Consider the following 112,053-nt stretch of genomic DNA (forward strand, 5'->3'; position numbering starts at 1 on the left):
GAAATATTGAAGAACTTAGTTACTGAGAAGATTGATCAACCCTGTAAAGATTTTTCTCGGTTTCTTTGACACATATTCTGATTAGTCTTTTGGAGTGAGGATGAAGGGCTTAATATTCAGATTTTCAAAAAAACAGCTCAGAGATGAAAAGTAATTTTAGCTGTGGGTAAATGCCCACATAATTCAGAATTTAATTCAAGGGACTTGCAGGAAAACAACAGATATATGTATATCAGTACACACTGTGGAAAGGACGATTTTGATATGGTTTTATCGGGTGCCTAAAATATAGAATTATACTACCTTCCCTTGAATATAAAAGATAGTAAATAGAAATCTATGAGTTTTAATAAGTTCAAACATATTTTATTGTGATTCAAAAAAACGCTGAACTCAGCTGTCAGCGGATATCACTTTAGTTAAGATATTTGTGTACCAAGGAAATAATTGCTTCTCTGTTTACATATTACGTAATTACCATTAACGAATTTGGGGGGGTTTGTTTGGGCTTCTGGAGGGATACAAGTGCAGTGGTATTGTTAATGTTTCCTGCCTGCATATGCTAACTGATCTTCATCTTCAGAAGCTGATACTGGGAAAATATTATTGAATATAGCCATAAAGACTCGGGTTTGATATTCAATTGTATCCTATTCATATGTGAAAGGAATAAATTTTCCATAATATTTGTAAATTTTCCAGAATTATTTCCAGGAAAACGGACAAGAACTCAAAGAGGAAGGGGAAAGCCTATACCTGTAAAGATGGTTTTCTTCTTTGGTAGTTGGATGGGAACTAGTTGTTAGGCAAACTGTTTTAAAGAGATTGTTGTTTGGGGTTTGGTTTTGTTTGCTTGCTTGCTTGTTTCTCCTAAGTGAATGAGATAGATTTGATTGTGGTGTGAGGGGATCTGATGTTGAGTATGTACAAGGCCTATATATGTTTCTATGGGTGTCCCAGTGGAATTCAGAGCTGTATCTCTCTCTTAAGCAAAAATACTTATCCTCTCTATAAGCAAAAATACTTAGTTTCTTTCAGGTGAATTTTTAACATTCTTTTCATGACAAATGCTTGTCAGAACTTTACATTTCATGCAATTATACCACGCCTTCCTTCTTATACAGGTTATGTGAATCCTCAACATTCCAGTCATAAGAATCATTCTGACACTTCAGCATTGTCAGTTACATAGAAATTCTTTTTATCATCAGAAATTGCAATTTTTTTATTATTATTCTTGTTTCTCAGACCCTAGCTTTAGGAGACAAGCAAGAGAAATATTTCTTTAAGTTTTTTGACACCGTATGTGTTCCATTCACTGAGTTTAAACAATATTTTTTCTACATTGTTCTTATGTTGTCACTTCTGTGTCCTCCTGGCTGCTTCTCCAATGGAAAAGAACAGCATTCATGACTACCAAGTACAGCAAAATTGTAGCATGCTGCCCTGTTATCATTGTGCTGTTGGCTTTATCTGTCTTTTTTTCATAGAGTTACCAGCAGCTATTGCTCACCTTCTTGCAAGAAGTCCTATCAGATATATCCTGAAATTTTCCATTACATTTTCCTGCAAGGTGTCTTGCTGGGAGTCTATCACCTATTGGATAAGTTGAGTGTTTTCCAGATTTCTTTTTTTTGCCATATCTCATAAGTTTTCAGTCAGCCACAAGGGTTTCAGCTTTTTCCCTCTGACCCCTGCCAGTGATACCCAATGTAGTCATGCAAGAAATATTAATCTGCTCCTGCTGTACCCAGGATTTCATTTCAATCACATGAACATAACTTACACTGCATTTCTGCTGGCATGAACCACATGCACCCAGAATCTCTTTCAGTTAGCAAAGAAGGAAAACACAGCACATCCAGCACTTGTCACAGGTGTTGTTCCCTCCTCATTCATGCACGTGGCATACAGCTACTCCTCTACAGAAGTAATCATAGTTTCCCTCTGACCTACCTTTCTAGGTGGACCTGCTCCAGATTTCAATCGACACAGAATATCTCCCAGCTTGGCTTTCTGCCATTACAGCACAGTCCAGACCTGATATGATCAATGACCCCCAAGACTCAAGCTTTGAACTCTTCTAAAAGAAACAATATGCATATCTCTCTTAAGTAGGCTATTCAGAATCATAGAAACAGACCATGAAAAGAAACAAACCAAACCAAAGCTCACCAAATCTCCCTTCATTTCCAAGAACAAGATTTGCAAGTGGGAGTCTCAAAAAAACCTGTTAGTTATTCACCCATGATAGTCACTGATGATGTTCTTTATTGTGGGGAGGTTCCAATGTAAGTCAAGTGACACTAACTTGACTTATATATAGTGTAAGTCAAGTTAGTGTCTGTTAACAGCTGATTATTTAATTTCCAGGTTAGTAATAAATATACAAACAGCTGTAGACTAATGTAGGATTTTTGCCACATCAAAAATGGATCACAGAGGTTTATTTCTTTTAGCCCTACACTGTCCCACTATAAGTTGGTTTACTTACTAGAGAGTATTTATGTATTTTTGAAATATTCTTTTTAATCCTTAGGCTTGTTGGAATCACTACTTACTTTGACATTTCTCATCTTTATAGTGATACAATACAGTTAAAGGATTACAAATGTGGCACATATTGATCACCAAGGGTACAATCAACTGCAGTAAACAGGTAATAAGGAATATGCATGCATCAAGACCAGAAGGTCTGCACTCCAATACAGCCACATCAAAGATAACAGCAGAAAGCCTGGGCTCTGATAATAGGAGAATGGGAACAAGGTTTCAAAATGTCACATGGCCCATCCCTTTTCTCTCAACAGGAAGACAGCAACAAAGATACCCAGAACGATAAAACAAAGATGATGGGCAGCAGCCTTGTTTAAGAGTTAGGAAGGATGAAATATGCAAAACTGAGGCCATAATCACACCATAATGACTGCTTGACTTCCAGGAGACATAAATAGCTTGTCAAAATTATAGTTTGTTATGCCTGGTCAAGACAGAGCTAAGAGACATACCAAGGAGAAAGAAAAACTGGCTAGCAGAGGCAGAGCAGAGCACAGATCACCTGGACTATGCAGGACAATGCCAAATATACATCTATTTTATAATATTTTAGTATCCTTAGTACTCAATCACTTTGACCCCCGTGGCAACATACATATTTAGAAGGGCAATTTATCATACTGTTGATAAATTACTTATCCTTGCTATCATTCCTAGATGATTAAAAGGAATATATTTGTCTAGGCTATATTCAAGATGAGCATTCTCATATCCTGGGAGTTAGTGGTCCATTCGTTCCTCTAGGAGCAGGGTGTTGAGTAATCTGTCCTTTGAAATGTGTAAAGAGGCTGTTAAGAGAGCACAAAATATGTTTAGCCAGCAGTACCAGCTGGATGTGAGCCCATACAGGATATACTCTGCTCGGCTGACAGCTGTTACCAGACCCACATGAGGGTTAGTTTCTAACTCTCTTATGTCTCATTCTGCCTGTCATCAACACCTTTGTTTTGCTCTGTAGGAGGGAAGATTAAAGATATAACATAGGGACAATGGATAGAGATTTACATAGTGGCAGGCATTTAGTATGATGTGCACACCACGCTAGACAGGCTATTGAGTGGAGGGAAGTTCTTGTTATGCCAGAAATTGCCTCCTTACACTAAAAAGCAAATGACTTTCTGGTCATTCCATCTGTCAATCCTCTTTCTCTCTGAAGAAAGCTATTAATTTTTCTTTTTTTTTTTTTTTTCCCCACTGTCTATTGTAGGGATCAGCCTTGTGACTGGTACATGGGTGCACTGTGTACTCTGACACCTCATGAGGAAGGGAGGGAAGGGGGCGACGTGAAAACTGATTCAAATGTGTTTGTTACTGTAACAGGAGAAAATACCGGTGTCTGTCACAAGAGGGCAAGTGGAGATGGAGGTTAGAAAGCAGAGCATGCAAACACAGGGCAACAAAGGCTGGACTATCCACTAGGAGAAGCATTACTTGGTACAGATGGGGATCTGTACTCTCAGCGAGTACAATGCCATTTAAATTCTCCTCATAGCAGCCGTGTGCTAGACCTTTCACTCAGCCGAGTGAAAGACCTTTCGTGTTGGAGAGCTAGAACATTTTTTAAACATTCAGATCTTTACATCTTCTTTCTGGAAGTCAACATTAGATTCTATAGGGCTAACAAAAAACATGTTTTACAAACACCCAAATTTGCTCTTCAACACAGAACTGGAATGTGAAAAGTCTGCTCTTTCGCTGTCAGCAGAAACGATGCCAGCCTTCAAAGGAACAAGTACTAGCCTTGTTGTTGTTAGGTGATGATCTAAGGCAAGCCAAGGTTTTAGAGAGATACAAGCTTTTGATGAACCAAATAACAGTCTATAGACATGCTTTGGGACTCAAAAATCTCCAGAGCAGAAGGTCAGACAGGCACGAACATGCTCCCGGGTAGCTAAAACCCTGTCGTTTCCCCCAGTTATATTCTTTGATCCAGCTAAGTCTATTACCTCTCCCTCATGGACCTGACCGAGGACTGCCGGAGTGGGAGCACTGTCCCAGGTCGCTTAGCCCTGAACTGGAGGGCGTTGGGCTCTTCCCTCACCACCCCCAGGGCGGTCCGGCCGGTCCCCACACGGCTGCTTGGGAGGAGAGCAGCGCAGGGCGCTTCCCCGCTTCCCCCTCTGTCGCCGCAGACGCCACTGTGCTGAATGAAAGGCTGGTGCATAGTCCCGCGGCGCTCGTCTCCTGCGCCCTCTCCTCCTGGGAAGGCAGCAGGGAGCCCAGCCCGGCTTTCTCACACCGCCGCATCGCTCAGTCGCCCTTTCCCGTGTGGGCGCTCGCGCGTCCCCCCGGCCCTCAGCGCCCGCGGGCGCCGCCGCCTCCCGGAGACCGACCGGACTGCGGCGGTGACAGGGGCTCCGACACCCTCCGCCCCGCCACCCCCTCCCCTTCCCCTCTCCCGCCCGCCCCCGGGCCCTCCTCCCATCACTGATTCGGCGCCGGAGCCCCGGGTGCCCGAGCCCCCCTCCCAGTCCCGGCCCCCGCCGCCGCCGCCGCGGTTCCCGAGCTGTCAGTGCGCAGGCAGCGCCGCGGCCCCGCGCCCAGCATCGCGCCCAGCATCGCGCCCAGCACCGCCCTCGGACCCCACCGCCGCGGAGCCGCCAGCGCGGGGCGGCAGCAGGTACCGTGCCGGGGGAGCCGCTGCTGCGGGGGCCGGGCTGCACCTGCAGGGCCGGGGACTAAGATGGGATCCCCCGGTCGGACAGGGGCGATGGAGCGGGACCGAGGGCCTGGGGGGAGGCCGCCGGTGAGGAGTGATGCCCGGTCGGCGGCGGAGGGGCCGTCGGTGCTCTGTCGGCGGCCGCCGCGGTCCTTGGGAAGGCGGGCGCTCGGGGCAGCTGCGGTGTCCTCAGCCCCTGGCCTCGGGGGCGGCGGGCAAGGCGCGGGCGGCCGGGCGGGCTGAGCATCCTCCTTCCCACTGAGCGACTGGACAGTAGGGGGAAATGCCCGAGTTACCCTCCCTCACCCATTTTATTTCTAGTATGAAAGGGCTAGAGTTTGTGCGGGAAAGGGTATGAAATTTTGGCCCTACTTTGCACGGAGCAGAGGTTGGAACACCTCCCAGGGATTGGCCATGGGGAAGAGAATCCCGAAAAATTCCCACAGAGGCAGTTTCTCAGGTGGGAAATAGCACTGCTCTTGCATGGATCTCTAGTTTCCTGGGGGAACTGAGTATCGAGGGTTTTCCCAAGAGTAACATATGCAACTGATTCTGTAATGTACAATTTTCTGTTAGACAATCTAGTTTAATCCTTCTCTGTGTACTTGGCAATCCAACCGTCATCTCTTCAACCCATTCCCAAAAAGCTCCCGGGGAAGTAGGTCAGTATTTCCAGATAATGTTTCTATTAGACACTGGGTGAGTTTCTGCGATGCTGGCTGACTAGAAGGCAGCATTGTGACCCTTCAGTTTATGCACATACTGAATGAGCCGTGCTTCAATTATTCATTCTGATGCTATTGCAACCTTCTGCAGCTTCTCTTCTCCAGGGACATGATGTGTAACAAGACTTTGAAACACTTTGCCAATGAGGCTGCAATCTTGTCTAGGCATATGGCAGCTGTTTACTTGTCTAGCCATTTTTAAGGGTTAATTTGTAGCAGTAAAAGGTATGTCAAGGAAGCATGAGGATTCCCAGTAGAGTAACATTACCATCTACAGTCCTTCTATTTCCCTCTAAAAAGCTGTAATTCAGAGTACTGAATGGTTCATAGACTAGACTGTGCAAATGAGTTTTGGATTTTCCATCCGGAAGAAGCAATGCCTTCAAAGTACATTTGGTTTCTATAATGGAAATTATTCTATATGGCTTCGATATAGAATTGATTTAAATCTGATAATTTGTTGGTGTTGTAGACATTTGCTATTTTTGTAGATGAAGAAACATATGCAGAAATAAAATACATTGGAACCAGAGATTTGACACCAAAACTTGGAACCCTGTTTGTTGTTATTTATGTTTTACTAGTGTGATCATCTGTCCATTGTGCTGTGTTCTCCATTGATAAACTGCAAACCATTCATATTTTCCAAATACATGAGGCTGGGTGGACCCACAGTGGCAGTAGCTGTACTTATGGAAAAACAGGATAACTATGTTGTGACCTGTGGTCGCGTAGGTGTATGATAGCTTTTATACTCTCCTTTTTAATAACAGACATATTGCAGCAAGGCTGACTGTTGATCACCCATTCTTGGAACACCAACTCTTGTATAAAATAGTAACCTGGATGAAAACAGGCACAGTGAGAAACACGGTATGTCAGAGGTGTAAAGAGACAAGAACCTTCTGTGCAGAGCACCTTGTAATATGAAGACCAAGGGAAAAAGGCCAGTGCTAGTGGAACTGGATGCTAGTGGAAAGTAGACATGCAGTGAGCCTCCAAGTGCCAAGAGCCTCCTTGTGCCACAATTTCCACATTCTCACAGTTAGTTGTATTCAGAGAGCACTGAAACAAATTAATCTGATAGTGACAGTGGACTTCCAAGGTGGAGAGTACCTCTGAGAATATAATATTCTCAGCTGAGAAATGTCTCCCTCCAAGAGATGCTCATCTCTTTATTGACCCTAAGAATGAGAATAAAGAAAAAAAAATAGGGTAAAAACTTGCTAGAGTCTTACAAATGCTGACGTCTAGGACTCTGTTGTCTGCATCTGAGGTCAGATGTTAGGGTTTGGTGGATTTTACTCCTGAACTCTTCCGTTCACCCACCCTTTTAAAACACCCAAGTATAAAGTATGCATTCTACTCCAAGATCCACAGTTAAGGAAAATAATGTTTCGCTGCATTACAATTTACTGACTAGTCTGTAGGGGTGAGGATCTTTGTACTGTCTTGGATGGCACATTAAGGCTTGGCAATTTGATAGTTCATCATACAATATTTGAAAGACTTGACTGTGATTTTCACTCAGTAAAAATTAAAAACTTCAGCTCTTACGCCTTGTTTGATACCCTGAAATTTAGTAGAGATCCCAGTGGCCAACCAATCCAAGCTGACGTTAAGTCAGGACTTCATTTTGCCTTTCAGCTTTCCTTTACCTTTTCCTTTGTCCCTTTCCTTGGTCAGGAAATTTGCCTGATGTTCAAATGAGATAAGCCAGTAATATACAATTACTATGCTTCTTGCTCTCTGTCAATCTGTTGTCTACCCGAGTGCTTTCTTGTCCCTGGAAAGCCTCTCTCTAGTTGCATGCTTCCTCCAGACATGTTGGAGAACAAAAGAGGAATTCCTGCTGCATCTAAACAAAAGTCTGAGGTTTCCAGCAGAGGTAACGCTGTCAGAATCAGATAATCACAGAGCAAGCAGTGAGTGTTACTCCAGGGGCTAATAAATGATTACTAGGGCTCCACTGGGAAATAGTATAAATTCATAAAGTCCTATTTCTTCCTCTTCACCCTCCAACTGGTTAATTCATACCATGCATGTTTTCTGCTGTGCTGGGACCTCAGCCATAGTGCCTGGAAAACTGACTCTGTTGGGTTAATGAATCTGGGGAGACTGTGGTAATGATTGCTGGAATAAGAGCCAGAGCTAGATGAGAGACTGCAGCCTCTGTTGTCAGGAGGAATACCAGATCATCTTTATTCAAATGTACACAAAGGCTTACTATCTGTTATGTGCCTGCTTATGACCATCACGGCTGGCATTTAAGCTCCAAGGAAAGGATCCTTTGGTCAAGAGCAGATGCAAAGAAAATGTTTAGTCCATTGAAATCAACCAGCTGCCTTGGTGCTGCCCTTGAAGTTTATTCTTGTAACTACACTGAATGTAATAAATTATGTCATTTCTAATATATCCCAAAGTCAATTAAGAGAAATGGTCATATGTTTCCCATTTATTTTTTCTGTACTCCAGCAGGTTTAATAGAATTAGCTCTTGTTCATTTTACATATTAAAAGATATTTGTGGCATGAGAGATTTAATTTGGGGCTGGTTTGGTTTTTTTTTAAGTAAAAGTTGAGATTCTTGACTGTGGTTACACATTAATTAATATCTGCTTTGGTGAGGCATGGGGCATAGCAGGTGAAGGAGGGTATAAACTGGGTAAACGTGATTATCTAAACAGGCAGATCTTTAAATAATATCGGAAGATTCAGAACTCATAATCTGTATGCTTTTAGTCTGTGCCAGTCCTTCAGAGAGGTCACAAGCTGCTTAACGCTGATAGGATAGCTATGTTGGGGTGTCCCAGATCTGCTTTTTTTCAGTGTTTTTAGGTGACCTGAATGGCAATTTAAGGAGTGAGTAAATCACATTTTCCAGGGACATAAAACTGTGACACTTGAAGTGTGCTGGAGGAAAAGATTAGAATTCAGAAATTTTCCAACAAATTAGAAGCACTGCTCAGAAAAGAGCTGGATGAAATTTAGTAGGGATAAAGGCAAGGTACTACAGTAAGGCAGAAATTATCAACCGCAAAAGCACAAGACACAAGCAAATTACTAGGTTGCAACTCTGCAGAAAGGAATTTGTTTTGATAGATCACAAGCTGAACATGAGTCAATGTCATGCTGTTGCAAATGAAGGCAAACATCTTGCTAGGATATGTAAAAGACATTGGAAGCCTGGAAGACATGAAGAAATCCTACTGGTCTGTTCAGCATTGCTAAAGCTTCAGCTTGGAGGCTGTGCAAAGCTTTGGCTATTGCACTTTGAGAGACGTGCAATTCAATCAGAGAGAGTCAAGAGAAGGGCAACAGGACTCATCACAGGTCAGAAAAATGTGACCTGCAGGATGATTTAAAATAACTGAAATTTTTTAGACCAGAAATTTGGCAGTGGAATATAATGGTCTTTAGATACAAAATGGAGGAGGGAATGATCTTTTCCTTGGGCTCATGGTAGACAGAACAGAAAGCAAGAAATAGCAGAAAGAATGATTATGTAGACTACAAGAATAATTTTCTAGGACCTAGGAAAATAAAAATTCTTGAATATTCAATCTAGAGAGGTTGTCAAGACATTTTAAGAACAGGTTAGACAATCATCTCTGAAGAATCAAATAAGGGTAGTGATCCTATTATAGGAAAGCAGCTTGGACTATTTAATGTCTTAAGTTCTCTTCTAGACCGTTCTATCATTTTATGAAGGCAACACGATCATTTTGAGGAAACAAAATAAAAGCAGTCTGCTGACCCTATTCTGATGTTTTTCTGATATCCAAGGATAGCACAGCACCAAAACCACAGACCAGCTCTTTCTGAAAAGTGAGAGCTTCTGGAAAACCATTAGAAGAGGTCTCTCCTTTTAGAGAAAACATGGAGAATGGGACTTCCTGATTTCTCTGGACTTGACTGAGTCTATGAATGCTAAAAACAATCATATGAAAAAGAAAAATGAATGAGTGTTAGCAGTTAGTAAAATTATCTGAAGTGAAAATACAAGTTCTTCTAGTATTTTACTCCTTGAATGAAAGACTGTAGCCCAAAAACGCTTTTTTAGAGGTAAAATGAAATAAAATAATGAAATTCAGAATAGAAATAAAATAAAGTATAGTTCTACAGTTTATATTTTAGACATTTCTCTAGGGAAAGAAAATCTAGGTCATCTAGTATTCACAGTTTAACATATATTGTTTAATATAAATGCAACAGACAGTCCCCTGTGCATGCTGAAAAATCCAGGATCTCTGTGAGGAGACAGGTAGAAAGAAATAAGAGAACAATGATCAGTTCCTCTGTATGATGCAGTGGTGGGCTGCACGTAAGATCCTGAATAGAACACACTCTGAGTCCAAACAAATAATTTTTTAATCCTCTAAAGGCAGAGGGGGTTTTCTCTCTCCTCAGGCTTTAGACCTTTCCACTCAGACAAAAAGAAAAGCTCTTGGAGAAGTTAAAGACATACTTGGAGGAGTTGAAGCATTTTTATACCACAGAGGTAACAGGGAATTTTTACTATGAAAACAGGTACTCCCTGGGACTGAAAGGCTGCAAAGCAACTGCTGGAAAGAATCTGACAGGGAGAAAATGAAAAATTAGGCTCTGCTTTTTAGAAGGCTGTTTTCACGGAGCTGTTGTTCAGTGAACTGTAGCATATTAGCATAATAATCTGTCGTAATTTAAATACTCTTACACTGATATTATCCATAAGTTATAGAATTCCTCATATTTTGATTTACTCTGGGACATATGAGCACAAGCTGTAACACTATATAAGCTCTGATTGATCTACCCCCTGCCCCCATCTTCTATTACGGCTGGAACACCTTGGGAAAAATAATTATATGCTTAGAAAGCCAGTGACTTGATGCCCCAGATATTTCAAAGTGAATTCACGTCCCTTCCACCCAAGGACTGAGCAGTGCCTCACGTTAGCTTGTACTGCTTTGCCTGATTTTATTTCATCATTCCTTTTCTCACCCTTCCCTTTGCTTTCTTTAATTCTCGTATGACTGTATGAAACACAGTCTTTATTTGGGAGACAGAAAGGGTATCCAAAAGAAGGATTACTGTGATCTAAAGATAAAGGAGGTTTGGAACAAGGTGGTTCTGGATGGAAATAAAGCAAATATAGCCAGTGTAAAAAAATCCCGTGTTTATTAATAGGAGAAGGCCACAAGATGAGAGGGTTGTTCTCTAGGAAATTTGTGAGGAATTCTGAAACAGACTGCAGAAAAATACTGAACATGCTGGAGGGTGTTCTGCAGATGGTAATCTCCTGGTGGAAAATGTTGATAATTGTCTTGAAAAGGAATGGTATTAGGCAGAAGTAGCTAGAAGGAAAGTAGGGGACTGAAAGAATTTAAATAGAAGGAGCACTGGCTTGAAGTATGAACTGTATATGAACATTTGGATTTAGGGTGCACAAGTGGAATTTCTCAGTGTGGTTGTGAGGAAATTGTGTAGGCTATTGCAAATGGCACTTCTCTCAGTTTGAGCTGCATATTTAATGCAAAGTAATGATATCCAAGCCTGCTTTAAATAAAGTACCTGCATAACAGGGGTTAGAGCAGCCTTATCCTTCATGTTCTTTATATTATGTCCATCGAGGGTCTAAAAGTCAGGCAAAACCTGCCAGCGCGTTGCTGCAGCTGTTATTTCAGTATTTTAGCAAAATTCTTTTCCTATAAGCAAAAATCAAAGGTATCAGCTTCAAGCTGTCAAAGGCAATTCTGCCTAGGAAGAAACTGGCTGGTCACGCAGATGAGCCTGGAATCTGTGATCATTTGACAGGCACTGAGAGGTTCCTAACTGTGAATGAGCGAACAGTGGTGTCCAGCAGCACTTTTTGATAGTAATGCCAAAGCCTTTTTCCAGCAGCTTCCCAGTGCAGATGGAGTTTTACAGAAATAGTCATACAAACATTTATACAGCCATTACGAGGAGACTGGCATTTTTTAAATACTGGAAACAATATAAAGCTAGAAAGCAGATATGGGAAAACTTTGCAAATCTTTGTGTGAATTGAGGAGATTGTTCAATAAATGCTTCTCTGTTCCTCCAACCAGGGCAGTAGGTTCTGCATTGTAGGCAGCAGCACCTCTCTGTCAGATTGTCACAGAAAAATCCACATTCAAAAGCACATGGTGAAATTTTGACTTGTATGGAGTTTTGGGGAGAAACTTCACAGTTCCCTGTTGAAGAAGATGACAAGCTGATTAAATCCATGGACCAAAATATACTCAGAGTTAAAAAGTGGAAGCAGAAACTGTGGTTTTTCTGAAGATATCAGCTATCAATTCACAGTCTTGGGATGTCTCATTTTCAACAGCTATAGCATTCTGAGAAATAATTGCTAGTAAAATGGCTAAAAGATTAAAGGGACTGAGGTTACAGCTATTACAGACATTCCTCAGAGAGGTCTTGTTGCAAGATTTGGCAGGAAAGACCACTGGAAATGGGGAACTACACATTGCTGGTTGTAAAGGGTCAGTATTAATAAGCTTGACAATGACTAACTCTGCTGATTTGCTTTCCTGTTCTTAATTGTGTAAGAAAGAATACTGTTGAGTCAAGAATTGGATAAACCCGATTCCTTAAAAGCAATTGATATTGAAAATCACTACATGTATTGCAGAGTTTCATTATTCACTGACTTCTGTACCACCCAGGGGAAGTTTGTATCTCAAGACACTGTCTGGTGACAAAAATGACAGTAGTCACATGCAATGACTATTCTTTCAATGTTTTTTTCCTGATCTGTCGACCAGTTCATTGGGTACAAAAGCAACAGGATTATCATGGATATTAGGAAGAAATTCTTTACTGCAAGGGTGGCACTGGAACAGGTTGCCCAGAGAGGCTGTGGATGCCTCACCCCTGGAAGTGCTCAAGGCCAGGTTTGATGGAGCTTGGTCTAGTGGAAGGTGTCCGGCCCGTGGCAGGGGGTTGGAAATAAATGATCTTTAAGGTCTCTTCCAACCCAAATTGTTCTATGATCCTATGATCCTTTTAGACAATTAAAGAACAGAACCAGAAGGAAGACTTATTAATGTATGTGTACTTTGACCGACACCTCCTTTTCCCCAAAAAGAGTTTTGATTCTGGAATAGCACTGGCCTCTGCAGAGTGAATGATGCTTGTTCTTCAGCTCCAGGTCTGTGTCCTGACTCAGCAGGAGGAGGGGCAGAAATGGAGATACCTGAGCAGAGATGAAAGATACACAGATCTTAATGCCTTTTATCACCTTCTTCACTAGAGTTCAGTAAATTTCCAAATTGAGACGTTGCAGCATGTTGACAGTGAAGAGCAGCACTGCAGTGCAGTTCACAGTGTTCTCTGAGCTTCTTTACAGTAATGAAACAGCAGGTCATGAAAAGATATGAATGTGGGGGGTTGACTGAGTTTGATGGCAGATGTTAAAAGACAGAATGTTTTCCTGCCTTACCTGTCAAGACATGCTAAAAAACTTGCAAGGAAAGCAGCATTCCTGTAGGCAAATGCCCCAGTACATATAGGGTTTTCAGATGAATTTGCAAAGCCTACTGTCAGAAAATACCATTCAGTAGCATGTGACATTTTCTCAAAGTATATTATAGTGAAGCCATTGATGGAGAAAATGACCAAAGCAATTACACTTCCACTGATGAAACATAGTTTTACAATTTGATTTATCAAGCAAAAGAAGCTGAACCTTAGCCTTTCTGAAAGTTTTTGTTAATGGCAGGTAATTGAGATGGGAACCAGATTTACCCAACTTGTGAAAATTTTTGGCTGCATTGTTTAAATCAGCTCTTAGGAGACCTTGAGCTCAGACATAACTAGAAAACAGAGATACTTTTTGTTGTCGTCGTGTGTAACTCCAGACGGCACTCAGCTATCCATTAATTCCCTTAGGGGACAACTGCTGGACTCCACTGGTTTGATGATCAACCAACAAGTACCAGCACATTCCCTCTAGCTTTTACCTAGGTGGGTGCTATGACAGGTCTTAGAGCAATGACTGGAGGGCAGCATTCCAGGGAGTATGGAAGGGATTGAAAGCAACTTCTGCAGGCACAGAGTTCCAAAAAGAAATTATTTTCCAACTCAAGCGAGAAAGAGAAGGTGTGGCTATGCAGCTAGAGAAGAAAACAGAAGAGAAAAATCTAAAACTTGGGGGTTTTGTTTGATTAGAACCTTACATGGCAGTTAAATTAAAATCATATATTGGCTGATACAAAGTGCAGCACTGACTAACTTTGTGAAAGAAAATTGACGACAATGAACAAACCTTGAGAGGACACCACAGGTTCTGATATCTCTTGTAATATCAGCACCCTTTCAAGTACAACGGTATTCAACAGGAAGGTATGACACAAAAGTTACAATTCCTGCGATCTATAGGCAGTCAAAATTACTTTCCTGTGTAGTGCACCTTTGTGGGACTCAGATTCCACAGGTTCCTAGTAGTTCCTGGACAAATTAACCTACTAATAACAGCTATTTTCATTCTTAGTGAGGAGATGAGAGGAGAACGTGAAAGAATCACTGCAAGATTTTGCCCAACTGATGGTGCTGTACCATTCTGCTGGATGACTGGGAATGGGAATGAAAGTGTCAGTATGGAACAGGAAGCAAAGCCAGTACACCCTGTGTTTAACTGGAATATTTACTCTCATCTTGATGACATTTACTTTAATGTCTATAAATATTTGTTACAATTAAGGATTGAATTGACAAATACAGCATCAACTCTCAGAACAGCCCGGGAACTTCCTCTTCCAGTGAGCGTGATCAGAGGATGAAAATATTCATTCAGCTGCACCGAAGAAAATTGCTGCTTAGATGCATAGAGGAAAGTGTGGTTCAGAAAAAAAAAAAAAATCAAATATCTACCTATATTGTAGCTATATTTGTCTATAGTGAATACTGTAAATACCTACCTATAGTCTCTGAACTGCTTCTAGACTTTTATTTGTTAACAGAGGGAGTGGGGATTTTCCTGAGAGCTAAACTTTCCTTCACTGGAAGTGATGTAGAAAAACTGCTAGGAAGAGCCATGGTGAGTAGCAATAAAACAGAAAGAATAAAGGGCTTAGAATCTGAGTTGATTCCAGAGTACTGATTCCAGTGTAATTCTGCCAGTCTAGTGTTTCCACATTGTCACTTACAGCTCAGTTTACCCAGCTGAGTTTAATGCAGAGATTTTATTTTTTTAAATGACCCTATAGATGTGAGCTCCACCACCACTTCAGGAAAACCTTCTAATAAGCTTGTGTTCAGTGGAGCTGTCTAAACAACTTTTTCATTCTTTATGAATGCTTTCAATTCCCCATGCTCCATTAGTTATTGGGAAAAAACATTTATCTTTTTCCCACACAAACTCTTACTAAAAGAGAAAAATGGCAACAGTAGTATGGGATTCTGAATCCATCTGCATTTTTCTTAGTTTCCCAGATTTTGTCTCCAACTCAGAAAAGTCTTCTGCAAACACTTATAAACTTTCTTTATCATTGCCTTTTAAGACAGCCTCTTGTATAGCTATAACCTTCCTCTTCACATTCTCTTGCAGCACTGCTGTGGTAGTAACTGGGTCTTGCTTGTTTATTTCAGTTTATTTCAGTCAGATGATGAAATAAAACCATTTTATTTCATAGAGTTATAGAATCATGAAATGATTTGGGTTGAAAGGGACCTTGAAGACAACCTGGTTTCAACACTCCTGCCAGGAGCCTTCTATTAGACCAGGTTGCTCAAAGCCCTATCAAACCTGGCCTTGAATACTTCCAGGGGTGAAGCATCCACAGCCTCTCTGGGTATTGTGTTCCAGTGCTTCACCACTCTCACAGTAAAGAATTTTTTGCAAATATCTAATCTACTTTCAGTTTAAGGCCATTCCCCCCTCACGTTGTCATTACGTGCTCTTGTGATAAGTCCCTCTTATGCTTTCTTGTAGCTCCTTTTAGGAACTGGAAGGCTGCAATAAGGTCACCTTGGAGCCCTCTCTTCTTCAGGTTGAACAAATCCAATTCTATCAGCCAGTCTTCATAGAAGAGGTGCTCCAGCCCTCTGATCATCTTTATGGCTTTCCACTGGGCTCACTCCAACACGTCCATGTCTTTAACATCCTTTCCAGGATATTAAGTTTAAATATTTCAAGCCAGGTGAGAAGTTTAAAATAAAATAGGTCCTTTCCTGGGACAATCTTTCTGGCAATGTCCTTATGCTTCATATGGTTTTACTTCCACAGCCAAAGCAAAAAAAAAAACAAAACAACAAAAACAAAAACAAAAAACACAAGACTTCTGTGAAAAAGTCTTGCTGCTACATGGCTACTAGCCCAGCCACCTGGAACAACAAAATTGCCTTCTACTCCATTCTCTGAGGTCTTCATGTTTTCCTCTCTCTTCAGAGCTACTTTTTGAACTGTGCATTCTGCCTTTGGAGCCCTCCTCTCTCACTGTCTTATCTGAGATCTTTACAGTATATGCTGCCAAAGTGTCACTTACTTTCTTTTACCTGTCAAAATACCTCCCGGTATTCCAGGCCAGACTCTCTGTTAATCATTTATGCCAGTGTGATCTGCCTTCTGGTGCAGCAATATAGTTCCTGCTGGAGAGATGGGATGCTCCGACAAAGCTTTGTTCCACAGGCTCAGCATCTGTTGTGGCCACCAGGAGGAAGAAATGCACACATAAACCAGGCTAGAAAAGGAAATTAGGTTTTGGGGGTGAGAAAAGAGATGGTTTAACTTTGCCTTACTGTAATGGGATCCATGTGAAAATTCCTACTGTTGGTCTCAGTGCTTTATGTCTAAAGGTAGCAGTGTTAAACAAACACTGCACAGCTACAGATTTCTGGATTTCTCAAGCTGTGCTTTTCAGTCTCCTCTGGTCTTTGCTTTCACAGAAGTTGTTGGTCACTGAACTCATTCCCAGAAATGGTTAGTTTTTTCACTAATTACTGCCCATGTAATTTCAATGATTGCTTATCAACAGTTGATTTAACTGCATCTGCAGAACAACTTTATAGTATTCAACACATTTTATGAACTACAGTTTAAACTAACAGGTTCTAACAGTGTTTTCTGTTCTTCTGTTTTTGATCAATGTTAGAGTGTGTTTTTTTGCTTTACAGTTTTAGTCCTGTTTGCTTGAGCAGTGTGTATGTGGGGGAGAGGTAGAGTTGTTCACGTGTTCATTTAGAAAAGGATGTAAAAAAAGATTTACTTTTAAAGCATTGGTTTATTAGAATAACCCTTTGCTCCCACCTAGGATTTATTCAGCTGTCTTCTCTACTAAACCCCCATTTTTTCAGTCTAAATTAAAATATTTTAAAATATACATAGTCTCCAAAACAGAAGACACAGTGTGTCACTCTGTCACTTCAAATATGTACAGCAAATTTTCTTGAGCGCTGCTAAATAAGAAAATTCTTAATGTTATAACAATCATATTTCATTTTGGTCAGTGAATATACATCATTTTATATAACATCATTTTAGCTTTAATAGGGTTGTTAGGGCTTTGGTTGAAACATAGCAGGTTTAATTCATATTCTGAAATGCAGGCTAACATTAGTGGCTTATGCCAAAATACAGTCTCTCCATTTCCTTTTCCTGAGTATGGCTGGGGTTGAGGCACTTCAAAATATTTTTTGTCTCTCCACAGATCTTTGAGTACACAAAGGCTAATTTATTATTTTAAAGGACTTCCTCAACTCAAGGAAACATTCAAAATTAAGTACTTTCTATATTAATGCCATGCAGTTCTGTCATTGAAAGTGTGGCTTAGAGTTTCGAAAAAGCATTCAATGTTTTACCTCTCAGGATTGTTCTGGAGTTAAAAAAACCCACATCCATCAAAAGCAGAGAAAGGCTAGTCATAAGTGAATCCCTGATTTTGTTACTCTTGTACTCTTTATACAGATTTCACTTTAGAGGATGTGCTACAATTAATTTCTCCTTGATGTTGGAAGAACTGATGCATTTGTATCATTATCTGATGTTCTTAATTTGTATCGGATGAGTGGAACAGGCAGTATGTGGTATCTGGGGAAAAAAATCTTGCTAACTATAGTCCAAAAGAGATGTTCATTACACAGGCTTTCACTGATTCAAGTAATTAAAACATTTGCAACTGTCCTTAAATATTAGGGTGAGAGCTAGGAAGAACAGGGCTTTGCTCTTGCAGCTTACAGGATTTTAAGAGCCTTTTACTAACAGTTAATGCAACTGCATTGCTTCAATTTTGTTTCACATCTCACTCTTCAGTGATATTCTGGGCAAAATTCCCACTGAAATTAAAGGACTCTTGCATAAGGTAGGACTAGGGAATCTAGATAATTAGTGTTTTGGAATAAAAACAAAACCCTTGTGAGTTTTACAAGCATGTCAGGCCCACAAGCCTAGAAATTGGGTGACCTTCCTATTGTTGAAAGTCCTTTTATAAATCCGTGGATTTAAGTAGAAGAGTAGAACTGATTGTCTTTTCACTGGTGGATTGACTCTGTTCCAGGACAGAAAAATCACCTCTAGCAAATACAAAGCTATTAAAATTTCCTGGGTCATGCAAATGGTGAATTCTGACTTTGTTTTCAAGGAACATTTGCAACTCTTTTTCTACTATGTGAGTCAGTACCATTTTAGCCCCTTCTTTTCAGGTCATTACTTTAATGTCAGTGCCTTTGAGAATTGTTTAGCTCCATCGTGGGTTTTGTGCCTCCTATTCCAAAATTAGGTTCTTGACTACTTCTCTGGGGGCTGCTGTCCCTACTGGTAGCATAAAGGCAGTAGCATACGTGGTTTATCCCTTGGGTCTGCTTAGCTTCATTATGTACTTCTGTGGTATTGAGACAATAAGGAATTATAGGGTAGGGGAAAAGGGCTCTGACTGATATATAACTGTAGTGAGAATAACACAGCTGCTATATATGACATATGCTAAAGACCCACTTTTCATCTCTAGTCTGGGTCTTCCACCTCATGCTTTAGTTTTAAAACTTATGCCATAGCAGCAAACTTCAAGCTGATATCACAGTGTCCATGACCAGCTTCACATTACTGTTTCTTCCCTACTGGAAGAAAATTATACCAATAAAAGACCTGGGCATCAGAAACACTTTCTAGGGGAGCAACAGAGATTTTGGAAGCTTTATCTTTCAGAAGTACTATGCCAGTGATCAAGTCCAAAAGTTGTTATGATCTACCTCTGTTTATGGCACCCCTATAGCTAGATGAGCCTTCTTAATGATTGGGAAATCATTCTTAGACTGGTTTAGTGCCATACTTTATTACATTATTTTTTTTATATTTTCTAAGTTATTTTTAGAAGAATCTAAATAGTCCTGAAAGTCCTGAGTGGGAGCTGTCAAGGAAACAGCTTGCTAATAGAAACAGAGCATAATTAACTACCTTTTTTAAATGATTTGCCAGAAGAGCTTATAAATAGGGGACAGCAGCAGCAGAGGGTCTTTGCAACTGTACCGAGTGATCCAACATTTAATAAGTGACCTTATTACAGAGAAATTAGCTTTCAAACAGAAACAATGTCATTTGAAGGATCATAAGATTCACTTCATAATTTATTAAGCTTTTTGCCTTTTTGTGCTTTTTGAACAGCAGTGGTGTGCTTGCAGTTTACTCCCTGACCCCTGGATACGCTCAGTGAGCTCTGGAGCACAGGCAGCATTTTAGAACCAGGCTCGCTGTTAAAACTTTGAATGCTAAATCGTCTCCCATCTTTTCTTGTCCCAAGAGCATGCAGCCATGTCACAGTCATCCTGGTTCTCCGTGAAGTCACACCATGGTGATCACAGGGATAACAATGGATGAGTATGTATCAGAAACATCTAACAACCCTTATAAGTTTGCCTTTAAGGCTCAGTTTTCTAAGCTGGAAGCTGGCATGAGCCTGCCATGCTAGATGTAGCACTCTGCAAAAATAATACTGCTGAATTAGAAGCTGAGTTCACATTGTGATAGTTTGGGATTCAGTTCTTGGTGGGATGCTAGGGTCTGTTAGCATTGTTTAAATGGCAGCAGTAACCAAATACTATACAGACTTGGGAAGAGAGAGTGTCTTTGCCCTGAGGGACTCATAAACTAAGTGGCAAAGTAAGGAAAAATAAAGACAGCATGGAAGCAGATGCATGACAACTAGGTATACATTAATAGTCTCACTGAAAATGCTTTCTTAAATTAATTTGCTGGATGGAAGATAGTCTGTCTTTTAGACCTGACATTAGCTGGTTATTTCCATGTAAGTCTCGTGGCTAGGGTTATCAGCAAGGGAATTTTGAACGGTGAGAAGGCAGTAGCCATGAAATTCAGTTATGAAATCAGGAATCATGACTTAGGTCCTCTCCAGTCCAAGCTCCTACTGAAAACAGGACCAACAATGAATGCAGATCAGATTGCTTACAACTTAATCCAATCTGATTTGTAAACTTCAAAGGATGGAGATTTTGCAGTCCCTCTGGGCAGACTGTTACGTTCTTACTTGCCTCATGGCAAATGGCTGGATGGCATGGAATTATTTTGCTTATATCTGGTCTGAATCTTCCACTTTAGGTTTTATGACCATTGTCTCTTATTCCTCCACCATGCTCATCAGTACCTAGCACTGTCGTCTCAGTAACCTCTAAAAGCACTGGAAGGTTGCTACTAGATCCCTCCAGGCTAAACAAGCCCAGTGCCCTCAGCCTCTCCTCATAGGGCAAACCTCAGCCTTCTTGGCTGCCCTCTTCTGGAGTCATTCAAGTACCAACTAAAGAGGAATAATTAAGCCTGTTGATACTGGCTGCATTCTGTTGATGCATCCCAGAGTCTGTTAGCCTTCATTACCTGCAGGGCACAGCACCAACTCAGGTACAAATTACTGTTCTCTAGGACTCCTAGATCCTCTTCAGTAGCATTGCTCCCCAGCTAGTTTGTCACCAACCTGTACCAAAACACAGGGTTAGACCATCCCAAGTACAGGAATTTGTATTTATCCTTACTGAATTTCTTTTCAGTCCACTCCACCAGCCTCTCCTAGGTTCCTCTGAATAGCAGCTATACCTTCAAGTGTCTGTTTTGGTGTCATGCACAGTCTTGATCCGTGAGCATTCTGTGTCTCTCTCCAGAATATTGATAAAAAATATGGAAGAGGACATCTGAAATCAAATATTAAGGACTCATTCTTGAGCCTGATAACCCAGTCAGTTTTTCACCTACGTATCTAACACCTAATTTGGATAGAGGAATGCTCTCAGAGGCTGTAACAAAAGCCTTGCTAAAGAATAGGTGATGTCCACTGCTCTCTTCCCACAAGAAGGCAATCAGTTTGATTAGACACAATCTATCCTCAGTTGAACAACATGTGCTAAATGGCATGTCATTTGACTAGACATATGTTCCAAGAACATTCCATGGTTTTCCCAGACACTAAAGTGAAGGGCTAACTGGTTGACCAGCCTGAAGTTTTTCAGATTGTCTCACTTGTCCTTTCTGAAGACGGGTGCAACACCTGCCTTTCTCCAGTAACCAGGGACCTCCTTTGATCTCCATCACCTTTCAAAGATGATAGATAGTGGCCTCAGTGGCCTCTCTCATCACTTTTCAGTGCAGCCCGTGGGGTTGAGGGGAAGCAGGCTAGGTCAGGAGAAACATTCTGAATTCAGGGGCATGGAGGAAAATGCGGAGGTGTTGTCATGTGCAGAGTGGGAGCTTCAGACTAAGTTTATTAGAGAAGCGCTGTCATTGAGTCACAAGCTACAGAAATGACCCTCTTGCTTTCTAAACTGCCTCTCACGGAGGAGCCTAAGTGTGGCTGGATCCAGTCTTAGCCCCAGACTTAGTCAATGGTTTATATTAAAGAATTATACTGGTGTAATTGTACTTTTCTACAACTTTACCCTGCAAAATTAAGGATGGCAACTCAAATATATTTATATATATACAATCAATTATTTATTTAAATTTATTACAAAAATTATAAAGATAAGGGGAAAAAAGCTTAATCAGAATTATTTACATCACAGTATGAATATCTGGTTTTGAAACAATATTGAAGTAATTATATTAAAGCAAGTATATTGAAGCAATTATATTAAAGCTAACAAAACAATTATTAAGTATTGATGTTACTTACCCATGCCAACAACCATGAGCAAATGTCTTTGACTCAGCTTTGAGGAATAACCATCCCCACCTCAGGGAGGTATGCTAGGAGTCCCTGTTGTGCAAAAGTGGGATTGGACTTTATAGTATAAAGGGATTCACTGTCAGTCATATGCATTTTTAAGATTATGTGTTATCAGGCTTACTCCACAAAATCTGCTTTGTGCTGAAAAGGATGTTAGCAGCCCTTTAGTTTCTTCTGCCTCTCACTTCCATATCAGGACCTGCACATCCTTGCTGCTCCCAGCCTTAGTCAGGGAGTCTGTCTTGCATGTCCTCGTGGTGGGTTTGATAGTTTGGTCAAGCTCTCACATCTTCAATATTAAGAACAGCAGACCCTCCTCACTCAATCTTATCACTGATCAGCAGACCCTCCTTGCTCAGGCCATCACTGATAAACTTGTATGACAAATTTCAAACCGATGTATCCCTGATTAGGCAGAGAGTCCTGCTACAGGTATCTGTGAGAGAAGTAATCTAATTAGGACATGGATGGATATTTGGTTTTGTCTTTGCTAGTGTGTCATTTTCATGCAGTTAAGTGAGAATCCAATTCATTCTTGGGTTCATATCTATTAAAGCTGCATCTAGATTTCAGTTTTATTCTCAAATGTGAAAGAGCAGGGACTGTAGATCAAGCTGAATTCCTGCTGGTGAGTGACGCTAGGTATCACATCTTGCCAAAACAGGATCCCATTGCCACCTCACAGTCTATGTGGATTCCATCTGCTGTGCTTCTATTATTAGGCCATCTCAGATGATTCAAATATTTACCTCTTTGTCCTTTTAAATTCAGGATTTGTCTTCAACCCTCCCCCCAGTGAGTTGCATGCTTTGCTCCTGTTCCTCTGGTCTGTGAATTCTTTGTTTGCAGGCTGGCAAGGCACCAGTTCTGGGGTGACAGATGGAGCAGACTGCAAACCAGGCAGTTGCCTCCTAGCCTGAATGATATTTTAATAAGCACAGAGAGGTGACAGAGAGAGGCGCTTCTCACTGGAATGACTGGCAGTTTTGTTTTCAGTCTGAAAGCACTAATAGATAATTTTTGGCCTCAGTCCATAAAAAAAAAAAAACACAGAAATTAGAAACAGAAAATCCTATTAGCTCCTAATTTATCCCTCTCTTTTTTTTAGGGTCAAAGAAGTTTTTTATGTCTGGTCTATTATCCAGATAGGGAGTTGTTTCCCCATTTTTGGTATGTTAGTTCTCTCTATGGAACTGTATACTTTAGGAGACTTTCATTTTATTTACTACTTTGTTTTCCTTCCTTTTTTATTATTTCACTAATTTTCTCCATTGTCTTCCTTCCCTAAACATTCTCTGTTCTTCATATTTCTTTACACTCTTCACAGATTCATGTTGAAGTCTGAATAATGGGTCCTAACAACTTGGCTTCTGGCTTCCACATCCTGTGAAACAGCCAGTGCAGTGCAAGGCAATGGCATCTGTATGGGAATCTCTAGAGCACGTGGCCTCTTCTCCCTGCCCTTCAGTTGTATCTCAGTCGTATAATACAGGGCTTGTGTAGGGCTTTGTTTCATCCTGACAGATAAAAGCACAACAAAAGGGAGCTCTGGCAAAGCCCCAACAGGCTCTGAGGTCCCTCTGCATTGTGAGCAACACAGTGTTCTGCAGACAAACTGTAGGATACTCAGGCTTTCAAAGGAGGAGACTCTTTTTCTTCCAATGAATACAGGTTAGAAAAGATCCAGCTCTCGCAAGGAAAATATAAGACCAGTGCTGGGATCTGAACTGAGTTATGGTCCCTTACACTGCTCAGAGAACACACTGGAAACATCTCAGTACTTGGACGTAGACCTTCATAGGTCTGTGTAGCAAGTCTACAGGTCTGGGTTTCAACTGGTGTATGAGCTATAAATTAGTGGTATTCCTGCTAAAATACGCTTCTCTTTTCTTTCAGATCCAATGATGACACTGAACGTTCAGATCTTCTTTGGCTTCCTTTGCTGCATTATTTTTGTTCCTACAGATGGCTTCCCAACAGACACCAGTACTGAATTTCGCTCTGCTTTCTCTGTGGCCAGAACCAGCAGCATGGAAGGAAGCTCCGAGATGGTTATTACCTTTGACAAAGTGTATGTGAATATTGGCAATGATTTTGATCCCAAGACTGGATTGTTCCGCTGTCGAATCCCTGGAGCCTACTACTTCTCCTTCACTGTTGGGAAATACCCAAAGAAAAACTTATCTGTCATGCTGATGAGAAACAAGAATGAGGTGCAAGTAATTGTGTATGATGAACATCACCGCAAGGAACGGAAGGTTGCCAGCCAGAGTGCCATGCTGCAGCTTGACTATGGCGACACGGTTTGGCTGCGTTTACATGGGGATCCCAAGTATGCTCTTTACAGCAATGTGGGCCCCTATACAACTTTCAATGGCTACCTAATCTATCCTGACACTTCTGCCTTCTTCCAGAATGCTCTTAGCTCCCAAGAGCTGGGGCCACACCCTCACAAAATTCAGCAGCTTCCCAGAGAGCAGAGTGAAGCTTCACAGCGACACATGTTATCTGATCAACCAAACAGAGTACAAGACCCTCGTTCTGCATTTTCTGTTGCCCGCTCACAGAGTCTCCTGGGGACAGATGAGGAGCAAACCCAGCATGAGCCAATCACGTTTGACACAGAGTTTGTGAACATTGGAAAGGATTTCAATTCTTCCACTGGTATCTTCTCGTGCCGTATACCTGGTGCATACTATTTCTCGTTCACCATTGGCAAAATGCCCTTTAAGACTATGTCAGTGAAACTTATGAAGAACCACAATGAGGTGCAGGCCATGATCTATGATGACAACCACTCCAAGAGGCGAGAGATGCAGAGTCAGAGTATCATGCTGCCTCTGCAATATGGGGACACGGTTTGGCTCTACAGCCACCAGCACGATGGCTATGGTGCCTATAGCAACCATGGCAAGTACATCACCTTCACGGGCTTCCTGATCTATCCAGAGGCTCAGCCGAAGCGGCTTTCAGGTGCCAGCCCACTTCAAGGGTCAAATAATTAAATGCAGATGTGAAAGGAGCATAAGAAGAGCCAAGATCACATGAACTTGGGTATAGCTCCTCTTTGAATATCATCCTCTACTTTGAGCATGCTATCATGTGTCCAGTGCTTTCCTTATGCTGCACGCTTTTGTGCCCTGTCTGCAGGGCCACAGCTGTAACTGCCATTCATCTTTAGAGAGGCCTTTCAGATTGTACCTGCGTGTCCTGTGTTGGTGTTTGATTTAAGCATAAAGCATGAGGTAGTTTTGGGGCAGGGGTGGGGCAGTGTAGTGAGATGCTGAGGATCAGAAAACCACTGCATTCATGTTACTGCAGATCCCCAGCATCCAGAGAGCAAAGGATATGGTGACTTTCCTTGTATATCTGGGGAGGGAATAAATGTAATGGAAATGAATGTAATAAAAATACAAAAAGTGTAAAATGTTCTCAGTTTGAAATTTGTTGCTACCTTGTAGCTTGTGTGCTTGTCCCTTGCTGAGGTACCAGCTCAGGTGAAAAAGCAGCATGGTGATTGTATGACCTGCATTATGTGTTACTGAGCCCGTCTGTCTGTGTACACTCTTTTTTATCATGTGTGTGTGTGAAGGGTTGGTACTTCTTATGATTTAATTGCAAATTTCACAATATTTGGCACTTTTCTTAGTCTGATGTAGATGAAGTCAAGAAGCTGTGTTGGAGAATCTCAGCTTCCATGTCATGGAAAGAATACATTTAGCAATAAACAAAAAAATAGGCTTCTAGCCTTTGTTGTGAAAGATGAGGACTTGAATCCGGGAACAGACCATCCTCTGAAAGCTTAGAAGCAAGGTAAGTAAGAAGAATAAAAATGTAGTTTTAAATCCCCGAAGATTTGGGTCAGGAGCAGGCTCATAATGTGTAAGTGTGAGTAGTATCATGCCATGCAGTGGCACTGCTGAGTGTAGGGGCATTACATTTCCTAGAAATGACCCCTTGAATACAAGAGTACTGCTAACTTGCCATGTGCTGCACCGATAGCCTAGTGCAAGCATGATCAAAAGAACCATGAAGTGATATTTTCAGCACCTGTACTCCAGTGTTTTTTTACACACCATGTTCTGCCGAGCTGCAGTGTGGCTGTAGAGAGGCCGTTGTGGCTGTAGAGGACCCTGCTGTGTTCCTGCAGTCCGACGGACTGACAGACAGGCAGCTGGCAGGATACACTGAGGAGGTAGGAGGAGCAGAGGAGTCTGGAGGCTTCATCGTGGCACGACTGGTGCTGTTTCAGCTGAGCTAAACTCTGCTTTGTGTCTCAAAAGCACATAAACTGCAAAAGTGCATAATTCAAGCATGCACAAAACTTTGCAACATCACTTGAGTTGAATTTATAATCTGCTCAACAGACAGCAATGCTCTTAAACTACTACTGACAAAATCCTGAGTTCAAAGCAGTGTATTCGCATCTGAGTCATAAGCCAACCCACTCAGCCTTTATCCATACATTCATATGGCTCAGACTGTATATTCTCCAGCAAGATAGTATTTTCATGCACTAGTGCCATGTTGGCTCAGCTTTTAGATATTTTCTGCTCAAATTGGACTTAACTGCAGCCACTCTCTGTCACTCCATACATATCCTAGACATTAAAGACTGGGGGCATGTTTGGCAAAAGGATGACAGGTAGATATTGTAGGTATGTAAAAAACCAGCATACGAGTAGTAGAATATTAGATGGGACAAGAATTTTTACTTCAAATAAAATTCTGATATTAATTCCTACATCTTTTGGAGTGAAAAGCAAACAAGTCCAATCCCAAAGCACAAATCAAAAATAAACAAATAAACGTACAAAACAAAAAATCAGCAATAATGAGCCTGCTTTATTAACTGTGTAAATCTGTCTCCTCCTATTATAGCCCTAACCTGACCTCTAAAACCATTATCTGTGACATCTTGCTTCCAGGCTTCTTGTTCCTGCCTTACTATTTCTCTTCTCCATCTGTTGGGCTGCAATTGCTTGGAAGAAGATTAACTAGGTCAAAAGCTAACAGTTCCCACTTTGAATGTCACACATGCCTCTTTTGTTGAGCATGGAAAAATTACAGAAAGGGAATTAGGGATTCCATCATCTAAGCACATGCAATAAAGGTTCAAAATTAATATATCTCTAGTGGCAGTGGGAAACTTAGTAGAACCAACAAAAAATAAAATCAAAACCCTCCTGAAGAGATAATTACATTTATTTAATTCCAAACTGCAATGTTTAAGACAAATTTTAATTATCTTTTTCTATAAAATAATTATATTTCTGATTTTGAGGATAGTGATTGAATATTTATAATGTTTTGCTTGTAAAGTGCTATAGCTATAAAAAAAAAAAAACTTTATAGAAGAGAGGCAAAATCTGCTGAAGAAATATCTAGGTCACAATCCTTCAGAATTTCAATGAGATTTCAGGAAGTATATTCCACACTGATAACTGAAACAAAGCTGTGTATGTGTGTAAATATGACATGCAAATGCTAGAAAGCTTCATGGAATACATACATTTTCAGGTTGCTTTTTAAAGAAAAATGAATACAAGAGATGGGAAATTACTATTGACATACAAAATGTGATGCCACATGAGCAGAAAAATGAAATTAAATATAAGAGCTATATCATGAAACACAGCAAAATCTGCTTAGCTGCTTACTGGAGAGGAGAAAAGATCCTGTATTTGACTGAAACCACAGGGAGAATATAAGGAGGCTGAACTGAATGATGCGAAATGCAGTCAGCTAGGACACCAGCATAACATCCTGGAAAAATAATTCCAAGCCCTCTCCCCTGTAAGCATCAGTGACCAAGATAGATAAGACATCTAAATAGCACTGCTGCCCTCAGGACACCCCACTCGTCAAAAAATCAGGAGAGGGTAAAATGCACTTTATAGTTTTGTGTTTTTTCATTTAAAAGTAAAAGGTTGCGAATAAAGTCTTACAGGGTTGCCAGCACAGTGCAGAAAGCAGAACAAAAAGATGTGATATATTTGTACAAAGTCCCGCACAACGTAGAAAGCATTGAAAATAACCTAGGATGCAGCTAAAGTCAGGTGTGTCCTCTCCTATGGTAGTTTCCCTCACTAAGTATCTCTCCTGATCCTGGCCAGGTTAGAACGATAGAAGTGTTTCAGGGATGCTAAATGGGAAGGCTTCTCCTTCCAAGGCCAGGAAGCCAGGAGGAGGGTGGTATTTGCAGGGCAGAGCCCCTTGCACAGGTCACGAAAGACTTCATCAACCAGCTGAGAGAAAAAACGAATCCAGAGATTTTTATCCAAACCCTGCGTGGAACGAACCTGATAGGCAGAGTATACACTAGTAAAAAGGAGACGGTCAAACTCTGTTAGAGGCAAGGGGGTGTCAGTCAGTGAATAATATCTCAGGTGCTGCTCAATCTCTGGCGGTGTTTTGGGAACCTCATCCTCTAAAATCCGCAGGAACCGGCGTGCAGGGCGCAGGGAGGCCAGCTCTTCATCCCGCAGCCGGATCGTCCCGTTGGCCTGAATATCCAGCCTTCCCCAGAGCATCTGGAAGAGAGGAGCAGCATGCGCACGGAAAGCCCAGCACAAACCCTCTATCAGCTACAAAGGAGCTGTAAAGCCATCTGCAGAGCTGCCAAATCTCGGGCGGGTCGGGAGGTGACCGCTCCCTGACTCGCTGCCCACGGCCCGCCCAGTCCCACTCCCCGTGCTTCTCTGCCAGCCCCACACCCCTTTTCTGACCGGCCCCACAGGTTCCCGTGGGACGTGTCCAGCTCCTGCCTCCCGCCCAGCCTCTCTCTCTCCCCAGGCAGTTCCGCCTGCAGCAGCTCCCCGGCGCGGCCGCCTTGGGCGGGATGCTTGGCCCTTTGGGGGGGAGCGGGGATGGTCCCTTGTCCCACCCCGGGGGTGTGAGGTGCCACGGAGCGGGGCAGAGCCCCCTTCACCTGCACCCCGCAATGGGAGGGAGCACAAACCCAAGTAGGCATCGCCGAGGCATTCTCCAGGGCCTCCTGAAATCCGTCAGGGATGAGAACAAACAAAACGGGTGAGTTTTTACATGCAGATAGGTGGGAGCACGGCCACTAACAGTGCCTCGGCCCACGGGCCCCCAGTGCTCAGGAGACCTCTAGCATGATGTTGGCGTCCTCTGGGCTGCGGTGAGGTGTGTTGGTGCCACTGTAAGGATGTTCATCTGGAAGACATCAGAAGAGTTTGGTAGTTTAAGACCTTCCTGTTTATGTCTTCAGTATTTCTGAGCTACCACTCATAGCTTGCCAAATATGACAGATGCTGTCCATGGGATTTTGATAAGCAAAACAAGCTTTATAAGAGAAGCAGCAGTGGTTAAGTGAGGCAAGGGAAAATTTTGGATATCATGGCCCTTAATTCGTCCAACAGGGCTAAGGCATTCAGCAACAAAGGCACTTGGTTTGATAGGCAGCAAAGAGGCCTCCCACTCGAGTACGGGTAGTTTTTGAACTGATGGGTTTTGGTTGCTTGGTGGGTTTTGCTAGAGAAAGTAATGCTGCCCAGTGGAAGGGAGGAGCTGGGAGGCTCCTCAACTTGCTGATGAAAACATAACCTGATGCTTATCCTGGTTTTGTATTTCTTCCCTAAGCTTCTGATGCTGGCAGGGGCAGAGAGTGAGGGTAAAAGAAACCTTGTCAATCCATTATGGCTCATTTCATGTCCAGCTAATTACTTGCTGGGCCACATGACACCACGTCAGCTGGAAAAAATGTGTATGAGGCCAGAGGAATGGTAGTTTTGAATAAGAAAGTCACATTAACCCTAATAATTGTTTAGTTATAATTTAATAATACTTATAGTGCTCTAACTTTCTGCATTTATTTTGCCTTTATTATTCCTTTCTTTGTGAAAAAAGAGGCACAAGCAGTCTTGGTCCAGGACTATGAAAGAGAGGCTGTATCCCTGCCCTTCTCTATGTTGATCAGTGTCATCATGTAGCCAAGACCCTCTTCTACTTCTTACAGACTCATCCTTCAGGTCAAGAAATACAGAAAGAGAAGAGCTTTTATAAAATAGTAAGCTCTCTGACACATTTGGATTTGGGTTTGGATTGGGGTTTTTTTTCATTTCTATATGGATGAAGACTTTTTTATATTAAAAAAAAGAGAGAGAATTTATATTGAATATTCCAAAGTTAAGGTCAACAGGTGCATACAAAAAGTAGACAAATTACTCAGTATTCTTTGTATGTGATGACTGCTACCAAACACCACTTCCAACTTCCCATTCCTAATTAAAGCTTTTCAGAGAGTTGCACGAGCTCCCTGAAGAAGTGGATTGCCACTCCACAGGCTGCAGAGGTTTGTTTCTCTGCACAGCTGAGGGCTCCATGATCCAAGCCAGCTGTGGCTTTGGAATGTGAGCAGGGACATAGCTTGTCTTTTCTACTCCTCCACAGATGTGCCAGCAAGACTTTTAGCAAAGGTAAAAATATTATATAATCTGAAAATTTTGTTGTTGGTCTTTTCTCTGCTAACTGATCCTCGAGGTTCACAGATCCCTCTACTGAGAATGTCTGACTGACTGCAAAATTAGTGCATTTGTTGAATAGGTGCCAAACTGCTGTTATTAGTGGCTGCCTCATAAATATACACAGTGGTAGATTTTTCAGTAGACAAAAATTAAACAAAGCATAACAAATAATGTATTGAAATAATAATAATGTAAATATCCTCTGGGGAATGGAAAATAGTTCCTTACTTATTTTATCACTCAGCAGGTTTGGGTTTTTTTCTCTGAAAAGCATGTGGAAAATCCACAAGCATAATTGCAGGAGCAGTCTTTTCTTCAGTGGAGACCCAAGAAAACCCTTCCCTTTCCAGCAAAAATATCAACAGATCTTCAGCCTGCAAGTAGGTTACCAGTGCCTCTCCCAGCAAACCCCCCAGCTGGACTCCAGCTCTCTCCCATGCCAGTACAGCTACTTGAAGTCTCTAACCATATTTGGGGAAGCAAGGCAAAGCATCACACAAATGGCATTGCACAAATGTTTGCCAAGCCAAGAAGCCGCGTCGCCAGCAGGTGCGTTTCCTACCTGTCAGCTTCTGGGATCCAGCAAACACACACAGGACCAGCCAGACACTGAACTGTGCCTGGGCCATAGCAGCTCTGCCCGGGAGCAGCTGCCACCCGCTCCACAGACAGTGCTATGGGGCCAGAGAGTTTGCTGTGACGTCTTCCCTTGCTGCTCCTGGCCTCAGCAGCCTCTCTTGGAATGGATCCATCTTTCTGTGTTTCTGGTTGCAGTCCTGGGAAGAGCTTGCAGTTCAGCTTGCTGACCCCGAAGGATATTTTCCATCATATTTTGGAAACTTGGAAAACTTTGTTGTTTTTGGCAGAACCGTTTAAACTTTTTTTCCAAGAGTGACTTCCCACTGCAATGCCTTATAGGAAGCTATTAGTTTCAAGAAATTATACTACATATGTTTGCCTCTGAAGAAGGGAAGACCTCCTAGTCCCTTCCATATCTTCACAGTGCGTCTGTCACATCTCTGTGTCACTTCTGCTCTGCTCCTTGGCTTCATTTTCAGTTTTCCTTTTTCCCATGTTTGAAAATCTGAAACAATCCTGAAATGTCACAAACAAGTAAGGTCATCAGACTGCAGACTCGTGGAAGGGCAGTAGCAGCCAAAATACACAAGCAGGCAGTAGAAATATCACTGGTTCAGTTCTGTATCAAACCTCCTGGAGGCAAAACTCAGTAAACTGATCCAGCAAACAACAAGTATTGAAGTCCCTGAGGCTTTAGCATCTCATTGTCCTCTTCTGTGACTGGATTTCTGGGTTACAATGAGCACAATCTGCCTTAGATATTGTTGATTACAAAACTTCATCTGATTTCCTTTGCAGCAGATACCTCTTTTCTACACATCTTTACACTTTCATAAGTGCCCAATCCCCAGTCAATCTGTATGACACAGTATACGATGCCAGGTTTATACAAGTATGTAATAACATCTATAAATAAGTAATAATACCATCTCCCTCAGGTTAAAGGGAGAAAAGAGATGAGGTAGAGCTGACATGCATCCCTTTCTCAGCAAGTTACAGAACATCAGTTTGTAGTGACTACCGTCACCAGAGAGTTTACTGAGGGTTGGGATGATGTCCCAGTTAGTAAGTTGTCAGTGTGCAAAGGACCACATCTTCTGAAACTTTCAGGATCTGTACCTGTGTCTGGCAATATATGGGCTCACATCAGCTAAGAGAAGCAGCACAATGGAAGTCACAGACTGGTCATGGGAGAAGTGGCCCACAATATCCAGAGCCACTCTTATCCTCAGTTTGGATTCAAAATAAGACCTGTGTTTCTGTCATAGCCTTAGCTATCTTCCAATCAAGTGGTGCTGCTTTTGTTTTTCATTATTTTCTGCTGCTTATGCTTTAGTTGCATCCTTTTTCTTCTGGGATGTGGTTTCTTTTATTAAAAAGTGAATCACAAGCTCATAAGGCAGGCGCTGGTGGCCCATCTGTGCAGTGAGATTGATGTGCCTTCTGCTTTGCGCCAGAGTCCCTTACAGTCCACAGTGTGCACATGACTTTGCCTAGAATTCACTATGCAAATACCCCTGAGTCTCAAAGGCCATGAAATAGCCTCCTTTAGCATGCAGCACATGACAAAAGGAGGAGCCCAGGATTTTGGCCAACATCTGCAAGGGCTGTACAGGATTTTGTTTTTGTCAACATTTGATTTTGTCAACAGGAGAATTTCCTAGGGACAGCTTGCAGCTGTTGGTGGGATGGAGAAGAGAGGAGACTCAGAGCCTGTGCTCAAGGTGACTGATACAGTGGCAGGCGAGGCACGAGCATCAGTGTGGATGCTCGTGAGCTAGGGGAATTTTGTAGAATTACCTCACTATCCACACAGAAAGGCAAATGCAGAGTGGTAAACTGTCTGTACAATGGCAATACTTGCAGAGAAAGAAGCCTGAGCTTCTGACAGCTGCCTAGAGTCCCCGCATGTATGACTGCAATGTTTGGCAGTGCACCTGCTCCTCCTGAAGGATTCTGTCCTTGCCAGATATTCACAGCTGAGTGTGCACAACCCTGCCCCTCTGCACTCCCCTGGTCACACCGTCTGTTGCCAGAGCAGTTTCAAAACATCATAATGAGCCCATTTTATGCAGAGGCACCTTGACTGGTTTCATCTTTTTCACCACGACCTCCTGAAGCGGGAAGATGGGAAATGAGAACAAGATAAGAGGGATTAAAAACTGCAGGAGCTGGTTGGATGCTGGTTGAGGCACAAAGTGTGATTAATACAGCATCAGAAGAGCCTCTTTGGGAGGGAAGTTTCTTTGAAATGGGACTGCAGGGAGATAGACAACATATTCACAAAAAGGAAATTCTGCTTACAGAATTGGAGAAATCACTTGCTTCAATCATCCCATCCAGAACTTGGGAAGATCATAGTCACCTGGGTCTGTCTGGCAGGTGCTCAGGGGGGAAAGATTGGGAGAAGAAGTTTGAGGAAAGAGGGGAAGGAAAAAGGACATACATGGCTCCCAGGGAAGGTGAAGTTTGAGTCATTGAAGGGGAAGAAGGAAGAAAACCTTGAGGAAATTAGGAGCGAAGTGTTGACCATAACCAGGCAGGACCTGTTACACCAGTATTTTCCAGGTATGGTGCTGCCAGTCCTTATGCAGATGCTTTCCTTGTCTTTTTCTTTCAGTTTATGAGAGGCATCCACTGCTTGAAGAAATAATGAGCTATGTAACAGTGACAGGGAAGGGCCCATACTACTGCAGCTACTGCACCAACAGACTCCCTCAGGCCTTGCACAACTTGGAGAAAATGTCAGAGGATGCAGCGTAATGTGTCCTTCAGTAGTCCCATAAGCTCTGTTGAAATCTTCATCTGGATTTTGACTGGAGATCAATTATAAGGCCTATACCAACTGTGTGTGGCCCTGATGCGGGTGGACACCCTGACACTGTCTGTAGCCACATCCTCAGGGAGGAGAGTCTGCTCGCCTGGCTCTAGGGAGAAATGCCAGAGTTCTGGAAAACACCAGTGAAACCTACTCAGCTGGGGAAGCTCAACATGGTGACTGTGAGTCATCACCTAAAGTCTATTTTGTCCCTCTAGTACCAGAAAATCTCTTTTCTAAATAGTGTGTCTGCAAGTCTGCTACATCTGACTTTAATCTCATCCAACATCCTCCTACACTTGAGGAATCCAACCAGGCAAACAAGCCCTCTGGAGGCTGGCAATGCAGGAACAGAGGATTTGGAAGACAGCTTTGTGCTTGATCAAGATGAGAACACCTTACCCACCATGAGGCAAATGTCTACCAGCCATAAGAAAGCCAGAGTGAGCAGGCTCCATAGGCAAAAATGGTCCCTGGAGCTCAGGAACAGTGGAAGAGAAGGTAGAGTGCCAACACTGGCAGTGCTTTGTGAGGCTGTGTAACCTCTTGTGCCCTGGGATAATGTGTCTGGGTGAGTAAATTATCATCATCTTCCAAGGCTAAGCTAAAGAGAAGAGATTTAGCTCCATTAGCAACTATTTCACCCATTAAAAACCTTCTGGAAGCAATGCCTGTCCCCACAGGGCCAGCTGCTTTCCCAGTACATACGTTCTTGAGCAAAGCTTGCATGTTGTCTAACTTCACAGGGCACTGTGTCTAACACTTCTTGATGTTCTGTCAATCAAATTCTCCCTCGGCACAAACATTATGTTTAAATGGCAGATTTCCTGCTACCGTCAGTCTTCTGGCTTATTGTGCTGGGAAATACATATTTCTTATAATACAAAGACCACGAGTCTTGGCGTGGCATCTCGAGCAACCTGGGGATGAAAAAGAACCAAGGGAGGAAATGTGCTTCATAAAGAATTTTCATGGTAATAGAAGTGGTGCCAGGAACTTTTCTGTCTTGTGCAATAGGCATTAGCATGCTATGAGAGCTGCTGCAACAGAAAATAGAACCAGCTGTGGAACATCTTGTTGAAAGAATTATAAGTGCATTTCCTATTTAATCAGCTCAATTGATGGCAGACCCAAAGTGGAGAGAAGAATAGTAAAAAATCCCACACTTCTGCTATTTTGTGTTCCATTCCCATCTAGAGCTATAGCTTTTAAGGTGAGTGGCAAATGTTATTAATTTTAACTAGAGAACACTGTTGAATCACATCTCAAACACTGCTGGCCACAGCAGCCTGAAATAAAATTAAAAAAAAAAAAAAAAAAAGGAAGGATGGGGAAATAAGCAACACATGTTTACAAGGCTGTGGTGGAAACAATCATGAAACTCAATTCTTAGCATACAGTTCAGCTCTTTACTCTTGAAAACAGATCACGTTCTAGTCACAGTGAGTAGTTGGTTTTTTCCTTAATTGAATTTACTATTGTCCTATCTTTTCCTCCATTCCCATACTCTAAGCTCCTTCAAACCCCTATTTTACTTAGTACTTTCACAGTTTAAAAGCTTAAGTAGTGATTCAGGGAATCTCTACAAACAGCCTGTGAATTATTTTATGAAATCTCTTATACAATAGTTTTCAGATTTTAATGAAGCCAGTCAGCTTTCTGATGCAGAACTGCATGATGCATTTTCCAGACCAAGGACAAGGGACACTGAATTGATGACTGCCATGTAATCCCATTCAAACAGGTGCTGGGTGGATTTGAACTACAGTGCACTTCCAGCTATTTTGTAGAAAACTGAGATTTTCCATAAGAGCAAAGAAAGTGTTAACGCAATTATATCATAAAGCTCAAAATAACTGGAGTAGTGACAAAAAGACAGACTCTTGTCTATGAGAGAAGGGAGGAAGATATTTTTGGTTGCAGAAAAAAAGCACAATCTGAAGAAGCTGGAGAAAGTAAAGACTGCTCGTGAAGAAAAAGCCACCCTGAGGGAGTGTCACATCAGAGGTTATGTGCAACTCCTGTCCAGAGAAAAGAGACTGACCTAATTTCCATGGAAACAATACAGAAATTTCCATAATTGTTTTGGTCTGGATCCAGGTGTATTTCTGTTGTCCTAATAAGAACTGTATTAGAACCATTTATAAAAGCTTTGCTTGTTTGCTGTATTATTACCATTTTCCCAACACCCATCCTGGAGAGCTAAGATACTGCTGCCCCACTGCTCAAGCTCCACAGCTGCTTCAGTACAGTTTCCTAGTGAGTGCTCAGGTTATGACTTATGCCTGCAAGGACTGCTTCCAGAAGTAGCGTATACAGAACACCTTAGCCACAGGGAATGCCTGCACTCCATTCAATTTGCAAACCAAAAAAGAAAAATTGAGTGTTTTACAACTCAAAGCACCAGATAAACATCTACTCGTTGGATTATCAGGATTGTAAGTGAGCATTCCCTTGTCTTGTGCTTTTCATGTAGCTTGAACACATTATTCATGAGATCACATCAGGTAAGTGTCTCACATCAATTTTTATTATTATAAATACTATGTTAGAACAGAAAGGATGGTGCCAGGCGTCCGCTCCATTCTGCTGCTATTTTGCATCTTCTTTCTTGGCTCCTGCTTCTATTTTCAGGGGTTCTGGAGCTGCACGATAAGCAGGAAATGCCTCCCACGGACTATTCAGATCAAACTTGCGAAATTCCTGAGACAGCTCCACAGGCTCTGCCACTACCCGTTTCACTTCATCATCATACCGCACCTGGAACAGCGCAAAGGACACAACCAGTCATTTTCACCCCGTCCCAACAGCATCTCTGTTATGAGCCATACACAGTCATGACCCAGACCACCCTCCAGTGCAGATAATTCTACTCCTTATGCCATGGATAGCTCACAGGCCTCTGCAACAGCTTCAGTTCTTATTACTAAACAACAGCCCTCCACATGATACCAAGATCTCTAGACCCTCTAGGAAAACACTCCTCTTTGCTGCCATGCACCTCAGGTGTCATGACTAACCACCCAGAATCATTAGGGAGGCCCAGCCTAACAGTCCACATGAAGTTCACAAGGAATAAAACTTAGAGTTTGTCATATGACAAAGGAATTTCTCTTGAGTCACTGAAATAAGGCGACTGGGCCTGGCATAGCTGGGACTACACTCATGAATCTTTATAACATGGCATTCATTTGATTTTAGTTGTGCAGACACCAAACACTCATTTTACCTGTGGTTTGACATACAGACGTAAATAATAGCAAGAGTCAGTTTAACTAGTTTTATAAGCTGGGCCTACAAAAACTCATCAAAGCTCAGCTCTAAATGAATTAAGAATAATTCAGTCCTTTACTCCTCTAGAAATGTTCAGTTTTACAGTGGAAACTTTAATCTTCTAGAAGACACGCTAAACGAATTTCAGGCACTTTCTCTGCCTGTGACAAGTACCTTTGGTATATTACATGGTGCATAACATTTGTTCAATGTCTTTGGCCTTAGGCTGCCTTATTATGGATAATACTTTGTGTGATACTTCAAATTTCCATGTAGGAGATCTCTACAACTCCTCTGGAATATACACAAGCGAAACATGCTTAGTGCCTTTCGGACAACTGACTGTAAAGCAGTCACATCTTTGAACTATAACTTGATAAGAGTATTAGAGAACTTGATAACTTTAGACATGACTGTATATCCTACCTCCACGTAACCAGAGAGTGGGAAGTCCTTCCGGAAGGGATGGCCCTCAAACCCATAGTCTGTGAGGATTCGCCTTAGGTCAGGGTGGTTGGCAAAGAAAACACCATACATGTCCCAAACCTAAATGAAATGGAGCCAAGTAAGTTGAATGATATTTGAAATTAAAAAAAGCCAAAAAGCTGAATGTATTATGTCCATAAAATTTCAGTTATGTGCCTGGCTTTGTACAGCCAAACTGATGCAGGAATTAATTCAAAAGCAAATCAAACATCCTTTTATCTCCTACTCCGAAAAGGCAGCTGAGGAAACACTTCTTTCTTCCTGAAGGCCCTGGGAAATCAGTTTAATTGGGAAAACACAGCCTCTTTCCACAAAGACTCTGTTTCCAAACATACCAGTGCTCACCTCTCTCTCATACCAGTTTGCTGCCTTGTGCACAGACACTGCTGAGTCGACAGGTGTCAGCTCATCTGTGTACGTCTTTACACGGATCCGACTGTTGAACCGCAGGGACAGGAGGTTGTACACAATCTGAATCAGAATAAAAAGCAGCATTGGTCTTGTACAGCATTTATGGATCTCTCTGCAGTACAGCACTGGCTAAGGAAAGCCACACAAAGACTACTTCAAATATTCTTTATGAGCAGAATCACATCCAGCACTTTAGAGCTGGTCAACAAAAGACACTATAACAACTGAAGTTCCAATAGTTTATCACTTTGGTCCTTAGGAGTGTAACAAAAATAATTTGAGATTTAGAAAACATGACTGATGAAGAAGAGCTGAAGTAAAGAGGGATACTAAATCTTAAAAGAGAGAATATTGAAGGGATGGAAACACTTGACAATAGTCCGTCTCAAAGAAAATGGCTATCAATTACTATTGCAATTACTATCAGTGGGAGAAGGCGAAGAAGAAATACACTGAATTTTACAGATCGAAGTGAAACTGCAATAACATCTTTGCAACAATACTGTGGACAAAGCTTTCTCATAGTAGGTGAGAAGACAATATGCTGAGTATGTCGTTTCACAAAAGCTGTATCTTTTCTTTTTCCATTTGCAGCTGAGGTTTTTCTGCAGCTGAAAAGCTACATGTTCAAAAGCGTCTTTGGGAACCAAATTTCCAGTATCCACTGAAAGCAAGTGAAAGTTTAGCACCCAAAATCTTCTGAGAGCATTCTGAAAATCTGCCTCATCTCCTATTTGGCCTTAACTTTAAAGAAATGTTTTAAAAACAACTAAACAGGGTCTTCTGCTTTGTGGTTTTTTTTCTTTTAAGAGGAAAATTGTTAAGAAGACTGATGGGATTTAAAGAAAAACATTTATGTCAACAGCAATTGATGGTCCTACAGGGAAGAAGGACGAACACCAATTCACAAATGGCCAGAAAGAAGTCTAAAGACATTTGGTAAAGCCAAAAGAAATCAAAGGAAAAAAATTAAAAGAAAAAAAAAGAGACTTTTAGCACAGTGAGGAAAGGAAAGCCAGACTGAGAACCCATGCAGTATCAGTTCTGCTATTGCTTCCATGATCAACAGATTAAACAAAATCCAGCATTTCAGAGTGGATTTTCTTCTCACTGTCAGAAACCAAAAAAAGTGATCAGAGCTGCAACCAGTACCCACAGCCATCAGCACTTGTGAAACCCTCTAAGTTCTGCACCTATGAGCAGCTCTTACCTCGAAGCGATACTGCCGAGATGGGACATCGACAGCAGTCAAGTCAGCCAAGGATTTGAACTGGGCGTTCGTGTGATCACGAAGGAAGGTCAGAACTGGAATGATTCCATCTGGATGGATCAAAAGTTCCAGCTCATTGAAACAGGTCACCTGACAAAAACAGAATGGTGGGTGGGAAGGGCATGAGTACAAACACCAACAGGAATGAACATTATGCTGATTCCAGCAGAATACTCAAAGTAGTACAGCAAACAAAAAATTACATCAGAACAAGGTGTTTAATAATAGCAGTAATAATTGCAATTCTGACAATTTTTCTTCCCCAGAACAACTTCTGAAAACATCTCACAAGCAAGTGGTGGGTTCACTGGGTTCTGTCCCACCACAAGAACAATTTCTGAACAGCACCTACCTGTACTTGCTGGATATACTTGGGCAGAATCTCAGCCACATACTCCCCAAAAGCACATAGCTGCTTCTGTTCTACTTCATTTTTTGGTCTGACAGTAGCTAAAGAGAAAAACAAAGTCTTCAAGATTATGACAAGGAATACAGAAAGCTACAGAAAGAAGAGTAGCAACTCCCATCCCTAACTTAAAAATTCCTTTAATTAATCTAGCTGTCTGTCAGAAACTGGACTGTAACAACATAGTGTACAACAAAGAACATGGAACTGGACACTTTGATAAGGAACGAAATTTGTGTCAGTACTAGATAGAATTTTTTTTTGTGGACTCTAAACATAGCAGGCAAGTCCAAAAAGATGACACAGAAGAAAGTAACAGGATGAAAAACAGGAAGGCAGAAATGACAGAACAATCTGAACTTAGATACTACTCATGCCATTCAATCTGGGTCTAAAAGAGATCTTGTTTTCTGGTGTTGTTGTATCTGCCAGCATCTAAGCACCTTCCTCATAATTAAAAAACAAACAACAGGTTGTTGTCTATGGGGGTTTTTTCACTGTCGGTATGATCACAAATCCTTAAGATTCAGGGCAATGAGGGGCTATGAAGCTGCTGTCCAGGCACAGAAAAAACAGGCGGACCCACGAGAAAGGATGCATATGGGAATCCAGGGCAAACACGGGAATCCCGAGCAAGCACCGTTACCCCATTTTCTGCGTAAAATACAGGTTTACAGGCGACAGGCCCCAACCCTTTCCCGACACTCTTCCCCTACACTAAAGCGGTTCTATCGCCCAGGAACGTCCTTGGGGCAGCTCAGTGCCCTCCCGCGGAGCCGGCGGCTGGCAGGGGCACAGCCGCACGCCCCGGGCTCCCCGCCGCCCCCCGCCCACAAACCGGCCCCGCACTCACGGCGAGTCTCCCCGGCAGAGCTCCCCGCCAGCCGGGCCTGCGCCGCCGCCGGTGCCGCGCCAGCTGCGGAGAGAAACGGACACGTCTCAGCGACCGCCGCCAACCGCCCGGCCAGGCCCGGCCCGGCCGCCGCCCCCCGGGACAGCCCCCGAGCCCCGGGCGGCCTCACCTCGCAGCGCGGCCCGCGCCAGGCCCCTGGCGGCCGCCGCCGCCAACATCCCGCCGGGACACGGAGCGGCAAGGGCACCGGGCGGAAGCGGAAAGCGCCGCCGCGCTGCCCCCGGGAGCGGAAGCGCACCAAGAGCTTCCCGGGGCCGGCGCCGGGTCGGTGGGCGGGAGCGGCGAGTGCCCGGCAGCGCCTGGCGCAGGGTGAGGGGCGGGAGCAGCCGCTGGGGCACCCCGGGGCGGCGGCATGAAGGGAGGCGCCGCAGGTGGGTGCTGAGCCGCGGGGCCGGGGCGGGAGCAGTGCGACAGCCGGCCCGGGGACGGGGCAGCGAGCGGCGCGGGGCGCGGCGGGAGCAGCTCCCGGGGCTGAGCCAGCGCTGCGGGGCGAGGGGACGCGCTGGCGCTTTGCACGGCGACAGCACGGGCCTGAGGGGGGTCTGCGCCTCTCCGAGGATTAGCGTTTCTTCCTTCCTCCTTCCTTTCTTCTCCCCGCCCCGGACCGTGGGGTCGTTGTCAGGTTTTTTTAAGTTCCCTGGTCCCGGGCGCTGCCACGGCATCCGTGATCCTGTCAGGAGCAAGGAAGAAAGGAAGCTGGAGCACAAGTCCTCTGAGGAGCGGCTGAGGGAGATGGGGTTGTTTATCCTGGAGATAAGGAGGCTCAGGGGTGACCTTATAAGCCTCTACAGCTACCTGAAAGGAGGCTGTAAGCCAGGTAGGAGTCGACCTCTCCTGCTGAGTAATTAGTGACAGGTCTAGAGGGCATAAGTTTAAACTGCACCAGGGGAGGTTCAGGTTGGACATTAGAAGAATTTCTTCACAGGGAGATGAGACATTGGAAGGGACTGTCGAGGAAGCTGGTGGAGTCACCATCCCTGGAGGTGTTTAAGGAAAGACTGGACGTGGCACTTGGTGCCATGCTCTAGGTGACGCAGTGGTGTTCGGTCATACGTTTGACTTGATGATCTCCAGCTTAATGGATTCTGTGATTCTGTGAAGGAGGCGTGCCAGGTGTTGGCTACACCACTGTCGCCAGGTCTGTGAAGGAGGCGTGCCAGGTGTTGGCTACACCACTGTCACCAGTAGCCTGGCCTACGGAATACATGGAGTGTAAGATTTGGCTTTATGGGACACTTAACTGTCCTCCACACCTTTTTCTTTTATATCAGAGATGCTGTGGATGCAAAGGGCAGCTTTGTGTTGCTAAGAAGGATATGAGGTTTGCAGCAGTCTTTAGTTGCTGTTGGCATTTCTTTTGTGACTTGGCACCAGTCCTCTGGGAATTTTGGAGGGCGGTGTGGGAAGCTGGTTCTGTCACGTCAAGAGGGCAGGGTAGTTCATCCCTCTGTGTCATGGTACTCTTTGTGATCTCTTCAGCATTCTGGGCTTATCTTCTGAGCACTTTGACTGTAAGGATAAAGAGCTTTAACTGAAGTAGGAGCTAATTTCCAGGATAGGCTCATACTTGATAAAGCTGGAAAAAATAGTACTGATGTGTACTGTCCTAATTGAAGTTCCTCAATCTCTTACAGACTAATGTATAGGTATTTTTCAGACAGACCAGAATTACTGTAAAATCGTGATAAGGGTATAATTAAGATAGGCCATCACTAGAGATGGGACAGACCTGTCCAGGCAATTAAGGATGTAGAAATTTCTTTCTGTGAACTGAATTTGAGCAAAGAACTTAGGAGCCCTCCTGCATCAAACAGAGCTATTGTAAAAAAATGCATGTTTGACAAAATAAATAATGGAACAGTAACTGTGAATCTCCTGGAGAAAAATCATATCTTTAGGAAACATTGAATTGAAAATCATGTTCAGTATTGACTGAAGAAATTTGTGATATCAGCCACCATGGCTAGTAGTTCAGTTGTAAAAATAAGTTTAAAGTGAATGCAAGTGGGCAACTATTTGTTCTTAATGCTTTCAAAAGCCATGTTAAAAAAGAGCTCCTTCCTATAGCAGTCCTCATTTCCAGAAGCTTTTTTGACCCACAACTACCTGGAACTCTGCAAACATCTGTAGTAGCTACTAAGAGGTGTTTTCTTTAATTTTTTCCCCCCTTTCTGCTTGGGAAACAGTGACTAACAACATCTAACATGTTGTTTTGCATGCTGAAGGTGCCTGGCACATTAACAAGCAGAGTATGACCATTAGTTGTCTCATTTGGTTAGCATGAAGGACTGGTGGTTATGTCTGACAGACTTCTCACGCGTCTTTTTGGTAAAAACAAACTCGCCTTACTTGATAAAACTGCGCAATTCATCATGTTGGGTTTGGATGGTAATTATCCTAATGATACGAGCTGCTGCCTCTGCTCTTTGTTAGTACAATACTGTAATCCTTTTTACATCTAGTCTAGCTACATTGTTGCCACTTTTTTTTGGCTTTACAAGTTTCCTAGAGCGGTTGCTGGACTTTCCACTTGAATAACTATTGATGCATTTCTTTGTGTCAGTGAAATGAGTGGTGAAAAGATATGCACATCTCCCAGCTCTGCAGGGATGTGATGCTCACTGTACTGGAAGTTTGGTATATATTATAATTTTAATTATGCCAGCTTCTCATTTGTTGTTTGAGACTGAAGCTCAAGCAGAAGTTTATTGGTGTGCTATTTATATTCAGTCTAAAATATGCTGGACTCTTACCAATATGTTTGATTTTTCCCTGTACCCTGAAGCACTGCATAATCTTCTTAGTGAAGAAAGAAAACCATATAATTATTGTGATTTTACAGATTGCTGGAGGTCTGATCTGTGCAGCACCATGGACTCATCAGAAGAGACTGGAGGCTCCTCTGCAGAAGAAAACTACTTTGTGAACTACACCTTCACTGATCGCTCCCACTCAGGCCGCGTGGCCCAGGGTATTATGAAATTGTGCTTGGAGGATGAGCTCTTTGCCGATGTTACAATATCAGTGGAAGGTAAAGAATTCCAGCTGCACCGTTTGGTCCTCTCAGCTCAGAGTTGCTTTTTTCGTTCTATGTTCACTTCCAACCTAAAGGAGGCCCACAACCGGGTGATTGAGCTGCAGGACGTCAGCGAGAGTGTCTTTCAGCTTCTTGTGGACTACATCTACCATGGAACTGTAAAGCTGAGGGCAGAGGAGTTGCAGGAGACCTATGAAGTGGCAGACATGTACCAGCTGACTGCCCTTTTTGAAGAGTGCTCCCGCTTTCTGGCCCGTACGGTGCAGGTTAGAAACTGTCTGCAGGTCATGTGGTTGGCAGACCAACACAGTGACGTGGAGCTCTACACAGCTGCAAAACACTGTGCAAAGTCACATTTGTCTCAGCTGCAAGACACAGAGGAGTTCCTACACCTGCCTGTCCGCCTACTGACAGACATCCTTACAGGTAAGGAGTTCTTGAAACGAGTCGGGATGTGGATGTAGAAAGACACTTTCAGAGAGTCTGTCAGGGATTGAATGAAATAAATGGCAAGATCCAAGCTTTCATAATCACAGTCTACTCAGAGACTTCACTAAGCAAAGCAAAGCAAAACATTCTGGATAACTTATTCAGAAAAAAACCAAAGCTATTGTTACTGGACATGAAACATCTAAACTGTAGAAAAGGGTCACAGAGGATGCTGGTAGTTCCCAGCAGTTCCTGAGTCAACAGGTTAGAAGTATTACAGGTTTTTTAAACATAAATTCCAAAAGTGTGTTGGGTTTTTGTTTGCATTAAAACCAAGAAGCCTTACCAAAAATAAACATCTTATGAAAGCCTTTTTTTCCATTTTAGTTCCTAATCATTTAACATAGTAATGCAATAACTCAACATTCGTAAGAAGGCTTGTGAACAACCTGTATTTTTAGACTATGTTGGTGTTATTTACAATTGTATATAATTGTTAGGATTATTTAGGCTAGGCACTCAGCTGACTGAAATAGAGGCATTGTAGCGTCTTAGTTAATACAGTAAGTACCCTTCTTGTAAAGGTAATGGACTTCCACAGTAATGGATGCAGTGACTCAATGTTGTGAAAGATGTGTCAACACAAAAATAACTTACTCCAGCTTGCACCAATCATTGAAGGTTATCTGCTGCCCTAGTAGGTGCAGACAGTACTTGGTTACGCCTTCAGGATACAGTCATAACTCGATTTTTGTGCATTTATGTATCATTGCTAGAGGAAGCAGGAATGTAGAAGCAGCTCATACATTCAAATATGCCCCTTCCTTGCTTTAATTATTCTTTTCAAATGAGTAAATAACTGTACTCATGGGTTTTATGTGTTGTTACAACAATAACCCTACCATGACTGGTGTCTTTGGAATACTGGTGAATCTGTCCATAAGGCTTAAAATAGCCTTAGGAGTTGATGCTATGCATCTGAGAGTCATTACAGATATTCCATTATATTGTCTCTATTACATCTAAAGAAATTTTCAGTAAAAAACCCATTGAGTATATGTACTAATAGCTCAAAAATATGATAAAATTGGAGTAATTTTGCTAACTATCTAGCTAAAATTTTTAAAGTAAGTTGGGAGTTTAATAAAAAATCCCTCTAAAATCATGAAATAAAACTCTGGAGGTCTATCACCTTTAAGTTCTTAGGGATTCCACATAGTAATCATAGTTTTAGGACTATGGACTTCAGTGTTTGTGGTCCTAAATTAAAATAATTGTTCAGTAAAATTTTTTTTCTATGCATTGTCTATTTCCATACATAGAGTCACATTACTCAATATTTATGCTGCAACGTAGCTCATAAAATCTGAAATATGCTCCCACTGCTGGTAGGGGAAATCCTTTGCATTTCCTGCATCTCTGTTTAGTTAATGAAAAATTAAATAGAGGAAGCTAGTAGTAGCAAGAATTAAAATTTATTTAATAAAATAGTAACTTATTAAGTTTAGCTTTTGTTGCACTCTTGGACCAATTTCAAAATCCCAAGTTTTTTTCCATTTAATCACTACATGTGATGGTTGGCTTATGGAAATCCCTTTTACTAATAAAGAGAGTTAAAATACCTGCTTTTGTGCCACACTCTTTCTCCTCCCTTCCAATATAGAGAAAAGAGTTGGAATTTGTCTAGTGCCTCCAGCATCATTAAATTTGGGGTTTGTCATGAGAGCAAACTACAAAATCAGAGAGCCTTCATAGGGAAAACTTCTCAGTGAATACAGGCATAATTGATGGCTTCAAACTGGAAGGAAATACTTAAAATCTTCTGGTAATGTACTGACGATGATGATGATGATGCAATAGTGCGTGGCTTAACCAAAACTTCCAGTTATGTCTGGAGACAGATTGAAATCAGGTGCAGTCTGTTGAGTGTTTCCTACTGTCACATGGCTAAGAAAAGCTATAGTAGCTCACTGGGGATTTCCAAATGTTAAGAGGATAGCAGCAACACCAGATGTTCAGTCATGGAGGTCAGCTGTCTGACAGGGCTCAGACATTCTGCAGGTGACTTTTGCTAGATAGATTTCTAGGACCATCCAGAAAGAAAGGCATGTGCTGAGATTCTGATACTTACCCAGACTAATTTCATGTAGTGGGAGTGGGGGAAGGCTGTCACAGGAAAAGGATGTTTCTGAATACACACACCTTTGTCTAGATATCATAAATGCCTTTCTATCCCCGAACTGCAGATGGCGTTCCATGTTCTCAGAATCCAACAGTTGCCATAGAAACCTGGATCAACTTCAACAAGGAGGAGCGAGCTGGCTTTTCAGAGACTCTGCGATCAAGTCTGAAGGCATGAAAAGACCTTCTGTTCTGGGGCTGGTGTAGCACTTGCAGGTTTCACAATTACCAGGGCAGGGTGTTCTGCTCACAGGTGTGACTTTAAAGTTGCAAAACATAAATGCATTGAAATTGATGGTGCTTGTGAGAGTACTTTCATTGTCATAAAAAGCAACCCCACTGACAGCTTTTTTTAATTTAACCTGATGCTGATATCATTGGTGATTAGAGCAACACCACAAATACCTTCTTTCCCTTGATGCTCAGTTACCAAAGAGATCATTCAGAAATCTACATTTGGCATTCCCCTTAAAATAACTGTACTCCATCAGAGATGTAACTGGCCCTTACCTAAATCATAACCACTTGGTTTCCAGTGACATCCTGTGGCTATTTTGCTGTCAGACATGACTGGTATCTTGGAAAGGCCTTGAGGCTCTGAGTCCTGAATGCTGTAGGGTGGCAGGACTTGGAAGGAAGGTTTTATACCTCAGACCCACAGATGCGTCCTAAGCTGAAAAATCCAGTGATGTTTGTGTAAACAGATCTAATTCTCCTTTCTCTCAGGTGATTGGAGAAAATGTTCACATCTACCTGATTGGAAAGGAGTCATCACGTACACATTCACTCGCTGTCTCTCTGCACTGCGCTGACGATGACTCCATCAGTGTGAGTGGCCAGAACAGCTTGTGTCACCAGATCACCGCAGCCTGCAAGCACGGTAGTGACCTGTATGTTGTTGGTGGCTCCATTCCACGACGCATGTGGAAATGCAACAATGCGACTATAGACTGGGAATGGTGTGCCCCTCTGCCCCGTGACCGGCTCCAACACACCCTTGTCTCTGTGCCAAGCAAGGATGCAATATATTCACTGGGGGGGAAAACTCTACAGGACACTCTCTCTAATGCTGTCATATATTACAGAGTACGAGACAACGTCTGGACAGAGACCAGCCAGTTGGAAGTGGCAGTCTCTGGCGCTGCAGGTGTAAACCTTAATGGTGTCATTTACCTGCTGGGCGGGGAGGAAAATGACTTGGACTTCTTCACCAAGCCCTCTCGGCTAATTCAGTGCTACGATACCAACACAGAGAAATGCCACGTGAAGCCATACGTGCTGCCTTTTGCGGGGCGCATGCACGCTGCTGTGCACAAGGACGTGGTGTTCATTGTCGCTGAGGGGGATTCACTGCTATGCTATAATCCCCTACTGGATAGCTTCACCCGGCTATGCCTCCCAGATGCCTGGAGTTCGGTACCATCCCTTTGGAAAATTGCCAGCTGCAACGGCAGCATATATGTCTTTCGTGACCGCTATAAAAAGGGTGATGCAAACACTTTTAAACTTAACCCAGCCACCTCTGTTGTAACAGTCACGAGTGGCATCAAAGTGCTGCTCACTAACCTGCAGTTTGTCCTGGCTTAAGCAGGAAAAACAGGACTAGTGATAGAAAGGGCAGCAACAGTATCCTACTGTGCAGCTCGGAGACATCTACCACCCTCAGCACCAGTCCCAATTACCACAAGCTCACAACATCCAGTAAAGACCCCATTCTCTTTACCTGTGCCGAGGAAGTACAGGCTTTCTGACTGTGGGCCTCTTCTTTTACATAGCACTATTGAACTTTATTGAACTCTTATATCTTAGAATTCAGATGGACTAAATGCCATTACTTTGATTCCTTGATGATAAGCTGCTGGTGTTTGAGGCACAAACTGCAGCAAATGGCTATTTTAGCCTGGAACTAATCTACCAACAACAAATCCTGTGGCATATGGACAACATCTTCCTTGGCCCAGGCTGCTAGTGTTAACTGCCTAGAAGACCATGTGTTGATTGCCACGTCAATCACAGAGTTAGATGTGCACTGTATCCCCCAGGGATATCCCCATTTAAACATTCCTATGTCCTATTGCAGAAGGAGGGCATGGCAGACAGATTCCAGAGGTGACCCTAGAACCTTAAGTAGGTTGCATTCAGCACTTCTAGAGGAGTGGTAACTAAATGGGTGCTTGCTTACTGCTCTGTCATCACCTAGTATAAAGAAGGAGATCATTTTTAGACATTGGCTTCCTTTACTGTACAGGGAATCCTCACCTGTAATTATAACATAGTGTTGGTGAGAGACAGAATCAAGACCACTTCCTCCTACCCTTCTCTGTTGGGACTGTAACCCTTTGGGTAAGAATCTGAATAAAGTCTCAGTTGAGACAAAGGTGTTTGTATTTTCCTTTGCTTCAAATACAAATATTTTTAACTTCCTGTGGATTTGCAGTTCAGCTGAGCACTGATATCTGGAAAAGAACTATGAGGCTCCAAGAGAACTAAGATATTAGCTACAAGAAAAGAAAGCAACAGCCCAATTTCCCCTTTACTGTAGTTTATGTAAAATCTTTTTTATTGTTGGTCAAGAAGAACAACACTTAAGCCTTGATTAGATCATAAAAACATTTTTTTTAAAGCAGCTGAGATGGAGATTTTTTGATAGTTCTTACTGACATTATGCAGCTGTCCCAGTGTTTATGTTCCTGTGAAATTTCTCCAGGACCTGGACTTGCTTGTGTCGAATGAGGATGTGGGGACGAATCTTGGCAATGGCCTGAATTGCTTCCTGAGGGCTCCAGTGATGCAGCTGAAAAGGCAGAAACCCAGCAAGTGAAAATCCATTCCAACCCTGCACCATTTCATGGAACCTTCCCACAGGCTACAGGCAACATTAGAGGTGTTAGAAAACTTACTGCTCTGCCCCTTCTGTTTACTTCATAGTCCTCTCAGCAAAGCCCAAATGTCATGCAATCATTCATGAAATGAGTCCCTCGGTTAAAGAGGGATAGTTGCTGCCTGGGCCCTCCCATTTTCTGTCTCACTTACTCTTCCTTCATGTTGTGAATAGTTTCCTGTCCTAAGTCCCACCAGACCAGAGCAAAAGCGCACCTTGCATTTTTAAATTTTAAAAAAACTTTACTGCTATTAATGTTGCACTTCAGCACCTAGTGAGAAAATCTTCCCTTCAGCATGGAAGGAAAATTTTCCAGGGAGCACTTAATAACACCAACAGAAGAATCCACAGGTAGAATTTTGTTCTTAGGGCTGGCTTACCCTGTTGGGTCAATAGAGGAACTCAGAAAACCAAAGTCAGTTCTCTGGATCATGAATTGTATTTATTGAAAAGCATAGGAAGGCTCACCATTTCAGTGAACCAAGGAGAAAATCTGAAGAAAAATGGGTGTTTCTCGGCTCAGTGAACCTACCCTCATGAATTACTTGTTATTCCCACCTCAATATGTTCCTCCACAGAAAGAACTGAGAACAGCAGAATCATTCAAAACTTTCATTTCCATGCAAAACAGCAAGGTAAGTTTGAGGCCTCTCTTAAAATGGGCGTACAAACTCTGTAAAATCATGGAATATTGATGAACCTGTACATGCTCAGGTTTCTTGAGCAAGAGCAAACTATAAAGGTTGTCTGCTTTTGCCTAGGCTGTATGAAAGTAACCCCCATTTAGTACAGACTCCTTACTTGAATTAAATATGCTGCCACCATGGTGGCACTGCGGGAGCGTCCTGCCTTGCAGTGCACATAGACAGTGTTACCGCAGGCTCGGTGTTTCATGATGAAGTCAACGCCCTTGTGGAGGTTTTCTAAGGTGGGGACTCCAGTTAGATCCACAGTGCTGAGACAGAGTTGCTCAACTCCCATTGCCTCCCATTCCTGAAATGGACATAGCAGATTTGGTCAGTTAACTTTCTGTTTGGTAGGGTTTTTTTCCTGAAAGAAACCCAAAACCTGTTCAGGCAGTTGAAAAACTCAGTGGGACTGTAAACAGACTGTGAATGTCAATCTTTTAAATCAGATGTATGAAAAGTTTTGTGCTGACCATCAGAAAGGAGTAGTTAAAGGGAACTAAAAAGATGTGGTTCAGCTAAAGGAAAACAGGGGAGTTGGGATCTCTTCCCAAAACTAAAGGCATTCCTGTATAGCGTTGTACGTGGATTCAATGCTCCCCGTCCCTCCCCACCACTGCAGCTGTAAAGTTCACTGGCATCCTCACATTTTACTGGTTTGTAAGTAAAGTAAGTTTTCAAGGTGCGAGAAGTCACGTCTTCGTTGTCACAGGACTTGGCGGTCGCTGCCGGGATCGCGGCAGGAGGCCGATAAAGCCTCGCTGCGCCGGGACCGACGGAGCGTCAAGAGACCTGTCCGGGGGTCATAGGCAATGCCCGGGCTCACCTGCGGGGAACAGCAGAAGAAGCGGGTCTCGTAGTTCTCGGTGAGAGTGACCACGGCGCGCACGTTCTCTTCCGCCACCATCTGCGGGCACAGGCGCGGTCAGGCACCGCCGCCCTCCTGGCCCAGCCCGGCCCGGCCCGCCCGCCCGCCTTACCCTGCGGCTGCGCCCCCGCAGCGGCAGCGCCCCGAGCAGCACGGCCTCGTCGATGCGGTGGAACCAGGGCCGGCGGGACCCGGGCAGCCGCGCCCGCGCCGCCGTGTACAGCAGCGAGGGGTAGAAGAGCAGCCGCGCCGCGCCGGCGCCCAGCGCCTCCACCATCCCCATGGGCGCCGCGCCGGGCCGGGCCGGGCCGGGCCGGGCCGAGGGGCGAGCGAGCACCGCAGCCGCGCGCACCGAGCGCGCGCACAGGGGGCGCCCGCGGCGGGGTCGGGCCGGGGGCGGGCGGGGCCCGGCGGGGCCGGGGAGGGGCGGAGCCGGGCGGGGCGCGGGGGCGGTGGCGGCGCGGGGGGGGGCGGGAGCGGGAGCACCGCCCCAGCCCCCCCACCCCGCGCTCGCTGTGGTCTATCCCGGAAGCGCCGCCATCTTGCGGAGCCGGCCCGAGGCGGCGCAGGGAGCGGAGCGGGCGCGGGCGGATCCCGGGCAGGTGAGGGCGGCGCCGCCGGGAGGAGCTCGGGTCGGGTCGGGCCGGGCACGGCGAGGCCAAGCCGAGCCGGCGGGAAGCGCGGTTCGCCTCGCGCAGGTAACGGCTCCTTTCCCCTTCGCCCCCAGTTCCCCGGGGCTCCCGCCGCGAGGCCGCTCGTGCCGGGCCGCGGCGGCCGCCCCGCTCCCCCCCGGGGGAGCCGCCGCCGCCGCCGCCCTGCCTGCGCCATCCTGGGGCGGTGCCGCCCCGCCGGGACCCCCGCCGGGCCCGGCGCCAGAGGCTGCCGGGTGCCAGGTGTGATCCGGGCGCTGACAGCGCCGCGGGCGGTGGCGGGGGCGCTGCGGGGGCGAGCGCGGCCCGCGGCGGCGGCGGCGCCATTGGGGCCGGGGGGGGCTGCGGCGGGGCCGGGCGGACCCCGGGGCGGGGGAGCGGCTCCTCTGAGTTCGGCCGCCGCCGGCCTGCCGGGCTGGGCTCTTATCGTTGGAACCAGGGTGCGGTTCCTTGCTGTCCTGGGCACGGTGGGGTCCGTCCTGCGGAGCGGAGGAACGTGTGCTCGTGCACCAGGGGGATGGAGGTTAGTCGGGTGTAGGAGAAGCGCGAGCAGGGAAATTGGAGTCTCAAGCGTGAGAAGGCGTGACAGACACTGCTGGAACGAAGTAGGAAGAGGAATATAAAAACCAGGAGAGACGGGGCATAAAATAGACGATAGATGGATGAAGAAGTAATAAAGGTTGATAACGGCATGCGATTTTTGTAGGACTGTTTATGAGTAGGAAGTTGAGAGGCAGCATTCTAATAAAGTGTGGAACCTTCACTCCTTTAAATTCCTGAGGAATTGTGGCCATTTTCACCTTTAAGACGCAGGCATTCTCTTTTGCCAGAAGTTGTCGGGGAACATTTTTCGAATGTTGCAGCTTTCTTGTATGTACTGCTTGAGTGTGGTCGTTGGGTGTGTTTCACTAGGAGTTCGCTTGATTTAAGAAAGTATTTGTCAGGGATTTATATCTTGAAGTGTGTTTTGCTTCTGGCTCACAAGAGCTTGAAGTTTCTGAGTGTCTTCAATTTCTGTTTTTATTTTTTGTGTATGTATGTCCTGCCAATTCTACTCTTTGTACCAGTGATCACAAAGAAGTTGCTAAATTATCTCCTGGTCTCTTTTGCTGTCTTTTCTATTGTTTTTCTGCAGATTAGTTCAACAGATAGGTTTTACTGCGCTGACTTGGCTTTGCATAGCCATAAAAACCTGTCACATTTTCTTCTTTTCTTTCCATTCCCTTCAGCTCTGTTCTTGGGATCTCTGCATAATGTGAGATACTGTATCTTCCTCGAGTTGTGTCTGGACCCAAGTATTTAAGAAGCAGCGTTGTTGGAAATATTGGTGTTGCACTAGGTGTTTAAAATTAATAAATACATCTTTAGACTGAGATAGGAAATGTTCCGGTGGGTAGAGATTGCATCCAGCAGCTTAGTATGTTCAGTTGCATTCCTGCCGATGAAGAGCCCCCCAGGGCAGCAGCACATTCTTATATTTGCCCAGGGACATGAGTGCAGATATATACCACCAGGAAAATTCCTAAATAGGGATCTTAAAATATGGTGATGTAAAGAACTATTTTTTCTTAAGGTTCTTACTGTTCTCTTTCAGCCTGTGCTCACATTCAGAGTTATCGGTGATACTTATTCTGGGAAAGTGTAGGCTGTTTTGTGGAGTGTGTTCACCCTTTCTGAATGATCATTTTTGGATGGCTGTGGTTTTCCTTTTCCTGTCCAAGTCTCTAATATTACATTAAGGGATAATCAGTCCCAGGTCCTACCTGCTTAGTTACATTTGGCCTATTGTATCTACTTTTTTTTTTTTTGAGGGGGGGTAGTATTTGAAGCAAAATAATTGATGCAGGCCTAGGAAGTTCTGTTTACATGCAGCAGAAAGTAGGAACACAACATCTGTAGAAAAGTAGAGGATTGAAAAGTGATTGTGCTAAAATAATGAACATTAAAATGTGAAGATTTATGTGTTAGGTGGTTTTGTTTTGGAAGTTAAATGGCTTACAATAGTGAGAGAAACTTAGCCATCTTTCACAATGAAAGAAGGTAAATAACTCCATAGTATTACTGCGTATTTAGTACTGTATTCACACTTTTGCTAGTCCTTCACAATTTGATGCACTTGTAAGGTGATCTTTATGTGGTAAGAGGAAGGTGTCTTTGACTTTTATTTCTTCTGCTATTAGTAGGAATTCTGAAAACATGCTGCCTGGCACTATTCCTCTAAATGGGAAAGCAAGAAAGGTGGCAGTATCATAGATATACAGTAGTTGTCTTTCTCATTAATAATAAATCCATAACTTGCAAGTAACCTTTACATCAATTGAAGAATCATTAGTTGAAACAAAGTATGGTGCTTTGTCGTAAGAGAAGTATTAATAATATAAGAGAAATATTTGTAATATTGTAGAAATTTTCTTCTGAAATTATTGCTGACAATATGCCGAATTAGTTGAATTTCATAAGAACTGTAAGTTTATGTGGTACATAAATATTTAGATTCACATGGAGTCAAGTAAAATTCTACCTGTAATCTAGAGCCTAATTGAACTTAGTAAGAAACTTTGTTATGAGCAGGTTGCTCCTTAACTATTTCTTGCTTATTTTTCTGAGATGTGGTTATGGACTACCAGTTACTGAGACATCTGCCACAAGTCTGTTCAGAGTGCCCACTCTAATTTTTAATTTAGTGCCTTTTTTTTTAGAGTAGGTGGGAAGTGATACAAATTCTCATCATTTTTGAGATTTCCTGGTTATTAGTCTCTATCTCTGGGATCTAAGAATCCACTGGTCAGGCTGTTGAACTGGAGACTGTTGTTCAGCAATATGTCCACAAGGCAGTCCAGTTTTCCAAATCATAATGTGAGTTTGGTTACGGAAACAGCAGCAATAGTCCAACAGACTCAGATCTATATTTCTGCACTCTATAGTTTTTTAGTCTTGCCATGAATATCTTCAGTGTTTTGTTTCAACATGGGCATGTTCAGTATTGCTTCTTGTCCTTCAGGAAGCAGTTATTCACTGCTTTGGTAACTGCCTTCTGGCAAGAAAGTATCATTTTTATCCATTGATCAGGCATTTGGCAGGAGAGAAAAACCAGTATAAATCAAAGCAGACTAAAATACTTCAGAGTTTCTTAGAATGGGAGTTGTAATTTGAGGAGAGTTATCTAGGGCCTCTAATGGGTTTTTCTTGTGAAGTATCACAGCACAGAAGCTTGAGTTGTGATCCTGTTACAAGACTTCTTGAGGCAAGAGAGATTATCTTGACTGAAAAAAGTAACTTGTAGTTTTATTGCCCTTCCTCCAGTCATTAGAGACGCTTGTGTTATATGAAAAAAATGCATTTTTTCTGCTATTTTAAAAAGTGCCAAGACACTTTGGGACATAACAGTGAAAAGAGGGAGCTTTAGCGTTCACATTTTCAAGAGGAGATTTCCCAAACATCAACTGAACCTCATTGTTTGCACCTGGTGCAAGATTCAAGCATGCAAAGCTAAAATATACATTAGGTCAAAGCAGGAAATTTAGATAAAGCAAGGGAGAAAATGTAAACTCCTTTAAAGTTGCAGTGCCAATTAGTCTGCAAATGCTTTGCTGTAGGGAGGAATAGCTCACAAGTCTGAACTATGATAGACATAGCAGGCTTATTTGTTCGACAGCAGTATAGTGCAGCAGTTGTCCTCCCAGGGAAAGGAAGTCTTTTCTCTGACATCTTGAGTAGCTTAAAACTTCCAGCTATCTCAGGTCTGTGCATTTTGAAAGAAAAGGCATTGTTGCTATCTGAATTCAGTATAAACAGTGAGCAGCGTGGGTAGAGCCCCTCTCAAATCTTCGTTCGGGAAGCCTAGCCATGATGATGATGATGCTGCTGATGATGATGATGCTGATGAGATGGATGAACAGAAGTCTTCAGTAGTTTTCAAATTTTATTGAGGAATTTCAGTTGAGATGATGCACTTTGTCACAGGAAAGCCTTCTGCCAGAAGTGAAATCCTTGTGCACAAGTTGTCTTGTCTGTCCCATGTATGCATATTACCCTTTCATATTCAGTATACCTAATATATTATGATCTGATTTTTGTTTTGATTTTAGTAAAGATATGCTAGCTGACTGGCTTCTCTGTTAGAAGGCAGAGTATGAGTGGCAAACTGACAAACTGAGTTTTGTTAATGAGTCTGTACTGATGCAGAGTGAATTTATAACTGATTTAATGGTTTGGCTTGCAGTGTTAAAGTTCCAGGTAAATTTAAGGTTATATAAACTGGGCTTAAAATTGTATCTCTCTGGAATTTTAACATTGGTTTGACTAAATTACTTGTTAATACAACTTGGAATAACTGGCTTGAGTATTGCTGAATTCCATGAAAATAAGCAGGTACTTTGAGTTCTTTGTCCTTTTTAGTGGCACACCTCAAGGAGATCTTGAATGAGCATGTGGATGAGATGATGAGTGTTTGTTGAGTATCTAGTGTCATGCTGGTATGGTATCTGGCAGGCTTTCCTTTGCAGGCAGTTTTAATACTTTCACACTGTGTATTTTCTCCAAGCTGAATGCTCTCCCAATTCATATAATAACTCAGGTGGATGTCTTATGTTGTTTTTACTTTAAATTAATGTGAGTTTTTCAGGACCTTGGCTTCTTTTTTTCACCACCATCAAAACTGTTCTTTCTGGTAGTTTTCACTTCTGTCTGCGGGCTGTTTCATATTGCACCTTTCACAAAAATAATGCGGTTGCTATCCACTAGATCTCAGCATCTCACATGTTGAAACTGTTGTTCTGTAAACATCTTATCATTTAGATTTCAGGCTTTGACTGAACCCATGAATATTCTATTTTTGCCTCAAACTCTGCAGTTCAAAAGATATTCCAACAAATGCATGCTGTCCACAAATCTTTTAGACTGTTGGAAAGGGAATATTCATGTCTGTTTTTTTCCAAAGCAGAGGAGTTGGTTATTTATGAAGCTTGTAATTCAGATGAAGTATTTAGCAGACAGTGTCCAAGTCTACACACAAAAATGATGGCATCTTTTTTACTACATGTTGAGATTTGCAGGATGGACACCACGCATCTTATTATCTGCAAAATCTTACAAGGTAAAGCTTTGATAAATGATTCTTCAGAAGGCAGTGAAATATTGGTCTTTCAGGAAGAGAGGATGTATTTTGAATGTCACATCTAGCTTTTGCATTTTATGTGGGCACAACAGAGTGTAAAAGTAATTCTTCACTTATTTATAGTTTCATATTCCTAAGGAGAGCATCATCTTAAAATCTTTTTGCCAACTTACCTGTGCTTCCTTGTTATCTGCCTTGAAAAAATTCCTGTTCTCTGTTTAAACTCCTAAATTAAAAAACATACATCAGGGTGACAGGTTAATGTAGTGAAGTATTGTATTTCTTTGGGTTTTTTCTTGTCTTGCCTGTCATTGTTTTATGATTGTACAATGTGTAGCATGATTTATGAGTGAAACAGTAAAGATTCCTTGCACAGTCCTAAGTGACATTAGAAGTGATACCATTAAAAATTATCAATATCCAAAATCTTTGGGAGGAAAAAAAGGGTTGTATATTCTGTAAAGCAGTTTTGACCGCTCAGAAATCCATGATTATATGCTTTGGTGACTTAAGAAAAGTTAAGTGAGGATATTCTGATATTTATGGAGTAAAGCCACCCATGTTACATTTTGAATTGTGCATTCGTGACCAGAATTTGATCACTAGCAAAGAAGGGCTGTAGGTGGTACTGTCTGTATTTAGCAGTGTGGAAGCTGCTTTGACACTAATTCTCTGATGTAGAAATTTGCTTTATAGTTTCTTTGGGTTTAAAAGTATTTTGTCATTTAATTCAAGACTGAGTTTAATAGGCATTTTGTGGGGAGCATTTTTGTGAGGAAAATAATTTAGGCTATGCTTAGGTGTAGAGCTAATTCAGACTATTCTGGTGTCTTCCTGAATTTGCGGGGAGCCTAAACCATTATCTCAGTGATGAGAAATCTGAAAAAATAATGAGATTGTTGGTTTAAATACCAGCACTTTTATATCTACTTGCAAATTACATTAACAAAAATGCTTGACTAGTGTACTTCACTGAGTTCTGAATTGGCTACTACATTCCTGATATAGCTGAAAGTTGCAGCTTCCAGTTATTTATATGAGAGAACTCTTCTGGTAACTTCTGTGAGGTAGTTTTGTATCCCCACAAAAATGTAGGATACATCAAGTAGAAGAAATAGGCAGCAGCACAGGGTAATAAATCTGTCATGAAAAACTTTAGATTTTTATATAAATGAAACTGCTTTTGAGTTTGCAGACTGTCATACTTCCGTATGAAGTCATAAAAATAAAAAGTCTCAGACTGTGCCACTTATTTTATTTTTTCTTTGAATTCCTAGGGATTTGGGTGTTCAGTTACAATTTTTTTGCTCCTTCCATGCCAGAACATGAAAAGGGGTGGGGCAGGTGGAGAGAGTAGGGGATGCTGCATAAAAGTGTATTTTTTTCTGTTTTTAAGAAGAATGCATGGAAAAAGTTTTAGTTTGTGTTTGAACACTGGCAAAAAGGACTACTGGGAAAGCAGACATGATATGGCAGGTCACCATGGTAATTAGTATCAACCAATAAAAAAGGTCATGGTTCCTGGTTTAGGACCATACTTAAGAAGGGAGATGAGTTTAAAAAGATGGCTATAATTCAATTTGGGCTGTGGGGAGAGAAGGTCAAACCAAGAACTTAATATGTGGATGCGTGTCCAAAAGCAACTAGGAAGGCCTTGCCAGTTCAGTAGTTCTTGAAATGCTGGTGTATGTGGCGGTTCCCTGGAACAGAGATTTTGGTCTTGTTTCCGAGTTGCTGCTGAGATTCTGTTCGTGAATAAAGCAAAACGTACTTGGAACTCATTTCTAAGCAGTAACTCCTTTAAGTTTGTACACTTTAATTCTTTTCCTTCTTGCACAGTGTGACAGTGAATGAGGCTGTGCGTGTGTAAAGGAACTTGTCTTAGCAATGATCTCTTTCAGAGACCATGTATGGGTAAAGCAGTTCGGCTGGTTCAGCTCCTGCTCCTCCCTCTCACAGAGCTGAGCAGAATCTCTTCTGCTGAAACGGTTGCACCACTTTCTGCTTTCTATATTTGTCCAGCAGCAGCACACTGGAAACTAGGCAGTGTGGCTGGCCTGGTGGGCATTTGCTGAGCAGAATTGAGAGCCAGGGCTTACAGTCTCTGTTACATCCGTCTGTCTGTCTGTCTGCGTCTCTGGGGAGAACTGGAGTTCCAAGTGAAAGGTGATCTGTTTGTGGATGTTGTTTTTTTTGTAAAATTCAGTTCATTCAAATTTGGGAGTCTAGGGACAGGGAGCAGAGGAGGGAAGGCAGTTGACTTGCAGGGACAGTATGTATATAGTGAGTGGCAGTGGCATCAGAAAGATACAGACAGATTTAACCTCCAAAAGAACTGCTGTCTTCTGGGATGAGGATTTTAATCTCCCTTCCTGCTTTGGGGTCTGATTAGCCAGGGCCTGTATCTTTCCATAAAAGGTCTGTTGTCATTGTCTGCCTTGAAGATTAATGAAAGCTAGATCCTGTCCTGGAAGATCTGAGTGGTGTCTTTGCTTGTTATGGGCAATGGGGATTAATGAGGAGCTAGAGCCTGGCCTGCCTAGTTGGGAATCAGGAGTTGGTATTGAGGTTTGGGGTTTGTGGGAAATACCTTGTTAGGAAGAAGTGGAAACTTGTAGCTAAGACTTCCCTGACTGTGTGCTTGTGTAAACTTTGTATTAACGCCCTGCGCATATTGGGAAGATGGCTGTTCACAGTTGCTTTTCCAAGGAGTAGATCGGGTGAACAAATAGTGCAGAAAGTCTGTTAGCTGCTGTCACTGTAGTAAACTATTGATACAATGTTCTTTGAGTAGTAGAAAGGTGCTCAAAATTGTGGCAGCAACTGGATACACCATTAACAATGGCAATAATTTTTTGAGAGGGAGGAAGAGAGAAATAGTTTTTTGGGAATACTGTCCACTTACAAATTCTCCTGCCTTTTGAATATCTATGCAAATAAGCATCAGGCCTTTTGGTTCTGGTATTTGAGCAAGGAAAACATTGTTTCAGTGAAATAGAAGGCAGCATCTTGCTAAAATCATTCTTAAGGACCATGTTTCCTAAACTCAGTCTAAATTATTTTTCTTTCCTACCAATGCAGCGTCTTCAGTGTATTTCCTCCTGAGAAAGCTGTGTGTCTTGAATTTGGAAGAAGCAAATTTTAGTGGCAAATTGGTGGCTCTCAGCTGCCTGGCAATATCTGAATTGCACTGATGTCTGCAGGCAGGGACCTGTGACAAAGGGTCATCTTCGTGAACTGCTTGAACTCAAGCAACTTTGTTGTATGGCTGTTTTCTGATCATTCTTTCTTTAATGGAGACACACTGCAATAATTGTTGTATGTTCTTCTGGAAAACCTATGAATATGCAGCTTCTGGGATGTTAAGCTTGTTGCCTTAAGTGTCGTGATATTTTTCCTAATTCTGGCATCCTCTGCCAGAATTCGGCCTGCTGCCTGCTTTTCTTCCCCCTTTTCCACTTCCTGACTCCTTAGTTGATGTCTTTTCATTTATATGAGTTACCAGTGAAAGGTAATTCTTGGTACTATTTGATGCCAGTGGTTGGAGTTTTGTGATTCCTCTACTTTCAAATGGTTTTTAAAAGCATACTTTTTTTTTCTTTTTTTTCTGTGTTCTTGTAGCGGGAATATGATTAAGCAGTTACAGAGACCTCTTGGAAGTACACTATTGCATGCTTAAAAAATACTGTGTCCATTCTGTGAAAGATGTCATGATAACTGGGTAGAACACTGAATAAACATATGTACACCTAGGACATTGAGTAAAGAAAGATGGGCTGTAGAACGGCACTGGGGGATTTAAATCTTACCATTTTGTAAGAATCTTCCTAAAGGCAATATTTAAGAAAGTGACATTTTTCAGAGTTAAGATAAACTGTCAAGACGTGAAATCTTATTTGACAAATATACTTTGAGTTTAGGTAATCCATTCTAGATTGGCTGTGTTACCCTGTTTGCAGAAAAGATTTAATCAGGATTGGAGACAAATGAAAAGTTAACTTCTGGTGTCCTCTGAAGGTACTGAAATTCCACAGGTAGGGGTAATTTTTTATTTTCTTCTTACTCTATTTTATTTTCTACAAAAATAATTCTGTTTTTTTAATGTCATAATCATGCAGTTGAATGATAAAGTTAGGTTAAGGTTGGAAATGTGGGAAGATTATGGGAATTTGGAATTAAGTCCAGTGTTCATTTCAAATTAATGAAGTTAACTGCTGTTGGAAAGCAATTACAGGTATTAAACTCTAGGAAGAATAAATGAAAGTTAAAAATATTTGCTTGTGAATTTAAAAAGCAGAATCATAATTTAGTCAAGGATAGCCAGTGCCGTGTCTTTAAACATCAGATGCAGTCCACTGACAAAGAATTAGTCAGTAAAGGTGATTATACGGAACAGCATGTATGTGCTTCTTAGAAGTATAGTGGTTTTTTAACAGAAGCAGTGGAAGCCTTCTTTGTCACTTGAGGCCTTTAGAAAGAAATAATCAGTAGAGAATTAATGATGTGAAATTCAGCACCTAAATCTGATTATCTAGTTCCATGAGTCATTTAAATGAGCATCTGCCAGTATTGCTCTGAAAGTCTCGTGCCATCTTTGTGTTGTTCGTTTCCTTTGGGCCACCAAGAGTTTCTGTGTGGTTGTGCAGTGAGTTGAATCTGGGAACATACTTGGATTAAAACTATTATATTATTGTTGTTAGTAGCCTTAATCACACCTTGCCCATTTTCTTTCTCAGGCTTGTTATACAGAGGTGGGGATGGAGCGCTGGTGAGGAAAGAGTTGTGCACTATTCTTTTGGCAAGAGCATCAGCTTAAACTGCATCTACAGTCAGAGTATCTTGATCTATTTGTATTTCCTCCTCATTTCTATAAAATGTTTCTGGAGAGCTGTACCCAGTCCTCTCAGTAGTATAACCCCAAAAAATTAAGTAAGAATTGTTTACATATGTTACCTGCTGTGGCACATGTAATTTTGTTCTCTACAGGGAAGTACTAAATGTTATCTTAACATACTTCTTTATGAGGGCAGTATTTGATACACGCTGTGTTTGATGCTGCTGTACAGAGAAGCTTGCTGTTCATTTGGGAAGAAATCAGTGAGCTTTTCTGATGTGAGGACAGAGAGAAAATAATGTGCCACATAAACTCTCCCTGAATCAAAACCTTACATGAGACAATCTAAGGTACCTCCAGAATCCAAGTACAAGGTATAGAAACCATGAGAATCCAGCAAGATATGTGAGGATTTTACGTCTGTCTTGACTTTTCATGCAGCCAAAACTGTATTTATAGCATATAGCCGTAAAGTTTCTGGAGTCTCCTTCTGCTAGCAGTGGAAACCAGCTGATGTTATACTGTGCCTTCCAGGAAAAGTGAATGGAAAGAATTGATGGATAAGTGTGTAAGTGAAGAACATCTTAAAATACATGCGTAAGACTTAAAGCAATTACTGACTCTCTGGTTCTTGGCAAAGTGCATTGACACTCTTGATCCTTCTCCCCCCAGTCTAAGATCAGATTGCGGATCCAGCAGGGAGGGTTTCTGAGGCCTTGGGAAGAGAAAGGAGCAAGCGAAGCTTTGCTGGCGGGAGAGTCAGTGAGCATCAATCACTAGAGAGAAGCAGTCTGGAGAGGATGTTTCAGGGTCACAGAATGGGCCATGAGAGTAGTTTGTGGATTAAAAGGCTGCTGATACCAGTAGGAAAAACTTTCTATTAGCTGTTCATAACTAAGAATGAAAGCTTCTTCAGACAGGGAAAAGTTAACCTAAAGTGTGACATCACATTTATGAATGGTAGTCAGACAAAAATAATGTTTCAAGGTACTGCGTGTGTTTATGCATTCATGTGTTTTCAGGAGATTGTAAATTAATGCGGATTTTTTGTGGGTTTTTTTTTTCCGGTATTATTTACAGTTATTTGTGTGCTCTAGATACTATATAAAGATATTGAAGAGGGTAGTAAATGTTGCAAAAAAAGAAATTGAAGTATGTACAAATGATGCTACAAATGATGACAAATTGGAAACCTTCAGAGCTGGAGTAGAAGCTTAGTAAGAACTACTGAACAGTGAATGGTTAGATTTTATTAAATTTTTGAATAAAAGTCAGAACATTCCTAAGTTGATGTTTCCACAGCAACGCCAGCATTTGCCTCTGAAGAAAAAGAAATAGCATGAAACACTTTTTAAAGCTTCAGCTCTACACACCAGTATTAAATCTCTTTAAATGTTAATGAAAATTATCTGCTGTTGAAAGTGATTTGAATCAGTATTCATTTGTTATAATAGAGCAGTGACTTCAATTCTTTGCAGATGTAAATGAGTGTAATTAGAGACTTGTATCCATTTACTTCTGCAAAGGGTTTGACCATGTACCTGTTACAAAATGAAGATAAAAATAATTGAGCATATTTTTACTCTTTGGTTTGCAGGCGTGGCAATGGCAGATTCTGCACGGTAGAGTTCATGGCAAGTATTTGTCTAATATAAGCCAAGCAAGACGCACATACAAGCTTAAGGTAAATCAGTCTTTCTTAGTTGTGCTTCTTTGAAATAAAATATAAATGATTATACTTAAACATTTTGGAAATACAGAATTTCAGGCCTACTCACAAGTTTGCATCCAGATTAATTCTGATCTTTCAGAATTGGGACACCTCAAAGTTGTTTTCTTCTGAAGCTGGCAGTAGATGCTGGAAATGGCCATGAGCACTGTGTCCTCATTTAGTATTTCAGGTGTGATAATACAGAGTAGTGATTGCATTTGAGGATCTTTTTTCTCTGCATTTGTGCAATCAGAAGAAAGGTATGTAAGTACCTTGAATTTTTAACACAGAGCTATGCACACTGTGTCTGTCTAAACATTGCACAGGGATGATTTTCCCATTAAAACTTTTTTGCTTTACCTTTAATGATAAGTAAGTGAAAGTGTTAGTATTTGAGTCTTATGGCTGAGATGGATGAGGTTGCTGAAATTCAGCTAAAGTTCAATTGCTTCTAGGAGTAGGTTTAGTGGTTAAACTGAAAATATTGTTTCTGTTCAGTAAACCTCAGTCTTTTTCTCAAAAGAAGATATAAAACTCTTACACTTCATAGGTCTTCCTATCAAATGTGTGGTGTGTACAGTATCGATAAAGCACAACATGAATGCATGTTTTCTAAATGTTTTGAATCTTCATTCAAAAAGTAAATGAAATATTGCTTTTGTTTTGTATTTGTAACTCATGATATATTTTGAGAGTCCCTTAATGCCATAATCTAGATGGCGATAGCAAGCTTAAGTCTTCTGATGGTGAGATTCTTTGGGTTTTATTAACACACAGTTGTTTTGTGGACATTATTTTGTGAAGTTGTTTACTAGGTTTTCAACTGAGATGCAGCTGTAACAATGTGATGATATTCTCTTATTCAATACATTCCGTCACTAGTACTCAAAATAAGTTTTCACAAAAAAAAAAAACAAACATACAAATGGAAACTCTTAGTCACTAAAAAGTGACTTGTCCAATGCTGTTTAACCCATAGTTAATAACAGAACTGATATCTTCTAAGTCCTAGTCTCATGTTTTCAACAGTAGATCATAGGATTGTTTTGCATTCTTAAAGTGTGTCTCTTGACGCTTTCATTATGGGTTGTAAGGCTTAATGATTGGTCTTAGGAATGTTTGGGCTGTAATTGCTGATTGGGCATGGAACAGACATTGCAGATATGGTAAACGTGCCAAATCTTAAGTACTTTATCATGTCCTGATTAGAGGAACTTGAAGCATTTTAAATGTTTTCCTCACTTTTCTTTTTGTCTTAATCTGCAGCGGTCCCAAAATGTGCACCTCTTCTGTTCTTCATTCTGTTCTTACTATACCTTAAATTAAGAAAACTTACATTCTTGTAGTGGAACACACCGTTGTGAGTAATTCAGCTGGTCTACTTGCTAACTGTACAGATTGCTTGCTAACCTGTATGCCCAGTAGTATTTGTGCTGGCAGCTCTGGGGAAAACAGTACTCAACAGCTCTGTCTGCAAAAATGAAGTGAGCAGCGCAGTTCCTGGGAGCTGTGGCCTCACAGTGGACAAGTAGCTCCTGGTGCTGTGAGGTTTGGGTGGTGTAAAGATTGCAGTAGAAGGGCATTTCTCAGATAAGAAAGTAGGGCTGCTTCCATGGTGAAGTTTTTATACTACAGGAGTTTCTCCTCACTATCTCTGTTGTTGTGCTTCCTTGTAAGTAAGGGTTACTAGAAAGTGACACATTTTCTGTGGGTTGTGGCCTAAGCTGTATAGTAATTGAAACTTACCTGATTTGTGTAGGCCTCTCTGTTCATACTCTGGGTAGTGCCCTTGCTCCGTCACTCTGTGATGCATTGTTATGTCCCTCCTTTACTTCCTCCAAAGAATAGTTGTTTTTATATTTTCAAATTTTTGTTATCGGTCAAATACGTAAATCTGCAGTGAGTCCAGACTGAATGCTGGTTTATGTGAGACCGTTGTGCCAGGATGTGTCTGAGGTCGAGCTGCGTGGTCTGTTTTATGTTACCCTCTTTAATTGCCAATGGAAACCTCAACATCCCATAAACGTTAGTTCCTGGAAGGTATAATGAGAAATCAGAACTAACTAGTCTAGACAAGTGGTGACTGTGACAGTAATGTCATTGATCAGAATCCATTAAATGATCTGGTATTCTTAGATGGTCCTGGATGCTGGTGAGACTGAAGTTTTACCACGTAGTATCAAAGCAGCATCACTAGATTTATTTGGCTCGTATCCACTGTCTAGTACTTAGTCGCTAGAGCCACTTGTTTTCATTACCAACTGTAATTCTGTTTATATTATATATCAGAAGTTGCAACTGTTTCATCAGTGAGTATATTTTGTCACTCTTGGATCTGGTAGGGCTAAGTGTTAAATCAAAGTGTTATACTTTTGTTTTTCTACTTGGAGTTGTCAGGTGGTGTTGTGGTTCCTTCCAGCTTTGTGCAGTAGTTGGAAGTGACATCTGTACTGGATGCAGCACTTCAGTCAGGGGGCAGCCTCAGGAAAAATCTTTTTGAAAGCTGTGATGTCTCAATTTACGCCTGTTAAGTGTTTTGCTGACCTCACTAAGAGCCTACACTCATGCAACTATGAAAACAGTTTTACTGTCAGCATCTAATGCTGGGCTGGGGAGGATCTAATTTGCACAAGAGCTTTCTGCCATGTCAGTTAATTACAGCAATGGCTGTGCTGCACTGATTGCACACATTGTATACCTTGATCTGGCATATCCAAGTCCCAGCTTCTTCTGAGAAGAAATGCAATTGTCAGATTCTTTGGCCTTTGATTCAAGTTTGTCTGATGTATAAACTTGGATAAATGATTCAGTGTATTTATGTTCTGCATGCAATTAAATGAACCATTATAGAACAATTTATGATTTAAGAGCATTCTCCCAGGCTTTCTGCAGGTGGTTGTCAGATTTGCTGCTTGGTTTTTGAAGTTTTTATTGTCTTGGATTTTGCCTTTGATTCAATGAGGTGTATATTTTTTCCCAAAGGTGTCCAAGAGTTATGGGTTCCTCTGGCTACGTTAGCTGCACTTTTGGTTTCTTTGAAGTTTTAAATTTATTCATTAGAGTGAATTAATGGCTACCTGTGTGAAGGGAATATTTTCTTTTTAACATAAAGTTGTTTATATAGATATTCTTAAGCATTTACAAGATCAAGAAATTGTGTATTTCATTTTTTTCTGAAAGCTGATTGTCAAAGGAGCAAAACTTAGCATATATGACAACTTTCACAGTGTTTAAATATCTGGCAAAAATTTGGTTTAAAAGAAACAAAAGGAAAAAACTGTTTTGCAGGCAGGTCTGTTAGCAGGAATCTGAGACCATTTTTTTGGCCGTAAACAAATATCTTGTAATTAAACTTCAAAAAAGCAAAGGAATGTGGGTGAGGTGGAAGGAGGTGTCCTCAGGTAGCATATTTGCCTGACTCACTAGTTGGAGCTTCATAATTCAGAATGCTGTTGTGAAACACAAAAAAAAAAAATATATATAAAGTGTTCCCTGAACAATAGTCTGTTTTCAGTGATATTCTAGAAAACATAAATTCATAATCTTGAAAATGTGCATTTCAGCGAACTGAGTTTTTTTTGTCAGGATTCATGATTGAATTTTATTGTTCTCAACAAGTAATATAAGAAAATTAATTTCGTTCTTGTGTTTAGGATCCTCTTTTTTGCTTTAGAGGCTATCGTACTTTAATAAATCAATTGAACAAGTAGAAAGGAATTAGAAAAATTGAAAATTATTACTAAACTATTGAAATTACTAAAAATTGAAAATTATTACTAAATAGCAATTGAAAATTTCCATTTATGCAGTCTTACATTAGAGTTCCCATCTGCGGGTTCATGGTCATCTGTTAGGGCTGCAGCTGTCAAAATAATGTAATACAGGAGTTTAGGATTGTGGGTACTGCTGTTGGTAACTGCCTCAAATAGCCAGATAGGTAGGGTAAGACCACTGAATGTTATTAGGGAGCTTTAAGATTTCTGTTTTCAGCCATGTTGCATTGCAGTCCTTTCTTTTACCCCCTCTAATCTACTCAGTATTTTTGAAATATGCAACTTCAGGTTTGAGTCTAATGAGGGTAGTCAACACCTCCTGATGACTTCTGCTTTAAGCAGTATGCTTTACTTTCATGGTCCTTGGTGCTTTATAAGATGGAGTTCATGTTGTAGTGATTGTTGAAATCTGATTTTAACTCTGGAGTTCTCAATATCTGTTTTTTCCTTATCTTTTAGACTGAAGACTGGAACGGCTAGAGGGAGGTGCATAGCTGCAGGTATGAAAAAACTACTGTTTGTATCCCTTATTTGTGTATTGGATCTTCCTTTCAAAGGTTTAGAGAGAAGTTGTTTTTACATTCAGTGATGAAAGCAGTCATTTTCCACTGCAGCGAGCAGTGCTCCCTGAACCTTAAACTCTGCAGTTTCCTGCCTTTGTATTGCTAAAGGGGGTTGGGAGTGTTAACGATTTAGTACTGTTAGTACCAAGTCAATAGGCATCTTTAACTCCATCTGTAATTTAATAACTTTAGAAACATACTGCAAAGTAGAAATACATGTCTTCTTAGTAATTTCTTGATCAGAACAAATCTACAGTATTCTGTAGTGCATGAAACCCTAAAGGTGAGTATTACTGTAATAACTACTCTAGGCTGAGACAAATCTGATTATGTGCAGCAGAACAGGAGCTTAGTCTAGTGTGAAAATGCTTGGAGCCAAAGGCAAGGATCTTCTACTGCAATTTTCTTGATGCTGGAAGTTCAGTGAGGATGTAGTTTCACATGACAGCTGAGACAATTGCCCCTTCGTTTCTTTACACAGTTTCCAGGCCTGTGTCCTTTGGTTATACTTGGTTCTCATGGTAGTTTGCCTAGTAGACAAAGTCAGCTTGGCAACCCAGTAAACAGCTCTTCTGTGATCATGTTGTTATTTCCCTGGTTTAGGAAGTTGGAATGATATACTGTGTGGTCAGAGAAGTATCAAAAGAACAGATCAGACTGCTTTGAACTGTGTACCTTAAGAGTTTCAGTTCACTTCTGAGGACAATTGACCTGTAACTGCTGCGTTAAGTAACATTATTATGCTCAAAGTGTGGTGACTTTTGCTGTTCTGGTGAATCATCTCTGCCATGACAGAAAGATCGTGTGTTTTGGTCTAGACAACCAGGGAGAGTTGAACTTTTATATTGTCTCGAGGAAATGGTTGTTTTCTACTATGGACAGACGTTTGCTACAGTTTGCATAAATACATTGGAAGGGATTTAGTTATGTCTATATCAGAAAGAGGAAAACCAAATTTGTCTTTAAAGTGCAGGATGTCCTGCCTCTCCGTATGTTGCTCATCAGGGTAGAAAGATCTAAAGCTGGTTTAAGAAATCCAGGAACACCTTCATTTTTTAGAGAATTGGTGATTGACCTCTATGTCTGGAAGAACCAGTTTGAGGGCAGTTGTCTCCAGGCACTGTGAGTGTTGCAGAACACTCAGCTTCTTTCGTACATGACTGGTGCCTTGTACTTTGCCCTTCCTGGTCCTTTGCAGCTCCATTAGGACCATACAGAAGATTGGAAAGAGAGAATACTGGTCCTTATGTTTGTGGATTTTGTCCGAAGAGTTTGCATCTTTTGAGACAGACTAATCTGATTAGGCCTAGTTTTTCAAACTCATGGGATTCTGCCAATTGCAAAACACAAGTCCAGAATCGGTAGGTTTGGATTACTTAAATAACAAAATAATCAGATTATTTAAATAGCTAAGTAATCGCGGAGTTGCTGGTTGATGAAAACAAGTGACTTCTATTTGCTGCAAGATCCACGATTTCCGGCAAAAAATGTGAATGTAGAAAGGTGTCCAAGTGAAAGAGGATGGAGTCTTGAACATCTGATAACGGTATATGAATTTGTTTGTATACATTTGTTTACATTTCAAACCCAGTATGAAATGCCTCTTATGATGATTAACTCTACAGAGATATATCAGAATAAAACTGATGGCATTCTGCTCCTGGTCTGGTACAGAGAAAAAAATTGAGGACAGGTCAGCTTTGCTTTGAGATAAGGAATCAATCAGCCTTTGAGATAGCACTTGATTTTGTTCTCCAGTTATCTCGTGGATGCTGGGGACAGACAAGTTTTTTAACAGAGAGTTTACCCAGAGATTCGGGGTTTTTTTCTTGTGTTTGGACACTTACATACCATACTTTGCCAAAGCAGATTAAACAGATACTCTGTCAAATAAGATTGTCCTACAAGTTCCTTATGAGCACTGGCAGTTTCAAGACTGAGGAGCTCCTACGTTTGTACTGACTCTTGTCATATCCACATTTACCATGCTGATGTTCTGCTGGAGGTCCAAAAATGCCTTTGTACTGCAAATAGAGAGCACTGTAGGGTTTGTATTATTTTACTGTCCTGCCCCTCCTTGTGGGTCATCCTGTTGTTTTCCTGAAGGTAAGCTCTAATGAAAACTCCATTGGACACATTTGTAAACAGGCTGTGTAATGAAGGATAGCAACTTAACTGTTTTCATTTGAAACATATCTGTGTTCAAATAAAATTTCTACTGATCTGAGCTCCTTCCAAAGTGGAAGTCTTTCATATGGAGATAAAATGGGCAGTAAAAGATTGCAGATTGTGAAATGATAGTCATAGAATCTTTAAGGTTGGAAAAGACTCTTAAGGTTGCAGTACAACCATTAACGTAACAGTGCTAAGTCTGCCTCTAAACCTGTCCCTAAGCATCTACACATCTTTGCTTGCATTCTCAGGGATACATATCCCATTCCCATCTCCACCCTCCTAATGGACAATAGTGGTGCTATGCCTTTGCAGCTTCGTGCCACAAGCCATGAGTTACTGTGTTCCAAGGTGGTGCTCTACGTCCTAATTATTATTGCAGCAATTACTGTTCTAACTGCATAGTGTGCTCTCTTGGAGAGCCCTTGTCTGGGTTACGTTTGAACTTTCTTCTGGTAACGTGCATCAAAAAGCTGTACTTTTGATAAAATGAAATGAGAGAAATAGTGACATGTTGTAGTATAATATTAACTGTATCTGGTACTATTAGTAGAAACAATTTGGGATTAAAGGACTCCTCAAAATGGCTTGTGTGGCTGTTCTGATGGCTGCAAAGGACAACGAAACGTGTTGCTTTTAGTCTAAAAGGTCTCTTGAAACTTAACAGAAGAAAAAAGACATTATCAGAAAAACTTTTAAACAGGTCTGACTGCTATTCTAACACATTTCAGTTAGGAGAGTAATAATATGAAGTTTGTTCCTTTAAGATAACACATTACATGTCTTAAGGAAAAAAGGTAACTCTGACCAGTTCTTACTTTAAGATTTTTACTTTACAGGTGCATGAGGTGTGTTGGTTGCAAAAAACTTAAAGGCATTTTTGATTCACTGAGGTTCTCCTGTAGGTTAATATAGCAGTCCTTGTACATGGTGTTGTCCTGGAATTGCTTAGCAGGTTCTGTAGTCTCCCCTGCATCTGATACACAACCACACAGCAATTCTCTGTGTAAATGTAGTTGCTTTGCCCATTGTAATGGCTTATGACATGTTTGACCTGAAGACAAGCAGACTGTTCAGAGCTTTCCAGGACCTAGTGGATTTCCAGCTCCTTACCAGAGGAATAACTTCTGTCTCTCTTTCAGTGGCTAAAAACTACTTTAAAATGTGTAGTTGAGTCCTTAAAAGTCTGTTAAATATTGCAGAGATGGCAAAATGTTTGTTTCCTGTGCATCTTTTTGACCAAGTTCAGAGCTGCAGATTCCTATAATACAATAAAGGACGGCAAAATGCAGGCTTATCTGAAACCAGATTTCTAGGTCTTGTGTTTGTATTTACAAAGTAAAAAGGTTCAAAGATAATCAAAGATAATAAGTTTTCTATTCCATAGAATTGCTTGTGGGATTGTTTCTTGCACAAAAAGATAAAATAGCTAGATAAACTTCTGGCCAGTTTTAGAAAAGGTCATTTCTGTAAGCCCAGAGGCAACATCTGGGGAGAGAAAGAGGACAAAGACACTGTAAATGGCATCTGTACCTACCTTCAGGGCAAGATTGCTTCCAAACTATGTTCTTATTCTTTTTTACTGAAGATTTAAGCCTTGTAGTGCAAGTGTGATTTGCCATTTCTATTTCTGTGTGTCTCGGGGTCTGAATTCAGTCAATAGAGTGCAGGGGGAAAACTCTCAAATATTGCTGCTGCCTTAAATGTTCCATCCTGCTGCCTTTTAGTATTTCCCTGTCTTTCCACAGGGTAGGAATGCGTGTCCTCACTTCTTATACTCATTTCCTGCCTTGTCTCCTGTTCTGTGTCATACAGCTGCCTTTATTTCCTCTTACTATTGTTGTGACAAGCCACTTTTCCTACTTTCTCAAGAAGTTTTTTCTATCTACAGTGCCAAAGTGTCTACACATCGTTTAGGTCACTTAGATACTTAAGATATCCATAGCTTGTCTCTTGCAAAATACAAGCATTATTATGTTCTAGCACTGTGATTATAAAAACTCAAAATGCTTCTCAAACTATGTCTGGTGGAATGTTGGCATATGTTTAAAAAAACCTCACAATTTTAGACTGAAATTTTCTTTGCATACCTTCCTGTAAAGCTTAAGCAGTACCTGCAATTAGACATTTCACATCTATTCAAAAAAAAAAAAAAAAAAAAAAAAAAAAAAAAAAAAAAAAAAAAAAAAAAAAAAAAAGACAATCTACAACCTACAGGTGAGGATAAAAGGATTTAATTTTTTTACTTGTGTTTGTTATTGTTGTTTTTAATATACTACAATGAGGGAAAGAAACCTATCCACATCTGCTTTAAAAGCAAGTGCCCTGGATACATCAATGCTTCTTCCTAATATCAATTATTAATTGTAAAATGTCTTGCAAAGAGGGCTAAACATGCAGTGTTTACTCCTTGTCCGTGATTTGCCAAAATTAATTATTCCAGGGAACCTGCATTAAAGTTTGTTGTTATCTGTTCTGCTGGTAGAGATACTCTAAGAGGTTGCCTGGCATTAATTACTCCCAATTCAAGATTTAGTCTTTTGGCAATTTTTTTTTTCCTCTTCCTTGCTTCATGTCTAATAACTTTCATACAGTGTCATCTCAGTCCAACCTTTGTTGTTTTCTTTGCATCACAGTAAATCTTACTGTGTCGTGTGTTTTCAGTTCACCTTCTCTGTTCCCTTAGTCTGAAAAAGTCAAGGAAATATGCATTATAAAGAAACAAAATTTTTCTGGGAAAACCAGAAGTTTATTAAAAATTTCAGATCACTGTTTTGAAGGTCACAATTGGGAACTTTAATTACAAAATCAAAGATAGCAAAAGAAAATATCTTACACTGTAAGGGAAAGAAAATAACCCAGGTACCTCTTCTTATATTTTTGTGAAGATTAATGGAAGTGTGTAATGTATCGTGGGGAACAGGTATAAGAAGGAGATTGCTAAACACGAAAGAGAAGATGGGGCTTTTAGGAAATGATCTTAATTTGAAGATTTTTACCTGTGTGGTCATATTTTTTATTGAATTCACTGTGTTAATATATTAGACTATTATCCTAGTGCTGTACAAGTACTCTCTCCTTGAAAGCAGGGTATGCAGATAGTGGCTGCCTTTGGAAAACTCCATGTGTACTAACTGAAGTTGTCTTCACTCTGTAAATAGCACTGTTGCATACTGAGATACTTGAAGTTCTTTGGAAGTTCTGTCCTTGTGTAAAAAAGCCAAAGTAAATAGACAGCAGGTTCTTGAAATAATAGTTGTGTTACACCTCAAAATAATGCTTTGAAGGCTATCAGCTTGCATATTCCTCATTGACAAGAGGGTAATGAGAAATTTTACAGTTGGAGATGGGGTGTTTTAGGTCACTGTCAGGAGGTGGTCTCATGGGCCAGTCTGTTCCATTTTTTTTCCTTTTCTCTTTGGTAGTGCCTGTGCAAGCCTTTGTAGGATCATCTCTGAAGTAGCAGACACAGCTGCAGTGGGTCAAGCACTGGGTTAGCAACCTCATGCTGTGTTAGCTGACAGCTGTGCACTAAGAAAGTAAAACTCAGGGTAGCATCGTGCAGCTGTTCTGCCCTAGAAAAGCAGATCATTGTCTGCAGAGCTGTGGGTTGCTCACATCACAGAATTCCACTACCCATAGCCCCGTCAGGATATTCACAGCACACTCCTACATCCCCTCTCAGGCAAGCAGATGAAGAGGCAATGTATCAGGAGGCGATGAGAGGAAAATTGAACAAGTTTGTAGACCACTGCCTTAAACGTTGTAAAATTCATTCTCGTGCTATAAAAGGGTCTTAAGACTGATAACTCAGCTTCTTCCATGTTCTTTTTAAATGTCCTTTTGGTAGCAGTTACTGGCAGAGGACCTAGTTGTGGTTTGGGGTTTGTTGTTTCTGGGGGGTTTTTTTGGCTTCTCAGATTTGAACAGATGTTGTAAACTGTTTCCTGGCAGATAAGCTCACATATTGCAGAGCTATTGTCTGCCATTTGGTGTAAGTTGTCCTCAGGAGTGAGCCAGATGTTGAGCACATCACAGGTTGAATTTGTTCCTCAGTTATGTGGTGACATACTGAAAGCAATTGCAAGGCATTTTAAAAAGGAAGTGTATAAACTGATGGTTATCCGTGCTGTCATGTTTCCCGAAGTCCAGAGGTATGGGGTTTGGGGTTTTGTTTGTTGTGTAGTTTATGGGGGAGGGAGAAGGGATGTTGGGGAGGGTTTAGTGTTACACCAGTATTAGCTGACCACTTTTAATTAGCATTTACCTAACGTGTATAGTTCAGTTCTTGGGTAGCTTTAACAGGACAACTCTTTTTTTGGTTACATAGTGGTTTTTTTATTTTGTCCCAACACAAGTGCATAGGCATCCTGCTCTTCTGCATGTTCCAGACCTATCTTCATCATTTGCAGAGGCTGACAACCTGTAGTGTTTGTTTTCACCACAAAACTGACTCAGTCTCTTGGCCTTTCTGGTTTTAGCTCTGGAGAACTCAGCCTATTGTGGTTTGTCTGGTGGCCTCTGATGGGTCCCTTCCAAGTACTTGTCAATTTTGTTTTTCCACACATGTAAGCTTATTGCATCTGCACTATCCTGCCAGGAGTTCCAAGAATCTACTACCCTGTGTATGAAGTACCATCTACTTTCCTCCTCAGAGGACAAGTGCTGTTGTATTAGTCACTAAGGTTTTGCTTTCTTAGCTGTCATTTGAAAATTGGTTTGGAGCTACAAACTGCCAAAGAAGATAATAGGAACACACACAGGCTTTTACAAGGTTGTGCATGCATTCACAAGGTGCACGTGCATTCACTTTGGGACTTGTTGTTTGAAGTAAAAGCAAGAGGGACACCTACACTGTGCAGACAAAGAATAAATATATATGGCAGTCAAAGCAGAACTGTTTGGCATCACAATGATACCAGTACTCCAGTACCAGAAGGGAGCCTACAAGAAAGATGTAGAGTTTATTTACAAGAGCATGTACTGACAGGACAAGGGGAAATCCTTCAAACTGAAGGAGGCTAGGATAGATTAGGTGTTAGCAAGAAATTCTTTACTGTGAGGGTGGTGAGACACTGAAACAGGCTACCCAGAGAAGTCGTGGATGCCCCATCCTTGGAAGTGTTCAAGGCCAGGTTCGATGGGGTCCTGAGCAACCTGGCCTAGTGAAAAGTGTCTCTGCCCATGACAGAGGGCATAGGAACTGAATGATCTTTAAGGTCCCTTCCAACCCAAGCTGTCATATGATTCTGTAATTCTAAGATTCCTTCTTGAAAACGCTGATTCCACTGTTCATATTCAGATAAATTTGTCAGACCAGTAAATATGTATCACTACCCTAAGTTCCTAATCATTTACCATTAAGTGAATAGGAGGTCAAAACAGAATGATCAACTCCTGTTCATTTCTCATTGGTGTGCCAGCAGCTCTGAACTAGTCTGGCTGTTGTCTATGGTGCACAGCTAAGCAGGGAGAAGTCACTGAAGGATCTTGAGATTTACTGGCTTTTTAGCTTCTGCTTTTGGTATGTATTGTCATAGTTGTTTTAAAGGTTATGTCTCTAGTGCATGAGTTTATCCCATAGCTAACAGTGTTCTCAGTTCACTGCCTCCCTGTTTGTCTATGTGACATCTGGAAATTGAGAGCTACAGGATGTGCTTGGCTTTTTGCATTGGGTTGCTACAGAGCTCGGAACAGACCATTCTTCTCTGCCACACCTTTCAATCCCTTGATTTTTCTCTGAAACATTATTTTCAAGCAATCAGTCTTTCCTGACCAGCTTAATTCAGAACCCCTTCATCCAGCAGACTTATGCAGCTATAGTGCTGTGGTCAACATAGTTATGACCTCAGTGGCCACAGAGAAGCAATAACTTTTGTGTGTTTAATCCAAACAGTGTCTTACATATCTATTCCACATGAAGATTTTGCACTGGATGTGTTGATTTAGAAATTTTAAAAGTTGTGACTAAGGCCCTTGAGAACAACCACAGTGGACATAGTCTGGTTTTTGGTTTCCTTCTGTTAGTGCCTAGTACTATGTGCATTAGACAAATGGGTCTAAAATCTTAAAAATTATTGATTAGTCTATGTTTAAAGGTGAGGTTCCTCCCTTCCTAATGTTAGCTAGAAGGTGGTGGTTCTTATATGAAGTGTTTTGAGTCTAATGGTTCATCCATTTAAAAAATGCAGTTGGTATATATGTGCAGTAAATAGATGTGGAAAAATATATTCTTGCAAGCATCAAGTTGTGTTCAAACCTTGTCAAGCTTTGACAGGATTACAGAAGTCACTACCACTAAATATGTATCTATGAATTTAGTTAAAGGTGTTCCCTCTTAAGTTTCCATTTTCCAGTCTGCTTTACTCATATGAACATCGGAAATTGCAGCTGTTTTGGGAATTGTGGGTCAGTAGATTCTGTTAGAAGTGAACGTTGCATAGCAGGAAGAACAGAAGTAGAGCTTTCAAAAGAAGCATATGCATTTGAGGAAGCCCATAGACAATTTAAAAGAAAATTTGCCTGTATGTGTTTCTTGTCTATCTTTTTATAAACTCCACTATTTAGAATTAATTAGAATAATAAATTTGTTCGCTTCAGTGCAAAGACTTGTCTCCTTTTTCTAGGAAAACAATTCTGTAATTTTACAAAATAAATTTTATATTATTTGCTTTTGTCATTTGTCTTTACTAAAGAAAAAAAGGTACATTTAGTTGCTCTTTCATTTTCCCTAAGAGTACTTGGGCAGAGAAAACATCCTGTAAACCAGAGGGATAGGTGACTTCCTGTTTGATCTGCTGGTAGAGAGCTGGGAGTCCTGGGGATTCCTCAATCAGACAGAAGTTCATAATTCATTCCTTTTGAGCTTTCACAGAATTAATTGAAGTAGAAGCACAGAACTTCATTGATGAGCCGGAGAAATAGGTCAAGGATGATTTACCCCAAATTTTTTTCCCAGAAATATTTTGAGGAAGGGGAGAGGAAAAAAGCTTATAGTAAAATCTATTTTTAGAATTAAATTTACTAACTAATTGGTAAAAAGTAATCTAGGTCTCAGTCTCATTTATCTGCTTTCAGATAAATGTGTACAAGAGAGCACTGTGAAACCATGCTATTTCCAAAATAAAGGCAATTGTCTTTCCCTCCTACCCCTTTACCTTGGAGCTTCTAGAAAAGTTCATATAAATAAAAAGTTTTTCAGTTAATTGAATGTGAATTGTGGGCAGCCCAAAAAGTTCACATATTTTGATGGTAAATTCAACATTCTGAATGTGTCAAATTTGTGTACCCACGGTGCATAATGGTGAAAAAGATTGGCAGAGGAGGAAACTGTACTTTTGGCAACTGGATAAGGGGCTTTTTTGTACCCAGCAAGGCATGGGGAGACAGTTTGAATTTCAGCACAGGCAGAAAACAGTCTGACCACATGCTTACATGACCAACAATGAAACAACAAAATATTGACAAGTACTTACTGTATTTTGATGCGTGTAACCTAGGGGTTATCTGTTTAAAAACAAAACTGCAATTCAGCAGCACTGTAGGAATCTGGATATGCACAGATAATACAAGGGGAAGTTTATTCTAGGACCTGTCTCCTTCAGAGCTTCACAGTGTCTGATTTCCCCATAGCCTGCATCCTTTCCCATAGTTTGCTCTCACCATCCCAGTAGTCCCTCAGCTTCAGATTTGTGTGTGCTGTCTGAGATTCAGATTGTATAAAATAAAAGACAGTATTATCTTTGGCTTTCAGAGTTAATTGTTCATTAGAACTAGGCTTTCTTAGGAAAGAAAATATGACACAGGATTTTTGGTTTTATGGTAGACTTTTTGGTTTTGTGCCCCGGGATGTAATATAATTCTGTAAACGTAAAAGCAAAACCTTTCAGCATGTGTGTTTTGCAATCTCTGAGGAGCACATGAAGTGATACATTCTGCAGCATCATCTAGGGCTTTAGAAGTGTAAAAAAGCGAGATCTAATATGTAGTGTGTCGAAGTTTTTTGGTGTACATATTATCAGATGAGCACCACATTTAAATGTGTAGCTACAGTCCATAGAGCTTGGAATTTCAGACATTGTTTCCATTATCCTTTGAATAGAAACAGTCAAAGAATGGATCTGGAAGCCAGCAGGAATTTGACATCTGAGCAAAAAATAAGTGTGTTTAGCTCTTATTTTTCTTTCTTTGTGAGCAGTGGTTAGGATTACTTTCAGGGTTTCCTTTAATTTTAAAGAAATGCTGCATCCCCATTTACCTCTTGTTTCTGTGTAGTAGCGAAATACAATCTTTTTCCACTCTTTTCCCAATGAAGTTATTTTCACAATTGAAGTTCACAATTATTTTAATTTCACTAGCTTGAAGCCTTCAGCTAAATAATGTTAAAACAAACCTGGTGGTACACTAGTGTTTCATCACTGAAGTTGCCATCGTTGCTTCAGAAGTACAACACCCTGAGGCACTGAGTCTTGGCTAACATACCTTCAGACATTTATGCACCATTCTAATATTGATTCTTCCTTTCCACCAAATTGTGCCTGCTACTTTGCAGTTTTGTTTTATTGGAACAAGCAGATAGAACTTTGAGGAGCAGAGAGGTGTGCAAAAGGGTGGGCACGGGTTCAAATCATAATGATGCAGTGATTTTCTTCAGTAAACTGATCAATCTCAGTAACTTTTTTAAAGCCCATTTTCTGGAGTTGCCATCATTATCTTTCATCAACCTACAGTGAGCATGGCTGCTGTGGCACTTTACTGGTTGCTGAAAAAAGCTAAAGATGACTGGAAGACCAGAAGGAATGAATTCTGGTCTTCATGGGCAGGGTGAGAATTTACAGTGTCAGTCTATAGATTTATGTGATCAGTGGCAAGAACCCCACCCTATCATCTGCTGTTCTAATTATATAAATATGAAGTGTTTTTCTCTACAGGCTCCTTATTTAGAGAAATGCATGAAGTGGGCTCTGGGCTCGGTATACCATTTCAATATGATGTGTTTTATGCAACATGGCATTTTTCAAGTGGGAAGCTTGTAACATATGTCTAGAGGTAGATTAAACAGTTTAATTTACTGAAAGCTAAAAAACCTGTTCTCCCTAGTGCCTATTTGCATGCTGTTAAAAATGGTGTTTAGCATGTAGCTTACACCTTTTTCATTAAAGAATAAGCTTTCTTGCGTTTACCACATAGTAAGAGTATGTATTAAATAGTTACTGTTGAATATCTGATGGGTGAGAAATTCATATCCCTATTTTGCAGTAACATGCATACCTTTTCGTATGACCTAATGCCTTTTAGTAACCTTTTAGTTAACCTCACTCTAGGCAAAGATCGACATGAAAAAATAATTGACATACTGTAACTGTGCAAACTTAAATAAAGCTGTATATTTTGACTGGCCAGTCAAAATAACTGCAAATACATGTTGCAGTATTAACAGACGAGAAAGACATGATCACAGCTGCTCCAGCATACAGTCCTTGATGCTCTAAGGGTTTATTTTGTGATTATCGACCATATATAAGGCTTATCTGGATTCATTGTAGACTCTAATTAATCATTCATACTGGAGTGCATGGACACACCCAGCTGCCTCTGCAGCACTCGCTGTCCGCAATCAAATATTTCTGCATCTCGCAGAACATCCCTTTTTATCCATATTATCTCCCCATTAGTTTGCATTTCGGAGATTTAACGAGAAGTCTGTATTGTGTGTATAAATACACCTCACAGTTTCTTGATCAACATGTCAGTCCTGTTTTAATAATGAAGCAGCTGAGGTGTTCTGATCGGTGTTTTCAAATATTATAAAACAGTTTTCAATGAATCAGTGTGTTTTTTCCCTTACTTCATCATCTATAGGCTCTGTACATCTCTGATTTTATAGATGCACGATGGGCAAAGGATTTTTTCCAGAACAATGTATGTTTTACTCCTATAAAAAGAGGAGTCAGTTTTTATGTTCTGCGGTTGTTAAGAAATTTTTGAGTAATCATAGCTTATTAGCTCAGATTTTTTTTTTGGGGGGGGCAGGTTTAGAGAAACATTTACTTGGCATTTTTTGCCATAGAATTTAAGAGAATATCAATAATAGAGCACAAGGTGAAGTGAATGAGATCAGCTATTGAAAATGTTTATGGTTAAAGAGCCTTTCAACTTAATAGCTTAATATTGCTAAAACGAGAAGTGTCTGTCTGAACATCAAGGCCTTGGACTGCCATTTTGGGAGACAAGGAGTTAGTTGGGGATGGAAAGACTGGAGTTTGTATTCTTTCTGCTCTGTTAGCCATTGCTATCTTCATGGATCTGACACTCTGTTTATCTGACAGTGCACTCAGTACTGCTTCGCCAGGGAAAATTGCACAAAACAAGCCTAGTGCATCAGCATTTTCATTGTGTATTAAGCTGAGCCTCCCTTCACATGGTCACATCCCCTTTTTAATCTGGGATTCCATGTCCCTTTCCCAGTCCAGCCTGTTTCTGTGGTGTCTATTGCTGGTCTCCCTGAGCTTCTGTTTCTGTGGTTTGAGTGTTTTTTGTGTGGCTGAGTGTTAAGACCTGCAGAACTTTTGGAAGTGGCGTTGTTTGGGGGTTAGGCAATACACTGATTTAGTGTTAGTAGTTTGTCATAGACTGAGGTGATGGCTGCGTTCAAGTTGGATTTCCTCCCAGAGATGATGGTGGACCATTGCTCCTTGAATGCAAGTCCTGTGTAAGTATTTTGTCTTCATGCCCAAGTTGTAACTAAAATGATAGTTAGCGTTGCTGTCTCTAAAGCCTTTGCTGTCTGATGAACTCCCCTTGGGGCAGGAAGGAGAGATAGGAGAGCCTGCAGTTTGTTTTCTTGAATAAATCCTAGTGGTCATTAACAACTGATGTTGGTTTACAAGGGGGAGAAATGGTCTGATAATTGTGGGGATAAGGGCTAAGGAGGAATAAAGCTGTTTGGCGTTATTGTTTATAGTATGCTACAGGTGCTGATACTATAAAATTGATTATTTAAATCAGTTGTTGGAGAGAACAGTTTCTGTTCTTCCCTATTAATGACACCAGACTAAACCTTTTAATTAGGAGTGAAATAATCCTTGAATACTGCTGAGGTCATATTAAGAGTTACCCAGTTAACAGGAGCCATGCTGTGCTCTTGAAGCTACGTATGACATAGAAGGTAAGGCTGAAAATTATTTTTGGAAGAGGGTAAATTATTTACAGTTTTTTCAATTGAAGTGCTAAGAGGTAGCTTACGTCTTTGTTAAAGATATTTTTTGCCTTGGCAATTTGAAGAGGTGCTGACCCTTTCTGAGCGAAAGGTGGAGAGGAGTGAAAGGATTTGTGATGATACCCTTTCCTTCTAGTGAGAAGCTTTGTTGTTTCTGAGGTCTGTTCATACAGCTATAAAATTATGAGCTTTCCCTGGCATCAGTTTTTCCTTATCCTCTGAATAGCAGCATATTGAGGGGAAAATTAAGTAAACATTACCTGTTTTGGATTTTTAAGTTCTATTCAGAGGAAATACGGTTTCAGATGGACAGTGAGAAGAATACTGTTTACTGTCATGTGCAGTTATTAAGCCATTCAAATGATCTTCAAAGGAAAAAAACAGAGATGAAGTGAGCTGACTACTCTGGAAGAAGGCCACCTGTATTCTTCAACAAAGAGTTTGGGGGCGGTGGTAATCATTGTATAGTTATTGTTCCACTCCCCATGTCTTTTCTAGATTATGCAGGTATTGGTCAGCAATTTTAACCTGCTAATCACTGTAGCTACAATAGGGTGTCGTTACAGTCAGACTTCCACAGAGACAGGTTCTCTGGTACACCAGGCTGTGACTGCTGATAGATAACAAGACCTCATATTGCACTTAACAAATAATGAGGAGTCAATACAGAGAGCAATGTATGACTGTCAACTAGCTGGGTTGAGCATAACACAAGTTTAATTAATAGAGTGAACTGTTGTATGGCTACATATAATGCCTTGAAACCTATTCAAGATTTCTATATTCAAAACTTCTCTGTTGTAGTCTAAAGTGACTTTTATTCTATGTTAACATCCTGCCATTACTCAACCTGATTGATTGTGACTAACTGGATTGTCCCATCCCAATCTATTCATGTACAATCTCAACCTGGGTTTTTTCCAGTTATTGTTGAAAACTCCTTAGTTTCACAGAGGTATCGCCTTGTAGCCTTTAAAGAAACTCTTAATCTGATCAGTTGTATCTGTTTCTCTCTTTAAAGATGGATCATCACCATGGGAAACCGTTATAGTTAGTATATAAAACCATTTGTAAAATGTTATCCTCCCATTTTCAGTGGTTACTGATAACTTGAGTCATTCGCGGGTAGGCTTGAGTTTAGGTTCCGTTCTGTTTTCTTTTTTTCAATAAAATTTTACATGGTTGAATTAGTGATATTTTTCAGTTATCTCAGCAGATTTATATCCTGAATCCCAGATGTTGACTACATTATAGGAACAAAGTTTTAAACAGCTGTGTAGAGTGTGTTTGATTTCCAAGTAAGCAGATTGCCAATGAATGTGAATATTTTCCTGTGTGCAGTACTGGCAATGTGCAAGAGTCTCTTTTTGTGTGTAAATTGTATTCATATACATCTATATATGTGTAGAAATATTTTTTTTTATCTTGCTGTAAGTGTTCTTTTGTCTGTGGAAGATATAAACCAGAAATTCCTTCTTGTTTTTCATAGATCAAAGAAAATGAATGGCACACTGGATCACCCAGACCAACCTGATCTAGATGCTATCAAGATGTTTGTGGGTCAAGTCCCGCGGAGCTGGTGTGAGAAGGATCTAAGAGAACTTTTTGAACAGTATGGTGCTGTCTATGAAATCAATGTCTTGAGGGACAGGAGCCAAAACCCTCCTCAAAGCAAAGGTGAGAAGTGTACTTTTCATGTGACACTTGGGCTTTCAGCCAGTTTCACATAGTTGCAGTCTTAGCTGTTTGCTTATTCAGAGATCCCTGTGTATTGGAGTTCTGTGTGACCAGGTGTGCATGCAAACCTGAGCTTTACAATCTTTAAGTGTATTTGTCTAATACTTGAATTGTTATCCAATCATTAGCTGAGCTGAAGAAATTAATTTTTTTTTTTTTTTTTTTTTTAGAACTCAGTAGTGATGACGATGCTTGAGGAGTATGGATTATAATTGCAAAGCAGAACATGAAATTAATACTCTGTTGCTCCACAGCATTGTGATGGAATGAATTTTGCATTGGAAGGATGGAAATGGGATTTACAATTTCTATACAGCATGTCAAGATTTAGTGTTCTTTCCTGACTAGCATTTTGCTTTAATTGCAGGGTGCTGTTTTGTTACATTTTATACCCGTAAAGCTGCACTAGAAGCACAGAATGCTCTTCACAACATGAAGATCCTCCCAGGGGTAAGAGCAGAGCCCTGCTTTCTGCATAACTCTGTCTTGTTTTTCTGAGCTCCAGGACCACTGAAGTACAAACACATGTTATTGTGCCCTCAAATAATGTTTTAAAACAACTATTCAAAAGCTCGATATCACGAGGTTTATATGATAAGAGATCTTAAGGGAATTTTGGAGCATTTAGGAGAATAATATGGTAGTGAAGTGGGTGGGCATGGCTTTTATAATTCTCTCTGAGAAGAAATGATGGTATGTAATTAGGAGAGCCTTTCTTCTAGGAATTTATTTAATGTTGCATATGCACCTCTCTAGAGGCAATTTAGGCTATAATTTCTTTCTTCCACAACTCTTGTGGGATGTATTTCATATAATACGAAGTGAATGTATCTAGGATTAAATAATCTTTTTTACATTTCAGATGCACCATCCTATCCAGATGAAACCAGCTGACAGTGAAAAGAGTAATGGTAAGCTTTACTAAAGTCTGAGTTGGATGGCGTTATTTGTGCTAATTTGGAAACTTGAGGATTTCCCTTTTATTAAACAGCTTTTGATGAAGTCTTGATTAGAGGCCTGATTTTTTAAAATTAAAAAATGAAAAGAGAAAGGTATGTTTTGCATATAGTAGGTAGTGTGAGTGATGTCTCCAAAATTCCATGACTCAGAGTATCTCCCACTGCTGCTGCTTGTGGTAGAACCATGTTGTCAGTTAGGGAAACATCCAGTGAGTTCTTCTTTTTGCTAAGGTGGTTTAAATCTTTGTTGGGGACATGGACAGTGGGATTGAGTGCACCCTCAGCAAGCTCATGGATGATGTCACTCTGAGTGCTGTAGTTGATACCCTAGAGGGGGGGATGCCATCCAGAGGAGCCTTGACAGGCTAGAGAGGTGGGCCTGTGCGAACCTCATGAAGTTCAAAAGGCCAGCTGCAAGGTCCTGCAAACATGGATACGGTCTGGTTGATGAGTGGATTGAGACCAGCCCTCAGGAGAAGGACTTGGGGATATTTTTGGATGAAAAACTTAATATAAACTGGCAACATGCATTTGCAGCCCAGACAGACAGCCATATTCTAGGCTGCATCAAAAGAAGGGCTAACAGGTCAAGGAGGGTGATTTTCCCACTCTAGTCCACTGTTATGAGACCCTACCTATAGTACTGCATCCAGCTCTGGGAGCCCCAGCATAAGACATGGACCTGCTCAAGCATGTCCACAGGAGGGCCGTCAAGGTGATCAGAGGGCTGGAGCATCTCCCCTGTGAGGATGGGCTGAGAGAGTTGGGGTTGTTCAGCCTGGAAAAGAGAAGGCACCAGGGACACCTTCTAGCAGCCTTACAGTATCTATCATACAAGAAGGACAGGGATGAATTGTTTATCCAGGAGTCTAGTGATAGCACAGGGGATAACAGTATTAAACTGAAAAAGATTTAGATTAGATATTAGGAAGAAATTATTTACTGTGAGGATGGTGAGACACTGGAACAGGTTGCCCAGAGGAGCTGTGAATGCCTGATCCGTGGAAGTGTTCAAGACCTGGTTGGATGGGGTTTTGAGCTGCCTGGTCTAGTGGAAGGTGTCTCTGCCTGTGGCAGGGACTTGGAACTAGATGATCTTTAAGGTCCTTTCCAACCCAAACTGTCCTATGATTCTATGAAACCTGTAACTTTTTCAAGTACTTGTCCAGTTTGAAGCAAGGCCTCAATGCCTTTGAAGGAAGTTTGTTGCAACTAGGGTAGGAGTGAAAACTTTTTTGTAGTATATAAGAAAGGTTGAAAATTACCAACAGTTCAGTGGAGAAGAAAAACTGAGTATTTCTGCACATTGACCATTTCAGGTGGATTAAAAACTTTGCATCCACCATTGGGTAAATTATCATTTAGCCACGCATTTCCATTTTGAGTTTATATACATACATACATACATGTTCAGATATATATATCAATATATGCTGCTGCAACTTAAGCAAATAACGTGTTTAACATCTTGTAGTTTCAGCCTTTCTAGGCTTGGCTGAATTTTATTTTCTTCATTTGCAGTAGTTTCTATAAGATAAGGATTATCTTCTCCATAATGCAATGCTAGTTTCAGAAAGCATAGGTCTTAAGATAATTGAAAGCAGAAAATGGAATATATGGCATCCTACACTAGAAGTAATTCCATCTGCAGATTCCTTCACGTGTTTACAGAATAAGTTTCTGTGTAAATATATCTGGAAGGGAGTCATTCCTTTGAAATATTGTTGGGAGGAGAACAGAATAGGTTTCCTAGGCTAAAATGCATCTTGCTTTACACACACACACACAAATATCCTGGGGAAATAATGGAAAGAAAAAAGAGTACTGGAATTTTAGGGTGATAATTCCAAGGCTGTTGCATAATTATATGAGTTATAGTAAATGGTGTAGGTGAAGTTAAGAAAGTATTTGAACCCTAATAAAAGGGATTCTGGATCTCTTGAACTAAAATGGACTGCAAAAAGTATTGAAAAGCAGCTTTCTGCTCTAAGAGTAGAAAGTGAACTAAGTACAACATTAGGATTTAATAGCCAGTTAAAGTCATGTCAGACGGAATAGTCTGGAATTTTCCTTCCTAGCACCATAGCACACTCGGCAAATAAGTTGATTTCCCCTCACCGTGGCATGAATGAGAGAAGACAGAATTGAAGCTTCAAATTTTGCTACAGCCTTCATCATACTATATTTTATATTGTGATGAATGCTGTGTTTCTAAACTGGTATTTTTATTTTCAAGTGTTATTCTGCATAATTTGCTTCATCCCACAAAAGGAAGTGTTTTGGATGTGATTAACCTCCTTAAATAAGCAAATCAAGAGGTATGAAATTCTGCTCTGAATTCAAATTTACCCCAGTCCCTCAAGTGACCTTTAATTGACATTGAGTAACTGAAAAGTTAAAAGAAATGTCTTTCTGAACCATTTATTTTAAAATAATCTGCACACTGGAAGATATTCTTCAGCTCTAATGTGTTTAGTAGCATCAGGATTCAGAGGCAAGATACAGTACCACAGAGTCCATGGCTTGATTTGAGGTGTTATTTTTATGCTCCTGGTACAGATCAGTACATATCACTTTTGGTGCATATTAATAACAGAAATAAAACTGTTCAATTTTTTTGCAACTGCTGTTGCTTGCACTGTTGAAAGAGGAGCATGAAGAAGTAGACACATCTAAATTTAAGTGATTGCTATGATGAAGAGGCTAGAAAGCAGCTTTCTGCAGTTCACTTGCTTGTTTATATACGGTTAGGTATGTTGGTAGTCTAAAGATAGAAGAGGCAGAGGAAAGAGGATGAAAATAGTCCAGTAAACCACATTCAAGTCTTTTTTTACCAGGAACTGAAAAGATACAGAGAAGTGCTGAATCTAACATATTTTTTACCTTTTTTGTTTGACATTCTTGCTGCTCACAGGCTTTGCAAGGAAAAAAACAGTGAATTGTAAACATAAATCATCATAAAACAGGCATCCTTCGAGTTCATTGAAGTATCTCATATGCGTCCTTCTTAATTGAAAACACAGTCCATTACTGGAAATCTGGTTGTGATAAGTCTCTACCCTAAATACAGGGTAATAGAGAAGACTTAATAAAATAAGATCTAGTAAGTGCATATTTGCTGGTAATACTCTTTTCCTTTTGATTTCTTAGCAGTAGAAGATAGGAAGTTGTTTATTGGAATGATATCCAAGAAGTGCAATGAAAATGATATCCGAGTGATGTTCTCCCCCTTTGGGCAGATTGAAGAATGCAGGATATTACGGGGCCCAGATGGCCTGAGCAGAGGTAAGCAGGAAGCTTTTTTGGCAGTTGGAGGATACTGCCTTTTGCAACTTAACTTGGAATTTCAGCTTTTTCTGTGATTCCCACCTATACCCCCTCCCCGCCCAGTAGGCACTTTGGTTTCTGTATTCATCTCAGTAATTGTGGATGTAGTGAAAGATTTGGTTTCTTTTTGCTTTTTCCCCAGGCTGTGCATTTGTGACTTTTACAACAAGAGCCATGGCACAAACAGCAATCAAAGCAATGCACCAAGCACAAACCATGGAGGTAAAACAAGTTAGTGGGTGTCAGGAGCAGATGTAATTTGTCTGGCAGTCACTATGGAGTTTAAGAGAAGGATAAGTGCAGTGTGTGTTTCTTCACAAATACTGCTCCTGGACCTTTGTGTTTGTTCTGCTCCTATTTTTAGAGTTCAAGATAGGAACTTCGTCTGCAGAGAAAATGCCAAAATACAAAACGGAATTAAAAGCAAACAAAATTTTAAACCTTTAATGAAATGTGCTATTTAAATATATATGTATATATAGACATGGGGGGAGAGAATTGCTTCCAGTGACTGGGTCTTAATGTAGTGTTTTTGTGACTGCTGGGCATAGCAAGTATGTAATTGTTTGAATTGCTGTTTGCAGGGCTGTTCTTCTCCCATTGTGGTAAAATTTGCAGACACGCAGAAGGACAAAGAGCAGAAACGAATTGCTCAGCAACTCCAGCAACAAATGCAACAGATCAGTGCTGCCTCAATATGGGGAAACCTGGCTGGTCTCAACACACTTGGACCCCAGTACTTAGCAGTGAGTTTCTGATTTGGGTTCTTTCATCTCTTCAGGGATTGCAGTGCCTGACTGTCTTGCAGTGTTTATGATACTCATTTTTAGAAGGCTTCTGATAGATAGGGGCGAGGCTCTTAATCCCCATTGTGTGGATGAGAAGGCTGAAACTGTTATGTGCTAACATCTGGACAGGATACATTTAAAGGGAGGATTTCCATCCCAGTCACAGTAGCCCTAATTACTGAAACCCTGGGTTTTTCTCCTGCATTCTGTAGAATGACTTTGTGCTTTTTCTTTATATATTACAGCTTTAAAGTTTACCCACATAAATGCCCTTTTCATATCTCTCTGATGAAATAGTTCTTGTATTCTTTTATCATTTTTCCTTTCTCAGCCTTTATTTCTCTCATCCTCTTCCAGTGAAACCTGAAACAGTACTCTGCACTGTCCAAATAGAAAAGGTGATCAGATTAAAAACAGAGTAAAAAATACAAACAATAAAAACCAAACAAATAAACAAAAACCCTACAGAAAATAGATAGAAACTACTCTCTTTAGCAGAAATAATGCAACAGACTGCTGGACTAGCTCTTTGTCACCAACTGCTGTTTGTCACTGACATTAGTTGATTTTACTGGGTCCTAAGGGGTGGACTTTTCATAAACTGATGTGCTTTGACTTATGTGGGTTGCCAGAGTTAGTTCTGAGAACTGTATTTATGCAATACAGGGTCTGAAGAACAGAAAAAGAAAATTTCATCTCATTCTTGATGTGCTATGTAGTTGAAATTCTCTTAGTACTTCTTTAGTTTTGGTAGATTGGAATTTTTTTTACAATAGCTAGTTAATGAAAAAATGAATTGGAAATCTTTTTCGTCTGGGCTCAGTCTGGAAATGTCTTATGTCTATGTGCATAAGGAAAGTGGAGACAGTTCCCTCTCACGGTGACTCTCTGGTTTTGATATGACATTGCCATTTGTCCTATGCTGGCAGTGTCAGCTGTAAAGTCTGTTGTGAGATAGCGTATGCTTAGGGGTGGCAGTCCTGCCTTAGGTGCTTTGAGTAGGAATTCTCTCTCACACTACTGATTCTGCTGGTTTTGTCTTGGTGTATTAGCTATAATTTTCCCTCACCATTGATAGTGTTGAGTGAGAAAAGCATTGTGCTGTTGCTTTGGCTGCAATAGGATGCATGGGTTGTGAGGATTTTCACTGTGGTGGTGCTCTGGCTGTATTTTGCAAGGGGAATTCTCTTTACGCTTTGCTACGATGAGGTGCATGGGCAGCGGGAATTCATTTGTGACGGCGCTCTGGCTGTGGTGTGATGCAGTTTCTCCCAGAAGCAGAGCCAGCCCTCACTCTCACTCTTGTTTTGTTTTTTGGTGTAATGTCTAGCTTTATTTGCAGCTCCTTCAGCAGACAGCAGCTGCTTCATCTGGGAACCTGAACACATTGAGCAGCCTCCACCCAATGGGAGGTGAGTTTTTTCCACCAGAAGACGAATTAAGTGCCAAACAAAAGAGGATGAGGGTAGAGAAAGTAGCAAAAGGCTGTAGATACATTAATGTCATTTGATATAACTAGTCCTGAGTTTATCCACTGCTTCAGAATGAATGGAATCCTGTGCTGCAAGTGTGGATGTTTCTTTTTAATCTTAGCTAACTATTGGTCTCCAAGGTAAGTGGTGGTATCTCTCCAACCACTGGCGTTTTAAATTATCTTCCCTTGTGAATAACAAAGAACGCTCTCTTTATTTTCATCCAAAGAGGTGCATGTGTGAAGAACTGCCTTTTGAAATAGGCACATTAATGCACGTTTCAGTGATAATGAATTCTTAGTTTTCCCATTTTCAATGTATTTAAGAACACAGCATTTAAGTTGACAACACAGTGTTGTTAGGAATGTGATCTAGTCATTTTTTCAGGTTTTTTCATTCATTCATTTGAATTATAATTAATTATGCCATTGCTGTTAGGGAAATACCGGCTTAATAGGTATGAGCCAAATTCCTTGACGGGGACTGCTAATCAGAATATTCAATAAGTATAGCAGTACTGGGGCTGTAAGTTGATTGTCCCTTCTGTCTTCACAGAACTGGGAATCATAAAATACATTAGTAACTCCATTCACCGCATTCCATTAATTTATCTGTTTGAAAAAAAAATCTGTAGTTTCAGTTTTAATACTGAGCACTTCAAGCTTTTAAAATTGCCTTCTGGAGTTTTACAGTAGTTCCCAATATCACGTGCCCTGTCTGTGCAGAGTTTGATCTATAATTGGCTTTGTACATCAAATTCGTGTTGGTTGGTGCACCCATCAGTAGCAATTATGAGCTTTTGCAAAATGTTATGTTTTTAATTGTAAGAACTTTGATTTTATACTTAAAGTTGTTTCTAATGTCAGGTTCCTATATTGACTTTTTTCACATTAGACCTCTTCAGAGCTCTTAGATCTAACATTCTTGCAAAAAAAGCAGTGTTTTTTAAAAATCAGTTTCACTGATATCCTGTAGGGTGGTGATCTATAATGGATTTTGTTATGCACGTGATACTCTTTTTCTCCCCTCTTGTGTCTTTTTAAAAGCAAGTTTTTTTAATAAAGGAGAAAGTACAACAGTAAGGACTGGGGCAGGTAGAAGGGGCTAATTAGCTGAGATATCCTCTGAAGTTTCCAGGGTAATTCTCTTCCCTATTCAAAAAAACAAACAAACAAACAAACAAACAAAAAACCACCACCAACAACAACAAAAACTTAAAAATTGAGAAATCATAGGTGTGAATAGCGTGTTGCAGGGCGTTATAAAAAGTATTCCAAGTCTGTGGTTCTTTACAGAAAAGGCTGTATTTTCAAAGTCGTTTTAGTATCTCAGCTTCTTTCTTGAAATTCATAGAAAGAGAGATTAAGTAGGTGATTAGATCCCAAAATATATCAGACTTTGTAGACAAAATTTAATCTCAACCCTGTTTGAAAGCAGATGGGAAAACAGTGTGATGACAAGAGGGCAGGTGCAGTGTACATGTGACAAACTGCTTCAGTTAAGGAAGCAAGCTGCTCTGTTTTCATGAGCTCCAGCACTTGCACTTTTAACCCTCTGTAGCACAGTAAAAGCAAAAAATAAAACCTTTTTTATTTTAACTTCATGTTTTTATGTTACAATGTCACTTTGAATCTAAATAAAGGCAGAATCCCCTTGTTTTGGGAACTAAACTTGACTAGGGAAACAGACCCTGTTACAAAGAGAAGACAATTGAAAAAGAGTTAAACAAACAAACAAACTATACTAAAGGTAGTATATACAGCATTGTCACTTACATTTTTGTTGTCTGCTTACATGCTTAAATTACAAAACAGAGCTTTTAATTATTTGAGATGTGTGCTTTGCCACCAAGTTCTTACTGTGTCCAAAAGATGAGATGCCACCTCTGTCTACAATGTTTTGATGTTGCTAAATGAATGGTGATTAATTTAATTTTGGTTTTAATTATGTTGGGAAGAAATATTATGGGATATTGGGAATTGTTAAAAGAAGCAAAAGTAGAGACAAAAAATGGAAAATAAGGGAAAAGGGAAGAGAGGCAGAATTGGAAGAATGGAGCTAGTCTACCAAAGAACTGTTAAAAACAATTCAGAAGAGATCCATTTCAGTGATAATCCCACAGCAGGAAAAGAGGGCAAAATTTGGTGCCAGTACTGACCAAATGGTTTCATTCAAAAATGATGACTCAAAATGAAGGTGACTCAAATAAATAAATTGACTAGTAAAAGTTCATAAGCACAGAGGTATCTTCTTGCCCCTGCAGTATTCCTTGCTGCCTATCTACAATATGATGTTTCCTGTTCTCCTTGCCACTGTGTTTGACCAGCTAACTTCCCTACACAAACATTGATTGGTCTTGTGGTCAGGAGTTGCCACTTAACAATTGTCTCACAATTGACTGTTGTTTCTTGACTGCCAGGAGGGGCAAACAAAACATACTGATGCTTAGCTGATGGTGGGTTAAAGCTGTGACTCTGTGACCACTGTGGTGTGAGGCTTGCTTGAAAGAATTTTGCAGTTACTGCTGTTCCTTTCCAAGGGAGTGGAGGGACATGAAAGTGGAGGAAGGTATTGGCCTGGTGTCTAGGCAAGTTCTCCAGCTTGCACATGAGCTGTCAGATCCTGACTTAACTCTCATTTGAAGCTGCTGTGCTTTTGTGACCAGAGAGAACACTGCTTGAAGATTTCTGTACTCTGGAGTCTATATCTGGGATAATGAATACCTGGCCTTTTCACCTACTGAATCACATCAATCTGGGCAAAGACAAACTTCTTTTTTAATTATAGCAAGAAATGATGATATAGAAAAGATCAGTAACTAGTAGTAAGTCTGTCGCTTTTAAGCTCCTTCCTGTTACTCCTTTGTGATGTGCTGAGTTTTTCGGATCTGTTCCCCCTGGTTGGTGGTGACTGTTATAGGAGAAACTCTTCATTCTTCAATGTGTTGCAGGACTGAATGCGATGCAATTACAGAACCTGGCTGCGTTAGCAGCTGCAGCCAGTGCAGCTCAGAACACACCGAGTGGTACCGCTGCGCTCACTTCCTCCAGCAGTCCCCTGAGTGTGCTCACCAGCTCAGGTAAGAGACTGCCTATGCTGCAGTGTGTGAGGGCATGGGTTGCCTTAGGAGTCATTTCAAGATAGATGTCATCTGTTTTGTCTGTCCTTTTTTGTCATTTTCATGTGGATTCCTTAATACATAAACAGTTTTTACTCATGGATTCACTGGCCTTTGTTTAGGGTAGATACCTTTGCTACCAGCAAAGCCGTTTTTACCTGCTGTGTTCCTTCCTCCAAATGGTCAGATTAATTCTGAGTAAAAAGAATTTTGAGGTCATAATAGAAAGACAGGTGACCCCCTTCCAGTCATGTTATTACAATCTCATCACATACTTGGTCTGTCTGTGGTTTCAGGCAGACACTGTGGCAGATGTGCCCTGTTCCTCTCAACATGGAAACAGAAAATGCCTTAAGCATGAAGTAATGCATTCTGTGCACTAGAGCAGTACTGTTTATATTCCATAGATGAAGAAAAGGATACTCTAACTTCCTCGTAGAAGTAGGAAAACAGAAACCTAGCACATGTACTGGAAAGCAGTTGTCTAGAACTTAGTGTACAAGTTGCACATAAAAATCTTTCTCTTATGTGGCTTTTTTGTGTTTTGTTTGGGATTTTTAACTTTAGGCTATTTAGAGACACAAAAATGTCTAAGTACTGTTCTTTTGTTGCCTTACTGTCAAATGTGCTCATTAAAAGCAACAAGCAAAAAATTCTATTATGCTTACAGAAGATGTGCTCAGTTTTTACCACAAATGAGGATCAGTATTCTACTCAATTATTTCTATCCTATTTTGAGTTATTACTAAATCCTGACATGGGAAGGGAGACCCTGTATGTTCCCAGTGTCGTTTTTCCAGTATCTGTGGCATCCAGCCTCCAGAATTGACATCCTCACCTGTGAATGTGAGAGACCCAAAGGGAGTTGGAGGCGATTTTAAATTTCCACAAGTAGCTTTTGGAATTGTGTAGAAGGATCAAGGAGCTGGACCAAGAGATTAAGAGATTACAAGGAAAAGCTGTTTAGAAAACTTTGTCACATGATTGGGGGTTAAATTATGGGTGCTTTGCACAGTTTTCTACTTCAAGAAGTTCCAAGAAAGAATGTGGTTCAAAGATTAAAATTTTAAAATTTATGTTTACTCCCAGCTGTGTATTTTATTCCTTAATTGAAAAACAAACAATAACAACAAAAAATTATGAGTTGAAGATACAAAAGAGCTGCATTTATAACCCACTAATGCTACTTCATCATTGAGGGAGCACAAAGGTGAATATATCTCATAATTTCTCCTATATTTCTTCATGCAGTAGCAGAGCAAAATTGTCAGGTTACAATTTGCTGTGAGTGGCATTTAGAACTAAGATTTCCTCATTGGCTGTCTTGTCTAATGATGACTGGAGCAAGTTTTTGCTCTGTTTTGTCAAGGTGGAGAAAGGGACTGGCAGGTTGTGCAGTTCAAATGTCAGATGTGCTGGAAAAGATGTGGTTTTTTCAGAAGTGTGCAGTGAAAGGACAAGGGCAATGGACAAAGTTGCAAGAGAGAAAATTCTGACTATATAGAAAAAGGAAATTATTGGCAAGAGTGATTAAACTCAGGAGCCAGGTACCACAGAGGCTGTGGAATCTCCGTCATTTCAGAGACTGAGAATACTATTGGAAAGGACCATGAACAGGGTGACCAAACTCAGAGGTTAGACAAGCTCTGAACAGACCACTAGACTGGATGATCCACAGAGGTCCCTTTCAACTGAAGTTATGCTATTATTGTGTGATTCTTTGAAATTTTTTTCCCCTCTGGGAATTTTGGCTGTTTCACAGAACTCTGCAAATTCTTTTTCCCTTGATGAAAAATATATTTCAGGACTCTGTTCCATTTTTGATCATGCTAGTGGAGCGGCTAGGGAGTGGGGAGCAGCTCATTTTTAAGTACTTTCTGTGCTGAATCCAAATAACCTTCTGATTGCTGGTCATATCAATAAATGATTGTGTGTCAACAATTAAGTTATGATGATGGGATATTTGAATTAATATTCAATACAGATGTATCAGTTCACTCTTCAGAGGCTTATAAGATGAAGCAGTCTTAGGTACAAAAGCAAACTTGAAATTCTCTTTTGATTAATATTTATATGCACATTCGCTCTGTATGTATTCACATAGATAGCTGTAGGAATCCACACAGAAGGCATCTATCCCTCCTGAACCACACCCAGACCTTGAAAAAAACTCAGTATATAGCAGTTCAGTACTATGTAAATGCCTGCCTTGTCTGTGGAGCATATGGCAACATCTGCTGTGATAACCTCTTAAACCTAACTGCAGATATGATGGCTACCTCCTTGACTTCTTTCCATCTGTCATCCAAATGTTCACCTGATGCTTATTTGGACATCTCTCCTCAAATTGCGTGATTGGTGGACAAATCCAGGCAGACCTTAAGCAAAGTTACCTTTTTTATTTTCTTTCATCTGCACTGATCTGTGTCTCGGGAACTTGGATGTCCACACCGTGCAGTCTGTGGACTATGGATAGGCTAAATGTCAAAATGGTTGAACTCAGTGGTGTTAAATATTTTTGTTGTGCTGTCTTCCTACCCATTTCAGGCAATATTTTTAGATAGTTCCGAGCAGTATTGTGTATTTTGATGTAGACTAGGGTGAAGCAAAACCTTCAACCTTGCTGAAGATGAGCTGCTCTTTGGAACTGAACAGTCTACTGCTGTACACACCTATAGGTAACCAATGTTGCAGAGACCATGGCCTTGTATAAACTCATTTAAACTGCTGACTTGTGAAAGGGATGTTCCAGAAAATATTATAGAAATATCTCAGGATTGGAATGTCTTGTCTGCCATCTTTTTGACTCTGACACCGGTAAGAATTGTCTGCTCCAGAGCAAAATAGAATGGTTGCAAATGCTGAGGTATGTTTCCATTTCTCCTCCTTCTAAAGGCAACCATCAAAGATCCAGCGAAGCCTAGATGATTTTAATGGCCCTAGTGTGTCTCTGGCAAAATTGTTTTCAGAGAAATCATAGTATTTCTGGTTTTACTGGAACTAATTCTGACAGCTCAGTCAGATTCATTGCCTGAATTTAAGTTCTCATTGCTTGGATTCAGATGACTGAATTAAAACAGACTTACTGTTTACCAGCCTCTACAAGTTGTTACTTGATGTCCAAGTTTCACTATCTTTCCTGGCTGTTCTTTATTACATATTCAAATTTTCGCTTCTTTTATGCATATTCAAACCTTCTCAAATACTTTCCATCCGGTTCTCTTAGAGTTAGCCTTTTTGACTAGATAGAACTCAGTAGATAGATCTAAGAAAATGTAACCTGAGTAGCAAGGAAAAAATCCCCAAACCACCCACCAAAAACTGCACAGAAACAATGTTAAGAATTGGGGATGGAGTAAAGAACAGGTATAAAGCTATAATGGGTTTTCATACCCATTGCTGTGTGCTGTTTTCTGATCTAAAATATAACATTAAAAAAAACCCAGAAGAACAGAAATGATGACTAGAGCTATGGAACTCCTTCCCTGTTAGGAGCAATGACCTGAAAACGGGAAGACTGATATGGGAGAAGGATATGATTAAAGCCTAAAAATATTTTAGTGTTATGATGGAGGTGAACAGGGAAAGAACAGACATTAGATATTTCAATAAGAGAATTGCAGGATACCAGACCAAGTTGTCAGCTGACAGTTCAAAAATAATAAAAGCTATTTCCTTGCATAGCGCATGACTAAACTGCAGAAGTCATGCCTTAGTCCAACAATTCAGTGTTTAAAATGCAGTGAAAATATGAATGAAAATTGTGACTTTATCACAAAGACATTGCCTTTGGCTGAAAAAATCCTAGATTCACAAATGGCTGCATTGGTCAATAGACTATGCATAGGAAGTATTCCTTTGTGCGTGCCCTGTATTTCTGCTCTACTGTTATTTATCTGCCTTTGGTCATTATCAGGAAAGGGCTGCTGACTTCGTATAGCAATTCCTATTATATATTATTTTATATATTATTATATCTTTATTTCGTAAAATACAGATAAAAATAAAAGTCTTGAATTTTCTTGGTATCTTCAGTACTAATGCATTTCTTGTTTTGTCTAAAGACATTTCAGATAAAGGCATCTAAACTAAATTAACTGTGTGTCCAGCTTTTTATAGTGGTTTGACTGAATTTATTTAAAATCACAACCCTTTAAAGTAGGGAAGGCATCCATTCTCCCTTTTACCTTGCTCTCTAACTTTTTTCCTTAACTGCTACCATTTTATTGGGGGTGGGTTTGGGGTTTTTTTTTTAAATGGTATTCTCATCTGTCAAATGGCTTTTCTTTTTTATTTTTTTTTTTTTACATAAACTATACTGTGTTGCCTTCATCTGCTCCTTACTACCCTTTATAGCAAAAATAACTTGAAAAAGAAGTTGCATTATCACAACCAAAAAATTTTGCTTGAAGTTTAATTATTTTATTTTAATAGCAGGTTCCTCACCTAGCTCCAGTAGCAGCTCCTCTGTTAATCCCATGGCTTCTCTTGGAGCATTGCAGACGCTGGCAGGGGCTACCGCAGGCCTCAACGTTAGCTCTTTAGCAGGTAAGTTACGTGTTGTGGTGGGTTGGGGGAGTAGCTGATTAACATTCCTCAGCCTGTGCCAGATGTGGGGGGTTATTTTTTCTGCTCTCTGCTTTCTGTAATACTGCAGAGTATTTGAAAGGTTATCAGTCTGGCTCAGTGGAAGCACGCAGTCATCTTTTATTTCCTCTTTCTTATCCAGGAATGGCAGCCTTAAATGGAGGACTTGGCAGTGGTGGTCTTTCAAATGGAACAGGTAGCACAATGGAAGCCCTCACGCAGGCTTATTCTGGAATCCAGCAATATGCTGCTGCTGCACTGCCCACACTCTATAACCAGAGTCTCTTAACACAGCAGAGTATTGGTGCAGCGGGAAGTCAAAAAGAAGGTAGGCAGACACCTGTAGAAACAACTTGAGAGGGGTTTTCAAAAGGGCAAGGTTAGCCCTTGCAGCTACCTTATCTGCAGATCTTTCATTTGGGGGCATTTTTTTAGAATCCTGGAGTTATTGAAGATAAAGAAGGAAAACCTGCACGATCTTTCTGTAAAGGGCTGCCATAAGTAGATTTTGTACAGGAGATTTCTCACAGGATTTGTCTAGTCTTAAACACTCTGTAATCATACTCCTCCATTTCCTCAGGGGGAAGGAGGGGTATTAGTGTACAGTGGGATACATCCCACTGTCAGAGAATCAGATGTGGTTTTGTTAATGTCGTTTTCTTGGTCCTTCACCTCTTCCCACAGATACTTATGCCAGTCTCTTCACTGTTCAGATTCAGGTTCAATTTAATATTTAGTGTAAAGTAATGAAGAATATAGGAGTAAGTTTTCAGCAGAATATGTAGGATGTTTAGAAGAGAATCTGTCAGATTATTTATATTTTGTATTGAGATTCACTTGGTTGTTTTGGGACCACAAGCTTTGCATAGCCATTTTTGGTTTAGTCAGCATCTGGGAGTCAAACTTATTATTTGGTCAAATATCTGTGTCTTGCACAATGTGTAAATTTCAAGCAAAAATGGTGAGAAAGAGCTAGAATTCTTTGATCAATCCCTACAAAGAGTCATGCTAATTTATTCTGGAATCGGGTTCTCTGCAGAAGTGTGAACAGCAGTTTCACTGTTTTATCCGGAAAATTTGGCTTGAGTGGCTCTTTCACCTTTTTTTGTGCATATGTTATCCATGCTCTTTCTGAATTTCTATTCCTACTTGTCATTTGAAGGTCCAGAGGGAGCCAATCTATTTATCTACCATCTTCCCCAGGAGTTTGGGGATCAGGATCTGCTGCAGATGTTCATGCCATTTGGAAATGTCGTCTCTGCCAAGGTGTTCATTGACAAGCAGACCAATCTAAGCAAGTGTTTTGGTACGTTGGATTTACAGCTTCCTCACAAGGGGAAGTGGAGAGGCAGGCACTCATCTGTTCTCTCTGAGGACTCGTGACAGGACCCAAGGGAACAGCATGAAGCTGTGTTGGGGAGGTTTAGGTTGGATAGTAGGAAAAGGTTCTTCACCCAGGGAGTGGTTGAGCACTGGAACAGGCTCCCCAGGAAAGTGTCCACAGCAGCAAGCCTGACAGAATTCAAGTGTTGGAACCATGCCCTGAGACACATGGTGGGAATCTTAGGGCTGTTGTGTGCAGGGACTTCAATGATCCTTGTGGATCATTTTCAGTTCAGGATATTCTATAAATCATTATCTGTAGAAAGGTAGCTTCTTTTTTGTAATCTCTTTTTCTGTATGTTGTCTAGTCTAGCTTTAAGTCAAGTAGGGAGTCTTTCTCCGTCTTCCTGAAAAATAAGTAAACCAAACGCTTCCAACAATAAACTGTATTTTCCTGATTTTCACTGTGACTTTTTTCTTTTCCCAATTTCCTACTCTCATACCTTGTTATATTCTTCTGGCCCTAGATAATTCGCCCTGAGGTTAGCTCAGCAGGTTAGAGGATGGTGATGATAACACCAAGGTCGTGGGTTCAAACCCCATATGGGCCATTGACTTAAGAGTTAGACTCAGTAATTCTTGTGGATCCCTTCCAACTCGGAATATTCTGCGATTATGATTTGTGTTTGCAGACTGTAATCGTGATATAGTTCCGTCTCTTCCCTCTTTCTGTCTTTTCAAAAATTGCTTGTGTTGCTGTATATACTACTTAGTACATTGTAAATAATGAATTATTTCTATTAATATATTTATATATACGTATTGAGGCTACCATATTGCATTCTTGTAGTGCTATAAAAAAACCCACTCTTCTGATAGATGGAGGTTCCTTGTGATGGAATAGAAGTGAGCCTTTCTCTACAGTTTTGATAGCTTTGTATCTACATCATATCCTTAATTTTTTTGTATTTGGGGCAGTAGGTGTGGACAAATATGATGCTTTGTGAGAACACAACAGTATGTTGATAATTAACTGTAACACATGCATATTGTGGATAGGTAGCCATTGACTGGAGGGGATTATTATTCCCAGCTTATTTAAAATAGTCTCCTTCAAAACGCTAGAGAGAAGTTTGTTTTGAGGATGATCTTTTCCAGGTATGATATATAACTTGTCATCCAAGAGAAACCTAAACATAGTACAAGTGCTACACTCCCTTGACAGCTACTTCACTTCAAACCAATCTGCTCCCATAATGTCACGAGGGTGATTTCAGTCTTTTATCTTTAATGAACTTTTGCATACAAATTAACATTTTCCACGTTTGGTTTTCTCCCAGGTATGAGTTCTTACAAAACAAACAGCAGTACTCACTTTTGTTGATAGACTAGAAAATGTTATTTTAATTTCCTGAGCTTTGTGTATCTCTTGGCTAAGGTTCCATATGTCAGAAAGCAGTGATTTGATAGAGCCCTTAGTAAGGAGTTATTATGAAGAGTCTGAAATAGTTATGAGCTTCTGAAAGTGGCATTTCATGCAGACCTCTCTGGCCCTGTGAGTGCCTGCATTTCCAATTGTGAGAAGCTGTTTTGGGCAGCTTTGTCATGTTAATTATGTCTTTTCCTTTCTTCAGGTTTTGTAAGTTACGACAATCCTGTCTCTGCACAGGCTGCCATTCAGTCAATGAACGGCTTTCAGATTGGCATGAAGCGTCTGAAAGTACAGCTCAAGCGCTCTAAGAATGACAGCAAGCCATACTGAGCAGCCTCCCCTCCGGGACTGGAGTGAGAAGGATCTTCTGGTAAGTTGGAGAGGAGCGCACTTAAGTGATTCGAAGCCCTAAGGCTGTGTTTTTACAGTCCTGGAAGCTGATCCATGCCTTCTATCTGGCACATCTTCCCTTGAAGACTCTGCTGCAGCCTCTGCTGAGAATCCCGCTTCGGATGGAGGACAAGTTTGTGCTTTTGTTTCCAGTGTTTTACTTTGGAGTTAGGTGCCATATCGATGAGGTTTTTTTTGTTTAGTTTTGTTTTGTTTTTTTTTCTCCCTTATTTGAAGTTTGCTGTGTTTGTAACCAGTGTGTGTTGAGAAGGACCAATGCCAGCTCCTTGTGGGTGGGGAGGGAAGGTTAAAGGGAGCAGCAGAAACTGACACCACACTGCCTTGGGTAGAGAGGAGAAGGGAAAGCAGAAATAACACAGAACAGCTGATGAAAACAAAGATAGGGAAGGAAAACAGTCTCGGGTGAAGAAGAACTGACTCCACATAGCCTTTGTCATGCCCCATCCACTCTTGGAAATCTTAACTATATGCCATGGTGGGAATTAAGTAAATCATCTCTAAAGCAGGAGACAGACTAAAAGGGTGAACACATTAACAAGCCAAAGGAAAACTGCAGTGTTGTGGTTTTGTTGGTTGGTTTTTTTGTTTTTGGTTTTGTTTTTTTTTTTTTTTTTTTTTTTTTTTTTTTTTTTTTTTTTTTTTTTTTTTTTTTTTTTTTTTTTTTTTTTTTTTTTTTTTTTTTTTTTTTTTTTGCTGTATATTAAGTAGTGTTTATATAGCACTGTGAATGTACACAGCACTTTATAAAATTATTAGATAATGTCTCTGCCCAGAAAATTTCACTGTCCATTTACGGTGGAATATTAATGAGATGCAGTGAATTTCTTCATATATAAGAAACCGTATCCTATGTACTTTATCTAGGTTTTGTGGAAAGGTAGAGACAACTTAGTCTGGATGAATACATTTGAGGCTGGAAAAAAACTTTTGGTCCCTGATAACCTGCAGAAGTTTTTTGACAATTTTTCTTCTTAACAGTTGATCACATTCCCTGTTTCTGTGGAATAATGTCCTTTTTTGCAGAGATAGCTATGAATACCTGCTCATAAGCATAATGTAACTGCTGATTGTTTATTGAAATGATAACTTCCTGTTTTGTTGAGGGTTTTTTTGTTGTTCGTTGGTTTTTCTAACAAACAAAACAATTTGTGCAGTGACATGGTCTAGTAATTAGGTGTTTCTTTATGCTGCAGTTTTCCTTTAAGGTGTTGTGTACCAGTGCAGAACAGGCTAACCCAGGAGCTGTGGAACCAGAGTATTGAGCCATTCAGTCTTTTTCTGCCTTTTGGTACTAGCTGTTATCTTCTCTATTGAAGGAAAATTGAACACACCCTTAAGTGTACACACACTTATTCTGCATATTAGTGTAATTGCTAATGCCTTGCTAAGGGCTTTTTGTTATTCACTGGTTTTAGGAGGCTCAAAGGACTTTTGACACTCTGGCCTGAGCTGTTATAAGAAATCGGTGTAGAGTTCCATTTTATAACCACCAAAATCGACCTCTGTCACAAGAGGAAGTTTACAATTTCTGTATGTCTTTAACAGAGGTTCAATTTACCTCATATTTTCTTCTTTTCCTTGTTTTCTTTGTATTCCTGGTTTGTGGAGCTGTTTCCCAGGGCACCAGCTAACACTGCAATCTGGGAGCCAGCTGCTAGATGATGAGTGCCTGGGTCGGAGGTGGGGTCAGAGCTTTGTGTTCTCCTCCACCAGGAGGAGCACTAAACCCATCAAACCTGAGATCTCAGTCAGAATCCCCACTTGTGTGCAACGATCTGTTGGGAATGTCAGGCATTTCCAGGAACTGGGCCCCCTATGCTCTCTCTCAAACCTCAGAAAACAAGGCCTGACCTGTACCATCCAAGGGGAGCCCTTTTCACTCTTAGATTGAAAATCCAACAGTTGATGTCAGTCTGTCCATACTGATGGCAGACAGATAAATCTGTCAGTATTATTCAAATCATTTTGTGGTGGCAAAGTTTCAAAGGCCAGATTGCCAAATTTCCCAGTTATGCTGGCATGTGGTACCCTTCTATGTTAGTTATTTGAATCTCTAGAAACGTAAACATACACTGAAGTGAACCATGTACACTTGAATTCTGCACCATGGGAAAGATGTGTCCTGGTTTTCTGAGAAAAGAGTGTTGGAGTGTGAAGGCCTCCAGGGTGATAATGGGATTTTTTTATATATATATAAATAATATACTTTTCAGAAAAAGACAAAAAAAAAAAAGGAAAAAAAAAACATAGTTGGGAGCAACTGCTCCAAGTGCAACCTGCTGTAACCAAGAATGTTGTTTCTATTTTTATAGAAGTTTTATACCGCTCCAGGGTGGAGAATATTTATTACCTAAATTATTTCACTGGAAAAAAAGGCCAGGGTTTTGTAGAATCCTGAATGTGATTGTTTAACACACATAATGATGTGCATGATTGAAACTACTGATTTTCAGTGGCCTCTTTGCAGCCCAACAACTGCTAAACGAGGAAGATGAATGCTGTGAAGCAGTGGAGGAGAGCACTGTGCTCTGGGGTCTCTACAGTCACTCTTACATTCTTTGCACCCTACCCCACTGTACTGTCCAAGACTTTTGTCCTGTTCTTCTTTTAACCTGATGCTCTGGCCTCTCTACTAGTCATTTCAGTTGCCCAAAATTAGATATTTTAGCTTCTTCATCCTATAGTGTGTCCTCAATACTGTAACTGACGGATCAAGCGTGGCATTGTTGCAAATAGGTGTGACTCCTATTGACTTCAGGAGATTCACCAGTTTACACTGTGGCTTAGTTTGATCAGTGACTCCTCCCAGACATAATCACCTTAAAGTCACCTAACTTGGGCTAGCTCTTGTGCCTTACTGGCATAACTATAAGTATTGCCAAAAAGAAAAGGAAAATAAATCTATGCAGGTTAAATTTTAAAAGATGTGATCCTCAGATGGTTTGAATCAATGCAGTTCAGCTCTCTTCAGTAGAGCTGCATCAGTTTTCACCAGCTGAAGATGTTGCCCTTTTTTGTGTATTTGTTTCAGATTTCTCTTTCTTGGTGTATCAATGTGTATGTTGCCAAAGTTAATAAATGTATCAAGTTTGTGACTTGGGCAGATTTTTTTTCTGATAACAGAACTGATCAGATAAAGTCAACATCTCTGCGTTTGTTTGGTGGCTGCCGCTGATTATGGAGATTTAGGCTGCTCTTGCTTTTCAGGCTTAAGCCAGTTTTCTTCCTCACTCATTGGCAGAAAAGTCTGGGATTTTGGGTACTTGGGGCTTACATGTTTTATTTTATTTTTAATTCATATCATGCTCTCATTTAAGTGCAAATCAAATCAGTGTCAAATACTTTATTTCCTGGATAGCAAGATAAAAATTGGTTGGGTTCAAATAAACTGCAGAAAGTTGCCTGAAGTAGCCACATAGACAAAGTATGCTGTATGCTTAAAACCAAAGAACCTGCATTTTCCACAACAAAAACTAGAAGGACTTCAGATGAAATACAATTCCTTATTACACATGCCACCAGCAAATATTGAACATATTTTAAGTTACAAGGTGGGATTATCTACTTCATAGATTTATTTTTTCCTCAGGAGATCTTTGATTTTACTGCTGTAATAAGGTGAAAGTATTATGAGCTTAGTCTGACACTACCTAGTGTCAGTATTATAGTAATTGAAATCACAGTTTTTTCAGTCCCCTAGATAATCAGCAGTCCAAAATAGGATAGCTCTTTGTAATTTAGTTTTTTCTTCCAGTAATGCAAAGCTTGCATTATTAAAAAATTCCTTTGATATAAAGTAACTAAAATTTAATCCTAAACAGAATGAGGATTGGAATATTTTGGAAATATTTGAGTCAAAAATGGGGAATATCTATTTATATGTTGTTGGTGAGGTAGTTTCCTAGCTGTGGACATTGCTGTCTGGAAAACAGGCACCTCAGAAAACTTTTCACTGGCAAATACCCATATCAAGAAAAAGCTTTTCATCTGAATACTGCAAGTCATGTAGCATGATAATTCTGTTGTGCAAGCTGAATCTAACTGAACTGTTCCTTCTTGTTAACGATTGTTAGGGAAGAACAGCTGAACAGAATGAAGGTGTTCCTGTTTCATTCAGAAATGTCTAAAAACAACTTGTATAAAGCAAATTTCAAATGAAGGCTGCAACTAAAAATGCTTTGAAAGCATGTAAAATTCTTTGAAAGCCTCTTGTTGCGGGCATTTAAACCTGAGGATGTTTTATGTCCCTGAGCATACCTAGCACAAAATATGAAACACAGAAGGCAGATTTATCACTGTTGTGAAAATTAAGCAAGGACAAACTGGAATAACTTTCTCCAAGTCTTTAAGTTCTTGTCCAGCATCTCATGGTTCTGTTCTTGTAGGCCAGTCTTTCCATAGGACTTCGATGAAACTTATTCTTTCCCTTCAACATTACTAAGTGAAATATTTGAAAAATTTCTATTAAAAAAAACTCAGACAAATCACACGGGATTTTGATGGTACATGCATAGACGTGACTTGATTTCATGCTTCTTATTGTTTCTCATGCCTCAGTTCATGAGAATTTGCCTTTCTAGTTTAGTAGTGAAACCTCACACCTGTCTGCAAACTATCTAGAGCATTTCTAGAAATATAGAAATAACTGCAAGAGTTGCATTGTACTCTGTTTGCTGGAGTTGGTTTCAACTCTATACTAAGTCCTTTCCTTTTGTTGGAAAGCACGAAAAGCAAATTAATCTCAGCAGTTCTAATAAGAGGAGTGTTGCCGGTTTAGTGGACAATGTGCTTCTTGTTGCTTTGGAACTAGAAACAACACTTGTTTTTCTCAAATATGCTAAAAATGCGGTAAGATAATGTGCAAATCTCACCTTGTTCTAGTCTCTAACCAGCAGCTTTCAGATGTACTGAAGACTAAGGCCACAAACAGGAGCTAAAGGGGAATTGGGGGAGTGGGGAGGCAGGAAAAGAGAACTAATCACTTCCTCTCTCCTCTGCCTCCCACTCTCAACCCAAAATGTTCCTTGTCACTTGCAGATCACAAGCTGAGGGGAGGGAACAGAGGTATTTATATCAGTTAACATAAAAATTACTTTTTTTTAAACTCTTCAAGAAAACTTCAGGAAACACATTTTTTCTGCTCATCAAACTGGCAACAGTGACTGTAGAGCTTCTCAGAGCCCAGAATCCCCTCCTCATGAATTCAGGGAGCTGGGGGCAGTTACATAAAAGGTTGGGAATGGAAAATCCCTGTGCAGGTCTAATGGTATGAAAAGTGCGCAGCTAGGACAAGTCTTAACTTGCAGTCAAGTCTTAAAGAATTCTTCTCTGATGTGTGGGCTTTTTGTCTTGTATAATTTTATTTTTTTTCCCCTTTCCCAAATCACCCACCCCCAGTTTTGTGGGCTCCTAGGGGATGAGAAGGGACTGTAGCTGAAGGATTTGCTGGGCTACTACTGCCTAAGAACTTCCAGTGTTAGAGTGCAAGAAAAGTCTCAACCGTCAAACCACCTGTGAATCCCTTGTGTCCTCTGTCTTGTCTCTCATGGTCTCAGTCTCTGTGACCAAATGTTAGCCCTGGAGTCATATTTTTTTGAATCGGTCTCCTGGGGAGGGAGCCTGCTCTGTTCTTCTCCTAAACAGAGGTAGTGGAGACACTGGGCACGGGGTAAGGTGAATGCATGCTAATCAATGTGTCACTAGGCTGTGGAATGCTCCACAGGCTGGGTCCTGAGAGGGAAATCCAGGCCTCTGCTTCCATTTGGTTTCTGGCAGTTTGATGTTTACTTGGTGTCCTTCATGTACTTTGACTTTTACTTGTCCATCGTTGGCATGTGCTGCCCTTCCCTGTCAACTCCCTTCCCCAGGAGATCTCATTGTACAGTGCCCATTCTTGTTCTCTCTCTCTGTGTTTGGATGTACTGCTCTGTGTAACTCAGTGGGTCTCCCTCTTTCTGGTTTGTTTTTTTTTCTAGATTCCTGCCGTTTGTTCATCGTTGTGCCTAAAGCATGTCGATGTGGCGTTCAAGTACATCGTCCAAATCCTTGTCTCTTCAGCTTCTCTGATGCTTGAACTCTCACCTTTGACCTTGTGTTGACCTTTGATNTTTTTTTTTTTTTTTTTTTTTTTTTTTTTTTTTTTTTTTTTTTTTTTTTGTGCTGCCAAATTGGTTTTGCTAGAAAGACTGCTGAAGGGGAATATTTAAACTTGCATTTGAATATAAAAGAATTTCTATTTTTCTAGACCTTCGTAAGATAACCACTTGATTTTGTGAATTTGATTCTTTGTAATTGTCTTCAGAGCAGCCTTGCTAGCATACCTTGTGGAGTATTTGTATTTCTGTGAACATACAGCCAATCACTTTTTAGGCTTAGTTTTTTCTGTGTGCTTAGTTTTAAAAACACAGTTTGAAGAAAAAGTCAGTTATATGGTGTGACTTAATCTTTCAGGCGACTTCTTAGTCACATTTTGCTGATTTGGTTTCTGTACTTGAGGAGACAGCATGTGTTTTTATGAGTTCAAACTTGTGACTTGAAGTGGCATCAGCAGAAAACACTTGAACTACATTTTCTTCTGATTGTAGCTACATTTTTGCCCTGGCATTTACTGATTTTTTTTTTTTTAATTATTATTATTTTTCCCTCGCTTCCCTGTGTGATTATCAGTCTGCAGTGAAAATTTGATCAAAGTTGATGTTGTATTTTGTTAAGTTCCAGCATGCTTGGTTTTTTTGTAACTACAATCTCCTCAGCAAAATGTGATGGTTTTGTTTTACTCTTTCAAATTAAGATAGTGCCCAGAAATGTTTTGCATGTTTCCTGCTGTTTTCTTCACACCCTCGTATATATCACCTTCACCTCTCTGTTTTCTATAGTTTGTGCAAAAACTGAGCAATTTAATGGGTTTCAAAGGTATCCTTTAAATTGGTGGTTTTGGTATGACAAATATCTGATCAGAAGCCACCTGAGGGCATCTACCTGTGCACTTAGACTGTCTGCCTGACAGAGCACCTGGACCTTGTTCCATATCCAGTGCTGTCAGAGGCTCTGAAGGTGCTTGGTTTTACTACTCATGTAGTGAAAGTTTTGGTGGAAGGGGATAGCTGGGAGCAGGAAGGTGGGGGAACTTCACAATATTTCAGTTTCCAAAGTTATGTGAAGCCAAGGCTCCTTTCAAATGCTTTACTATAAGCATTTTGTACAAGTCAGGGCACATTTCTGTAAAGTCCATCCCCCACTTTAATACCATCAATCAGAGCTTGGTGGCAGGATTCTGGAAGAATCTAGGTTAGCTCATGAAACAAAGTGTTTAAAATATCCCAGAGAAAGCATTTGTAAACCTGATCCTACAACTGCTGGCTCTTTTCCCAAGTGACAAGCACAATACAACAGCCTCTGAAGCTGTTACCTGAACAGGGTACCATCCCCAGCTCTCTTCTCAAGGGCCTTAGCTGGGGAATCTCTGCGGAGATTTTTTAATTTTTATTTAGTTTTTAATTGGGTAATGAGCTGAGCAGTTTTGCTGGCTTGCAGGATGAACTAGAACAGGTTACTGCTCTCTGGGTAGCAGGCTTCCCCCTGCCCTACGTACCGTCTGCACAGGTAGGAACTGGGAAGTAGCTTCTAGATGAAGTCACCTGAAGAGTGTGTGCTGTGATGAAGTTTCAGTCAGCAGCAGCAAGCTAGTGTAGGTGTCTTAACAGTAGAAATAATGTGAAATGAAATCCCAGGAGAAGGGTTTTTGCTGAGAAAACAAATAGAGTTTGATTGGATAGAAATCATAATTTTGTCCAGTGTTCAGGATAATGCAAAGATGTAAAGATTTTTTTCTACCCTAGTCCTGAGTTGGATGAGGATACTGTATTCTTAATAGGTGTTGACCAGACTTGTGTAGACAGTCCTTAATCTGCTTATAAAACAGAGCATGTTTGGATATGGTACATATACCTGGGAGTGAAACGTGAGGCTGGATGAGAAAAGGGTAGAGATTTATTTATTTGGGAAGTAGGGTTGTGGGCTGGCTGCTGTTAGTCCCACAGTCTGAATGCACAGGGCTGTGTGCCGGGGGGCACTGATACCCTGCAGTGTATGGAGTAACTATCAATACGTTTCTGTACATGCGCATTTGGTTCCATAAGGAACTTTGGGGAAACCTGTGGAAAATTATCTGAAGAAAACCAAAATGCCAAATGTTGGGTGTTTCTTTCCTTTCTTCTTTCCTTTTCTTCCTTTGGTTGTTTTAACTGTTCTGTGGTGGTTTTAATGGATTTGAGACAGTGGAGCAGCAGCTGCCTTTCTGATTTTTGGCTGCTTTTTGTGAATAATTTAAAAAGAAAATTTACATTTTGGAGACAAACCTGTGGGCTTTTTTATTGGTACAAACATTGTATTTAACACTAGGGGTTTTGTACAGTTTTTTGCCTTTTCTACTAGAAAACAATGTAAAGTGATTCACAATGTGACGAGAAAACAAATTGCCACTATGACCAAATGTAGAGTCTGTTCTGCAGTAACAGGATTTAATCAACTCGAAGTCGTGGTTCAGTCGTAGAAATGCTTTTCTTTACCTTGTTTGAGCTGTTCCTTTTTTTCTTGTTTTGATTTGCAAAACAAAATGTCTTTTTGTGTGAAATTGTGTTGTACTCTGTAGAAAATTTACTTTAATGGTTTAAAAAGCAGAGGAGCGCATGTTGCTTTTCTGATCTGATCACAGAGTTTGTGTAGTGGATTTAAAAATGAAAAGATTTGTTACAAGTTTGGAACAAGCGAGTATGTGTTAAAGGAATTTTCTTCCTTTTGTGTGTGTGTTTTTTTTTTTCTTTTTGTCCCAAAGGGCAACTTAAAGCTGTTTTAATTGCACAGACACACCAACAACAAGTCATTTTGTATATGCCAAGTGTGGTACCTTCCTTTGTTTATTTGCTATTAAACTGTTTGAGAAGAGTCCTTGTGTGTGGTATTTGTGTCTTAAATTTGAGATTCTTTTGGGGTCCAAGCATGGGAAGATGAGGAGAGAGAAGAGAACTATTTTCCAGTTTCTTGGCTGTGAGCCACAAAAATTTTCATGGCCCAATACCACTTGTTCTGGATGTACAGTATAGCCCAGGATTTTAACTTCCATGTAGACAAGCTACTTTGAGTAGAAATTGAAAAGATTTTTTGGTTGATACATCTCCACTTTGTAACATTTGACAGCCGAGTCACCTTTAGGCGTTAAATGCAGAGAAACTGAGAATCTTGGATAATGTGAATACGGGTTACACTGCAGAGTGAGGTGTAGGCGTATCCAGCCTCACCGAATTGGTGCCATGTGGCCACTTGCCTGTCCGTGCTCTGCGTTTAATGGAGTTTCAAAGGCTAAATACCTTCAGCGTAACACCAGACTCCAGCAGGAACGGCACGTGCGCGTGGTGGTGTGTGGGATTAGGCACCAACTGATACCGCTCTCACAAGCCCCATACCCACCACCACCTCCTTACCCCTTCCAGCTAAGCTTGCTGAATCTGTCCTGGTTCTGCAGTATGAAGGTATCTGCAGCCTCCAGTGCTCCTGGTCCTGGAAATACTGCATAGGAACTCCAAATGGATTTGGATTACTGACTAGTAATAAGCAAAAGCTGCCTGCTTTGTGGTTAGAACTAAGATACCTTTACAACTCATTTCAAATTAATAAAAAATTTCTGGCATAGCCAAAGCATAATTCATTGGGAAACTCTCCACAAGTTTGACATTAACAGTGCCTCTCTCAGAAGGAAGGTACCACAATGGCCATGATTTTGCCACATTTCTGAAAGCTCCTAAAATTCCGTGATGTTACTCCTTCCTCCTGCTGTCTTGCATCTCAGAGACTACAAGCATTTTCAGGGCAGCTATGTTTCTCCTCTGTGTCCTTCTCCTCAGTTATCTGGCATACTCTGTTTCACCCCATTACTTCCTACGTGACTGTAAATCTGACAGCATCTTCAAGCCTCAGGGTTCAGTGCTGCATTCCTTGCCCTGCAGCGCTCCAATTGCGAAGTGAGGCGCTGAGCCACCTGTTACAGGGTGTGCTGGGATCCCTGCAGTTAATTTGCAGCTGTTGAGAAGAGAGGCTGGAGAGATTTCAGTTGAGATATGACTTGAGGTGAAGGATGGAGAGAAACAATTGGCATCAGAAAAAGAGGGGTTTTTAGGCAGAATGGAGAATTCCAGCTTGTGCAAACAGTTCGCTAGGCTGGTCTTACACAGGCAAAGCTTTGTCAGTTGTATCTTACAGAACTGACATTGGGGGGTGGTGGGGGTTGGTTTGTTTGGTTTTGAAGTTTTTTTCTTTAATTTAAAAGGCTACCACCAGTAAGTAGACAATTGAACTACAAATTAAAGCCAGTGTATTAATCCCTGAAAATAATGTGCATTTTCAGATGAGTTGTTACACTGGTCAACATCAGTTGGAAATATACAGAGTTGAAGGCAAAATCCTGATATTGAATGTTTTAGGAGAATCTGTTTTCCTCTCACATCCACCTCCACTTCCACTACTTGTTTGGGCTCCTGTCTCTGATCTTCCTGACTTTACCAGCCATGTTCTGCTGTCTTCATATGGCCAGGAGTCACCAGGGCCTTGTTATGAAGAGCAGCGGGGAGAAGGACAAGCAGCTCGGTGTGGTCACTCAGAAGAAGTGAATGCATGATTAGCCACACTGCATATATAGCTCTCCTGTGTGACAGGTGAGATTCCATCATTGGGTGTTTCCAGGCACCATCAGGCTTATTTATTTGCACATCTTGAGAAGCAACCGGGGATCATTTACTGTAGAAGCTGTACCTGAATCATGTATGAACTAGAGCTGTCTTGAGCCACAGACTGATGCCATTACTTTTTTGAAGCAGTACGGGCAATCAGTATCAATCTTTAATCCCTCCTTATTTAGGTAGGCACTATCTTCAGAGTGGGATGTTCCATTTCAGAGCATGTTCCTGGTTTTTGAAGATGACCAGTGTGAACTTGATGGATCTAGCCCTTATTTTACTAGATAAGTTTCTATCTCAACATGTGAGTTGTGAGTTGATTCCTAAGAGACTAAGAATTATTTCATAGGAGAACTCAAAAGCAAGGAAGTCCAGTGTGATTAACAAAATTCACGATAGATCATTCCTGTTAGGTAGGTTTTGTCAGGCTGCAAGGCATCCTCTGTTAACTTTGGCTGTGCTATGTGGGGAAGGAGCAGTGTTTTGCTGAGTGGTCCCAAAGCATCAGGATGAGTTTGAGTTACAGGCAGGTCACTTGTGGAAGGTTAATTTTGCAAAGTTGGCTGATTTAGCAAAGAATTTTTTCCCCCTTCTTGAGCCCTGATTCTGTTATATAGCAGGCTCCAGTGTTGCTTCCCTGGCCTCTTAATTTTACGGTCTCACCATTATCCAATGCTTTCCATGGGGATCGATCTTCAGGTTCTTGTCTCCATCCCACCACCCACCCTCAGAGGGAAATATAAAAATTACTGCAGGGAAGAGAGACTTTTTAAAATTTTGAATTGGACTTCTATGGGAGTCTTAAAACCTATAAAGTCACTAGATAATATTTAGTGGTGCTGATAAAGTGATTTTTGCACATTAACCACTGGTATTTTTCTTCAGCTTTTGTAGATTTTTTCCACGGTTTCTACTTCCATAGTTTGAGAGTACACATAGTCTGTGCTGAAACATCATCTAGCACATTACCTCTCTGAAAAACAATGCTAAATTAAATAATGCAAATATCATAGCATATATAAGCTCCCAAAAGAGAATCAGTCTGATTGAGTAAAACTCTTCTACAATTTAATATGCTCTTCTTTTGAAAATAATTTTTTCTGAGGAAATTTTGGATAAAGGCACAGATGTAATCTCTTAAGATCATAACTGCTATGATGTAAAGCCTCAGGGTAGACTCTGGTTCCTTATTTTGTGTCCTGCTTTCCTTAGGGATATTGCCTCAGGAATGCACCCTTGGGTTTGTGTTGACACAGGCCAGGATGGTCCAATTGGTGGCCTGTGAGGTAATTCTGCTGGT

General features: G+C 40.8%; 6 protein-coding genes and 1 long non-coding RNA gene across 21 annotated transcripts; 3 read left to right on the forward strand and 4 right to left on the reverse strand.

Annotated features, from left to right (window-relative positions):
* The first annotated feature begins 4,946 nt into the window (after positions 1-4,946).
* C1QTNF4 (C1q and TNF related 4) lies at positions 4,947-25,542 on the forward strand. 3 transcript variants are annotated; one of them, XM_027885951.1, is made up of 2 exons: positions 4,947-5,176; positions 24,005-25,542. In XM_027885951.1, exon 2 carries the CDS (start codon positions 24,010-24,012, stop codon positions 25,111-25,113), a length of 1,104 nt encoding a protein of 367 aa, XP_027741752.1. In that variant the 5' UTR covers positions 4,947-5,176; positions 24,005-24,009; the 3' UTR covers positions 25,114-25,542. The 3 variants fall into 3 exon arrangements, with proteins under 3 accessions (XP_027741752.1, XP_027741735.1, XP_027741742.1); XM_027885934.1 differs by lacking the exon at positions 4,947-5,176 and adding an exon at positions 15,918-16,087; XM_027885941.1 differs by lacking the exon at positions 4,947-5,176 and adding an exon at positions 23,820-23,840.
* Positions 25,543-27,373: 1,831 nt separating this feature from the next.
* On the reverse strand, positions 27,374-31,799 carry FAM180B (family with sequence similarity 180 member B). Its single transcript, XM_027885966.1, has 3 exons — positions 31,160-31,799; positions 29,220-29,287; positions 27,374-28,641 (listed from the first exon to the last, which is right to left on the reverse strand). Exons 1-3 carry the CDS (start codon positions 31,224-31,226, stop codon positions 28,198-28,200), a joined length of 579 nt encoding a protein of 192 aa, XP_027741767.1. The 5' UTR covers positions 31,227-31,799; the 3' UTR covers positions 27,374-28,197.
* A 4,703-nt stretch (positions 31,800-36,502) lies between these two features.
* On the reverse strand, positions 36,503-40,976 carry NDUFS3 (NADH:ubiquinone oxidoreductase core subunit S3). Its single transcript, XM_027885992.1, has 7 exons — positions 40,863-40,976; positions 40,694-40,756; positions 39,787-39,884; positions 39,375-39,524; positions 38,099-38,224; positions 37,694-37,813; positions 36,503-36,754 (listed from the first exon to the last, which is right to left on the reverse strand). The coding sequence occupies exons 1-7, from the start codon at positions 40,909-40,911 to the stop codon at positions 36,587-36,589; spliced, it is 774 nt and encodes a 257-aa protein (XP_027741793.1). The 5' UTR covers positions 40,912-40,976; the 3' UTR covers positions 36,503-36,586.
* Positions 40,977-41,009: 33 nt separating this feature from the next.
* Positions 41,010-48,780, forward strand: KBTBD4 (kelch repeat and BTB domain containing 4). The gene is made up of 4 exons (XM_027885980.1): positions 41,010-41,124; positions 43,596-44,216; positions 46,466-46,572; positions 47,127-48,780. Exons 1-4 carry the CDS (start codon positions 41,106-41,108, stop codon positions 47,985-47,987), a joined length of 1,608 nt encoding a protein of 535 aa, XP_027741781.1. The 5' UTR covers positions 41,010-41,105; the 3' UTR covers positions 47,988-48,780.
* LOC114058548 lies at positions 42,039-46,455 on the reverse strand. Its single transcript, XR_003571474.1, has 3 exons — positions 46,422-46,455; positions 45,842-46,017; positions 42,039-42,256 (listed from the first exon to the last, which is right to left on the reverse strand). It is a non-coding gene; the product is annotated as an uncharacterized LOC114058548 (long non-coding RNA).
* A 149-nt stretch (positions 48,781-48,929) lies between the features above and the next one.
* PTPMT1 (protein tyrosine phosphatase, mitochondrial 1) lies at positions 48,930-51,258 on the reverse strand. Its single transcript, XM_027886004.1, has 4 exons — positions 50,948-51,258; positions 50,794-50,874; positions 50,083-50,274; positions 48,930-49,194 (listed from the first exon to the last, which is right to left on the reverse strand). The coding sequence occupies exons 1-4, from the start codon at positions 51,116-51,118 to the stop codon at positions 49,063-49,065; spliced, it is 576 nt and encodes a 191-aa protein (XP_027741805.1). The 5' UTR covers positions 51,119-51,258; the 3' UTR covers positions 48,930-49,062.
* Positions 51,259-51,342: 84 nt separating this feature from the next.
* CELF1 (CUGBP Elav-like family member 1) lies at positions 51,343-108,969 on the forward strand. Of its 13 annotated transcripts, none has more exons than XM_027886022.1 (16): positions 51,447-51,533; positions 63,033-63,119; positions 67,379-67,419; positions 82,362-82,549; positions 82,977-83,059; positions 83,472-83,520; positions 86,719-86,853; positions 87,038-87,117; positions 87,480-87,641; positions 89,014-89,095; positions 92,106-92,234; positions 96,708-96,821; positions 97,003-97,188; positions 98,023-98,166; positions 99,818-99,985; positions 106,002-108,969. In XM_027886022.1, exons 4-15 carry the CDS (start codon positions 82,372-82,374, stop codon positions 99,943-99,945), a joined length of 1,470 nt encoding a protein of 489 aa, XP_027741823.1. In that variant the 5' UTR covers positions 51,447-51,533; positions 63,033-63,119; positions 67,379-67,419; positions 82,362-82,371; the 3' UTR covers positions 99,946-99,985; positions 106,002-108,969. The 13 variants fall into 13 exon arrangements, with proteins under 13 accessions (XP_027741876.1, XP_027741823.1, XP_027741884.1 ...); XM_027886083.1 differs by having other exon boundaries at positions 96,711-96,821; XM_027886108.1 differs by having other exon boundaries at positions 89,026-89,095.
* Positions 108,970-112,053: the final 3,084 nt, after the last annotated feature.

This window comes from Empidonax traillii, unplaced genomic scaffold, assembly GCF_003031625.1.
Source record: "Empidonax traillii isolate 1590-97213 ecotype Southwest subspecies unplaced genomic scaffold, ASM303162v1 scaffold11:size2795301, whole genome shotgun sequence".
Lineage (NCBI taxonomy): Eukaryota > Metazoa > Chordata > Aves > Passeriformes > Tyrannidae > Empidonax > Empidonax traillii.

Coding starts and splice junctions, on each gene's coding strand:
- C1QTNF4 (XM_027885951.1), top strand. CDS start 24,010: ATGATGACACTGAACGTTCAGATCTTCTTTGGCTTCCTTTGCTGCATT.
- FAM180B (XM_027885966.1), bottom strand. CDS start 31,226: ATGGCCCAGGCACAGTTCAGTGTCTGGCTGGTCCTGTGTGTGTTTGCT. Junction 29,288..31,159: donor TGGATCCCAGAAGCTGACAG/GTAGGAAACGCA, acceptor GATGTCTTCCAG/ATGAACATCCTTACAGTGGC. Junction 28,642..29,219: donor ACGCCAACATCATGCTAGAG/GTCTCCTGAGCA, acceptor CCTCTCTTCCAG/ATGCTCTGGGGAAGGCTGGA.
- NDUFS3 (XM_027885992.1), bottom strand. CDS start 40,911: ATGTTGGCGGCGGCGGCCGCCAGGGGCCTGGCGCGGGCCGCGCTGCGA. Junction 40,757..40,862: donor GGCGCGGGCCGCGCTGCGAG/GTGAGGCCGCCC, acceptor TTCTCTCCGCAG/CTGGCGCGGCACCGGCGGCG. Junction 39,885..40,693: donor CTCTGCCGGGGAGACTCGCC/GTGAGTGCGGGG, acceptor TTTTCTCTTTAG/CTACTGTCAGACCAAAAAAT.
- KBTBD4 (XM_027885980.1), top strand. Junction 44,217..46,465: donor ACTGACAGACATCCTTACAG/GTAAGGAGTTCT, acceptor CCCGAACTGCAG/ATGGCGTTCCATGTTCTCAG. Junction 46,573..47,126: donor CTCTGCGATCAAGTCTGAAG/GCATGAAAAGAC, acceptor CCTTTCTCTCAG/GTGATTGGAGAAAATGTTCA.
- PTPMT1 (XM_027886004.1), bottom strand. CDS start 51,118: ATGGGGATGGTGGAGGCGCTGGGCGCCGGCGCGGCGCGGCTGCTCTTC. Junction 50,875..50,947: donor TGCGGGGGCGCAGCCGCAGG/GTAAGGCGGGCG, acceptor CTGTGCCCGCAG/ATGGTGGCGGAAGAGAACGT. Junction 50,275..50,793: donor TCTTCTGCTGTTCCCCGCAG/GTGAGCCCGGGC, acceptor TGTCCATTTCAG/GAATGGGAGGCAATGGGAGT.
- CELF1 (XM_027886075.1), top strand. CDS start 82,372: ATGAATGGCACACTGGATCACCCAGACCAACCTGATCTAGATGCTATC. Junction 87,118..87,479: donor ACCAAGCACAAACCATGGAG/GTAAAACAAGTT, acceptor TGCTGTTTGCAG/GGCTGTTCTTCTCCCATTGT. Junction 98,167..99,817: donor CAATCTAAGCAAGTGTTTTG/GTACGTTGGATT, acceptor TCCTTTCTTCAG/GTTTTGTAAGTTACGACAAT.